The 142,847-nt window shown below is 39.9% G+C and overlaps 11 protein-coding genes across 20 annotated transcripts; 9 read left to right on the plus strand and 2 right to left on the minus strand.

Moving 5' to 3' along the window:
* Positions 1 to 13,913: 13,913 nt before the first annotated feature.
* Positions 13,914 to 48,076, plus strand: LOC115748931. Of its 9 annotated transcripts, XM_030685602.2 has the most exons (16): positions 13,914 to 13,985; positions 42,176 to 42,186; positions 42,938 to 43,305; positions 43,571 to 43,740; positions 43,958 to 44,015; positions 44,621 to 44,736; positions 44,933 to 45,140; positions 45,227 to 45,503; positions 45,589 to 45,655; positions 45,738 to 45,798; positions 45,873 to 45,951; positions 46,066 to 46,156; positions 46,242 to 46,571; positions 46,658 to 46,867; positions 46,951 to 47,406; positions 47,496 to 48,076. In XM_030685602.2, the coding sequence occupies exons 3-15, from the start codon at positions 43,179 to 43,181 to the stop codon at positions 47,398 to 47,400; spliced, it is 2,244 nt and encodes a 747-aa protein (XP_030541462.1). In that variant the 5' UTR covers positions 13,914 to 13,985; positions 42,176 to 42,186; positions 42,938 to 43,178; the 3' UTR covers positions 47,401 to 47,406; positions 47,496 to 48,076. The 9 variants fall into 9 exon arrangements, with proteins under 9 accessions (XP_030541462.1, XP_030541458.1, XP_030541463.1 ...); XM_030685598.2 differs by having other exon boundaries at positions 46,951 to 48,076; XM_030685603.2 differs by having other exon boundaries at positions 45,891 to 45,951; positions 46,951 to 48,076.
* Positions 22,307 to 23,540, plus strand: LOC115748937 (snakin-2-like). The gene is made up of 5 exons (XM_048274390.1): positions 22,307 to 22,418; positions 22,518 to 22,566; positions 22,658 to 23,025; positions 23,432 to 23,434; positions 23,513 to 23,540. Exons 1-3 carry the CDS (start codon positions 22,341 to 22,343, stop codon positions 22,837 to 22,839), a joined length of 309 nt encoding a protein of 102 aa, XP_048130347.1. The 5' UTR covers positions 22,307 to 22,340; the 3' UTR covers positions 22,840 to 23,025; positions 23,432 to 23,434; positions 23,513 to 23,540.
* Positions 34,114 to 34,803, plus strand: LOC115748935 (snakin-2-like). Its single transcript, XM_030685608.2, has 2 exons — positions 34,114 to 34,207; positions 34,427 to 34,803. The coding sequence occupies exons 1-2, from the start codon at positions 34,114 to 34,116 to the stop codon at positions 34,627 to 34,629; spliced, it is 297 nt and encodes a 98-aa protein (XP_030541468.1). The 3' UTR covers positions 34,630 to 34,803.
* Positions 38,360 to 39,038, plus strand: LOC115748934 (gibberellin-regulated protein 11-like). Its single transcript, XM_030685607.2, has 3 exons — positions 38,360 to 38,437; positions 38,581 to 38,632; positions 38,733 to 39,038. The coding sequence occupies exons 1-3, from the start codon at positions 38,360 to 38,362 to the stop codon at positions 38,912 to 38,914; spliced, it is 312 nt and encodes a 103-aa protein (XP_030541467.1). The 3' UTR covers positions 38,915 to 39,038.
* A 758-nt stretch (positions 48,077 to 48,834) lies between the features above and the next one.
* Positions 48,835 to 50,435, plus strand: LOC115748933 (WEB family protein At1g75720). Its single transcript, XM_030685606.2, has 2 exons — positions 48,835 to 49,078; positions 49,736 to 50,435. Exons 1-2 carry the CDS (start codon positions 48,944 to 48,946, stop codon positions 50,243 to 50,245), a joined length of 645 nt encoding a protein of 214 aa, XP_030541466.1. The 5' UTR covers positions 48,835 to 48,943; the 3' UTR covers positions 50,246 to 50,435.
* Positions 50,436 to 52,487: 2,052 nt separating this feature from the next.
* LOC115748966 (putative HVA22-like protein g) lies at positions 52,488 to 55,533 on the minus strand. Its single transcript, XM_030685631.2, has 7 exons — positions 55,266 to 55,533; positions 54,462 to 54,506; positions 54,240 to 54,338; positions 54,095 to 54,151; positions 53,930 to 53,993; positions 53,557 to 53,766; positions 52,488 to 53,072 (listed from the first exon to the last, which is right to left on the minus strand). The coding sequence occupies exons 2-7, from the start codon at positions 54,491 to 54,493 to the stop codon at positions 52,656 to 52,658; spliced, it is 879 nt and encodes a 292-aa protein (XP_030541491.1). The 5' UTR covers positions 54,494 to 54,506; positions 55,266 to 55,533; the 3' UTR covers positions 52,488 to 52,655.
* Positions 55,534 to 61,473: 5,940 nt separating this feature from the next.
* On the plus strand, positions 61,474 to 64,469 carry LOC115748968 (protein disulfide-isomerase LQY1, chloroplastic). 2 transcript variants are annotated; one of them, XM_030685633.2, is made up of 6 exons: positions 61,474 to 61,511; positions 61,619 to 61,803; positions 61,927 to 62,010; positions 62,134 to 62,185; positions 63,077 to 63,233; positions 64,258 to 64,469. In XM_030685633.2, exons 2-6 carry the CDS (start codon positions 61,651 to 61,653, stop codon positions 64,277 to 64,279), a joined length of 468 nt encoding a protein of 155 aa, XP_030541493.1. In that variant the 5' UTR covers positions 61,474 to 61,511; positions 61,619 to 61,650; the 3' UTR covers positions 64,280 to 64,469. The 2 variants fall into 2 exon arrangements, with proteins under 2 accessions (XP_030541493.1, XP_048130341.1); XM_048274384.1 differs by lacking the exon at positions 61,474 to 61,511 and having other exon boundaries at positions 61,578 to 61,803.
* A 2,506-nt stretch (positions 64,470 to 66,975) lies between these two features.
* On the minus strand, positions 66,976 to 69,435 carry LOC115748967 (cytokinin riboside 5'-monophosphate phosphoribohydrolase LOG3-like). Its single transcript, XM_030685632.2, has 7 exons — positions 69,059 to 69,435; positions 68,330 to 68,427; positions 68,210 to 68,240; positions 67,791 to 67,890; positions 67,624 to 67,694; positions 67,291 to 67,434; positions 66,976 to 67,208 (listed from the first exon to the last, which is right to left on the minus strand). The coding sequence occupies exons 1-7, from the start codon at positions 69,179 to 69,181 to the stop codon at positions 67,113 to 67,115; spliced, it is 663 nt and encodes a 220-aa protein (XP_030541492.1). The 5' UTR covers positions 69,182 to 69,435; the 3' UTR covers positions 66,976 to 67,112.
* Positions 69,436 to 86,749: 17,314 nt separating this feature from the next.
* On the plus strand, positions 86,750 to 87,571 carry LOC115749018 (auxin-responsive protein SAUR50-like). Its single transcript, XM_030685707.2, has one exon. The coding sequence runs from the start codon at positions 86,872 to 86,874 to the stop codon at positions 87,220 to 87,222; it is 351 nt and encodes a 116-aa protein (XP_030541567.1). The 5' UTR covers positions 86,750 to 86,871; the 3' UTR covers positions 87,223 to 87,571.
* A 31,179-nt stretch (positions 87,572 to 118,750) lies between these two features.
* Positions 118,751 to 119,725, plus strand: LOC125313913 (receptor-like protein 9DC1). Its single transcript, XM_048275093.1, has one exon. The coding sequence runs from the start codon at positions 118,751 to 118,753 to the stop codon at positions 119,723 to 119,725; it is 975 nt and encodes a 324-aa protein (XP_048131050.1).
* Positions 119,726 to 119,833: 108 nt separating this feature from the next.
* On the plus strand, positions 119,834 to 121,786 carry LOC115733298 (receptor-like protein 9DC3). The gene has a single exon (XM_030663958.2). The coding sequence runs from the start codon at positions 119,834 to 119,836 to the stop codon at positions 121,784 to 121,786; it is 1,953 nt and encodes a 650-aa protein (XP_030519818.2).
* Positions 121,787 to 142,847: the final 21,061 nt, after the last annotated feature.

A 142,847-nucleotide genomic window follows, 5' to 3' on the forward strand; every position in this document is an offset into this window, starting at 1 on the left:
AAAATATATTTCCGTATAACATAGTATATGAGCCAATTGAAAATAATAAGAGGTCTCGAGATACTACATCTAGAAGTGATCCAATGGAGGATGAACCTAGACGTAGTAAAAGGCAAAGGACTTCTACGTCTTTTGGACCCGAGTTTCTGACATATTTGTTAGAGAATGAACCTCGGACATATAAGGAAGCTATGACATCTCCAGAAGCCTCGCTCTGGAAAGAAGCTATCAATAGTGAAGTTGAATCCATCTTGTCAAACCATACTTGGGAACTGGTTAACCTTCCTCCTGGCAATAAGCCATTACAATGTAAGTGGATATTTAAGAGGAAAATGAAAGCATATGGTACTATTGATAAGTATAAGGCTAGGCTTGTCGTAAAAGGTTACGGACAACGTGAAGGTCTGGATTATTTTGACACTTATTCACCTGTCACGAGAATTACATCTATACGGATGTTAATTGCTATAGCAGCCTTATATAGACTTGAAATTCATCAAATGGATGTCAAAACAGCTTTTCTAAATGGGGATCCGGAAGAAGAAATATATTTACAGCAACTTGAAGGGTTCATTGTTCCAGGACAAGAAAATAAAGTATGTCAACTTATCAAGTCACTATATGGCTTGAAACAAGCACCAAAGCAATGGCATGCTAAATTCGACCAAGTTATGTTGTCAAATGATTTCAAAATTAATGAGTGTGATAAATGTGTATACGTTAAGAACACTCATAATAGCTTTGCCATCTTATGTCTATATGTAGACGACCCGCTTATAATAGGCAGTGATAGTGAGATTGTCAAGAAGATCAAATGCTTGCTCGCAAGTAAATTTGATATGAAAGATATGAGGATCGCAGATGTCATTTTAGGAATTAAAATCCGTAAAACATCCGAAGGACTATCTCTATCTCAATCCCATTACATTAAGAAGATTCTTGAAAAAGGCAAGAATCTAGGCATATCACCCGTAAGTACACCGATAGATGTTAATTTACATCTTTCAAAGAATACTGGTGTAAGTAAGGCTCAAAATGAGTATGCTAGTATACTAGGCAGTTTAATGTATGTCATGAATTGCACTAGACCGGATATCGCTTGTGCGGTAAGCAAGCTAAGCCGATTTACAATTAGTCCAAATGAAAATCATTGGAAAGCTATGAAGCGTGTATTGGGCTACTTGAAGCATACTCAAGATTATGCTTTGCATTATACTGAGTATCCAGTGATGCTTGGAGGGATCTTGTGATGCAAATTGGATAACCGGCACTAAAGACACAAAATCGACAAGTGGATATGTATTCACACTTGGTGGGGCAGCGATGTCATGGAAATCATCCAAACAAACTTATATTGCTAGATCCACTATGGAATCAGAATTTATAGCTTTGGATAAAGCCGGTGAAGAAGCAGAGTGGCTTCGAAACTTCTTGGAAGGTATTCCTAAATAGCCTAAACCATTGCCTGCTGTATGCATACATTGTGACAGTCAAGCGGCAATAGGAAGGGCAAAGAATGTCATGTATAACGGTAAGTCTCGACACATACGTCGAAGACATGACACTGTAAGACAACTTCTTTCTAGTGGAATTATCACAATTGATTATGTGAAGTCAAAAGATAATGTTACGGATCCACTAACAAAATGCCTAACTAGAGAGATAGTTGTGAAAACATCGAAAGGAATGGGTTTAAGGCCTATAAATAAGTCATCGTAGCGGATACCCTACCTTGTTGATTGGAGATCCCAAGATCTAGGTTCAAAGGGACAACCAAGTTATGAAGACTGTGTAGAGTAATGTAATTTATTACTCATTCCTAGATGAAAACAATACTAATATGTGAAGGTTAAGCGAAAAGCTTTTAATGATTCTGAATTGAGTATATGATATACTATATGTTCAGAAATCACCTATGTGAGTGTGAAGTGAGGGCCGCTACTGTGAGAATCGAAAAGGCTGAATTCTCTAAAACACTCATGAGACCAGGCGGTGTTCATGGCTAAAACGAACACAACGGTGAGAACTAACTTTGTTCGAGAGAAAGTTATGTGATTTTTATTGTCTAGGCTTACACCAAAGGTCGACGGTTCAAAGACATCAAGTCTACCGATTGACCGAGTAAGCCCGATAGGTTTCACTAGGGAAAGTTCAAAGTTTCGGACTACTTATCCCGATGTAACTATTTCTCAAGGAATAATCGCACATTGCATTTCATGCATATACGAAGAGTCGTGATGTCTGAATATCTCATTCATGTGGGGGATTGTTGGGGATTTATCCCTCTAGAGTGAATGAGAAGGAAATGTAGGAGTCCCACATAGGATGAGAGGTAGATGGGAGATGGGTTTATTAAATGGAACCTCACAAATGGGTTTGGGCTCCAAGGGGCACCCCACTTTTGTGGAGGAGGGAGGACCTACGCAAATGGATTTCGACCCACACGCGCGCGCCGCCGCCGCCGTCCGTCCGGCCGACTCGGTTCGGTTCGGGATCGGGCTTCTTATATTCCATTTTTTATTTTTTGCCCATCAGTCTTTTATTTTTTGCCAAACAGACACATAGCCGAACAGAATTGTCTAGAAATTTCTGGACATTCGTCCGCGAACGAACAGTTGCAATTGTTCGGAAATTTCTGGACATTCGTCCGTGAACGAACAATTGCAATTGTTCGGAGAATAACGAACAAATACAATTGTTCGTAAGGAGTCGGCCGGTTATGAAAAACTACCGCCCAAATTCAAGCTTCGTGACTCTTCGTGGCTTTTCGTCGTTCCAAAATAAATAGTCCTCGAATAGGCCATTTCGGGACATGTTTTTCCTTTTTCCCGAGCATACATTTCGGTTTCCTGAAAAATCTTGCACACCTGTTTTCCCCTCATACATTCTATGCGATAATTCCGCAAAGTTACGTTCGTTGGAGTCCTTTGAAGAAGTACCGCTTCAAAGGAACGCGATCCGTTCTATCCCGGGAGACAATTGTCCAACGTCCTCGGGTACGAAATTTCTCCGAATTGAGGGGACAAATTTGTTTTAAGGAGACAGCGACATTCGTTGGGCTCGGATCAATCTTCTGCATACTCGTTTTTCATTTGGCTAAAGGTTAGTCTTTCAATCTTATTTTCTGTTTATACGAACTTAGACGACAACAGAGATTTGAAGCGGTGTGACACGGCGAGATGAGAGAAGGAATAGGAAAGATGAGAGAAGAAACCACATGAATTTATAGAAAAACCCTAGAAACCGAGAGTGCCCCTCGATTGTCATGCCCAGCACATCTGCGTTGTTCGTTTTCAAACAAGCAAATTTTGGATATGGAGATTTCCAGTTAGATTCTTGAGCAATCACTTGATTTGCGTTCAAAATTTTCGGAAATTGATTTTATGAATATTCCACATATAGTTACCGAATCACCGACCATTTAGGAACTTTACTAGTATCTGCAGATTAATTGTAAGTTAATAAAAAAAAATAGCCAACTCCTTGCCAAATTGATAATCGCCCAAAGGAAGAAACTTACATTTAAAATTTCCAAATCACAAATCAGCATGGGAATTTTTTTTTTTTTGGGTAGGATATATCCCAAATTACTAGAGATGTTCCAAGGCAACTAACTAATTTTGGAGAGATTTTTAAATTCTTTTTAAGTCGTGAAATCACCGAACTATTTAGCAAATATACTTATCTTTTATACGATAAAGCTTACTTTCTTAATCCAGAAAGTTACCAAGAATTGTTGCAAACTTGCCTATTAGTATATACAGAAACTTACTTTTCTATATAGAAAGTTACTATAGGTATATCAGAAAAATTAATTATTTTATGATTGCTTAATCTGGATATTAGAGTTTCGATATTTATTTTAGGGAAGTACAAATTGCTAAATGTTCCCGCCAGGCGAGTTCATAGATTGCCAAGAAACACACGTGATTTCTCTTGCAAGATGACACTTACGCTTGGCTAGGGTTCATCCGAACCCTATCAATATTGACCATTCCCTCAATTAATTATGAAGATAAGTTTTTATTCAGAAGTTCTCACCGGCATATATAATGGGCCGATTCATGGAAAAGCAAAATCCACGAGGTTATTTTATTCGCACAAATCAGAATTTTCAAGTAGGGGCTTGGAAGTAGCAAGTACATATCAATTTTTTGTTCCATGTTTTTTCAAGGCTTTTGTTGTTTTAGTGTAGTAGTGAAGAAGCCGTGAGGTGGTTGGGCTTGTCGTAGCTGATCATTGAAGTTACAATATTTTGAAGCTCCACCATAGTTGGAATTTATGGAATTTTGCCGAAAAATATGTTTAAGGAAATATTGTTCTGCTGTATTTCGCAAAAAAAATTGAAAATGCTCTTCCGATATATGATACTTGTAAATATACATATATATATATATATATATATATATGTCTGTGTGTATATATAGTCTAAAGTACCTTGGGGAAAAAGTTTCGAGTACCTTGGGGCCTGGCTTCGCGGACTAGTATAAAAAAACACACAAAAAAAAATTATATATAGACCCGGCGGTGTTACTTTTTCAAAATTACGCGCCTTAAAGAGCAGAGCAACCTCCGCTTCGGAGAATCGGTTCCGAACGAGCGTGTGAACGCTCGCATTTCTCCTAGTTACCTCGCTCCTCACTCCACCGGTATTCTTTCTCTTTCAGCTTTCTTCATCGCTTTCTTCTCGTTGCTCATGCATGTTTCTTCGTAGTAGTGTCGATCATCCGTGTTGTGTAGTGTTTATTCGCGATGATCGGCAATCGTTCATCTTCGCGTTTGAAGTTTGCTTAGTGTTGATCCTTGATTCACGATGATGGGCATCAACGGGAAGTTTCCGGGGCCAACCATACGGGCCGTGGTCGGCGACACCATCTCCGTCGAGCTCACCAAAAAGCTCAAGACCGAAAGTGTCGTTATCCACCGGCATGAGATCAGACAGGTTGGGTGGTTATGCTTGAAGTTGAAGTTTGAGAAAGAAAGGCTTGAGTTTGATATGATGATTCACTCTTCTATTTTAATTTATGGGTCGGTTTGGGACTCCATGGGCAGATGGTACAGCCTTCATCTCGCAATGCCCCATCAACCCGGGAGAGAATTTCACTTACTGATTCACGGTTGACAAGATGAAACCGTTGATCCTCTGCAGTTGGTTGATTCGCGATTTTTATCTTAGTTGCTTTCTTCGCCGATCCGATTTCCTCTAGCTATTGGTGTTGGCGGTTTGCTTAGTGTTGATCCTTGATTCGCGATCATGAAACCGGTTGATCCTCTAGAGTTGATTCGTGGTTTTTATCTTAGTTGCTTTCTTCGCTAATCTGATTTCTTCTAGCTATTTGCGATGATCGGCAATTTATAGTTCATCACGTTCGCAGTTTACTTAGTGTTGATCCTTGATTCGCGATGATGAAACTGGTTGATCCTCGGGAGTTGATTCAAGGTTTTTATCTTAGTTTCTTTCTTCGCTAATCTGATTTCTTCTAACTTTTCGCCTTGGCAGTTTGCCTAGTGTTGATACTTGATTCCGTTGGGAGAAATCGAGCGTGGGGCACTCAACAAGCACTTACAAAGGAACTTTGTTCACACAAGGAAGATGAGACGAAAGGTGACCTTTCAATATACCGTATTCACAATCGATTCACCCACATCGAAATGGTTACAATACAAGCCTTTATATAGGCATAATACAATGACTTTTCAATTACACGACTAATAAATAAAGAACAACTAAATGCATTAATCAAAATATTGTAACTCTAAAAGACACTTGGAGAGACTACAAAGCATTAAAGGAAATTCTTGATTCATGCACTAGCGCGTACATGCGCCTTGGGAGTCTAATGGACTCATCGAAACCTTGGCAATACTTAATGAATTTGGTTTAATTTCCAACAAAACTCCCCCTTAAACCAAATTCTCTTCCGTCGATCATTCCAAGTAAACTTCTGAATTTCCGAAACACTTCGATCTTGAGAGGTTTCATAAAAATATCTACGACTTGATCATCGATCTTCACATGCACAACTTTGATTTGTTTGTCGCTGACTTGTTCTCGAATAAAATGATATCGAACATCGATATGCTTGCTCCTCTCATGAAAAACTGGATTCTTTGCCAAAGCAATGGCAGAAACATTATCAACAAAAATTTCCGTTGCATCCTTTTGCTCCATATGGATTTCTTTTAGCAACTTTCTCAACCATATCGCATGACACACACGATGATGCAGCAACATACTCCGCTTCACATATCGACGGAGTAACACTGGATTGCTTCTTCGATGACTATGTAAAAGCGGTTTCACCCGGATAAAATACAAAACCCGTAGTGCTCTTTCGGTCATCGACATCTCCCTCATAGTCACTATCCGAATAACCTCCGAGTTGAAATAATTCAGACTGATAATAATACAAGCCAAGAGAGATAGTATCTTCGATGTACCGAAGTATCCTCTTCACTGTTTTATAATGAGATGTCTTCGGATTCTCCATATATCGACTCACAATTCCGATATCGTACATAATATCTGGTCCGGTACAGGTCAAATACCTCAAGCTTCTATAATATGTCGAATCAACATCGACACCTTCATCGAACTTCGACAGTTTTGCACCACAATCCATTGGAGTATTAACCGAAGTGCAAATTTTCATGTTGAATTTCTCAAGGATATTTTCAGCATATCCTTTCTGGGAAATAAAAATCCCATCTGCATTTTGCTTTACTTTGATACCCAGAAAATAATTCATGAGACCATTATCTGTCATCTCAAACTCTTTCACCATCAACGCTTTAAAAGTGTCGATCAATCCGGAATTATTTCCTGTGAAGACAAGATCATCAACGTATAAACATGCCAATAAAACATCACCTTTCTCGTGCTTCAAGTAGAGAGCATGTTCGTACGGACATTGTTTGAAGCCATTCGCCTTGAAATAAGCATCGATTCTGGAGTTCCAGGCTCTTGGAGCTTGCTTAAGCCCATACAAAGCTTTCTTCAATCTCAGCACTTTGTCTTCATGACCTTTCACAACAAACCCAAGTGGTTGTTTGACATAAATTTCTTCTTCAAGAACACCATTTAGGAATGCCGATTTGATATCCATTTGATATATGGGTCACCGATTTTGAGCTGCAATGGAAATCATTGGTCGGATGGTTTCCATTCGGATGACAGGTGCAAATACCTCGTCATAGTCGATCTCAGCTTTTTGCTTGTAGCCCTTTGCGACTAGTCCGGCTTTATAACGAGTGACTTCTCTTTTCTTGTTCTTCTTGGCCTTATACACCCATTTGACATCGATCCCCTTTTTGTCCTTCGGAAGATCTGCGAGTTCCCATGTTTGATTCTTTTCTATGGCTTCTATTTCTTGATCCATGGCTTTTCTCCATTTTTCTTCTTTAGAAGCTTCATCGAAAATAAGTGGTTCACAATCTGCGAGAAGACATACAAGATGGAGTTCTTCGATGGTTTCATAAAGTTCGGATAATCTTCTCGATCCTGGTGCTATCGGTTCATCAACACCATTTGAAGAAGTTGGTGATAATGAACTTGGACTTGAAAATGATATTGGAAAGGAAGATGAAGGATTCGATGAGTTATCTTCTATTTCGACAGAATCACGCCCCATTTCGACGTAATCACTACGAGCGGATTCGACGACTTGTCGATTGTCTTCCTACAAAGCATCTTCATCGAACTTCACATCTTTGCTTACATATACTTTCAAAGTAACAGGATCAAACAATTTGTAAGCTTTCGATGAGGAATCATACCCGATAAAAATAAGCTTCTTGCTCTTGTCTTCTAGCTTCGATCTTTTCTGGTCGGGTATGTAAGAATAAGCAATGCTCTCGAAAATTCTCAAGTGAGAAACCGTAGGTTTTCTCTCGGTCCATGCTTCTTCAGGAGTAACACCATCGAGTCCTTGTGTGGGACATCGATTTTGCAGATAAATTGCACATCCGACAGCTTCGGCCTAAAGCTCCTTTGACAAATTTTTGCTTTTCAACATACTACGAACCATGTCGAGAATGGTTCTGTTCTTTCGCTTAGCTACACCATTTTGTTGTGGGGAGTACGGCGCCGTTAAGAAAAGTCGAATACCATGGTAATCATAGAATTGATTGAATTCTCCAGAAGTAAATTCTCCTCCACGATAAGTTCTTAAAGACTTGATAAAATAACTACTCTCCTTTTCAACCATTTTCTTGAAGTGCTTAAACGTATCAAACACTTCCGATTTTTCTTTCAAGAAAGACACCCGGGTCTTTCGAGTAAAATCATCAATAAACGTAACAAAGTATCGATGATTACCGTATGACCGAGGAGTGATCGGACCACATACATCATAATGAATCAACTCCAGTGGCTTCTTCGCTCGATACGTCGACTCCTTCGGAAAGCTGGTTCTAGAATGCTTGCTAATAACACACCCTTCACATAATTGATCGGGATGATCAATATGCGGTAAGCCATACACCATCTTCTTGCGAGAGAGCATATTGAGTCCGCCGAAATTGAGATGGCCGAACCTCAAGTGCCATAACCACGAAGGGTTGTCTACACATGCTTGAAGGCATGTAGACATTTCATCTTTGATGTTCGGAGTGAACATCCTATTCTTCAACATCTTCACGGATGCAATCAACCTATTATTTTGATCTCTTAGCACAAGGCTAAGATCTTTCATGTGCACAGAATATCCATTCTCCAGAAGCTGTCCCAAACTCAAGATATTGCTCGACATCTTCGGTACATAATACACGTTAGTAATAAACCGACGTGTTCCATTCTTCAGATGAATTAGAATCGTACCTTTCCCTTCGACGAGAATTTTAGAATTATCACCGAACGAGACTTTTCCTTTTCTTGTCTCATCCATTTCGACGAATATCTCCTTTCGACCGCACATGTGGTTACTTGCTCCAGTGTCCAAGTACCACGTATCATTTTTTTCATTAGCATTTTCTTTAAATGCTAGCATAAGAACTTGATCACCATCATTCACCAAGTTCGCCTTTTCATTTGCTACCGCACTTTCTTTCTGCCAACACTCATAAGCATAATGGCCACATTTATTACAACGATAACATCGAACCTTCGATTTATCATACCGTGCATTTGTGTTTCTTCCTCTTCCACGAGCACTTCTTTGATTATGAAAGCACTCATTGCTTCGGGCAAAATTTCCTCCGCTTCGTCCACGGCCTCTTCCTTGGAAACCGCCTCTACCTCGTCCTTGTTCACGATCTTGATTGACCCATCGAGTTTGCACGGGGTCACTTCTTTGTTCTTTGTCATCTCGGATAGTCAATCGAGATTGGAGTACTTCCTCCACTAGCTCGGACTTGTTTCTTTTCGGTCTTTCTTCATGGGCTTGTAACGAACCCATGAGCTCATCGACCGTTATAGAATCGACATCTTTTGATTCCTCGATAGCGACGACGATGTGGTCGAACTTCTTATCTAATGACCGCAGGATTTTTTCAACAACACGAACATCAGGAACATCTTCGCCATTCCTTTTCATCTGATTCACAATAGCTAAAACTCTTGTGAAATAATCAGAAATCGACTCGGATTCTTTCATACGAATTACCTCGAATTCGCCTCTCAAAGTTTGAAGACGAATCTTCTTTACTTTCTCAACACCTTGGTGCATGGTTTGAAGAATCTCCCATGCCTCCTTGGATGTAGTAGCATTCGAGACTTTTTCGAACATGGAATCATCCTAGGCTTGAAAGATGATTGACAACGCAAGTTGAACTTTCGAACGAGTTTTCTCCAACGCATTCCTCCGAGTTTGAGTCAACGCAACATCTTCATCCGGCTCATCATAGCCATTGTTGACGAGATCCCACACACTATGGGCACCGAGTATGGCTTTCATTCCGGAAGCCCACTTACCATAGTTTTCTTTGGTGAGGACTGGATACTGAAAAGGAAGGTTGCTTGTTGATGCCATAATCACGAAACCGTGAAGCTCTGATACCAATTTGTTGGGAGAAATCGATCGTGGGGCACTCAACAAGCACTCACAAAGGAACTTTGTTCACACAAGGAAGAGGAGACGAAAGGTGGCCTTTCAATATACTGTATTCACAATCGATTCACCCACACCGAAATGGTTACAAGACAAGCCTTTATATAGGCATAATATAATGACTCTTCAATTACACGACTCATAAATAAAGAACAACTAAATGCATTAATCAAAACATTGTAACTCTAAAAGACACTTGGAGAGACTACAAAGTGTTAAAGGAAATTCTTGATTCATGCACTAGCGCGTGCATGCGCCTTGGGAGTCTAATGGACTCATCGAAACCTTGGCAATACTTAATGAATTTGGTTTAATTTCCAATAGATTCGCCATGATTAAACCTCTGGAGTTGATTCGCGGTTTTTATCTTAGTTGCTTTCTTCGCTAATCTGATTTCTTCTGGCTATTCACGATGATCAGCGATTTATAGTTCACCACGTTCGTAGTTTACTTAGTGTTGATCCTTGATTCGCGATGATGAAACTGTTGATCCTCCGTAGTTGATTCGCGGTTTTTATCTTAGTTGCTTTCTTCACTAATCTGATTTCTTCTAGCTATTCGTGTTTTGCTTTCTTCGCTAATCTTAGTTTGGTTAGTGTTGATCCTTGTCTTCCAATTTCTTTCTCGTATTGATTATCCTTTGGTTGTTTGAAACGCTAGTCTTGGTTCATTTCGAATCTCGATCCGCTAACCTGCTAACGACTCAACTTAGGAATAGTTTAAACCAGTTTGTTTGTTTGTAGTTTGAGTTTCCATGGAGGACGATCTATGGAGTGAAGGTCGTATTACTAGACGGCGTTGGGACCGCAAGTATTGTCTTGCTAAATACCGTCTTGACGGAACCCGCTTTGACAAAATTAAACTTCGGGGTTTAGGGGGCAATTCATCATCATACCTAGCTAGAGAGTTGGAAAAGAAAAAGGGGAGAGTGTTCCACCGAGTTCCAAGTGTCATGCATTCGAGGTTCCGTGAGCAAACCGATTGACAACATGGCTCGGGTGAACCACAAGACTTGAAATGTCTTGGCTTAGTTTTCTTGAGTCCTCTAGAATATTCTTTTTAGCGGACGATACGGTAAATGTATTATATTATAGAAATCTTGTCTTTAATGTCAGCAATTGTTAATTTGGGATATGCATTCTAGGCCATTCGATCTAGAGTTGACCAAGGTAGTCATTGAGAGGCTTCTTGTATATAAAAGGGAGCTCTCTCCCTCATTTGTATCATTCAACACGTGAGTAATAGAAACTGTTCTCTCACGATTGTCCCTACTCGAGAGTCAAAAGATTTTGGCTAAATCTCTACCGTCCGTTTTTATATCCTTCTTTTCAAAATAGAATTTGCATCTCCAAGACTTTAATCTGAGACATAAAAATGAATAAAAATCAATATTTTACAATAATTTTTATATGTAGTTTTAACAAGAACATACCTCCTCCTCACATGACTTCAACAAAATCGGTGAGCGAGTTGGATGGTTGTGCAAGAGTGAGAGATATTCGGCATTAAGTAATGCTCGCGAATCGGAGAGGAATTATCAATTTCAACATATGCTCTGTTCCTTCTCCCGTTTCTTGATTTTGGGGTTTGAAACCGGATAACTCCCTTTCCTACACACATTCATAACTGATTGGGAGAAGATTCACAGTATGATCGACTAGGACGGGGATTAAGCTGCCTAGGAGGATAGGGGAAGGGTTAGAACTTACTGTTGTTGGGGAAGATGCCGCTGTGGATGCAATGGTAAAACCAGATGTGGCAGATGCAGATGCGATCACAGTTGTATTGCTTGCTATGAAAAATACAACAGATGCAAAGGGCCATCAACAAGGATTGAGGAAGCTGCTACTAGGATGCAATGGCAAAACCAGATGTGGTAGATGTAGTTGCAGCTGTACCGCTTACCATGAAAAATGCAACAGATGCAAAAGGGCCATCAACAAGGATTGGGAAAGTTGCTTTGGCAGAAGGTATCTTTCAAGATATGAAAGAAGTGATTCTCAATATTTTTGTCAACAAATCTGAAGAGATTGCTAATCACCATGAAATATTTCAAGAAGCCGAGAAAATGATTATAGCAGAGTAAGCAAAGCAAGAAGAGTAACATGTTGACACCTAAGTTTTGACTAACATTTTAAGTCATTTTTATCCTAGAAAATTAGAGCTAATCTTTTAGTTCTAACAAAAATAAAATAAAATAATCATTTTTCATTTTTTTAGCATTCATGCATTGTATTAGTATTCAGTTGGAACGGCGGCAACAGAACAAGCTTAAATTGACCCACGATGGACCAATGTTTTTTTTTTTTTTTTTTGGTAAGGTAAGAATGTATTGAACTTTTCAAAAAGGCATGATGGACCAATGTTTATCAATCTACTTCCGGCTAAAGCATGGGAATATGTGCCGAAAAATTCAAGAGGTTCCAGACCTATTTTTGAGCTTAATTCAGACCATTTGATTTTAATTTTTTAGAAAAAGGCTTTAAATAAATGTCAATTATTTGAATAAAGCATAGATTAAGCCCAAAAAATGTGCGGTAAGCCCATAATTGAATGCAAATTTCAGCGAGCTCAATTCATCAAGGAGGCCCGAAAATTTTGATTTTATTAGAGGCTCGAGTTATTGCAATTTAACTCTTCGGGGTTAATTCAAAGAATATCCTTGACCTCGAGCTTATTTTATAGAAATGTTAAATTTGAAGCCCTTAGATTGCAAGTGTTTTGCCTAGAATTTAGAGGGCCAATACATCATCACACCCGGCTAGAGAGTTGAGAAGATCGTGAGAGGGTGTGAGACGAAAAGAAAGGAAAAAGGGGGGAGTGCCCTCCACTTGAGGCTAGGAGCTTCTCTCTAAGCCATGTCCTCCACCCACAGAGAACACTTGAGAGAGAACTAAATAGAAATAAAGATTCAACATAGGTAAGGAATGTGAAGAATTTGGGGATCCGTCTCATTGTCTTCAACAACAAAAAAGGAATACACGGGACGTGGAGAAGGAGGCCACAAAGGATTAAAGCCTTGATTATGCCCAAAAAATATGCAGTAATCCCATAATTGGATGCAAATTTCGACTAACAGCTCACTTCATGATGAAGGCCCGAAAATTTTTATTTTATTGGAGGCTCGAGTTAATGCAATTTAATCTTTCGGAGTTAATTCAATGAACATCCTTAACCTCGAGAATGTTTTGCGGAAATTTTAAATTTGAAGGACTTAGATTGCAAGTGTTTAGCCTATAAATGCTCTATTATAGGTTAGGGTTTAGGGGGCCAAATAATCATCATACCCGACCATATAGTTAGAAAAGAAAAAGGGGGGGGAGTACCCCACACAATTCCAAGTGTCATGCATCCGAGGTTCCGTGAGCAAACCGATCGACAACATGGGTTGGGTGAACCACAAGACTTGAAATGTTTTGGCTTAGTTTTCTTGAGTACTCTAGAATATTCTTTTTAGCGGACGATATGGTAAATGTATTATATTCTAGAATTCTCGTCTTTAATGTCGTCAGTTGTTAATTGGAGAGATGCATTCTAGGCCGTTAGATCTAGAGTTGACCAAGGTGGTCATTGCAAGCTTCTTGTATATATAAGGGAGCTCTCTCCTTCATTTGTATCGTTCAACACCCGAGTAACAGAAACTATTCTCTCACAATTGTCCCTACTTGAGAGTCGAAAGATTTTGGCTAAATATCTACCGTTCGTTTTTATATCATTTTTTTCAAAATAGAATTTGCATTTCTGGCTCTTTAATTGAGACATAAAAATATATTTTTTACAAAAAAATTTATATATAGCTTTAACAAGAACATACCCGCTCCCGACATGACTTCAACAAAATTAATGAGCGAGTTGGGTGGTTGTCCAAGAGCGAGAGATATTTGGGGTTAAGTAATGCTCGCCAATCAGAGAGGAATTATCAATTTCAACTTATGCTTTGTTCCTTCTTCCGTTTCTTGATTTTGGGGTTTGAAACTAGATAACTCGCTCTCTTGCACACATTCATAACCGATTAGGGGAACATCCGCAGTATGGTCGACTAGGACAGTGATTAAGCCGCCGAAGAGGATAGGGGAAGGGTTAGCACCTGGTGTTGTTGGGGAAGGTGCTGCCGCAGATGCAATGGCAAAACCAAATGTCGGAGATGCAGATGCAGATTCTGCTATACTGCTTGCTATGAAAAATACAATAGATATAAAGGACCATCAACAAGGATTGGGGAAGGTGTTGCCAAGGATGCAATGGCAAAGTCGGATGTGGTAGATGTAGTTGCAACTGCATCGCTTGTTACGAAAAATGTAGCAAATGCAGCAAGGCCATCAATGAGGATTGGGAAAGTTGCGTGGCAAAGGATATCTTTCAAGATACGAAAGAAGTGATCCTCAATGTTTTTGTCAACAAATCTGAAGAGATTGCTAATCATCATAAAATATTTCAAGAAGCCGAGAAAATGATTATAGTAGAGTCAACAAAGCAAGAAGAGCAAACAGAGTAACATGTTGATACCTAAGTTTTGACTAACATTTTCAATAATTTTATCGTATAAAATTAGAGCTAATCTTTTAGTTCTAACAAAAATAAAAAAAAATCATTTTTCATTTTTTTTTAGCATTCATGCATTGTATTAGTATTCATTTGGATTGGCAAGAACGGAACAAACTTAAATTGACCCGCGATGGACCAATGTTTATCAATAAACTTTCGGCTAAATCATGGGAATATGTGTCCAAAAATTCAAGAGGTTCCGGAACTATTTTTGAGTTTAATTCAGTCCATTTGAATTTAATTGTTTAGAAAAAGGCTTTAATTAAATGTCAATTATTTGAATAAAGCGTAGATTAAACCCAAAAAATGTGTGATAAGCCCATAATTGGATGCAAATTTCGGCTACCTCAATTCATGAGGGAGGCCCAAAATTTTTGATTTTATTAGAGGCTCGAGTTAGTGCAATTTAACCCTTCGGGGTTAATTCAAAGAATATCCTTAACCTCGAGCTTATTTTGCAGAAATTTTGAAATTTGAATCGTTTAGCTTGTAAGTGTTTTGCCTAGAATTTAGAGGGCCAATTCATCATCATACCCGGCTAGAAAGTTGAGAAGATCGTGAGAGGGTGCGAGAGGAAAAGAAAGGAAAAAGGGGGGGAGTGCTCTCCGCATGACACTAGGAGCTTATCTCTGAGCTATGTCCTCCACTCACGAAGAATCCTTGGGAGAGAATGAAATAGAAATTAAGATTCAGCGTAGGTAAGGAATGTGAAGAATTTGGGGATCCTCTTCATTGTCTTCAACAACAAAAAAGGAATACATAAGATGTGGAGAAGGAGGCCATAAAGGATTAAAGCCTAGATTAAGCCCAAAAAAAGTGTGGTAAGCCCATAACGGGATTCAAATTTCGACTAATAGCTCAATTCATGATGGAACCCCAAAATTTTTATTTTATTGGAGGCTCGAGTTGATGCAATTTAAGACTTCGGGGTTAATTCAATGAATATCCTTAAGCTCGAGAATGTTTTGCAGAAATTTTAAATTTGAAGTACTTATATTGCAAGTGTTTTTCCTATAAATGCTCTATTATAGGCTAGGGTTTAGGGGGGCCAAATCATCATCATACCCGGCCATATAGTTGGAAAAGAAAAAGGGGGGAGTGCCCCACACAGTTCCAAGTGTCATGCATCCGTGGTTCCGTGAGCAAACCGATCGACAACATGGCTCGGGTGAACCACAAGACTTGAAATGTCTTGGCTTAGTTTTCTTGAGTCCTCTAGAATATTCTTTTTAGCGGACGATACGGTAAATGTATTATATTTTAGAATTCTCATTTTAATGTCAGCAGTTGTTAATTGAGGAGATGCATTCTAGGCCATTAGATCTAGAGTTGACGAAGGTAGTCTTTGAGAGGCTTCTTGTATATATAAGGGAGCTCTTTCCATCCTTTGTATCGTTCAATACCCGAGTAATAGAAACCCTTCTCTCACGATTGTTCCTACCGGAGAGTCGAAAGATTTTGGCTAAATCTCTACCGTTCATTTTTATATCATTCTTTTCAAAATAGAATCTGCATCTCCGAGTCTTTAATCCGAGACATAAAAATCAATATTTTACAAAAAAAATTTATATATAGCTTTAACAAGAACATACTTGCTCCCGACATGACTTAAAAAAAAATCGGTGAGCGAGTTGCGTGGTTGTGCAAGAGCGAGAGATGTTTGGGCTTAAATAATGCTCGCCAATCGGAGAGGAATTATCAGTTTCGGCTTATGCTCTCTTCCATCTTCCGTTTCTTGATTTTGGGGTTTGAAACGAGATAACTCTCTCTCTTGCAGACATTCATAATTGACTGGGGAAGATTTGCAGTATGGTCGAGTAGGACATAGATTAGGCCTCCTAAGAGGATAGGGGAAGGGCTAGCACCTGTTGTTGCTGGGGAAGGTGGTGTTGTGGATGCAATGTTAAAACCAGATGTGGCAGATGCGGTTGCAGCTATACTGCTTGCTATGAAAAATGCAACAGATGGAAAGGGCTATCAACAAGGATTGGGGAAGGTGCTGCCGGGGATGCAATGGCAAAACCAGATGTGTCGGATGTAGTTGTAGCTGTACCACTTGCTTTGAAAAATGCAGTAGATGCAACAGGGCCATCAACAAGAATTGGGAAAGTTGCTTTTATCTTTGAAGATACGAAAGAAGTGATTGTCAATGTTTTTATCAACAAATCTAAAGAGATTGCTAATCATCATGAAATATTTCAAGAAGCTGAGAAAATGATTATAGCGGAGTAAGCAAAGCAAGAAGAGCATGCAGAGTAACATGTTGACACCTAAGTTTTGACTAACATTTTCAATCATTTTATCATAGAAAATTAGAGCTAATCTTTTAGTTCCAACAAAAATAAAAATAAAAATCATTTTTCATTTTTTTAGCATTCATGCATTGTATTAGTATTCATTTGGAACGGCGGCAACGGAACGAACTTAAATTGGCCCGCGATAGATCAATGTTTATCAATCAATTTTTGGCTAAAGCATGGGAATATGTGCCAAAAAATTCAAGAGGTTCCAGACCTATTTTTGAGCTTAATTTTGTCCATTTGAATTTAATTGTTTAGAAAAATGCTTCAATTAAATGTCAATCATTTGAATAAAGCGTAGATTAAGCCCAAAAAATGTGCCATAAGCCCATAATTGATGCAAATTTCGGTTAGCTCAATTCATCAGGGAGGCCCAAAAATTTTGATTTCATTGGAGACTCGAGTTAGTGCAATTTAACCCTTTGGGGTTAATTCAAAGAATATCCTTAACCTTGATCTTATTTTGTAGAAATTTTAAATTTGAAGCCATTAGCTTGCAAGTGTTTTGCCTAGGACTTAGAGGGCCAATTCATAGAGTTGAGAAGATTGTGAGAGGGGTGTGAGAGGAAAAGAAAATAAAAAGGGGAGTGCCCTCCGCTTGAGACTAGGAGCTTCTCTCTGAACCATGTTCTCCACCCACGGAGAATCCTTGGAGAGAGCCAAATAAAAACAAAGATTCAGCATAGGAAAGGAATGTAAAGAATTGGGGATCCTCTTCATTGTCTTCAACAACAAAAAAGGAATACACAGAACGTGGAGGAGGAGGCCACAAATGATTAAAGCCTAGATTAAGCCCAAAAAATGTGCGGTAAGCCCATAATTGGATGCAAATTTCGGCTAACAACTCAATTCACGATGGAGGCCCGAAAATTTTTATTTTATTGGAGGCTCGAGTTAATGCAATTTAATCCTTCAAGCTTAATTCAAAGAATATCCTTAACCTCAAGAATGTTTTGCAAAAATTTTAAATTTGAAGGACTTAGATTGCAAGTGTTTTGCTTATAAATGCTCTATTATAGCCTAGGTTTAGGGCTAATTCATCATTATACCCGGTCAGAGAGTTGGAAAAGAAAAAGGGGAGAGTGCCCCCGCTTGAGACTAGGAGCTTCTCCCTCAGCCATATCCTCCACCCAAAATTCTTGGAATGGAAACAAAGGTTCAGCAAAGATGAGGAGCCATATCCTCCATCCACGGAGAATTCTTGGAATAGAAACAGAGGTTCGGCAAAAATAAGGAAGGTGCATAATTTGGGGACTCCCTTCGACAACGAAAAAGGAGTATACAGAACGTGGAGAAGGAGGCCACCGATTTCCTTCTCTCATATTCACGAAGAGGGTCTTTCATTGGAGGCTTTGCACAGGAGATTTTCTTGGAGGTTTTTTTTTTATTTAAAATAAATCGAGTCCCTTCTCATCAGCCTTTCTAGTGTCCAATTCCTCATTGGAGCTTCAAGTAAGCCTCGATAGTCTACAACTATAATCTGAAGAGTCCAGCCGTTGTGCCTAATCTGAGAAAAGCAATGCACCGCTTAAACGGGTGAAGTCAATCGGTTTATTTCTTTTTTTTGGGCTTGGTCAATAGAGCATAATGTTCTGTCGTTCGTTAATCAGTGCCAAGACCAACAGATTCATAGAGTGGATTGCAAAGTCAACTTCGCTAAGCTCCAGAGAGAGAAAACCAATTGCTGAGTTGGAGAACGTTCACCGAGACAACCAATAGCCTTGACTAAGTTCTCCATCCTGAATCATTCGTGCGCCTCACCACTCTAAGTTCAGCCAAGGAGTCTCGCGAGCACCATTAACCCCCACCGATCGGTCCAATCATCCAAGCTTGGTGCGCAAGTTTATGTTCGAGATTCAAACTAGGCAAGTAATCCCGCAAGCCAAGGAAAAACTCTGAATTTCAGTATCAAAATTATCTTGCTCGGATCGTTTGATATTATCTACATGGATTTTTGTTGCTTTGAATGGAACAAATCGAATCGCGAACAAACCTCACGGATATTTATGCCTATCTCTAGAATATTTGGCATTATTTGTTTCTTGATTTGAATATCTTGTAAGATGTCATTCAATATTTTTTGAGTTTAGGTTTATCTTGTGGATTAATTTGAAATTTTATTTTCGAAAAAATATTGAACATATCTTTTTCTAATTGGGATAATTATCTGAAATATTTGAAAATCTCACAAGCTAATTTTCTAATTTTTCAAGACGTGAATCCTAAGTGGATAGGGCGATATTGACTTTATAATTTGGCAATTATCCCTTGTTTGGCCGAAAGTTTCCTTGTTTATATAATATAATCTCATTCAAATAATTTTATAATTTACCTTGAACATAATACATGCTTCCATAATTTACCTTGAGTATAATACATGATCCCATGTGCCTAAATCCCGTGAAAAATATGTGGACAAAGGATGACTATCCGACTTTACCCCCGAACTATGATCTCATCCACACATTGAAATTGTCCGTCACATCCCATACCTTTGGGATCGGACCGATAAATTTCATAAATTGGAGTTCGCTATCCGATCCATAATATTTGGCTATGACATCATTCCAATATTAAAATTCATCATCCGACTCCACTTCAGGTGCATCATGTGAATAAAATTCCCCCTCCGACCCCACACTTTGGGTATGAGGCGAATTTATCCAAAAATTTGGATTATAAAGTATATGATGCTCAAGGTTCATCAGACTTTTATTTAATTTATTTTTCATAAAAAAAATCATGCCTTGGTCTTAAATGGATTTTTTTTTTTCGGAAATTGCACTTCAAGATGACTCTTAATATAAATTGGATTTTGAGGAATCAATTTCTTAACTAATGTTAATTATCGGACCAATTTCCTTTGAACTCATAAAGAAATGGAAAATCCATGAAAAAACAAGTCAATCATGTGCATTTCATATAGTATAGGTATTTGCCATGTTATCATTATGCCATGTCGTTTTATATCTCATTCATACATTTTTTTTTTATGTCAATAGAGTAGGCTCATGAATTTTCACATGTCATTCTGGCCCGTCATTTATGCCACATCATGTTGTTTAATTAAATCATGTTGCATGTCATTTAGGTTAGAATTCATAATTTTTCTTGCACTAAAGTTTGATTTTTCTAAAGTCATCATGCATGGTTATTTCCTTGTCATATAGTTTGATGTTGTAGACGCATTCATACATTGCATGCTAAATCAAGAAAACTAAAAAGCATATTTGCACCTTGATTTCTAAAGTTGAATCAAGTGAATTTGCTAATTCAAGGAAATTTTCATAAGAATGGTACCAAAATTGCATTAATTTAAAAATTAACGTAATTACGCCCTCGAACCTAAATCTCTGATTTGTAGAAAATAAAGTATTCTTCCATACTTTATTTAGGTATATTATCTACCTACCAAAACATTAGAGGTGGCTCCAAAATTAAAAATATTTTGATTAAATCATGTGAGCCTAAGTTGCGAATTGGTAGAGTTTGGGAGAGCTCGGACTAGGTTAGTTAACTCATTTAATTAATCCGGTAATCTATTAACTTAAGAATTCCTAATTTTAGGTCACGAAACAACAAAATCTACAAAATGAGGTGGTTCCTCCAAAGGAGAAAGAAATAATCAATCTTAAGGAAAAGGAAATTGCTGAGGAAAAGTTAAAAGTTAGACAAGTTGCAATAGAAATTAAACGACATGAGAGAGTTTTTCGACAGGCTCGGGAAGAGCAGGAAGAAGCAGTAGCTTAGTATGGAGTTCACTAGATAGTCCATGTAAACGAATTTTTGGATACTTCATTTTCTTCTATCGAAGACCACATAACCCTTTCTCTTGTCTCGAAACTCAAATTTCTGCGCTTGCATGCTTTTCTTCTTCTTGTATGGCTGGAATCATCTGTCTATGGTGGGAATATATTTCTGGTGGTTCTTGGTTCTAATGCACCTACCAGTGGACCGCGACTGATTAGGGAAGGTCCCACGTTCATAACTGTGAACAATTAAGGAATTGATTTGGAAGAGATGGGTGTTTTAGATGGACCCAGCTCTGTACATTCCGGAATTTATGCATGAATCAAGATTACTTGTTCACTAGTATTTTGTGAGCAACCCCTTCTTCTTCTTCTTTTTTGTGTGTTTCTTTCACTTCTTTGGCTTTTTGTGTACGAATGAATGCTTACTGAATGAAACCTTTTAGTCTCTCTCTGATTAATTTGTCGAAGACTCTGATTCTCAGAACACGAGGAGCGAGATGCTCTTCTTTTTGGCCCCATCTTTACCATTTTCCCTCTTTTTAACATCTCTCTCCGGTTAATATGCACTGCTTCTTGCTTCAGTACATCTCCAACGTGCTCTTGCTCTCGCTCTCTGTGCTCAAAGCCAACACTTTTTCCCTGTATTCAAGATTTTTCTTCCTTTTGTGCTTTTCATGTAACTCTTTATAGAAAAACTCCAGTCCTCTGATCCCAAGCGCTCCTGCTTTTCAGAGTCGCATATTCGTGAACAACACGGGGAAGCGAAGCGAAGCGGTAGATCTGGTTCTGGTTCTATACACGAGTATTAATTCAACCATCATGCCTAGTGAACAAAATCAACATTCTATGTTTGAACTGCCCATATGTATTGTGGGTTGCCTCTTATCTACCTGATAAGATTAGTGGAATATTCTACGGGTTTCGTATTTACACACTTAAAAAACACAAATAGATTGCTCGCTTACCCCAAAAAAAAGAACGATTTTCTGGACATATGGGTTATACAAAGTTGTTTTGGTTTGATAAGTCGACCAGGGATGCATGAAGCCAACCTCGTCCCTACGCACCAAATTGCACGACTCGACCTACAAGGTGATGGCCGTGGTCTGGTCTCAAGATTATTTTTGAGTCAAAGTACAAGAAACCTGTCGCATTCACATCAAACATCGGTCCATCCGACCGCTCAGCTCGATCCGATTAGATCCCTGGTGGCTCTCGGGACGGGAGCTTTTCCAGTTTGGCATTTGCTGGAAAACAAACGAGGAACAGCTGTGTGTGCAGAGTTTCGCAGCTGGAAGATGATGATGCCTCTCTCTCTCTCATATTTGGTGTAGGTTCGATCTAAGGCTCCGATCCCCAATGCATTTTTCCTTTGCCCGACACCAATCAAAAGAACAAAACCATGCAACTTTACGTACCAAACCAACCTCCCCTTCGAACACGATGTCGGTCATTTCATCAGTTCATGACTGAAAAACACAGAAAAGAAAGCCAAACAGCCCACGCATGCATGCAGGCCGCAAATAATTCACTCGGCTACTCACTACCAACCCAATGGCCATCTTAATGAGACGTCCACGAGACGAGCCTTGCTTTGTTACGATAAGCCTATAAATACTTGCCACCCTCTACCCTCCCATTTCATCGTATCAAACATCATCCGACCAAAGTCATTAGAACTACAACAAGTCTCGCCCATGGCCGTCCACAAGCTTTTCATTGCTTCCTTCTTAGTCTCTCTTCTTCTTCTTCAACTTGCCGAAGCTGACCAGATGGTACCGACTCGTTCTAGTTTCGATCATTCGTGTATTCTGTATTTGATTTTCTTCTGTCCATTCAAATTAACTAGAACAACCCTTTTGTGTCCTTGACAGACGCTGGTAGTTGGAAATGCAGGAGACAGTTCGAAGCTTCCGAAAATGGGTACAAAAACTGTTCATCTCCCCTTTTCGCTCGTGTAATCTAAAAGGAAATAACCTTCGAATAACGTGAGGTCTTCGTCTTCGATGCGCAGACTGCAGTCGAGCCTGTGCCGCCAGGTGTCAGCTGTCGTCGAGGCCTCGCCTTTGCCAGAGGGCTTGCGGGACGTGCTGCGCCCGCTGCAACTGCGTCCCTCCAGGCACCTCCGGCAACCTCGACGTTTGTCCGTGCTACGCCGACATGACCAACCGTGGCAACCAGCGCAAGTGTCCCTGAGACGCTGGGCTTCCTTTTTCTTTCCGATGGTCGGTCCACCAATCACTCAAGCTTGTAAAGTTGCTGCTAATTATTATGGGGATATTGTTGTCGTACTTTCATGGAAGCTCATTAAGAAGAGGTTTGTAATTGCAAATTCATAATTCCTCAGCAATTTATCTGTAATTTATGAATCCTGAATAAAGTGTTTCCTTTCATTTTCTTTTGACGGCACTTTTTTCTCTTTTGCTCTATGTTGATTGATTGATTGATGAAACATATAATATGTATTGGGATTCGGCACATCACCATAACGAAATTGAGCGTAAAAGCGAAAAAGAGAAATCGAGACACAATGTTTATATTTAAATAATGGCTACATCTAATGGATAATTTCACTATAATTTGCACATCGCAACTCTTTGTTCCATCAGTAAATTACAAACGAAAAATAGTATATATAACGTTAGCTATTCATAGGCTTAAGCTTGAACTGCTAATAAAATATTGTCTCAGACTATAAAAATCCTATGACGGTTCAGGAGCATTGCCCCTGTGAAACCACTTAGGGGCGGGCTCCCGAGACCACACCCGCTTTCCTATTGACATGGAGTATGTATCACACCTCAACAATATTTCCTGAATTGAACCTGGACTGTTTGAATTCGTGGATTCTATATTGGTCCAGTGCGAGTCCCACCTAAGTTGACGGTTCATATTCATTTTAAACACCTACTAGATTAATCGAATAATTTCCTCCCCCGATCTGATGGTGAGGTATAGAGCTCGACCTTTGCAGGTTGCTGAAACGTGAAAGAAGTAGTAAATTTGGGCTTGCACGTTTAGGTTTAGACCATATATGAGATTGGGCTTGGTTCCTCTAATGGCCACGTGATTGTTGGGCTTTTGTACTGGTGAGCCCAAAAGTCCCCATGTTTTATCTAGGTGATTGGGCAAATCTCAACCGTTAAAAAAAATGTCATTTTCGCAAATCAATGATGGAGTGCGACTTTAGAAGAAGCACCTTCCTTAATGAAAGACATGCATCCGTTATCTACGTCATTATATTACATACTATGAGCGTTTTGAATTTCCTTCAAAATGAAACTATTTCGCTTGGGGTGATTAAACTGGACAGGTAAAATCATCTACTGTAAAAAAAAAAAATTCTAAGAAGTAACTTAAGTCTCTGAGCTAATGGCGTTGTTCATGCTCTGTACGACGTTGCTGCTCCTCTCTTCCCTTAATCCGCCAAGCTGAATCTGATTATATGGTAAAACGTACCGTGAGTTTTACTAGAAATGCCAAACACAACACTTTGAGCTTAGTTCTTCTTGTACATCTCCGGATTGCGAAGGAGCTGCCCGGTGTCAACTGCCGTCGCGGCCACGCCTGTGCAAGAGGGCGTGCGGGACTTGCTGCACCCGCTGCGGCTGCGTGCCCCCGGGAACTTCCGGCAACTACGACGCCTGCCCTCGCTGTGCCAAGATGACTACCCATGGAGGCAGGCATAAATGCCCCTAGTAGGTTTCATTTTTAACTTCGGTTCACCTGCCAAGTTTGTGCAGTCTACCCTGATTGATTGCTATGCTTGTATACTAATCACGTGCCCTATATCCAATCATGTGAGCTGTAGAGGTAAAAGTTTACACTTATTTCAATCTATCATTTATAAATCCTAGTAAAATCTTACCATGAAGAGCGTTCTTTACCTATAAGGATTTGCTCCTGGCATCACGGTGCAATTTTCTCCTATGGCAACTCATTATGTTTGCTTTTTCATAACGTAGAAATTGATTAAGGGACGACTGATGTTGTCAACCTTATTCTAGGCATTATCATAAGGTTTTCACATCCACCGAGAAATGTTCGATTTGAGTTATAGCTACTTCATACTACCCGCTAATAAAAGATGTGAAATGGGGGAATCCATGGTCGCTCACTAAGATATTAATAGAAATGATATCTTCTCTAATGAAGTAGGTTGCGGTTAGACAACACGGCGCGAGACATTAAGATAATCACTCACAATAGAAATCAAACTCAGTGGATCTCGTGCTACTATCGATTGATTTATGTCCTCCGCTCCTAAATAATATTTCACGGAATTGGAACCCATACTATTTTGTCCTAACCATGAGAGCAAAACTAGACCCATCGCGAAGCAAAGACAAAAAGGCGGAAACGACAAAACGCAAGGTCCAACGATGTCGTATCTTGAGGACGTTCGTGCGTGTGGGGAGCGAGACTTTTCATCCAGTCCGACGTGACTGACACGTCGGATTTCGTCACGCGTCTCTGAGGCAGAGAAGGACGACCATCAAACAACGGGGGGGAAAGAGAGAGAGAGAGATTTCCGGAGCCTCTGATCTTGCGAAATGCGAATTGAATAAGGTGCAAAATCTAACGAGCAACACATATATAGCACAATAATGGGAAATTATAAATAAAAAAAATCCAAATCTTATTATAATTATGCAAATTTAATCTTAAATTTTTTGCATTTGTGTCAATTCAATTGTTCCGGCCAATTTTAGTTGGGAATTGCTTATGTGGCAAATTTTTTATAACATTTTGATTTTTTTTTTATTTTTTTCCTTTTTATTTTATTTTATTTTTCTTTCTCTCTCTCTCTTTTTCTTTTTCTTCTTCCTCTAATAGACCGCCGAACCCGATAACCGGCCAGAGATGAGCGTAGGCGAAGCTTGATACATAACTCAATGGCAAGGCGCACCACACCACAGTGAGGCCGCTAATGTGAAAACTCACAATACATAAATCAGAAGGCGATTAGAAAATATTAGATGCTATTATATTTGTAATAAAAAAAAAATTACGCCAAGAATCAAATAACTGGGAAGAAAGGGACGGTGGCCCTGGCCGATCCCCTCGATCCAGGGTTTTCTCTTCATGCACGCGCGCGCATATACTGATAAAACAAAACTAATATGTTCGAGCACGGCGGGAAAGGAGATAAACTGCATTACGTGTCTCAAGAGTCTCAATCGAACAAGAGAAATGGAAAAATGGGAATTGGACAAGGCAGTCTCGTTTCCATTAACAACGTCAGAAGCCATATCAATGGGTTATGCCTTTTCATGACAGCAAAACCGCACTGCCTGTTTTTCAAAGTGTCTGTCCTTTCATTCTAAAAAAAAAAGAATAGAAATTAAAAAAAAGAAAAAAAGAAAAAAGAGATATAAATAAAAAATCGAAAAAATATTAAATATTGTTAAGAATTATTCACGCCAGCACTTGTGTCCACGTTAGCAATTTTCGGCTAATGAGACTAAATTGACACAATGTGAAAATATTTAGGACTGAATCGGCAGACTTAAAATATTTAGAAATTGGCAAAAGTGTAAAAGATTTAAATTTTTTCTTTTCATTAGTAATTTTTCCATTTTTGTGGGTGCAAATCAATCTTTGGGTCAAAGTTCCACGAGACCAGATTTGTGCATCGACACCTATGAAACTAACAAGATGCTCTAACAGGTCGTGGACATATAGTCAATACTAGAAATTTATTAATACTTATTTGTGATTCAAGATCAAGAGTATTGATCCTAAAACTTTCCAAACTTTTGTCCATCGTATAACCATATGCATACGTCACGAGCGTAAAAAAATACGATAGTATTGTCCAAAAGGAGGCACATACATTCGATAAGGGTTTCTTGATTCTCTAAGTTACAAACTTTCACGAGCTTGATTTCTTAATGTCATTATTCGATTACGAGTACTTTTTGGCAGACTCAAATCGTTCCATCAGACGACAAGAATTGGCGATCACATCATTTTTGCGAGCCGTTTCATCTCTCTTTAACGTTGTTTAGTGTTACGAAGTCTTGGCAGACTAGCTTTAATGATCTATGTTCCCATTCAATTCAAAGTGCGATTGAATTGATGACGATCATAATCCCATCATTTTGCCCATCTGTCCAGCATTGTTGAACGTTAAGAAGTGTCGGGAGACTTGCTTTAATGATGCATGTCCGTAAACAATTTAAAGCGCATTCAAAGAACTAAACCCCACGCGGTTGTCATCGTTCAAAAAGACGGAAGCTTCCGACCAAAAACAAAAAAATGGAAGCCACGAACCCACGTGGGATGAATTTCACACGTGCAAAGGCGATTGGGGAAAAAAGTAAATCGAATTATCTGTTCGACAAGGACCTAAATTCTTCCCTTAAAATCTCATTTAAAGGACAATTACAAAAAAAATTTAAAAATATTATAATTGTATTAATTCTATTTTAAATTTTTTTTTATCAATTCAGTCATAAATTTTTATTAGCAAAAAATATAAATTTAAAATTGAAAATGGTACAATTGTAATATATTTAGAATTTTATTGATAATTTTTCCCTTAAATGATGAGGGCGGGGCACCTGAGTTCGAACATGAAAAGGAGAAAGTCAAAAACTTCTTGTTTCATTTTTCTATGTTCTTGTCTTTTTTTGTTCTTTGACATATGCGAGTTGATGCCAATTGACTCATTTCCGGTAAATCCTGTTCACATAGTGTTCCACCATTTTCCTTGCTTTACGGAAAGTGCTATTTGTTTAGAACAGATTATAGGGCGTATTGAAATACGCCACAAATCCCACGTTAGATTAAAAAAAAAAAAAGTTTAGCAGGTTCTTAAGCTTCCTTTGCCAGAGTTATATCTCTCTCTATTAGAGACACTCGGGTCGCGCTCCTTGAGTTGTAATCTTCGGTCGTCCAACCGCATTACTCCCATGAATCAAACTTTATCGAATATCCATAACACACACATATATAATTCTTTTTCATTTAGACTTGATCATGAACCTAGCGACTTAGGCTACTCAAGCTCGACTCGAGTCACAAGAGCGAAAGACATCTTTGTGCTGGCCTAGGCAAGTCCCGCTAATTGTAGGGCCCTAGCTAATCCGGCCACTTTATTACACATTTTGCTTCTAGTGGATGTGCCTGGCTATAATATCAACCCGAGGAACCGGTCATTGACTATCAAAGTTTGTAAACCATAATACGATAAAACAAGCCCATATTACTATCGTAGGGTAGAAGAATTGGATAAAACTCATTGATAATTAGTAAAATTGTTGGCACTCAAATTAATCCGTCCATCAAAACACATGTTGTGTATGTGAGAAATCGACACACGTGCAAAACATAGGATAAAACCAGCTCATATTACTATCGTAGGGTAGAAGAATTGGATAAAACTCATTGATAATTAGTAAAATTGTTGGCACTCAAAATAATCCGTCCGTCAAAACACGTGTTGCGTATGTGAGAAATCGACACACGTGCAAAACATGTGGAAAATTGACATACGTGATGAACACGTGAGGGACAGACATTTCAACAGAACATGAAGAAACTATTGTAGTTGGCGAATACTTTGGAAATCCTTGTTTCTCATATTGGGCATGCCCACGTGAGCTTAGGGAAATCAAAGTATGAACCGACGATGTATGACCCCCGCACTCGGAATGTCGGGAGTCCGCTGCCCGGACATTGGACGGAGGTTTCGTTGTCTAGGCAGAGTGAAGAGTGAACCTAAGTAAATTCGTGTGTCATCTATTTTTCTATTTTCTGTGTAATTATTCTGATTCGATTTAGGATATAACCCATCAGAAACCACGTGTAGAGTGCATGAGGTTGACTGTAGGTGTTGATTGATGTGAAACAGCAACTAGGTTATAGACATTATCTAGGAGTAGTCCAAGTAGCAAAGATAATGCCGTGTGTTCAGAGTTGAGAAGTGTATCAAGGATCGATAAAGCAAGCTATCAATAGAGGCGCCAAAGAAAAGTTATCCCGCCAAAGATTCAAGAACCTTTTGAGGAGCACCAAAGAAGTCGAGAAACCCTCTTTGAATTATTTGGCGGGAGAACAATTTTAGACAGATGAAGATGGAATAAGTCCCTAAAAATTAGAAATTTTTGAAGAACTAGTTAACATAATTTTCCCATCTTTTGCTCAACACTCACTCCTCCCCTTTCGCTCGACGCTCGCATCTCACTTTCGTAATGCAGCTTCAGATCGTGTTTGTCAATATGCAGTCTCCAATCGTGTTTTCTCTTGACTCAATCTGTGTTTTGTCCTCACTATATTATGCAAGCCCATTGTTTTGTTCGCTTTAGGATTCAATGAAGTACAAGTGTAATCCTGCTTTGAGCTTGATTCTTTCCAACTCGAGGAGATGATGCTGGAGCATAGTCCTGTTTCGATTTTTTTAAGTATTTTTCTTCCTAATTTAGTCTTTTTTTGTTATTTTAGGATTATAAGTACTCAGGTGATGATTATACGATGGTCACGTTTGTGTTTATTAGGTTAGATAGTTGAGATTGAATGTTGTTAGTTTGGATCCAAATATTACATTTCTATAAGAAACTGGTATCAACGGTCTCACTGGAATCGGATCGGTACCGGACCGGACCGCCGGTCCCGGGTCGGTTCGGTCCCGGTCCCTAGTCCCGAAAATTTAGGGACGAGGACTATTGGTTTGGTCCCCGATTCCATACCGGGACCGAACCTGCCCGGATCATGCACACCCCTAGCTTAAACACACTCATTATTGGCTCATCCCAATAGAAAAGCCCCCTTTTTACTACCTTTTTCTTCTTTTATGTGTAATTTCATTTTCTCATAGCAAAATTTAGTCAATTTTGCCCCCTTCGCCGTTCTAAAAACCTATTACTTTTGTTCGGACCGTTTGGCCTCGTAAGATTACTTCTTGCAGTCAACTGTAGCGGGTCGTTGCAAATTTAGTGTCAGGAAATTTACCAAAAATAAAGAAGAACTCCAAATTACAAGACCATATTGGAAAATATTTCCTTGTACAACACTTCATTGCGGAGACCCTCGACTTATTTGCGATCCATTTTCATACGTACTGCACAAAAGTCTGTTTACGTAAACGAGGACGCACATAACAATGTCTCCAAGCGCCCCAACCCGCCACATTCTTCAACGTATATACAAAGCACAAAACTTTGCATTATATGACACAGTTCCCTAACGGTACAAACCACTACACATATCGCAACACCCAAAGAGGCGAACAGTAGAGATATACTCATAGCGAGAGAGTACGGGGCTAGGGCTTTAGGAAGTCCGGTCTCATGGGCACTTAAGCCGGCCGCCATGCGTGGTCATCGTGGCGTAGCAGGCACAGACATCGCGGTTGCCGGATGTGCCCGGAGGAACGCAGTTGCACCGCGCGCAGCATGTCCCACAAGCCCTGTGGCAGAGCCGCTGCCTCGACGCCAGCTGGCACCGGGCGGTGCAGGCGGCACCGCAGTCTGAAAAAGAGTTCGTACGATGGGCATGAATTAGTAATTCAATCCAACAAACCTGTCCAAACATTTTCACTGTCGTGTTGATCGGATGCATTTGTGAACTCTACTGTGCTCGTAAGCTAAGTTTTCTTTTTTCTTTTTCGGTCGGATGCTCATAAGCTAAGTTACCATGTACATATAACTAGAAATTCCGCACGAAGTGCCTAAAAAAAAAAGAAAAAAAGAGACACACACAGAGACGACTTAATTGTATGCTCACCGATTTTGCCTTAAGTGGAGCTCGGGGCCGCCTTTGTGCTCTCCTGCAACAGTTGGAATACATGCATAGGTATATGGTCGACATCAGAAGGTGTCGAAAACAGAGTGAGAATGGATAGTAGCGTCGAAAAATTGCAAAGTATTTCGACGTACCATCTGATCAGCAGCTTCGTTGAGATTGAGTAGGAGGAGGCAGAGGAGGACAGAGGCAATCAAAAGCTTGGAGGCGGCCATAGCTGACTGAGGATCGAGCTGGAGCTTCTGTCTCTGTGATTAATCTGCAGTTCAAAACAGAGGTACAAAGGTGGGTATTGCAGTGAGCTCGGTTTTGTGAGGAAATGAGAGATAAGGATGGTCATATATATATATATGGCGAGAGCGGAAAAGCTAAGGATGCGTCTGGGGATACGACGTCGAAGTAGGTGTGAGCGAGAGCTAATCTAGAGGCGTTTTGCGAGGGAGGAGGCCAGAACCGGACATTGCCTGCACTGCATCTACCTTGAACCCAAGCCTAGGATGATGACGCGTCAGATGTTTTTGGTGGAGCCAACAAAAAAGCCTTGGAAATCTGGAATCATATGGACTAAGGGTTCATCTTATATAGGTTTTCGCTTCTAATGTGTTGGACGGTTGCTAATCGAGGATGACTTCATCTAGTGTGCTTAATCTGGCACGGATAACTTGATCGCTATGGGTTGCCATGACGACCATAGTTTAGAGCAGTATGATTTTGAAGAATCCCCGTAGACCTATTCAAGTTGAATTGGAGAGGCAAACAAAATGTCTCGAAAAGATTTTGAACGCGGATTCTTGGTATGGAATCGGGCACGAGGTTGAGGTATTAATCTCGAGGACGCGAAGGAGGATTTGAGAGCAAGCCTCCGATGACCTGAGGATGAGACCCAGCTGCTCGTTAGGTGCTCAAGCTAGTAAGCAAACTGTTGTAACAAATACGAAAAGCAAACACAGAACATAAGAATTTACGTGGTTCGATCAAGGTGATCTACATCCACGGACGAGGCAAAACAAGATTCCACTATAATCAAAGAGAGTATAGATTACAGAAGTTGATATTATCGACTGAACAAAAGTACACGGCTCACAAGTCTCTCATGTGAGGAAAATCCTCAATCTAAATGAAAAAATCCTAGCCGCAGTATAAATAGAGCTCAAAAAAAGTTTCTCGGGGACGTTGCCCCCGAACCCCCATAAAGATCTGTTCATACCGCTATAAAGATTTGTTCACTTGCTCCAAGTTGACTATCGGCCCAACTCTCGCATCACAAATTAAATCTCAATTTTTTTCTTCATTTTTGGGCCGCACAGAAAAATATGTTGGATCAAGTGATAAATTGGACCGAGTACATGAAATTCAAGACATATTTTACAAAAAATTTCTCTTGTAGCTAACTAAAAGCATATCTAGTCTCACTCATCGATCATCACCGGCTCTTAAACTCGAGTAGTAATTTCTAGAGTTCTCTGAAACGGTTCGATTCTATGACCGAGGTGCTGTTTTCTTAGCTGTCAAAGTTTGCGTACTGATAAAGATCTTGGCATCTTTATCTTAAACCTCTGAAGTTGTAAACCTCCGTTTGGCGTTTGCTTGACCTCCAGTATAATAACGTGTCCTAGGTTTCGTAGTCGGAACCGGCACGACTAGCAAAGAAGGAGGGTGGTGGTGCTCTTTCGAATGGTGGTGGACCCATCCAGCTTAAGCTCTGGTCAACGATTGATCGAGCAAGATTCAAAGCCCTTGACTTGTGATCAAGGATACTGCTGGTGCTGGGAAAAGAGACCCTAGTTTACTTTAGAGTTGGTGAATCGGATAAGGCGGAGTTGAGTTGGGTTGGATGTTCGTGAGCAACTTGATAGCTTCTCAATAATTTGCATGGTGACTCCCAGCTGTATCTAATAGTATATATTATATCATATGATGTGCCCTCGTGGATTTGATCCGACTCACTTGATGATATGTCCATGACCGTACTTTAATCACACCGACTAATGATAACATGCTATGTGGGAAAGCTAATTAAATTAATACATCACGTTAAGTGGAAAGATTATATTATAATTTTACATAAAGATTTAGGATTACATTAATAAAATTGAAAAGTTTAGAATCAATTGACATCCTTACAACATTTTTAGGATTGATTGGGTAACTACTCTTCATCCTACCCATTTATGTTTAGACTTTTCCTCTGTGATTAATAGGTTATAAGGAAAATGCGAACCATTAAACTTTTATCCCTTCCAAAATTTCAAGCAAAACACTCATCTCCAACTCAAACTAAGAGTTCTAGGTTAACCATTACAGGTCTTTGAGAAGTCCGAGTAAATCCAATTTGTATGTTTGATTCAGCATTTCTAAGAGCCTTTGGAGTTTTAGAGTTCCTTGGACAAATACAAATGGCGTTTTGTTCATTTTTGGAGAAATGCATTTGCATTTCAAAAGAACTCTAAAAGTCTTTAGTACAAGGCAGGTCGAGAGGTTCTTTGGAATGATGCACTTTTGGATGCAAATACAATTTTCTTTTCCTTTCAACTTTGGCCTTGCGTAACTTTCATAATTTCCGAAATGTCCTTGAAAACCCTAACTTTGATGCTGAAGGCCCCCCAAGCGGCCGGCGGCTAGATCGAACCGCCGCCAGCCTTGCTTGAGGTCACGACACCTCATGCAAGGCATGGGTCGCGCGACTCAGATGACGCTACTTGGGGTCTAGTGACTTCAAATGAGGCTGGCTGGCGGTCACTTTGCTTCGTTGGCAGCTTAGTTGGCCGACAAATAGTTTAAGGGTTTTTTTTGTAAATAAAATAAACTAGAAAAACCCATTACAAAGTGTAACAACGCAGTTACTTGAAAGCAAACTTCTTAATGTGCTTTCAAAAAACAGTTTATCAACACTATTTGCATTTCGATTGAACCCAAACACCTTTGCATTTTTCCCAAGACATTCCTCAAAATGAGAACCAAACATACGCAACGTTTTGGTTTGATTAGTGTATCATGGATGGATAATGAAGCCAACCTTGTCCCTACGCCCCAAACATGCGAGTCTCGACTTATAAGTTGATGACCGGGGCCTCAAGATTATTTCGAGTCAAAAGTACAAGAAACCTGTCGCATTCATATTAAACATCGATCCATTCCACCACTCGGCTCGATCCGACTCGATACTTGGTGGCTTTCGGGAGCTTTTCTAGCTTGGCGTTTGCTGGAAAACAAAGGAGGAGCAGCTGTACATGCAGAGTTTCGCAGCTGGCAGGCAGATGATGCCTCTCTCTCTCTCTCTCTCTCTCTCTCTCTCTCTCTCTCTCTCATTTGGTGTAGGTTCGATCTATGGCTCCGATTCCTAGTGCCTTTTCCTTTGCCCAATACGAATTGGAAATACAAAAACCATGCAACTTTACGTACCAAACCAACCTCACCTTTCGAACACAAAGGTCGTCATTTCATCAGCTCAACACTAAAAAACACAGAAAAAGAAGCCAAACAGCCCACGAATGCATGGAGCTGCGACTCATGACCACCCCATACGCTCCCAAAGTCGGCCGCAAATAATTCACTCTCGGCTACTTACTACCAACCCTATGGCCATCTTAATGAGACATCCACGAGACGAACTTCGCTTTGCTATGAAAATCCTATAAATGTAGCCACCCTCTACAACTCCATTTCATTGTGTCAAACATCATCCGACCAGAGTCATTAGAAGAACTACGACAAGTCTCGCCCATGGCCATCCACAAGCTTTTCATTGCTTCCGTCTTAGTCTCTGTTCTTCTTCTTCAAGTTGGCCAAGCCGACCAGATGGTACCGAATCGTTCTGGTTTCGATCATTTGTATATTCTGCTCATTTGATTTTCTTCTGTCCATTCAAAGTAACCAAAGCAACCCTTTTGTGTCCTTGACAGACGCAGGGAATTGGAAATGCAGGAGACAGTTCGAAGCTTCCGAAAATGGGTACAAAAACTATATATGAAGACTAGAGTCATCTCTCCTTTTCGCTCGTGCAATCTAAAATGAAATAACCTCCGAATAAAGTGAGGTCTTCATCTTTGTTGTGCAGACTGCGGTGGAGCCTGTGTCGCCAGGTGTCAGCGGTCGTCGAGGCCTCATCTTTGCCAGAGGGCTTGCAGGACGTGCTGCGCCCGCTGCAACTGCGTCCCTCCGGGCACCTCCGGCAACCTTGACGCCTGTCCATGCTACGCCAACATGACCACCCGCGATGACAAGCGCAAGTGTCCCTGAGACGCTGGACGGGCTTCCTTTTTCTTTCGACACCAAAAACTCAAGCTTGTGCGATTGCTGCTAATTATTATGGGGATGTTGTTGTTGTTGTAGTAGTAATTTCATGGAAGCTCATTAAGAAGTTGATTGCAAATGCAAATTCACCGTATCTCAGCAATTTATCTGTAATATGTCCATCCTGAATAAAGTTCCTCTTTTCATTTTTCTTTTGATTGCACTTATTACTCTTTTGCTCTGTGCTATTGATTGACGATCAATGTATAAGTTGACGGTTCATATTCATATGAACATCTACTACATAAATCGAATCATTTCCTCCCAATCTGATGGTTGGATATAAAGTTTGACCTTTGCTGGTGCCGCAATCGATTGCCGAAACGTGAAAAAAAAAAATAGTGAATTTGGGCTTGCACGTTTAGGTTGCGACCATATATGTGATTGGGCTTGGTTCCTCCAATGGCCGCGTGATTGTTGGGCTTTTGTGCTGGTGAGCCCAAAAGTCCACAGTGAGAGACATAAGCAGCACAAAATTATTGAGTCGGTCTCATGTTTTATCTAGGTGATTGGACAAATCTCAACCCTCAATAAAAATATGATTTTCCAAAGTCAATGATGTAGGTTTATTTGCGGCCTTAGAACAAGCACCTTACCTAATGAAAAGACTTGCATCCCTCATCTATTTCATTATGTCACATATTATGAACGTTTTAATTTTCCTTCAAAGTGGTATCCAACATCTCTTGATAATGTGTCCTGTATGCCCTTAATATATATGTAATCTCCCTCCACTAAATTGAGTTGAATGTCCTAATATTACGGACTTAATTTGTTGCTCTAACCCGTAAGTCATTGGGAAGATTCAATAGCATCCTTTCTTTGCAAGACGGGGCTTAGCTCGGGCACAACTGGATTGAACCGGGCTTTATAACCAAGTGCAATGCCTGGCCTAGGCTTGTCCAAATCGAACCTTTGAGCCCATGACTTGTCTACCCATTATTAGAATTTAGATATGACGTTAGAAATGTCGACGAAACATTGGTATTCCAGAGGGAATCAGCGTATTGGATGAGCACAACTGGGGACACGGCAATAATCATTTCACGAACCCATGTACTCAATGACACAAAAAGGTTCTTGGTCTGTTTAATGGCATTAGTTGGATGATCTTAGAACACCATAGTTAATTTTTGTTTAGGCACGCGTATATGTCAATTACATGTAAGAATCGATACAGTTTACGAGATTTATAAAATGTTTCATAAATCTTGAGATAGTTGGGTCTCCATGCTCGTGCCATTCAAGGGTTCATACCGAATAAGATGAGCTCTTGATTGGCTAAGAAAAAGAGATGGTCATGCGTTAAATTACAATGTATTGTTGTGAAGTTTTTTTCTTTTTTCTTCTTTCCTTTTTCAAACTCTCGTCTTTATTAATAGGAAAAGTCTTACCTGACGGTCACACATCTTGACCGTATTATGCTTGCCATGAATTTTTTTTCACTTTTTTTTTCGTTATTTGTCAGCCACAAACTTGTGGATGGTAAAGTGCCGTCCACAATCAAATGACAGTGGACGATCAGGCTATCATGATCCTTATTTATACACGTAAATTATCCTGTGCGAGTCCATTACATAAGTCTCCGATGGGTTTGGCCATGGAAGTTAATCCGAGTGAGATACTCTGCAACATTCAAAATAGTTGTGATGAGCAGCTTATTGAAAAGAATACTACCCAATGAAATATGTAATAAAGCAATAGTATGGTCAGTGTACCTAGTATCTATTTATTATGTTATAGCTCCTCAATTTTCAAAAGTTGTGGATAAAAAACAAAAAAAAAAGCTACCATAGTAGCTGAACATGTTGACGAAGTGATTAAATGTGTGATACATCCATATCACATTAATTTCGATTTATTCTAATCTTGTAAGAATCGTTTTAGATGACAAATGTACCGAGCATGGTAGCGTTCGCTCGTTAAAAGGCTTAACAAGCGTTTCGGAGCGTTTCATGAATAATAGTTTAACCAATAATTAAACATCGGAAAGACTCATTTCTTGAGAAGGCGCTAGAAGAAGGTAGACCATTTCCGGTCGTTCCTGAGGTTCACGTCTGATGTGGACATGGAAGGACGGAGGGTTTTATGCTCCATTAGTCAAGATCTCCCTTCTTCCTCGAACTGATGCTTCTTCTTCGCGTGCACACTTTCTTTACATGATCCGACTCCGCCATTCGTCCATTAACTAGATCGAAGCTCGAATCTCACATCTCAGACCGTTCCGAAGCATCGGGTGTTCCATTTTGCCGTCTTCCTGTTCTTCTGGCGTTGGTCTTCATTTAAACCGTAATCGGTAGGATTAATGACTCTACGCATTCGCGGTATTGTCAACTGCCGTAGTTTGTTTTGGAATTTCAATTGTTTCCTTTACTTCCTATTATATAAGCAAGGGACAATTGTCAAAAAAGTCATAAACTTATTGCATTTGCGTCAATTCAGTCCTAAACCTTTTGTATTTATGCTAATTCAGTCATAAACATTTTGCTTTTGTGCCAATTGAGTCAATCCGACCAATTTCAACCGAAAATCGCTAACGTGGACGTCGGTTGTCCTACGTAGCACTGCTTGAGCCGACGTGGATATTTTTTAATATCATTTTTTTAAAATGTTTTTTTTTAATTTATTAAGGGTCGCTAGCCCACGTTAAAAAAAAGTGCAAGAAAAGAAAAAGAAGAAAAATAGCAAAAAAAAAATTATTGAAAAATTACAAGAAATATTTATAAAAAAAAAAAAATCGACGTCAGAACAACCGACGTCTATGTTAACGATTTTCAATCAAAATTAGCCGTATTGACTCAATTGGCATAAAAACAAAAGGTTTAGGACTGAATTGGCATCATTGTAATAGGTTTAGAACTTTTGTTAGACTTTTTCTCATGTAAGCGAGACACGACTAAGATTTCAAATAAAAGATTACACAACTAAAAGATTATCAACCCACCAAATAACAGTATTACAAAATTAAGCACTCAAAAGTATAGAGCTGAGCACATTTCATAAGAAGGTCAATTTGGGTAAATATATGGCCAAGAAGGAATAATGATATAAATGGTCTTTGAATAATGGCCCAATATGCATGAGGTCCCTGAATTTTCAATTCGTTAAATGTGGTCTTTGGATTTTTGGAACATATTCAATTTAGTCCCCGAAATATAACAAAATATTCAATGTTGTCTTGGGACCACATTGCACATTGGGCTACAATTCAAGGACTACATCAAACAAATTATAAGTTCATGGACCACATTGTGCATTGAACCAAAGTTGGGAGAAATTTTCTGTTATTTTCCCGGCCAAGAAAGTCCTAAGAAATAAGTTTTCTGTCTCGGACAAGATCGAAGTTGTGCATGATAAGGTCTACGTCCAAATTCCAAAATGCCGAAACACCAGCTCAAGTTTGATACCCACCAGACAAGCTAGACGCACTTGATGGATAGCGACCTTCGCTACAACAGCAACATGATGGATTTCATCGGTCTCTTCGAGTACAAATATGTTTTGTCTTCTGCTTAAATGCTAAGCATAGGGAATCTCCATACGCATCATCCACCTACTCATTACTTTAAAATTTAAGAAGTAACCTAACTCTGTCTCTCCCCCTCTCCTCTGATCGATCTATATAAATAGAGCTCGTTCCTTGAATTCCAACCGCACCGCATGACGCTCGAAGCTAATGGCGTTGCTGAGGCTTTGCACGACGTTGCTGCTCTTCTCTCTTTTTTTCATCCACCAAGCTGAATCTGATAATTTGGTAAAACGTACAGTAAATTTTCTTCTTCTTTCTTTTTGCTTTATATGCTGCTTTTAAAACCATCTTTGAAGATCTGTTCTCGTCGAATGTTTTTATATCGAGCTTCTGCTAATGCTCTAATGATCAAATTCTCCTTTCGTTAGGTGATTCTGTTGAACGCAGCTGATGCACCAGCTCCGCCTCCGCCACATCTCGGTATGGACACACCATCCCATTTTAAATAGACCCTCAAAACTAGAACTCCCGAAATAGCTGTTCATTTTGAGCTTGGTTCTTCTTCCCTGTACATTTCAAGATTGCGACGGGGCCTGCGCCGTTCGGTGCCAACTGTCGTCGCGGCCACGCATCTGCAAGAGGGCGTGCGGGACTTGCTGCGCCAGATGCGACTGCGTGCCGCCGGGGACTTCAGGCAACTACGACGCCTGCCCTTGTTATGCCAACATGACCACCCACGGAGGCAGGCATAAATGCCCCTAGAGGGGTTTCGTGTCCTCAACTTTGCTTCCCCTGAGAAGAACGTGTCTGTTTTGTTGATGTATTGCTCAGTCTGAACTTTTGCCTCAGGTATCTCAGTATTAAAAGACTTTCTGTCAGTTCCAATCCGCAAATCAACCGTGTTTCCATACGCGATGCCAATTAGAGTGTGCAAGTTCAAATGTATCGTTTGATATATACATACATATACGAATTACTGACATGCAACATCTAATTTTCACTTTAGAAAGAAGAAAAGAAGAAAAGAAGTCGTCCCTCGGATAGAGTACCTGCATTTCATTATGAGTGTATTCAGTCCGTTAAAAAAAAAAAAAAATTCCTATAGATCTGTCATGACTCTAGCCGTTCACGATTTACTTGGATTGATCAAATATATCAGCGATCATGTGAGATCTCGTGGAACTAGCGCCAATTATGGGATTTAAGATCCGTTTGTTTTACAAAAAATGAACGATTTGGTAAATATTTTCTTCAAAATGATCTCTCATATTGCTCGAAATAATTTGCCAGTAAAAATAATAAATTTCTAAATATTTGCAAAATTCATTAATGGCCAGAAATTGCTAACATGTATGTCAACCGTCTTACGTGGCATGATCGGCGCTAACGTGGACGATTTTTCTAAATATTTTTATTTTATTTTATTTTTCCTTCATTTTTTTTATATTTTTTTATTTCCCATTGTGATCGGCGAGCTATAGCTTGCTAGAGTACCCGTAGCTCGCTTTGGCCTCATGGGTGGCAGACAAAGGCAGTCTTGCCCGCGACTGGTGAGGTCATGGCCGCCTTCATCTAAGGCTAGCAAGGCTGATCTCGCCCATAGCTGCACCTCGCTAGGCAAGCCCACGGGGATGGCGGCCATAGCCTTGCCAACTGCAGGCGAAGGCTGTCGGCCCTTCCTAGTGGCTAGCGAGCTCTAACGACCCTCGCTGGGCATAGTGGGTAACAAAAACAATAATGAAAGCAAGGAAAAGAAAAATAATAATTCGCAAAATATTAAAATGCTATGAAAAATTGTACACATCAGTGCCATCCAAGCCACGTAGGATGGACGGTGTTCGTGTCGATGACTTTCGATCGAAATTGGCTGGATGAACTAAATTGACACGAGTGTATTTAGGACTCAATCGATAAAAAAAAATGATTTAAGATTGAATTGACACAATTGCAATATGTTTACAACTTTTTTTGATAATTTTTTCTTTTCATTTTTTGATAAACAAATGGAGCCTTAGTGTTAAGGGGTATGGAACACTAAGGACCTCCTATACCGATACCATATAAGATTTCGCGCAAAATTAATATTAAACTATTCTAAAAGTTTGAACTATTAGAACGAATGAGTGATTTAGCATTTAAATATTTTAATCGATGGAGCTAAACTCGGGGTTCCCTTCAATCCACGTTCTATATGGATGGATCATGGTACTTGCCTCGTAAGAAGAGAGCAAAATAGACTGCTTCTAAAACCCTAGTCTTGCACCTACTCATGGGGGTCACGCATGAAACGTGAGACTGCCCCCGCCGAGTTTGCATGTGGAATTATTTCCCTGTCCATACAATGATCGCCCCCATCGCCATTGGCCGTCCACAATTTTTTTTGTACCATACTACGTTTGTAGAGCCACCACAATCTCTCTCTCTCTCTCTCTCTCTCTCTCGTAGAAACTTTACTTATGTGCTAAAATGGATGGATTTGGGTTAAGCTATTTCTTTTCATAAACCCAGCGCATTTCGAGCTCATCCGACCCCATCGACTCCCTTCGGGAAAAAGATTTATCAACTTCTTAAGAACAACATATATAACACATGTTGGTCCTAACTCCGCTTGACGCGAGCATTGAAATGTAAAATGCCCACTTGAAACCTTGACTATTGGCTTTGGACTTTGCTAATGTAACTGTCTTCTAGTTACTAATTAATTTTTTTTGTGGCTCAAAATATATTGTTAATCTCATATTAAATTAAAGACAGTCACATAATCATTTCTTATTATCTTTGGAAATATCTCAATCCCAAACATCCTTTTTTATGCAAAGTACTTAGTTCACGAGTCTACCACTTAGAAAATTAGTAAAGCACCTTCCTCCGTAAGGACTAGAGTACCATATGCTCGGTGGCTTTACTTTCCTTCTTTATATCCTATACACTTATGGAGTAGGTTGGCCTAGGGTATGTGCTCTAAGGTTCGCATCCAATTATCAAGTTCAGCCCTGAAAATTATGTTTACTTGAGTCGTTATCATCTAAGCTCCTTATACTACATTAATTTTTATCGCGTTTTTAAGAAAATTGCTCCAGCATTGCCGACGTCATTTTCTCGTATAACGATTGATTACGTCCCCCTTTTTTTTTTGTATAGTAGGATGACAAGGAGGATTAACCAGAGTTAGCGATGTTTTTCCGAGCTTTTATCATGGGATTTTCACATCCGCTGCTGAATGTTCAGTTTTAGAGATCAATTACTCCATATTATTCATGGAAAAATAAAATTGAAATCGGGGAGCCCGCTAATGTCGCGAATTAAACTTGTGATCCCCGTGAAAGTTAATTATGTCGGATGCTCCATAATAGTATGTCTAGGCAGTCTAGCCCGTATTTTCTCCTACCAACTCCATCAGAGAGCAAAGCGAAACGTTAAGACCTCTCGAGCACGATCCACGTGGCACGCATATAGGTATTAGTCAACCGACACCATCCGATCTGGCAACCGAAATTCCAGATGACCGTCCGTCAAGCTAAGCATGCCCGCACCTGATCCGGACCTCCCAAATCCCCAGTGTAGTGTGGTGTGACCCTGCATGGACCGCGAACTAGACACGTTAGTAAGCGAAGAAAAAGGTGGAGGCCCCCGAAAAAGGCGAAGGCGCGCAACGGCGGCGTTTCTCGAGGATGCTCGGGGCGCGTGGGGGCCAGGGAAGCTTCCCCATCCGTCCGACGTGGCCGACACGTCGGAATTCTCGACGCTTCTTCTCCGAGGCGGCGAGCGAGGCGAGGGGAAGGACAGAGAGAGACCTGCGGAGCCGTCGATCTTGCGGAATGACGCGAAATGAAGATGGGTTGTTGCATATGTAAATGCGAGTGCGATTTATCGCAGGAGACCGTTCTTGGTGGTAAATGCATTGAATTGAAGCGAGATTTTTGTAGAGCGAGCGAGTCAGGGTGGGTGTGCAAGAGAGAGATATTTGGGATCAAGTTAGTGCTCGGGAATCAAAGCGGAATTATCAGTTATCAGTTTCTTGAGGGAAAGAGGAGGTTGTTCCCGTTTCTTCTCCATCTCGCATCCACACTCTTTGCTCTGTTCCTTCTTTCGTTTTTTTGAATTTGGGGGGGTTTGAAACCAGATAGCTCTTTTTCTCTTCGTGTCAAAGCTCAGATTTTTGCGCTTGCGTGTACTTCTTCTTCTAGTATGGCTGGAATCTTTGTATGCTGGGAATAAATTTTTGGTGGTTCTCGGGTCTGATGCGCCTACCTGTGGACTGCGACTGATTGGGGAAGATCCCACATTCATAACTGCGAACAATTAAGGGATTGATTTGGATTGATTTGGAAGAGATGGGTGTTTTAGACGGACCCATCTCTGTACATTCCGGAATTTATGCATGAATCAAGATTTACTTCTTTCACGAGTGTCTTGAGAGCAACCCCTTCATCTTTTTGTTTTGTTTTTTGTTTCTTTTGCACTTGTACGAATGCTTGCTGAATGAACCCTTTTAGTCTCTCTCTCTCTCTCTCTCTGATTAATTTGTCGACGAATCAGATTCTCAGAACACGAGGAGCGAGTTGCTCTTCTTTTTGGTCCCATCTTTACCATCTTCCCTCTTTCTAACATCTCTCTCCAGTTAATATGCACTGCTGCTTGCTTCGGTACATCTCCATCTCGCTCTCTGTGCCAAAGCCAACACTTTTGCCCTGTATTCAACATTTTTCTTCCCTTTTGTGCTTTTCATGTAACTCTTTATGGAAAAACTCCAGTCCTCTGATCTCAAGCGCTCCTGCTTTTCAGAGTCGCATATTCGTGCACAACACGGAGAAGAGAAGAGAAGAGAAGAGAAGCGAAGCGGTAGATCTGGTTCCGGGTCGTTCGGCTTCTGGAGGCGTTTCTCAGACGCGGCAACTTCTTGTGAGCCAACGAAGCCGCTTTCACTAAAAATCAGGGGGAAAGTCGTGGGGGAGAAACAAGTTTGCAGAAAGAAAAATTTAAATGAGAGCTCTGTCGTTATTGTCTTACTCGCGTCGACTCAGTAATGGACAAGACTCGCGACGTGATGCGTAAGGCCAGTCGGTCCTCGCCTGCAAAGCGACACTTCGATGATCAACTTCCCCGAACTCACCATAGCGCCAACACCAACGACAACGATAACATCTTCTCTGGTAAATTCCAACCCCACTTCCAATTGATAATAACGAAAATTGAAAATTGGCGTGTTGTTTTATTTTTTGAACTGCCAGATTTCTGGTCCAAGCAATTTACATGTCCTTTTCTCGCGTCGAAACAGAACTGCCATTTGTGGCGTTTTTGTCGTTTCAGTTCTGTGTGGACTCGTGTCCGGTCCGGCGATAAGAGGTTTTTGCTAAGATAATGCTCTTGTTTTTCTCATCTGGTGGTGGTGGCGGGGTGCTTTTCTTTTTCTCGTAGCTTTGGAGAGGTTGAAGAGAGAGAAGAAGCTCAAGAAACTGAGCTCTGTTTGCGAAAAGAGTAGGAGCTTCGTGGGCGGTGAGATGAAGAAGGGCTCTGATGTGTCCCCCAGAGAAGAAGATGGGGTCGAATTTGTTGGTGCTGCGAAGAAATTGAAGCTTCCCAGGAAGGTGTTTCTCCATCTTGAAGCTGCTGTTAAAGTTCTTGTTCCCTCTTCACCATCTTCTCCTCTTTTCATTTTTCTTGCCTCTGCTTGAGAATTTTGTGATATAATGCATGCGAAAGTGAAATGGGCCGTCGACTTGTTTTCGATTCTTGAATTCGGACTATAAATTCATGTCGAATCGTGTGGCAATTGACGTCTTTAACATGTGGTCGGTTGTACAGCTGCTGGGCGACTGCAATGCCGTCGACAAAGCCTCTGTTCCACGGAAGCTCCGGTCAGGTGTGCTTATTTTCCTTCCCTCCTTTGCTTGCGAGCCATAAAAGCGTTTGTCTTTGCATCTTCTGCGTTGGAGTTTCCCATATTCTCTATTGCCCCTATCTTTTTGCTTGTATTAATTGATTGGTTGTGCCATTATGCTTCACATTAACTGCTTGGAGACCCCACTTGGTGTTTAAATTCAGCTGCTTTAGGTGGGTCTTGTGAGAAGTTTCTCACTTTTGTTTGTGCGCTCAAGTTTGATGGATTGGAACTGAAGCAAAATTGAAAGCTTCATTCTTTATTTTCCTTTTTTGCCTTTCCCACTTTTGCCCTTTTTTGTTTCTTTTAATGGACGCAAGATTCTTGCGTGCTTTCTCTAGTCACGCAGTAATTTACTGTTTCCTTTGCTGCGACTTTTCAAGTGCATCGATGCTCTTAAAAATGATGGTGTAACGTTTGAGATTTGTCCTCTTTTCTCTATCTGAACTTTACTTTTTCCCTGGAGATGACCTTTTCTTTTCCATGGGACGCAAAAGTTTGAGATGAATAGGAAAGTGAAGGAAAGACGTCACTTGATTGATATCTGAGGCATCTGCTATGTGGATAACTTTGCTTTGCATTCACAGCCATGAAGAAACGCAACCGTGAATCTCTCTCTAAAACTTTGCCTGATTCGAAGAAGATGAGTCATTCAGTACGTGGAGGCGAATCGCACAAAAAGAATGGTGTAAAGAAGTTCAAAGTGAGCTGTAAATTTAGTATATTTCCTTTTCTTTTCTTTTTTCATGTTCTTTGTTGAGAACTGAAGACTGGATAGAACAATCACTTTTCATTAACACTTGAAGTTGGTTCTATAGATTCTGTTGCATACATTTGCTCTATTTGCGACCATAGATTCTTGGGACCAATTACATGTCTAACGGATACTACTTTCGCAGAAGGAAAGAAATTCAGGCTGGTCCCTGAGAGCCGCTGTTTCTGGGTCCATGACAAAAGATGAGGAGGAAGTGGCCGAGGCCTTGTATGCATTGGCTGGTATATCTCCCAACAATGCCACTAATGATAACGCATCTGGCGGCGATTCTTTGAAAGATGATCGTTCAGGAGCTGTGCCTGAAGTTACAGAAGGTTCAACACTCTCAAAAGGTTTGCCATAATAATCTTGTCCTGCGTCTTTAGATTATTTTATCTTTTAATGCATTTACTGATGTGCCATTTACCAAATTCCGCAGTTGCACAAGGAGATTTGAACTCCGATCTCCTGGCTACTGGAGATAATGACAAGAAACCATCTAAAGAAACCACAGAAACCATTTCTTTGAGTGAACCTAATTTGAACGAACGGCATGTATTGCTAGGCAGCACGGACCACCTTAATGGTTCTAATATTATTACTGAAGCTAAACTGCAACAAACACCTCTGTGGTCTAATAAGAGTGAACAAAGCTATGAGAAATTGCACAGTGCTTGCGATTTGGGCTTCACAACCAAGTTTGGCCTTGCCTATCGGTAAGATGTATTCCAGCAAACTATAACTCTCTCTCTCTCTCTCTCTCTCTCCACCGTCTATCCTGAAATTCTTTGTTGTACTCAGGATTAAGCAGCCTGATGAGATGTCTTGCTCACTCTCTCCGGGAAAGCAGGAAAATAATTACCCCCTGGTGAGCATGATGATCTCATTTGATCTTTCCATAGTGAGTAACTTTTGATGAAAATGGAGTGACGAAAAAATTACATTTTCAGACATCGATTACTGGAAACCAATTGGAGCACCAGGACATGGTCAAGGACTCCGAGAATGATTGTATGTAGGACTGCCAATGTCTCGCTATCTTGTTTTGTTGTTTTAACTGAGCTTTTCTAAATGGGAATTAGTAGTTGGTTCTGTGATTAAAGGTACCGCCTGGTCGCTGTGCGCGTCATCTACAACGTTGAGTGAGGCCAACATTCTCTTGCAGTGAGTTCTTTTACCTTTTCTATTTTGGCCCTTCCCAATCCGTACCTTTCCTTCAGTTTCTCTTCCATTCTAGACTATTACTCTTCCATCCTCATTCTCTCTGTCACCACACAGGTCTCGTCCGGTCAAGATGCCTCCCTGGTTGGACGCTGCTGTCTGTTCTATGAAGCCAGGCTCAGTGGATACATGCTTGTCAACCCAAAAGGTGAAAAAGGACATGTCATCTACATTGATCCCATTTGCTTCCGAGTTGTAATTGGCTAGTTAACCGAAAGATGCTTGTTTCACAGGTTTTCCAGACATCGGTTGATAAAAGGCCTTGGAAGAGGTGTGCAGCTCATGTGCAGATATGTCATCTCATTCGGCTATTACAAGTGGAAGAGAGTAAAGACAGCCTGCTAAAGCCTAAGCAAATAAAACAAGACGAAGTCAGGAAGCCGGAACAATTTGCCCTAACCAGCCTCAATGGGTTTCACGATGTCTTTTCTGGTACCGGCATAGAGTCGGACACTAAAAGGAGACTTGATGAGGTTAGAAGTGTTACTCTTCTGCCAAAGAACCACATTCGAGATAGGCAGGTCGCATGTCCACCTTCAATAGTCCCCAAATCAGAGAAGCAGGTCGGCTCATCATGTCTTCCTTCATTCACCTTCACTATTTTTTTCCCTTCTTTCCCTTCGTTCTTATTCCTGATCAGTCTCTGCAGGCTTTCGATTTCCTGTCTCTGTCTGCTGGTGGTGGTGGGGTCAATTCCAGGAATACTATTGGAGGTGCTGGACGAGTAGACAATTCAGAAGCTCGGACCCAACTCAGTTTTCCTTACATAGATTCTCTTACTCAACGACATGTCTCCATGGGTCAAAATCGTTATTTGTCTGCTTACTGCGACCAGCTCTCGGCAGTAGCATTGCAGCAGGTTTGCTTCTTGCTAGGAACCTTCATCCATTGTCTATAATCGAATCATGATATGTCAACAATCAGCTTGCCATTTTGTTCTAGGGCCAGATGCAGCTACCTGGCTTCCTCGGCAGTTCGGGATATCCATCTGCGCTTAGCAGGCCAATGTTTTCGGCAAAGGAACAGCAACATCAACAGCTGCTTTGGGCAGCTCAATTCTCAGCTCAGTGCAAGGCTGTGGCTGTGGCTAATTCCAAGACCATGGCTCAGTATCCTAGTTGGCAAGGTGAAATACAAGGGAGTCCTACCCTGATCCCACGTGCTCAAGCAGTCCTTCCTCCTCCACCTTCTGCACTCGAAATACTCGGCCCTAAATACACTCCCATGCCGAATCATCTTCATCACCAGCTTCCTTCCCTTAATTCGTCAATGCCTCATCACGACATGAAAAGGCAAGACCGCCATCCCCATTCTGTTTACCAAGAAACCACGGCCCGGTTCTACACTGGTGGCTCATTGCCATTGCAGCTACTGTGCAACGAGCGCCTTTGAAATGAGGTACAGGGCTTTGAACTGAGCCGCTGGATGGCTCTTCAACTTCGAGATGAGCAAATAGAAGTTGAGCTCCCGTGGACAAATGTGTGTAGGAATCTGGTCAGTGGCCATTATCGACCAGTTGAAGTAGCAGTGAAGAATGAGGATGCACTTGTCTGCAAGTGGGCATAATGAATGCCGCCATTACATAACTCGACCCTTATAGATGCGCGGAAGTGAGATTGATTGGAGGAAACTCGAGGCTTCGGCGGCCACATTAACAGAATTTCTACGCATAAGAGGTGGCTGGACCTTTGAAAAGATCCATTTCTTGGTGCTGGAGTCGTATCTCGTTGGGCTGACAGAGAAGCTACAGTTTCTCTCTTTATTTTGACAGCTTCTGCGAAGTTGAGTCAATCTCATCTACATATAGAGCCAATTTGTCTCCCCGTTCTTCCACATATGATGTACGGGTCAGGCACTCTGGCTCAGGTTAATACTTTTGTTAGAGGCACTAAAGCTGAAGGAAAGACTCGGGAGGAAGAGGAACTATTCTTCAAATGCTTTTAAATATGCTTGTATGGAGTCTAAGTAGAGAGCTTGAAGTTTCGAAAGTTAAAACGGTAGGACATTTCTTTTTGCGAACCTTAGATATATTTCACATGTATATATTTCGATGCCGATCGATTTTCATATACTTCACGCGTGCATGTTTTGATGATGATCATCGTGTCGGCGGCAGGGAGGATTCGAAGTCAGCTCTCAATTAGGGGCTTAAAAAATCTATGTTCCTCACATTGGTAATGAACTGTGATGAGAAGAGATGGCCATCTAGTAGGTCTTAAACAGTTACATGAAGTGATATGGTAGTGGATACTCCTGAGGGAGGTCGGGTTCGGGTCTCGACTTTTATCGACTTGAGCACATTTTCCAGACCAACTTTTCACGGATACCTCGGGCGTACCTTGAAGGATAGGGCTAGAGGATCGTCCTTCCCCCTTCTTCGACAATCGTTTGTTCAAAATCGTGTCATATATGATAGGACTCCTTTGTGATGATGCACGAGGTCCCTGCAATCAATGATGGGATGTCTAGGTATGTCCTTTTATTACTCTTGAACTAGCAGAAGCTAACTTAAGGAAAGCCGAAGGCAAGAGAGGTTTGGGTTCGGGTTCGTGTGCCCCTCATTCGAAAACCTACGCTTCTAGAGCCCTTTTCACGGAGTTTAGGTCTGGAAGCGGCTGTAATAGTTCAAATACGACATTACATATAGCTGATGAAGAGCCACCAGAGATCCATAAGATGAAGAAGACACTTGACCCACCAGCTCTGTTCACCTTGGAAATCTTTTAACAGAATTCCAGTGAAGTGGAAGCCAAGAAAAGGAGCCTCTCTTCCCCATATTCTTGTTGCTCCCTCTCCTACCCTTGACCAAATCTCTCTCCCACAACCTGCAGCCACCCTCCTCTGCTTTTCTCCTCCCATCTCTCTCTCTCTCTCTCTCTTAAAACCTTAATAAAAAGCTCATCCTTGTGGCCACCTTTCACCATCTCTCTCTCTCATGGACTCTGGAGGAGAAAATGAGAGGGCGGAGATCGACACGAGACCGCCTTTCCGGTCAGTGAGAGAGGCGGTCTCGCTGTTCGGTGAGCAGGTTCTAGCAGGGGAGGTCTATGCCGGTAACAAAACCAAAGAAGTAAGTTCAAAGCTGCTGTTAAACATGTCGCGAATCTCTTTCAGTGATTTGCTCACAAGCTAGTGTCACTTTCTGCCTGGTTTCCATGTCTACTTAATTACCACACATCATTAGCGCTTCTTCTACTTTAAGCTGGCTCTCATGTCGGGTCATAGAAGTCATGACATCTGGTCACTGATTGCCGTTTCGATTCGATGGTGACATGTTTCGGTGCGTTGAATTCTTTTGAAAGGGATTAAACAACAGGCAATGACAATGACCATTATCTATGTTTTTTCAATAATTGTTCAAGGTGCGCAATTTATTAACCAAGTTTTCATAGCGTACTCGCTTCCAATTAATACTAAACTGGAACTTTATTAGGGGATCAATAAACGCTTTGGCTTTCAGTTTAACAGGATTCCTGTTAACTAGAAGTAAATGCAATTAAAAGCAAGCATCCGAATTGTACCTTACAAAGAATTGGTTCCAAGTGGATTGCTAATCAGATTAACTTTCATTGCTACTCTTTTGCGACCAAGTCGGGTCCACTAGATAAATGCTATGCAATGGCTGGATTGTGTGATAGTCCCACTGACACTTTAGGGTCATTCGGCTGGTCGGATAAGTGGTTGAGCAGATTGAATTGTAATCCGAAATTATTTGTTACGCCTCTAGGTCGGAGGAGCCTCCAGGATTGGGAGAATCACAGCAGAATTGGAAGAAGCCAAACAAAGGCTCGAGGAGGCGAGAGAAGATGGCGTGCGAATGGCCAACCACCTCTCCTCTCTGGAACAAGAACTCGAGCGCACGAAGCAAGAGCTGGCGCTGCTCAAGAAGCAGCAACCCGACAAGCACCTCATCAACATGATGGCTGAATCGGAAGGAGAAGAAGAAATGAAAGACGTCAAGTCCGTCGAAGCTCCGTCCGAGTCCGAGCTCGCGGAAGCGCTGTGGTTCGACGAGGAGAAGACGGGTTTTCACGAGAAAAGGTACGTGACGTTCGCCGACCGAGTGCTGACTCCACAGAGCGACGACGAGGCGTGGCAGGGACATGCTTCAATAGGGAACAACAAGATGAAGAAGAAGAAGAATAAGCCGTTGATTCCGCTACTCGGAGAGATCTTGTCCAAGAGAAAAGGACGTTCTCATCAACAAGAAGTGGCATCGGTCCGAGGCTGGAAGTAAATTATTTTCCCGTCTTTTTGACGCCCTCTTAATGTGTTTGGCAAGCTTTGGTAGAGAAGGACGTGGCGATTTAAGAGCTGTTAATTTGCTGGCCGGATTGATGTGTGGAATTCGAGCCGTATTCCAATGATCATGTATTCTCTGGTGTATTTGAGCAAAAAAAAAATAAATGTTATATTCTACAACTAAACGTGCTCTCGGATTTCACTTATCATTATGACTTAATTGACCAAAAAAAATATATATTTAAGACCGAACTGGCACAATTGCAATATGTTTATATTTTTTTATATATAGTTCTTTCTATTGTCAAGTGTCAAGTCTTGAGGATCGATCCGTGCTCTACCAAATGTAGATTCTCGTCCAAGTTGCCTTTAAAATCAATAACACAAGCCCGTAATAGTCTCCAATGTTTGTATAATTCTTTCCGACTTTCCGTTTTGTTTGCGGGTGAAAAGCAGTATTATATTAGAGTTTAGTCCCTAAGGCAGATCGAAAACTCTTCTAGAAGTTCGCCATAAACCTTGAATCTCGATCCGACGGTATCGTTACCGGCAAAGGAAGAAGAGGCCGAAAGAAGCAGCAGCTTAGGGCGCGCATGGTAACACTTCTACTTCTGGATTTCTCTGCCGTAAGTCAATCCGGCAGGGAAATCCGTTTGGTAAAAACCTTGCCGAAGTAGAAATCCGTTTGGTAAAAAAATTGACTTCTGGTAGGATTTTCAACTTCTGGTAGAATTTTGAACTTCCGGCAAGATTTTTTGCCAACTTTGAGAAGTAATTTTTTTTTACTTCTCTACCTTAGAATCACTTCTTCGATCACATTGACCTCCACCGACCTCCCATTGCCGGCCGCCGCCCACCGGGTCGCCCACCGCCGGTCGCCCGCCGCCCGCCGCGGTCGCCCACCGCCCTCCGCCGCGGCCGGTCGCCCGCCGGCGAAGATTTTGTTAATAATGTTCTAGAAGTAGAAATTTTCAACCATAATCAAACGAATTTTTCTGATCGGAAGTTAATCTGAAGTAAAAGTAGAAAAATCAGCTTCGACTTTGAATGAGAAGTTGAGAAATCAACTTCTGGTGCGAAGTTGAGAAGTTGATCAGAAGTGTTACCATGCGCACCCTTAGTATCTCTGAGTTCTTGCGCTAGAATTGTGATAGTCCAATTTCACATGTAAATAAACACACACCATTTTGGTGCTCTTCGGACCTACGGACCTAGTTTGCTTTCGGACTAAGTAAAGTTTTCATATGTTTGGTGTTTGACACCTAATTTACTTTCGGACTTAGTGATATTTTTAGTTCGAAAGGGCTTTCGTTCACTCTCCGTAAAAGCTCGTTTATCCCGATTGCAGAATTTAGAGAAGCTTTGGAAGAAGAATGCGAAAAAGCTCTAGAAAGAAGCTCCGAGACAAAAATGATTTGTATTTGTCGTTGGATGATAAAAAATGAAGGGAGAACACCTTCTTATAGAAGGCCTCTCGCTACTACCGATCATATCTCGATCCAAATATTAAAATCACTTCTTCCCGTCTACTCAACTACCGACATTAAGTAAGATAGTTCTAACGCACGGGACAATTGCTGTATCGTCCGCCCTTGAAAATATTTTAGAGAACCCCTAAAAAAGTCTAGGAAACTTTGCGCCACGAAAATCTCAGTCCGTGACACTATAGTAGCACATGAAATTTCGGTTGAAATTAATTTTTTGTCACTGCCTCCCCATTAACCTGAGATTTCGGGAAGATGCCCGGTAAACGTGAGACCGCTAACATCATCTACGATTGATCTTCCCTTTTTATTGGTGAAAGTTACATGATCCCATCGAGGGACTACTCGCTGAAAGAGCTAGGAAAATGGAGATATGGAAGACTACGTAAGCGCTCGATGACGACCGGAATCGAGGATAAAAAAATAAAATTTTTCTGACCAAATGTGAGAATAGTGAGAATTATCAGTAAATGATTCGGATGAAAACGTGGACTCTTGATACCATTTCAAGGTCAGAATGCGACTAGTGCAAGTCAACAACCACTATAAAGCCATCCTGCCTGATTAAGTCAACAACCACTATAAAGCCATCCTGCCTGATTAAGTTATTCTCAAAGAGAATTTCGTTTCCCCATTTCGACCCCACACGTGTTCAAACGCTCTCTCGGTATGAAGTACCACCATAACTAGGTTCACAGCAAAGAGCGATAAACCTCGTACCTACAATGTCACGAGATGCAACCGCCTAACTGCCGAACAGGCCCTTTTACTTTTATCAGTGAGGGATGTCCAAAAACAAAGGCAATGTAAAGAATGAGAGCCACAGGACAACAAATTTACATCAACATCATCATTATCATTGGTTCCAAAACCAGTTCTGGTCCACCAACCAACTAAATTCTACCTTCGCAAGCCCAACCATCAAGAAGTCTCCGAATCCGTTTCCTTTCTGCCTGGAGCAGAACGGGTTTTCCTCAGTCTGGTACCTGTTCGGCGGAGCGTCTCTTCCATCACCGTTTCTTTCGGGGGAGGATTGCCGTTTTCAGTCGAGGTGGATGGCTGGGCTTCAATCTGTTTAGCTGCAGCTTCACCAGTTGCTGGTTGGGTGGCATCTTCCGAAACACTGGCTGTCTTAGGAGCTGGTGGAGCCGACGGCGAAGGAGCTGCTTTGGGCACATTCAAAGGACCTGCCACTTCTGCCACATCCTTTTGCTCCTGCATCGATGATGTACTTGAAGTAGGAGATGGCGGCTCCTCGTTCTCAACCTGAACTTTGGGAGTGGGTTTGCAATTTGCAGCAGAACGCGCTGGGCGACCTCTATTGCCTTGCTGTGGTGGCTGTAACTTACGATGTCAGATAGTTATTGCTTAAAACAAAAGCATTTTGTGTAGTTTGATATGATTCCTGATATGATAAGAACATCACAACTCATGGATCAGCGACCTGATCGTGATTCAGATACAAAAGAAAAGACTCTTGTGTTCTTCTAGGAAAGAAAAGAAACTCATCCAATTAAAGCGCTGACTGGAAGATCAAAGCACCTACTTAATCTCATGTAGTTAGCCAAAGCAAGTCAAATTTTTTCTTACATCAAATTGAGTATCACGTATTGCTAAAAGCTTTGGGAACTCTCACATCAGGGTTTCCCCATATAAACATAGGAAGATCCTGGCATCTTTTCTCACACTTGAGAGTGTGACATCAAGTCCTAGTTATCACCAACTAGGACATGAGGTCCGAATTCCTAAGAAACAGTCGAGTCCATAATTTCACAGCACACAGAACTTGTTTGATTAAGAGTAGGACATTTACGTATGATACCTGGGCAGGGCGTGGCACTGGCGTTGACTGGGAAGCTATATACTGCAAAATATCAAAAACTCTCGTCTGACCATAGCTCGCAGCTCTTTGCCAGTACATAACTGCAAAGTCTCCAGCTCGAGTCCTCAGTTCTAACAAGTTGCGATCAATGTCATTCTCATGCTTTGCAACATAAGGTCTGAAGAATGAATCATAGACATAGGTCGTTCCCTGTTTGAAATCACACATGAAGGATAAGAACATATGGTTTTACCGAGTTTGACTCTGAGTGATCAAAGACAGACTCAGTCATTGAAAAAGGAGAAAGAAATTAAAAGCAAGAATTTACATATTAACGAGCCAATAGGCCATCAATGTCAAGAAAGTTACATACCATCGTTTTAGGATACCAGAGATATATAAAGAACGCCAGCTTGGCTTCACTGTACATAGGAACCCTTCAATAGGAAACAAAGAAAAGAGAGAGACCAGTATAAGAACCCAGTGGCAGCAGTCAAAGAATAAAAATGCATTCAGAATGCTGATTTTAATTCCATACCATGAGACAAAAGTATCCCCGATTCTCTCGCAAACTGTCAAAACAGCTACTAAAATCCTGCAGCTCGTAAGCAAGAAAAATTACAATGAGAGATATTGCCCATAACATTAAGGACACAAACAGCAATTTCAGTAAGGCCAGGTACCAGTATTGGCACCAAAAGCGAAGTTGCTCGATCTCAGGCCTATTCTTTTCAACAGTCTTGTAGCACTCATACGCTGGATAGGCATAGCCAAAGACCAATCTGACAGCGAGTGAGAGCTAAAAGTTAATATTTACCATCAAACCAACAAGTTCCTTCACAAATTTTCAGAAAAAAAGGAAGAAAGAAAGAAAGAAAGAAAGGAGGATTATCTGAAATACATACACCAGTCCTCTGGTAAGAAAGGATCCAATCATGTTGTAGACCTACCTACATGAGGAGAAACTAAAAATAGCTCAGTTCCAATCACACTAAACATAGTCTAGCTGAGATAAAGTTTGCAGGAATCTATACACATATTAATCATGATGAATATCAATTTCTGAACCAGTAAGGTGCTAACTATGCTGTGAAGAACCCGATGTTCTAAGCTAAACTACACATTTATGCCTCTTAAAATTCACTTATTTCGAGGGAATTCGCTCTCTGCAACTAAATAGAGCCGGAACAGAGAAATTCTCTCCACAGTGTGCCTACGGGTTTAATTAAGCTGAATCCAAATCTAACAGGCGAAAAAACGAGACAGCTGCAAAGACATTGCTCTCTCAGTTTCCTTCATTTCCTCAGCATCCGAATAGATTAAGCCACAGAAAATCGGAAAACGCGAGATTTGAGAAAGGAAACAAACAAACACTGTCAAATAGACACCAAATAGACACAGAAAACAAAAGAAAATTAGGGCAAGAAATTGGCCGGAATATCTCAAAAACATACAGAAGGCCATTACGCAACAAAAGTTGCTCCACTCGAGAACATGACTTAAGAATAAAATCCTAAACGCATCGATCCAGATCGACTCATCGGAATCCGGGAGCCCGAGGCAACGGTGAAAGTTTAGCACGGAATAGCCATTGCAGCAGAAACAAAGACTACTACGACAAATCTCGTGAAATCTACTCAGCAAGTTATCCTAACAGTGCTCCGAACTACCACACGAAAAATGAACTCCGGCCGGGAATCAGTTCGCACCTCCGATTACAGTTTCGAGAGAACGCAACGGAGCGAACCAGAGCAACGAGAAACCGAAAGTCAAAACGAGCGCGAGAGCTCGGGAGTTCCACGACGAAGCAAGCAGAGATCAAATTGCCAATGAGAGCGAGAGGGCTCGCAGGAGCGGGGTCCGAATCGGCGCCGTGGAGACGCTCCGGCGAACCGTTGCGATGTCGGCGGCGAGAAAGGAACGCCCACGCAGGGAGAGGGAGAGAGAGAGACTAAGCACCGGTCCTGAGGAGTTTTTGAAAATGGTCTCGGGTATAACTCCAACTTCATTCTTAGTCTCTCTTTTTTTTCTTTTTCTTTTTCTTTTTTTTTTGCGGGTTGTGGATTATGTTTGGTGGGCCCGAAGAGCTCTTCAAAATGCAGAGGTGCGTATGATCAAAAGCGATCATGATGGTGGAGTGGATTTGACGGCTCGATCGCCGCTCCCCACTCACAACGGACGGTTGGCGTGTGGAGGCCGATGACGAGTCCGCACGGAGTTGTAACTAGACCGCGCTCGCACCCAATTGCTGCTCTCTCACGTAATTAAAGCCCCCTCTGTTCCTAACACATGCCATTAGGTATCTACGCCGATAAATTTAGCATAAAGACGATCTTACGTGTATTCTGCTTTTCTTTTCTGTTCGATTGGAGTAACGCAACAATTTTTGTGAGATTTAAGTGATAAATTATCATATCCTCATAGTCAAAATAGAATTTTTGATCAGATGCATTCAATTTTTACGTTTTCTTTGCATTAAATGCATTTTGATTTGGACATTCTGACTTTTCGAACCAGCGAAACATCGACATGGCGGACGTGCTCCGTCGGGAAATTTTGATTGGATTCCAACCCGAAGCGCATTTGTCGAAAAAAAAAATATAGGAGCATCTCAATGCACTCGAGTGATTCAAATCAAAGTTGATTGACTCGATGGCGAAATTGATTAAACTCCAATGGCCGCAAATGCAATAATTTACTTAAATGCGTACATCAAGACTTGTACGGGCGAGAAAAGGAATCATCCGAATCGTATGGAGCTTTAGATGATTGTCGATTGAAGGTTACTAGTGAGAGAGAGATGATAACGGAAGCAAGCAAAGTATATAAAAAACAAAAAATGTGACAAGTTTCATTGGGCCATCGGGAATCGAACTAGATCGATTCTAAAAATTAGTAACCGATCTTTCTAGCGTGGTTTCCAGTTCTTGGGTGAGAATCGGACCACCCGAAAATGAATCACCCTTAAAGACTTGATTTTGTTCAATTGGGACGACAAATTACGAAGTTAGTGAACAAGGCGGGGCCCATTCGGGGGGCAAAAGCATGTAATCGTTAGGGGCAGAACTAACGACTAGATTTGTACAGGTGGATAAAATAAAACACGCGTAAATTGCCCCTTTGTCGTAATTTCAATTCGTACCCCCCCCCCCTTTCTTCACTTTCTCCTAGCGTCCCGGCTTCGAGCTAGGGGACCTTCCCTTTGCTTTCCCGTCGCTCTCAAGGGTCTCAATCTCTTTACCCAAAGAAGATGAAGATGAAGATGTAACAAGGTCGCATAAAATTGGATTTTCCCAAAACAAGGCGGAACAAAGCCAAATCCGGATCCTCGCATGATGAAACACGCGCACGTGCAGGATGAAGAAAGTTTGTATTGGCGAAATCCCCTCATCCGGCTGGATCGGACCCGAAATACCTAAATTTTTCGTTAATCTAATTTTTTCCATTGAAATTCGCCAGAGATACTGAATACGGCGAAGGAGAGAGGGACATAATCACGGTAAATTGAATTGCTCTCGGCTTTCTCTCCGTAACGATTCAGAACTACCATTGGCGTCGTCCCCACCAAAAGAAGGGTATAAATTGCAGCCAATCGGCGGACCTGTTGGGGGCACAACATCCACTTTTCAATGCACGAAAGGTCAGTTCGGTTGAACTGCTCTAGTAAAAAATGTGACCTGAGTTCACGAGGCATCATTATTATTTATTTCCTAAGCTATACGACGTACCAGATATTATATAATATGATATAGCTTAGGTACACATTGGTGCATCGATCTCTATATTCTATGCGAGCTGAAAAGCGAGTGCGTCAGGACAAAATGGGTGCTTCCCCACCATGAGTCCAAAGTGTTAGGTCGATTACATAATTAATTGCAACTTTCATGTTATTGATTCTCTAACTTACCAACAAGTCTAATGACCATCCAAGTGCTTTTTTGAAGATTTAAGGTGACAACAATTGGCAAGGGAATCGTGCTTTAAACAATTGTAATTCACTCTGCCCATGACTTTGGATAAAGGTCTTTATTCCCTACGGACATGGATTTAGTCTTTTTTGTGTCTTTATCACCTGTGCAAGAAAACTACCCGACGACTAAAGAGAGAACAAAACCATTGGGAGATCGCTATTCACTGCCAAATGTAGCCTTATCGCGGTTAGCGTTCCTGTGAGATTGTTCTAAAAGCTTAAGCAGACGTCTTTTTCACCCATCATCACGAAAGGAGATTGTATATTTGTCCTGCTATAGGTTATGACACCGGCTTGAGAGATACATTCAGGGTAGGTCAAGAAAGCCTTCTGTTTATGGGAACCATCACGCCATTCAAACCCTAGTTGGAGATAGTCCAAGCTAGGCTGTGTGCAGCAGCTACTGAGACCAACACACAGACCCTAAGCCATGTATCGTCTGATCAGATTCAATCCTCTTGGGCTGGATCGAGCGAGACATGTGGTGGATCCTCCAAGAAGAAAGCACCTTTCGCTGAACAAACTGTTTCGTGGGGACGAGCGCACGACGCCGATGATCCCCAGTTCACCAGCAGGGGTAATTCCTGCATGTGCTCCTAATCATATCCGGTCGTTGGCATGTCGCTTTCGTCTCTCCTTTTCCCTCCCATTTTAACAGTCTCCCCTCAACCCCAGAAAGAAAGAAGTAGAGAGAAAGCCTGTGTCTGCTGTCTACCTTCTCTCTTCCAAAGGTTGCAGCAAGAATAACAGAAGTACGATGAAGGTGCCAAGCGAAATTTCTTGATTTGTGCAATGAGGTGCTTGTTATGATGACCTTTCTGAATGAATTTCCATTGGATATTAACGACAAATTAATGGATTAATACCCATCGTTTTGAAAAATTATCCAAAAAGCCCTCAACCTACTGTACGGTGCCCAATTTAGTCCCATACTTTTGGATGGGTTGCCAATTTAATCATAAACCTTTTAATTGTGCTAATTTAATTTTAAATCTTTTGACGATTTGCTAATTTAATCCTAAACCTTTTGACAATTTATCAACATAGTCCTTTCGACTTATTATCCAAATAATATGTTTATGACTAAATTGGTAAAACTTCAAAAGGTTTAAGATTAAATTAGTACAATCGAAAGGTTTAAGACTAAATCGACAAATCGCCAAAAGGTTTGGAACTAAATTGATCCAATTGAAAAATTTATGATTAAATTGATAAATCATCAAAAGTTTTATAACTTTTTAAATAATTATCTCCTCGGAGACCCCAGAAATCATGTGCCCTAATTGATACTTCTAATCATGCTCTACAAGAAATGGACCTCCTGCATGGGGGCTGTAAAAAAATATTTTCTGGACCACATTACTGATTGCTGATTGGCGTCCCACTTTGCTTTGCCGCTCTTCGTGCCTAGGATCCCGTTCATTTCGGCTTGCCTCGCCGAATGAGAGCGTCGATTACGAAGCTTCCTGCAAAGTTTTTGGACCAGTGAGTGAGTACACTTTGATCGTCCCAAGCCCAAAGAAGATGGTCCATCTCCATGGCAATGTCAAGCTCAATAGATTAGATTGAGCACCGAAAATTCATTATTTTTCTGCACGCATCGACGTAAAGAAGCGGCGAATCTCGACCTCTCATCGGATGATCCGCTCCTCGACGCGTTGGAATTTTTCTCAAACTTTGCAAAATAAAGAATAAGTGGTTGTTTAGAGGTACTTTCTATTTGTAGGAGTATGAGCACTCGTGAATTTTGCGGTTGCAGTTCGGAAAGAGAATACAAAACGAAGGAAAATGAGAGATTTCAATATATTTGGTTGGGCCTTTAGATTACTTGGGCTCGACCCAGATACTGATTATGACAGGCGTGGTCGTAATGATGGGCTAAGCCCACTACTCAAAACCATAACAATGGTATGGTTGCCGCTTGTAATGCTCTCGTCCGATGCATATAAGTCGAACTTTCTAAACAGAGACCATGTTTTTGCCCAGTCATGTCATGTAAGAAGTAGGGTATTCTAAGTTCCCCAACTTCAAGTATTGATGTACTTGTTATTGTGGGCTTATTTCTATAGAGTATGTGATTGGATTCATTCCAATAACCTCTACTAATATGAAAGCTCGTTAAGAGCCGCATCTTATTCAAGTGCTCTCATGCGAACGAATGACGACCGCTCCACGTTTCTACTGGATGAGCCGGTCCGTGCTAATGCTACGTATCCGTATGGGACAATGCGACTCATTCATTTAACGTGAGGTGGTTTGCCCTTTTCCTCATTTCCCATGAGGTTAAGTGTTGATAATCTTTCTCAAATTTAAATATATTTTCTAATTTAAGTAGGTTTCCTAAAAGGGGCTTCCTATTTTGGATATAAGTATGCACATATAAACTTAAAAAGTTATAATATAATATCACGTGTAACTGAGCAAATGAGAGGAGCATTATTAGATTTCTCTTTGTGAGTTTTCCAAATGGGTTTTTTTTAAAGATATTGTGAGATAATATTTATGGGTTTGCTTTTGGTATAATTTAGGTCCGGAAAACACTTGAGCGATTGTAAATTCTATATTCCTTAGATTTATAGCGGATTTATTGTGCCTAACTCTTCCCATGGAGCAGGCATTTATTCTCGGACCAAAGCATGTAATTTTTTTTTATGTTCTTTACTGTTCTTTATTGATTTCTCTATCAATTTTCTGTTTTCGGTGTTAAGCATATATTGCAATAATCCGTCGGTTTTCACGTTATTTGCGCGACACCAGGTGTTGGCAATATTAAAAACAACCATTTTATATGATATGAAACGAACCTAGTACGAGGTAAAAAGGAATTACGAAGAGAAAACTTCAATACCATACAACATCAAAGATTAATTTTTATATCCCTATGAATGGGCACTTTCCTCATAATACCGCAAGAAGCTAGTTTACAGACTTAGAACGTGGTTTACGAGAGAGTTCCCAACGCAAGCAATTATCAATGCCTAATTCTCTGAAAAAAAACTCAATTTTAGGTCCATCCTCAAATTTATCACAAACTTTTGTTTGTCTTAACAAAAAAAAAATCCTCAACTTTAGGTATGGTTCCAACTATGCCCTTAACTTTTTTTTTGTCTAAAAAAAATTCTAAATTTTAGTTCCAGTTTCAAATCTGTTCCGAATTTTATTTTGACTAAGAAAATTATAAACTTTCAATCTATTCTCAAATCTACCACCTGGTTTAGTCCCAACTTAAAGTGACATTTTCACGTTGATAAAAAAATCAACATGAGCAAAGTAATGGGGCTCTAGGTATAGTCTGATGTGGCATTTTCACATGAATAACAAATCCACTTTAAAAAACGGTATGACGTGGCATTTCCACATGGCTAACAAATCCACTTGAAAAAATTGTTGAAATTCTCGAAAATGAAATAATTCTCTAGGATATGGAAATTAGGGGAAACTAATGGCGATTTTTGAAAAGAGAGCTGATGGGGCCAGATTTGATATTAGAGTAAAATTTATAATTTTTCTCTTGGACAAAAAAAAATTCGAGGGATATTCGGGATTGGACCTAAAATTTGAGGTTTTTTTTCGGTTAAAAAAATTCAAAGTAGATTTATAATTAAATCTAAAGTTTGAGTTTTTTTTTTTTTTTGCGATAAAAAAATTATAAATTTAAGATTGAACTAAATTTGGGAGTTTTTAAAAGTAGATTAGTCCCAATTATCAGCATGACTAGGATGCTCTAAGTGCTACAGGGGGGAAGGGGAGTTTCTTCTGTGGACCCGAGCCTACCGGATCTGGTTGGATCTTTAACGTTGATCTTATGAGATGATACGCGAGTGCCACAAAATCAACGGCCTCCATTGACCGAGTTCCGCTGGAGCCGGTTTGAGGCAAGGATTGTCCATTCCTGGGTGTGGGGCGCAGTGGCCACGTGGACTTCCTCGGAATTGTGATAGGCAGCGAATCCGAGACATATCCAAATTCCGAACTCGTGGCATCGGTGAGCTTTGCTCTGCTTAGGCTCCTCGGAACGGCGAGATGTTGCTCCTCTGTGTGTTTGAGAATTGAGCAAGCAAAAAAAAAAAAAAAATTGAACTTTCGAAGCAGATTTTTGCGCAAAGGAGGGACCTTGGGAGAAAATGTCGCTCGCGCCTTCGCTTCCTCGTCTCCGGACTCCATTCCTCCATTCACCGCTCAAGCACTCTGCCTCTCTGTACGCCAAGCCCGCCAGAGCCCAGCGCTCTCCCCTTTCTTATCCGCGCATCAGAGCTGTCGATCTCGACCAGAACACGGTTCGTGTTTCGTTACCACTGATTTCCCACTAGAGAAATGGTGTTCTTTCTTTTCTGGGTCGTGTAAACTATGTCGCATAGGCGTTCGACTGTGAAAAAAAAAAAAGGTGATTTGTTGTCCAGGTTGTGGCCATATCAGTGGGGCTTGTGAGCGTGGCGCTCGGTATTGGCATTCCAGTGTTCTACGAGTCGCAAATCGATAGTGCTGTGAGTGTTCTCCCATTTGCGCTCTCCGGATGCATCTATATTTGCTGTAACTGAACAAATTATGGAGTCCTTCGAGCTGTTTGATGGTATGCTCATGCGGAGGTTGAAAATTGTCTTTCTCAGGCCAAAAGAGAGAACACGCAGCCGTGCTTTCCTTGCGATGGATCCGGTGCTCGTAAGCTATCTCAGACACCCCTTTTGACATAGTGTTGATTCTCAAGTAGTAGAGTCATGATGCTAAAGGTTACTATATAACATGTTTGAAATGATGAAGAGGCTCGGGTCGTTCTATACTCGTTGAATTGCATTCCTTTATGGAATTACATAGTATAATCTTGAATTCCTCAAACGATCAGAATCAATTGATCCAGAAGCAGGTCAGTGCTGAAGCATTTGTCCGTCTAAGTAGTAGGAAGTAGTTTGCACCAGCTTGATCATGAGCGAGTTGTTAAAGTGATGGTCCTTTCTATTTGGCGAGGATGTTACTTTCTTGTCGATTACCTTAAAATGGAACCCATTGAGCAATATCTGAATGCATGCCTGTACGGCATGATCAGCGCTGCTGGATAATCTCCTTGCTTCTGAGGCGGTGGGGCTTAAGTCATCTTCAGTAAAAGATGCTTTGATGAACTCTCAGAAATTTGAAGTTGGAACTCCATGCTAACTGCTTAAATACGTCTCTTGCTTCACTTGAGCTAGAACCCCAGCGAACTCCAAAGTGGTCTCTTATGTTTGGCTTCATAGGACCAGCTGAGCACTTTAATGATCGTATGTATATATATATTTTTTTTTGGTAAGGTAAGAATGATTGTATGTATATTTGTTAACTGTGAAAAATAAAAAAAGATTCTCATTGCGAATATGACAGTGAAAATTGAACTCTATGAAGGTGTCCAAATTTAAGTTTTAGCAACGCTATCGGTGTGTGGATTTGCTTGTCATCTATTCCAACTGATGCAGAAGCAACTCACCGTTAAAGTTTATAGTTAATGTCCAAATTCGACGCAATTAATTTACATATTTTCTTTCCTTTCATATTCTAAGAAAGTAGTGTTGCCATCTCCAGAAAGGTGCAGATTATGCATGGGCACTGGCACTGTGACTGTGGAACTTGGAGCGGATGAGAAGGAAGTGTCACGCTGCATCAATTGTGACGGTGCTGGCTCTTTGACTTGCACCACATGTCAAGGATCTGGGATTCAACCCAGATACCTCGATCGCAGGTAAGCTCCTCTTGGCTGGATTTCTGTTTATTCTCTCATAGAGTAAAACTCTTGGATATTGATTTTAGATCAAAGCTTAAGCTATAGTTATCCACGTAAGTTACTTGAAATGTGCAACGAAATTGTCAGGCCTTATCATGACCGAAATTCAGACAATAATAGAAGGGATATACTGCACTGTCGTACCCCTTGTGAACCTCATATTGGGTGCACTGATTCACTCTTTATATCATGACACATTGACATCATCTCGTACTAATGCAATCTGAAGATATCAACACAAGCCTTAAGGTGCTAGCTTGTTTCAGAAGAAATGACATACATTCTTTATCCTACAAACGGATTATTCAATTAATTGATTCAGTTAATCATTGCCGATGTTGCACTCGGCTCTAATGAAAAAACAAAACCTATTTTGAAAAAGGATATTGTTTCCCCCAGGCACTCTTTAATCATACTAAACAAAGAAACATTTTCATTTCCAATGAACAGATTGAACATAATACGAGAAAGACAGTGCATCGGAAATGACAATTATTCTTTATTTGGGTGTTGGGGCACTTGTTAACAAAATCCTTCAAACAATTGTCATCTTTTGCTAAGTGACTTCCATGCACAAGAGAGAGAATAATTGTTGTCCCGTGAAAAATACTGAATGATAGAAAAGGAATGCTTTTTAAGCACACCGCAATGCAAACGAGCTGACTGAGCCTACAGCATACTTACCACTTTCTGGATAGCGGCGCACCTCAGTTTCACTGCCCTGCCACTAGTAGCAGCGTACTATGGTCTAGGTGACCATGAACATCTGTCTGTATACAAGTCAATAAGCAGTTGAATCTTGTGTGGAAGGAGATGGACATAATATTCGTCCATCCTCCGTAGCGGAGGAGTTTTGTTGTAGGATATGCGGTTCTTTTGGCCATGAATGTTAGCAGAACCATAATGTGCATTTTCATTAGTATCAGGACTGAATGTTAACGGAAGAGTTTTGTTGTCATTTCTATATTTTTTGGGTGGACAGAGAGTTCAAAGACGACGATTGAAGTCCTTGCACTGGCAGCAGCAGGACCTCTGGATGCGGCTCGAAGAAGTTACGGACAGTTATTTGGGAAAAAGCATAGACAGAGCATCACGTTTTTGGAGACTGATTGCATCATTGTTTGATTGTGTTCGTTATCTCCGGTTAATGTTGTCAACACAATTCGCCATTCGCGAAGTTAGTCGGCTTTCTCGTCTCTTCTCATCTACATCCCTCTTCCGCCAGCCAATTTTTCCCTTTTAAGGGAGTAGGGGAATAGTTACTTGCCAATTAAATTCACTGTAGAGCGTGTAATGTAGTGTAGTGAGTCGCGCCCATGCAACATTTAACATATCAGTGAAACCGGGCTAGTAATGGCAACGATTCTGATCCGGAAAAGTAATTATGATTGGAATTGATTTTTTCTGATTATGTTTCCTAGATGAGTTTTAGAGAATTAGAAGGCGTTCGGCAACTGTACAAAATTTCTATTTTAGGTCGAGGGAAGTGATGAGAGAACTAAAAGAGAAAAATGAGAGATGCGAGACTTCATACCGTTTTGTGTTTTTGAAAAGTGACTCTTTTCTTTTTGTCAGAATTAAATTATCTTTTATTTTCGTTCTTTCTTCTAAAACTGTTTCCGAGAACAGAATCAGAATCATTTACATTAACAAATATGTTTCTCATCTTCTTTGTTTCGGGAGGACAGAATTAGATAATCAGAATTGTTGTCATCTTGGCCCTATGAGTCTTGGAGAGCAACTCTTCTTGAGAAATCACTGGTTCATACTTCTACATTCTATGATCTGGTAATGTTTATCCGCGAATGGAATGACAGCGGCGTGAGCAAAGAAAGTTGATAATGAGCACCTTTTATAACTGTTTTAACATCAATCGTCTATATCAGCCAGAACAAAAGGTCAAACGACAAGATTTAGTAAGAACCAAGAACCCTCTCAGTGGCCAGCTCGATCGTACACGAGCCAATCCACTAAATATGAGTTAGAAAGCGAGGCTTCTCTCAGACCAAGCCACCCCAGATTGTTAAATCCTAGGTTAGAATTTCAGGCCCAAGATTGAATCCGCCTGCTCACCGATCAATTCTAGAGAGCCATATATCACGGCCCGGCAAAATCCTCGAATGAGGATGGGCCATGGTACGACCGACTGGCTATGCCGTGATGCATGCCGCGAATCAATCAATGGCCGAGCATTAACCAAGACGGCTGTGCAGTGCATGATCCAGTAAACAAATTGGTGCACGACTCAGAGCACGACCCACATGATTCAACACACGGTGCAGCGTTTAGCCAGCATGATGTCACGCACGATGCGGTGCATCATGCAGCGAATGACCCGGCACATGTCTAGCATGGCCGGGCGAGCGACCGGGTAAACAAACAGCCGTGATCCATGGACGAGCCGGACAGACCAAGAGTCATCCTAGGGCGTTGTCCACACAATGATTCAGCCATGGGGGAGATCAAGAGTCCCACAGCCACATAACATGAACCATGAGAAACCCAAACAGTGCAAGACAAATGAATAAGACGAACAGAACAATACAAACCAGTGGAGCTCAAGAGCCACACGAAATTCTGCCCATTGTATTAGAGATAGGGACTTTCCTCGTCATTGTAAATCACCTTTGTGCACACAACATCAAGCAATAGACTCTCACGTCTCTCCCGCGACTCACTCTCTCTCTCTCGGTTCCCTCTCTTCCTCTCTACGTGCGAGTGTGTGAACGAGTAAACAATTCTTAGGCCAAGGCTTGATTCGGGCAAAACACCCATCCGCATAGCTCGAGTAGCCACGTGGTCGGGGTTCGAATGCCACCCCGTGGCACATACATGCCGGAAGTATACACAATAATATCTCTGAACTGATGACCACTCTGGGACCAACCGGTACCACCGCATCATGTGGTTGCACACACACGTCTGGAAAACCCTACTTTTGCTCGATTCACTTGGGGCCTACTCGGTCCAAGATCTGGCAAGGAAAGCAGGGAGATAACTTTTCTCCTTTTTCGACCACGATAATGCCATCATCGGCGACACGTTGAAGCGTGTAATGTTTATCCATAAGTAGGAACGACCCTGCCCCTAAAAAGAGGCTAAGAAACATGTGAAGAGCCTCTGAGATCTCGACGGCAAGTCCCTCTCTTTTTTCCCCTTTCTTTCGACGATTGACAGCTACCGAACGAAAACGCCAAAAAAAAGAAGAAGAAGAAGAGAGCCAGACACAACCAATCCCCTCCCCCCACCATTTGCTTTCACCGATCTCTTTCTTTTTATGTACGCGGGACACACGTCGACGGGCTTTGCTGTGCGTTCCAGGACAGGTGTGCTCACGAGAGGCGCTTCGTCCATGATGAACTTAAGGGTCCGGAAATTCTCCAAAACGACGGTAAATTTGCAATGTCTCTCTCTCTCTCTCTCTCTTCAACTTTTGAAGGAAGCTTTGACGATCAACAACAATCAGAATATACAAATTACATGAGGCTAAGCCAGCGATCCAGTCCTTGCCACCAAGATCAGACTCTTAACCAAGAGAGAAATCGTTGACCCAAGAATCAACAATTTGAACAGTTTCAGAATGATGACATCGGCAGCCTATGAAACAGAAGACTGTGGTGGGAGTGGAGGGACTTGCACCACCTTCCTTTGCCTCTTTACTTTTTGCGCAGTTCCCCCCTCTCTCTTTTTTGTGGGGGTGGGGGGGAGCCCAGATCATCTACAGCGTCGTGTCTAAGTTTTGTGGAGAGAATCCCCAAAATCGAACGGCGGTCAATCCTCCATCAAAAGGGTAGTGTTCGTCTGTGTGTGTGTGAGTACTTAGTGTTGAGCGGGGGGTCAACGGGCAATGTCTGACTTGGTGCAGTATCCAAGCTGCTGCTCCATCTCCCAGGTCAGCTTGGAGGCCACCCCGCTGTGCTTCGGCTCGTACTCCTGCGCACCCAGGGAGTCAGCCGAACCCAGGGCTCGTGATCGAATGAGACGACGAGAGGGAGGTGAATCCAGAATTCGGTACCTCGAGCTCGGCGAGGAGCTCGTGCGCGGTCGGGGCGGAGACGATGATGTGGCGGGCGGAGGGAGTGATGAAGCCCTCGTCCACGGCCTTGTCTATGAACGACAGGAGCGAGTTGTAGTACCCGTCCACGTTCAGCAACCCCACCTGCAGGTGCACCAAACCAGGTGGACATCATCATGTGAAAGCGAAAAAAATTGAACATGAACAAACCCATCATTTTCTATCCAAGTACACTAGGTATTTGCTAAGTGATAACATGGAATTTAGACGACGAGCATTGTGCCTGCCTTTTCGAATTGTTTGAAGTTACAGAGATGGAGTTCGCGGGATTACCGGCTTATCGTGGATTCCGAGCTGAGCCCATGTGATCACCTCCAAGAGCTCCTCCAAGGTCCCATAACCACCTACACAAGAAACCATCAATTCGGCGATACAATCGTGTCAATCTCATGCATCGACATGTGAAAAACTTAGTCCACGTCGAACAAAAGAGAATGTACCGGGCAAGGCGATGAACGCATCTGCTTGACGAGCCATCTCGGCCTTCCTCTGGTGCATGCCCGACACTGCTCTCACTTCTCCGATTGTCTCTCCCGTGATCTGAACCACATAGCACGATGCGATTCTTATCAGATCATTCCTCATTAGCTCCGAGATTACCAGGTCCCCAATTTGACCGTGTTTGGTGGCCATGTCGGCGCAAAATTTATCTCGTTTTACTGGTGCCTCGATAACAGACTCAATTACAGACATGTTCAAGCATAGATTCTAGAGCAAATCTCGATTCGCGAGGACAGGAAACTAAGGCATGATTGACCATGTGTGGGTGGGAAGTGCGACACCTATTCCATCATTGAAGTGCAAGAGATAGCGCAACAACGTGGCAACTTGTTCGATCGCATAGAAACTGGACAATTACCTCTCTCGGCATCAGCGTCTTGGGAATCACTCTGCAACCAAAGAAGACAAAGAATACAGGCAAGAGCTTCAGACTCAGACTCAGAGGTCAGAGAGAGAGAGAGAGAGAGAGATGGTTTACCCCAACACGTGGCGGCCCCCATCGTAAACAACTTGAGAAACTAGACCCATCAAACCAATGCTTCCTCCACCATACACCAAGTCAATGTCCCTTTCGACCTGCAAAAAGTTTTATAAAATTGTTGAAGTGACGTGTTCGATTCAAACACAACTCTCCTGCAAAAGCTCTCTGCCATTCGATCGAATCAGAGCACTACTCGAACAATTACTTCAATTATCACCACCCTCCTCCTCACGCACTCCTCTTATTTTAGTCCCGCTCATCTCGTCCTTGGTTAGATTTTTATCCCCACTTGATTCCATCCTTCAGGCTACACAAGATATAGAAAGGCTCCCACAGACAGGAGTTCCTAAAAGACACAGTCGAGTCCCCTGTTTCTATGTTTTGCACACACCCCTCCTGATTAATACTCACTCTTCATAAATCACGCGATACAGATAAGTAATGACTGCACAGCTTCTCAGTTTGACGAAAAGGGTATTAGAGCATGCTTAAATTTTTGGGCTTAATATAATCAAACAGCTCAATAAAACCCATTCAGCTATGAAATAGAACAGGGGCGTGTGTGCGTGGAAACTTCTATCTCTGCATAGCCCCCAATAGATATACAGCCCAAACTTCTATCTATGCATGTTTCGCCCAAAACAGTACATATCTTCCCATTTTCATGCATGCAAACAATTCTCTCTCTCTCTCTCTCTCTCTCTAGTAAGAAACTTGGAGCAGTACCAGTTGCTTTCCGAGTTGAATGGCAGCGAGTTGATAGGAGGGGTTCTTGCCGGGGCTGCTTCCACAGAAGACGCAGACGCGTCTGAATCTTGACTTCAGGGTGCTCTGGCGTTGGTTCTCCATAAGTGGAAGAAGCTCGAGCTCGGGCGCAATCTCTTCAAATTGCAGGACTCAGGTTCTTCTCCTCGTTGGTCACGTTATGTTTTGGATATAATACTAGAGCAAAGCCAAATCAGATTGGAGATATGGATGGATGGATGGATGGATGGTGAACGAAAACAGGGACCTGCGAGCAAGAATGCGTTTGTTGTGTTCACCAGTCAGCAATCAATCGCCCGGATCACCGGAGCACGAAAGGGACGAAAAAGGCTGAGGCCAAGAAGTTGGAGAGGAGGGGGGAATGGAGAACTGTGCCCTCGGTCCCCTTTTTATATCTACATCCACTGTCAAATTATCAATCAGCCCCAACCGACACGTCACATCTTCCCGCAATTTCTCGTCTCGTGAGGTGATCTGTAGAATTTTTGCAAAAGGAAAATCCCCTAAATCCACATCTTTTAAGTCCCCCATTGTAATTAATCTAGTCATTGGTTTGGCCATAGGGCATAAGAAAAAAAAATTAACAAAATAACATGTCACGTTGATTTCCGATTACATAAGTGCAATTTATCCTTTCAACAGTTTAAAGTATACCTGGGGAGTATTGGCACTTGGGACTATGATCCCATGATCGGGAGTTCCATATGGATCAATAAGCGACACGTTCGTTCTTTGTTTTGACTACAAGGCATCGGCAGCTGAACAGATTGAAATCGGGTGATCCGTAGAATTTGCGTAAGGAAAATCCCCGTTAACCTAAATCTTTTAAGTCCCTATTATAATGAATCCAGTCAATTGGTTTGCTCATAGGGCCTAAGAAAAAAAATTAACGAAATAACGGGGTAGCGTTGATTTCCGATACATAGGAGTAATTTAATCCTTTCAACTGTTCAGCACAACCAGAGAATACCGGCACTTGAGCCTATGCTGTTACGATAGCAAGTTTCGTATGGGTTAATGAGTGATCCGTTCGTTCGTTTTCTATTTCGGTTACCGAGCATCGACATATGAGCGGATTGAAATCCGATAGTGCTGTTTTGTGATCTCGCGAGACTAATCTGCCACCGCCGATAGCCCGGATCATAAGTCGTGTATGACTGGAGACGTGATTGATTCCCCAACACACATTGGATAAAAAAGGCACACAGCGAGGCACGAGCTAGGTAGCGTTTGAATGGGCTGGTGGTAAATATTGTGAATTAGTGCACACATATTATTTCGGTTATTTGCAAATTTAGTCTTACTTTATTTTACAACGAGGAACACGATGGATTTAACTAAATGAGACGGAATATTCAACGAGGCTCCTCAAGTTTAAAAATTCATAATACGGAGTCCATACCGCCGCTCGTGATGTCCATGACGGATCTCGTGTCATGCACGTGAAGCTATTATTTGACATCTTCCACGTTCCGAAAGGAAGGCATCCCACCTTATTGGGGTTGGTCTGGATTGTAGAATCCGAAGGTTGATGCAGAGGCGGTCCATCTGAACTGTGAGATGGAATTACAGCTGTTTAGTGTTGTTCTTTGTTGTGTGTACTGTGCATGGGGATGATATATGTTAGGGTTTGGTAACCACCTCGGGCCACGCTATGGATCCGATATCGTTTTCCAAGGTTCTTAGAATAAATGATCATTGTCAATAAGCATGCGGCCCTGTTGGTAAAGGGAATGGAGGGGTGGGGACGCTAGTATACGGGGTTCGATTATCCCGCTTTGCAAAGAGGTAGAGTAAAAGTCACATATAGGAAAGTTAGAGATATGATAGACAATATATATATATAATAACCGATCACTGAAATGAGGAATTCGGATATTGAATCTATAAAAATATTTAATTAAACCATTTTACGATAAAAAAAAAATGTCGACTAGCCCAATAAAGGAAGCAACTTATTTCAATCCAAGCATTTGCATTTCCAGATGGCGCGGGCCTTACGTAATTATTGGCATTTTTGCATTTTGTTTCTTTTCCTTTCAAGTGGATCTCTTGTTCATAAGTATGTTCACAAAATTTTTTTTTCAGATTTTTCGGCATTTTATTGGCGTAAAATAAGCTAATCAAGGAAAACATTTTCCACCCATGAATAAAAAATCTCCTTCAAAAGTGGGGAAAGTGTTTTCCACTTTCCGAGAAGAAGAAAACATTTTTCCTCATCTTTACTCTCTCAACTCCTTCACATTCATTTTCTTTTTTTATCAATTCCAATAGCAATTTAGGATTTTTTAATTTTTTTAAAAAATTATTTTTTAAAGTTTTAATTTATTTTTTTCCCTATTTTTTAGCCGCTTGCACAACCAGCGTCAAGTGAGCTCGCCGACCTCGCCGGATTCGGCGAGAGTTGAGCTCAGCCTCGCTGGATCAACCGAGGTGGAACGTTGAGTGAACATCAGAGAAAGAAGAAAAATGTAATTTTTTAGTCAAGAAATAAAAAAATAATTGAAAATTCAATTTTTGTTTTTGTAATTTTCCTAGGAAAACCAATTCCTTGCCAAACACCGAAAAAATATTATCGTTTTCCTAAAAAAAAAATAGCTTTCCGGAAAATATTTCATGAAAATATCATATTTTTCTCGAGATAAACGGAACCGTGATGTCATCGGTAACAATTACATCATACGTCACATTACCGGATTCTTGGGTTGTTAACTCCATTTCGGATATCAAAAGTCAGGTGATTATAAGAGAAACTACCTTGACGCCCTAAGTTTCCACTCGATAGTTTCCTCCATTCTATCATGGGGCCGGGGAATTTCTTTGGACGATGTCTTTAATTGGTGGATTGCAAGTTAGGGACATCAATCAGATGCAAATCTCAACTAAATATAAGTAACCTGTGACGTCCAAGTTTGTCACTTACCAATCAAATGCTTGCTTCACGGAAAAGATTATACCTCATTTATTTTCTGCTGAAATAGGAAAACAATCCAGCCTTATAATATGTTTTCAAGCTTTTTTTGTTTTCTCGTTATTCATATTGATTTTCTCTTGGGTCAATATCCTATGGGAAGATTATAAAAAAAAATTCGTAAATCTATTGCATTTTGTGGCAATTCAATATTGAACCTTCTAACTATTTGCCAATGTAGTCCATCGGACCAATTTTGGCTAGAATAGCCGACGTGGACGCCCGCCGTTCTTTGTAGCAAGGTTGATTTTAAAGTGGATAAATCTTTTCAAGTTTTTTTTACTTTTGAATGCATCTTTTATTTCCTTTTTCCTTTTCTTATCTTCTCCTTCTTTTTTTTTTTCTTTTAATGTAGCTGGCAAGGGCCATCCTCATCCAAATTTGGATGAGGTTGCCTTGCCCATATATGGATGAGACTAGCCTCACCATGGCCTGGCCGACCGTGGGTGAAAGAGTTCTTGTCCATAGCTAGCGAGGCCTCGTCAAGACCATCTCGGCCGTGGACGAAACCATCTTGCCTAGATTTGGGCGAGGCCAGCTTAGGCCTGCCTTGCTTGCGGCCACAACCCCTGTTCGGTGGCGGGCGAGCCTCAGTGGAGTTTGCCGGCCATAGTGAAGAAGGAAAAGAGAACAAAAGGAAAAATAAACAGTAAACTCAATAAAATTGAAAAAAAAATCAGATGAGTGTCGATCGTGCCACGTAAGATTGTTGGCGTCTATATCATCGATTTTCGATCAAAATTATGCGATGAAACGAGAAATATCATATATGGATATTCGTCTTGGCTGTTTTTTTTTTCCCCAAAAATTTAAAGACCTTAGGAAAATTTCCGACTATATCAGTATACAAGATGTGGACATAACCACATCAAAGGACCACTAGAAAAAAAAAATGCAGAGTAACTACAGTATTGGACAAAACGTATATAAGAGAAATTGTCGAGAAAAGTCATGATCTGTGATATGTCATCATGTTAGAAAAATGCTTTCCCTCCCCACAAAAACATGTACTATTATTAAACGGACGGCCATTACACAGCGTATTTCTTAATAACTCGAGAGGAAGTTGCATAATTTACGGTGTAAACTCTATATACAGATACATAAGATCAAATCTATTTTCTTAAGTGGGCTTTCATTTCATCCTGCATCAACAATTGACTATTGTTAAGGGCTCGCATGACAACACTTATGGAGTAGAATTTTTACTATAGAAATGCTTCCGGAGCAGAAATCCGTTTGGTAACGCAACTTCTGGAGCAGAAATCCGTTCAATTACGCAACTTCATTTTTTCTACTTGTGGAGCATTTTTTTGCTCCGTAAGTAGTTTTGAAGTGAAAAAAATTACTTCTCTTTAGAAGTTGATTTTTAAAGCAAAAGTGCTGCCATGCGGGCCCTAAACTCCGGTCGAAGTCGTTTCTAAACAGCCTATAAACAGAGAAATTTCACAACATATCCCAAATAATAGTGTCAGCAAATATTATTACTATAGTAAGAATATATAAGCAGAGAAATTCAACTCTGTGTGTGTATATATATATTTATATATTGCTTTTGTTAGCAACTTGGAATTGCTTAGACGGCGGTCAACTGCATGAAAACGATGAGGGAGATGAAAGAACCGACCGTTCACCCAACTCTCTTTGCCTTTTTCTGTCAAATTTCAAAACCTACCGCACAAGGTGAAGGGAAGGGAATCAGGCTGTGCTCTTCATGCACCCGCTCGGGTCTATTTCGGACATCGTGGGCGTCGAACTCAATACGATGATTCGAAACTCCGATATAATCGGGTGACGGATTCATCAACCACTCTCCATATGATTATGCATGAATCGCTCAACACCTTGTTTCGACCAGCTTTATGTCAGAAGATCCTCGTCTTCGATCATGCAGTTCGCTTTCAAGGATCCAAAAATGACAGACTGCTATCTCTCCAAGAAGTCTGTCTTATAATGCCGGCTAAGTTTGCTGAAATTAGTAATCAGTTCAAATAAACGAGTCTTAATTAGCGCTTTATGACTATCTGTCGCATGCAAATCAATTTTCGAAAAATATCCAAATAAGCATCCGACCCGTCTAGTTATTGCAGATATTGTTTCTTTTTAATTGGCATTTCGCAAAAAAATCATCCAATGAGGGAATACAAAAAAGAAAAAATTACCGCAATCCAGAATGGAATTTCATTGAAGAAGGTCCGTGTCGTAGCTTCTTAGCCTTTATTTTACGGGTAAGTCAAATTAAATGGACCCCTGCAGAGAATAATATAAGACTAATCTATTCAACTTTCTTCTGCTCTTCTTCGACCAAAAAGAAGAGAAAACATCCTCTTTTCTTTGTTCGAATTTTCTAGCGACTTAAACATATGATGTTTGACCTAGACTGTTTGCTTCATCGAATTGCCTAATGCGGCTCCTCTTTCAGCGGATTAATTTGGACATATTTTCTAGTTGCAATGTAATAATGTTAATGTCCATCTTTAAGAATGCCATGAACACAGTCCCGTAAAGGCTCGAGCCCGACTTCGATCATCTAGATGATAAAAGGGTGAGTTTTCAAGAATCCCGTCTGAAGATGAGAAGGTTGCAACTTCGACTCCCAGGTCCTAAATATATACGAGGCAATACGTACTTTGAGACCTCGTGATGGAACGGGAGATGAAACAAATTTATGTATTCATAATACAACCGATCGTATTGCTACGCACATACGATCGCACATCTCAATGTTTTTGATAACTCAAATGCACGAACATATAGATTCGGCTATTGGAGACATATCGAAACCTCGAAATATTATGTGCGGACTTCCCGAGATTCTCATGCGCCCCCATGATTTTGGGGACCGATAAGGATGTGAATTCCACCAAATATGAACTCATACTACTCCTTTCCTTTCCTTTCCTTTCTTTTCCTTTTCTTTTCTTTTCTCAATAATTAATGAATCAATGAATAAACCATCGTAATCTTCAAAGACCCCCGCGGTTCTTATCCAATCAAAAGAAAATCTCCCCCGCACACTTAATCTCGTCAGAGGGTGGTGTTGGCCGTCGCTCCGTGTTTCGCTGCAGGATCCCCAGGAGAATATTCTGTTAAATAAAAGAGAACGGGTCAGTGCAAAAAGATCTGTCTTGTGTCACCCATCTCCATATGAACGCTATATATTATCATTCCCACCATTACTTTACTTGGCCTATCCGACTTGCCTTCCGGTGGCTCAAAGGTCATGCAAGCACCAAGAACATCACCATCTACCTGTCTGCAAAACACACCCTTTCTCTCCCAATTTCTTTCTTGTCTAATTCGATCCCCCCCAACTTTATTAATTCATTGAATGTGGAAAAAGAGGGGCTTTGAGTCTTTTGACCAACTTTTAATTATGTCTTAGCTAGATTACAAAATTAAAGTGATTAAGTATGGCAATGTGGCTATGGAATGTTACACATTTCCAAAGGGGGTTGCATCCTTTGCAAGGTAGGAGAAGGAATTACCTACTACTAGTCCTAAATTAAGAACAAAAATGGGGGTTGCATCCTTTGCAAGGTAGGAGAAGGAATTACCTACTACTAGTCCTAAATTAAGAACAAAAATTGGGGGGGGGGGTCTGTATGTCCATTTGGGTTGGATTGGTACAAAAGAGAGTGTCTTGTGTGGATGGTAGGAGCGATTCAGGAGGCAATGACATAGGTGTTTTTGGGAATTTGTATGACCTTTTTGAGGTCTTTTGGATCTTTTGATTTAATGGCTTGCTTTATTTCAGTCGGCAGGCGAGTCAGCTCTCTCTCCCTAAAGGTAGCCGAGATTTATGACCACGGAAAAAGGTTGCATTAGGGCACGGGCATTTGTAATCAACCTCTCACACTTCATTTTTTTTTTTTAATCAGCAAAAAGATGAGGAGAGCGATCAATACTAATGACCCTCTTAAGTTTTACCATAAGTGTGTTACACGTGCTATGAAATGTTCGGTCTGAATCATGATTACTCTGCACTAACCGTGGCTCAAAGGTCTAAGCTTGACAAGCCTGTCGCTGTAACTCCACCGAGATGCTAGAGGTCGGGAAGTCTCTCTCTATATGAATTATGCCGTAGTTAAGTGACACAACACGGGCCTTTTATAGATTTTTCAATGACGCGAATCGAATTCGTGATCTCATAAATGACATGTGACCCCTTTTGCTATCGGATTGTGATAATCTCTCGTAGTTTGGATGTGAGAAGTTGCAACTTTTGGGTTATAGCTAAAACGACACCCTGGTGCGATATTTAAAATTTCACAAAATCGACCCCAAGTCAAATTCATCTAAATCCATCACTGCAATTTGGGAATTTCTGCAGGTAATGCATTGATTGTAACATAATTACTAAATCACCAAAAAAGTATTCAAAACACGATGGCCGACAGAGTTTTAAGAGACACATGTGAACTCCGAACGACACCAGATCCCTACAGCATTTTATATGCATTTCCTAATGACGTGGAGCATTCACAAAAAAGAAAAGGCAATCAGAAGAAAAGATTGTCAATGCATGACGCAAATCAAAGCAGATTTCAACATCTTTATATCAATTTTTTGGCCCTTTGGTCCCGCCAATTTTGTTAAGCTAGTTTCTAGGAGTAATCTTTAACAACACTAGGAAATCATACATATACATCTAATCACTTTGCTGATGATCCAACTTCCTGATTATCCATCCCTAGCTAGCTAATGGGAACAATAGAACCCAACCCGTAATCATTGTCGTGCTCTCCGTACGGCACTCAGGCTTGAAACGACTTGCATCTCAGGCGTCGTTTGTTTCTCGAAAGATGAATGATTTGAAAAATATTTTTCTAAAAATACTTATTTTGCTCTAGTTAAGCTAATCATTTTACATCATGATGACATGCGCCTCGTGGAGATACTCTCTTTGTTCTATGGCCCTATGTTCCTTCTCCTCACCCTAATTGGAACACTTGTTTCTAAAAAACGACGGGAGGGAAATTCAAGCGAAGAATTGACCGTGTCCAGAAAGGAGCTAATTAGAATAATATGGGGAAAAAAGAAGCTGCAGAACTATTACTGACGCTAATAGCCCGTCCCCATGACCCCCTCGAACGTTTTTTAATTAGTAGCAGTTAATCACCTAGCTAATCTTCTTAGCTAGGGTGATAATTTAACATCATTCTTATTAGAAATAATTGGGGCCAACCACATTGGATCGACACGGGTCGCATTCCCTTTTGAGATCTCCCAATTCTTTTTTCGGTATTCAATCTCGATTAGCTAAACAAAGGGCAATGAAAGATGCTTATAAATTCCAGAAAAAAAAAATTGGTGCAGAGGAGTCGGACATGTCCTATACTTGCCGTGCGTCATGGATGGCGTCATCAGCCATGAACAGTCGCATCGCACCAGATCTGCATCATTAAGATAATCTCAGTTCCTCAATAATACTGCTACTTAACTCGCAGCCCTCTGGGTTATATCAAAGGTGTCCGGACTTTGGGCACAGAAAGCCTGTGATTTTATACATGTGCGAACCATACATAGATTAATATGAAGATAATGCTGGTCTGTTTACGTTGCATTGATTATACCCATGACCGAAAAGGATAAAAGAACCTTTTAAGTAAGTATGTACGTTAAGATACGTTGTAATAACGCATTTAAGTATCGCGGGATTATATTTCACGCTCTCCGCTACGTGTAAGCCTGCTCCTTATAGTCACATGTGAAATGGACACGGCTCACATTTTTGTGTGAATCAGTTTTGGGAAAACCCACCGCGAGCGAGTAATGAATTTGAAAGAGAAGTGCCAGGATGTGAAATTTTGGACGGGTACTTTGATGTCGTATTGGAATATCCAATTTCAATTGTTAGGATGCACGTGTGAGTTGTGTTTTAAAAATCTTATATCGGATAATTGGTGTGGGGTCGAGCAGTTAAATTATCTTAGTTGACTCATAACCCATTGGCTTATTTTGTTAGGAGTGCGCAACAAAAATCTAATCCCTATGTCCGGGGAGATTGTCAAGAGGGAGCCCAAATCCGAACCTATCAACATATTGGATCCATTTTTCTTCATGATTTTGACCTTTGCCTGGGTAGATTGTCAAGAGAGAACCCAAGTCTGAGTCCATCAACGTATCCGATCGGACCCATTTTTCTTCATGATATTGACCTTCACCTGGATAGATTGCCAAAAGAGAACCCATATCCGAGCCCATCAACATATCCAGTTAAGACCCATTTTCATTCAAAGGTTTAAGCTTGAACTCTCTAGGCGAAAGGTATCGGGTTTTTGCTACGTGCTCCAACACCTATGTGGTTACAGTAATAGTCGTCAATCTCGAGTCTAGTATGGTTTGAGGAACTGTATGGTTAGATGAGCAAAAATACCAAAGATAGAAGTTTATGAGGAGGACTATAAAGTTTCGCAGTTGCGAAGGTTTTTTCAACGAGATTTGGCTGGTCTTCGGTTCGACCCTAGCCTAGTAGAAAATTGGACGGCCCTGAAACATGTGCTTCTGTAAATAAAAAGTTTCAGAAACAAAAGAATATGTAAGGCAGCGTCATAGATAGGAGTTTTTATATTTCCAAGGCACGACCTCGTCCTCTAGTTGTTTTTCTTTTCCTATGTACACAACCCACAATTCACATGAAAGTGCCCCGCTTGACATAACCCCAAATGACTTCAATATGGTGCGCCAATCTTCTATTCGAGAAGATGAGCTTTGAAAATTTAATTTCACACATAAATAGTGCATATCCTCGATTAATTATATTTGATATTATGTTTATCTTATTATCTGAGAGAGATGTAGAATCATGTAAATATCCTAACATGATATCTAAGATATCTTTTATACTCATCGTGAAATGGATTCGTATAAAATTAATAAGTACCAAAATTGTATCAGTAGGAGTTTCTACAATTTTTTTTTTGGGGGGGTCGGGAGCAGGAATACCACCGCACGAGACAATCATCGCTCTTCAATGACCACCACGACTGTGGTAACGAGTCGGGTAAAATAGTAGGAAATAGCAACTGTTTGAGTGACTGCCGCGAGGCAATGACAGCTCCTTATAAAGCCACCACGCAATAGTGGTAGCTCCTCCTGTCTTACTTACAAGGCGTCTCTAGGGTTCTTGCCTCCATTTTAAAGATGAGCTAAACTTGTTAGGATAACAGCCATTCTTTACCAAACAGACGGCATCGATCTCATCATTATGAATGCAAGGAACTTCTAATGGACAGAAACAAGGAGGTTTCACTTAAGAGAAAAGATCCATACATGATCAATAACTCGTTGATTAAGAGATAAATGTAATCCCATAACGCGATTCGAGAATACTCCTCCACGTGAATAATCTGTTTTAACGTGCAAAGACCTTGTTTTGAAGGTATGATCTCTCTCTCTCCCTCTCTCTCTGTGCATCAATGGTTAGGTCACGCAGAATTCAATTTCTTCTTTTCCGACCGATCTCCGTGTTACATGAACTCGCAACGAAAGTCCCACTTGATCACTCACGTGTGCATGCGCTTTTTGTTGACAAGCACACTTCCAAGGATGCCTGAGCCAAAAAAAAAAAAAAAGATAATTAATGGAACGAATGTTCCCAGAAGCATTATTATTGCACGCATGGATTTCAAGAGGGCGGCTGACTATTTTATCGATTTAATTGAATAATTAACGTTGTTGAAATGGGAGAAGAACATTGGAAAGGGGTAAAGAGATAAGGCAAGGCCCAAAAGACGGGGACAGTTTCGTGGTGCATGGCACTTTGTCAAAAAAGCCGAAACCCTAATGGGTCCATAGAATTTCCCACCACCCGACCATTTGGAGCTGGGAATGAGCTTGCACACGTGTGGCTGATTGACGTTTCGGTATTGACCTCGCGCCGTGCCAAAGCGCCATTCTGCTCCCAACCCCACCACACGTGCGTTCTCACACTCTCGGGGATGTGTGAACGCCAAAGTCAAACCCAATGTATAGCAGATGTATACGATTATCATCATACCATCCAAGTCCTGGCGATGGTGCAGAGAAAGATCGATTGAGGAAAACATCTTTAGCCCGTGGAATTGACCGGTCGGTGATGACGGGATCGTCGTTGCTGAAGATTCGCGCGCGACTGTTTTGATTGTTCAATCCACAATATCTACCGAAGAGAGGGAAGGCATGAAGTTAATTAATGATAACTAAAGTGGGGGAAATCTCATGAGACAATTAAGGGGTCGCTAATCCAGGAGTAAAGACAATTCAGGTCAGCTTATTGGGACAACAGAAAGTGACCCAACAGGCTTAATTTTTGGGAGAGTCACGGAGAATTGAATGAAGCCTCGTGTGCGGGTCGGGGACTGAATCACTTGACCTACATAGAGTTGGGCTAAGCTTATGTACTACAACTTTCATTTAAGCCCATTTATCTTATGTCTCAATTCAAATGTACTTTTTTTCCTTTTTCTGTTTCATCTCTGTCTCTCAGCTTGGGCCTTCTTCTGTTCGAAATGTGCACCTCAACCTATTTCACGCGTACCCATCCTAGAGCACGGAACTGTTGGATCACGTGAGTCTCACGTGGATCCTAGTTGGTTCGCGAGTCAGTGCACTCTAAGGACACTTAAACCGGGTATGATGGGATCGATGTGCTAACCAAAACGGCATACGTCCCTATGCGCGCATACGGGCCTGTGCATTTTTATTTTCCTATGCTTGGCATCGAAAATCAGAGTCACCTCCTCCTTCTCCGTCTTCTTCTAGGTCTAGCAATATCGTTTTTTTTTCCATCTTTGAATTTCTTTTTCAGTCGAAGGTGACATACTCACGTACACGTTCAAACCATGATGTTGTCGTTCCTTCCGAAAGAGAGTCTCTAGAGCCACATGTGGCAACTCATTTGCTTCCACGAGATGTGCATTCGCGGCATTAATTTCCTTCTATTCACGAATTAGTAGCTCCTAGCCTAGCAAAGTTAGTAAAAGATCCATTTAAGGCGCATTCGGCCATTTCACGCGCTTGAAAATCGATGTGAAGGAAACAATGACGAACGCGAGCATGTTGTTTTCCACGAAAAACAGTGGAGAATTCGGAGAAAGTTCCTCTCTCAAATCACTTTCCGAAACGAAATGCCAAAAGAGCTATGTAGCCATTGCTAGCTCATCTTGAACATAACAAACGAATCTCTCTGAAATACTAGGAACGTTGCAATATTCCACGTGAAATAGTTGTACTGAAGATATCTTCGCTAAATCTGGCAATGTCGTTGCATAACTTTCAGGACATTAAGGCCTAAGTCTACTTCACGGACCAAGGGCATGAGTCTATTATGAAAAAACCCCCCTATTTTCTTCATAAATCTCCAGTTGTTGTCTAGAGGGCTAACTAATGATCTAATACGAGGCATCAAAATTTGCGTTTTGTCAATGTTTAGAGGTTAATGTAATTAATGCGCGCGGTCATGCTATGTTCTTGGTACATCCGTATGTACCCTTTGGACCATCATGCATTTAATTATTTGTCTTGGAGGCCTTTGCGAAGATATAGATTACTGAATTTTTGGTCTCTCTCTCTGTCTCTCCCTCTGTGGATTAACGGGTCAGGAAATGCCGTGTATCGATGCCCTATGAGCACACAAAATTAGGGCAGCTAAGGGCCAGACGAAACCCTAACCAATTTGCTTTCCCTTTTGTTGACATTTACGTGCTTTACGAAGTTTCTTGAATCTTGTTAGTCTGCTTTGGAGGAGGCCAAGAAAAACCTTCTAGAAGGATCGTTATCCGAGGTTATGAGCTAACGAGTTGCGCCAAACGCCAACAATAGTTCTTCGGGAAGTTCAATTCGTTCCTTTTAATTTTATTTGTTTTAAGTTCAAGATCTTTTTATGCAATTATCAATTACTTAAGCCAAAAGTATTACGGAAAAAACTTTAAAAAAAAGCCCAAACTATATTTATTGTAACACATTTACTTTGAACTTTTTTTTTTAATATCTAAAACTCTAAACTATACTCACTGTGCTAAGCTTTTTATGGTGACATAAAAAATCCCAAACTTGTATTTATGTAACACATTTATCCCATGTCAAGATTTCGTTAGATGATTGTTCAGACAAAATAACGTCCTTTTTATTTCATTTAAGCCCAGATGTGGACGCCATGTCAACACCATTTGCTTTTCGACGTCCATGTAAGCAGATTTTTAACAGTCCTCATTAACGGAACTTTGATAGAGGGTAAATGTGTCACACAAGTATAAATTTGTGATTTTTAGTATCACAGGAAAAAAATTACGGTAAATATATGATAATGGGCTTTTTTTTTTTTTTTTTGGTTGGGGTGGGGGGAGGGTTTGGGTGAATTCCCAAAGTATTATGAAAGAATGATGGGGGCACATGGCTTAAAATACTTGCCTTATCAACCAAGTAAACCTTACCGAGATTGGCCTTACAGCGAGTTAGCCAATCCCTTTCGGTGGGAAGGGTGTGCCACTTGATTCGTGTAACTTAGGGTTCGGTCTGGGTTCATCAAGCCAAATCTCATTCACAGAACATGGGGATTACTTCTCCAGAAAGACGTACAACCTACAAAGTCATGGTCCATCTCCCATGTCCACCCGCAAGCACACAGAAAGCCACCATCTCTGCTCACGTCGAGACTTCACGTGCATCGTCGTCGTCGACCGGTTCGGTTTGTACGCATTTGCTTCACTCTCTTGTCTTGAACGGTTCGTGGAACAAATATAGCACGAAGTACATTACAACTTCGAACGAAAAACAAACAAAAAGTACATTACAACGTGGATGCTTCTTAGTTTTCGTATGTGGGATCACCTGTACGAGTCCGTAGTAGAGTCAATGTGCCCTTCCAATACTGGTCATTGATGTTAGGGATGAGCAAGACGGATCGATCGAATTGGGAACCGCCTCGAACCGGCTGGAGAAAGAAGGGAGGGAAGGAAATAAAAAGAGAGTAAAGAATAAAAAAAAGGGAAAAGGAAAATAAAAAAAAAGACATAAAAAGTCGACAAAAAAATAAAATATTATTAAAATTATCTACGTCAGCTCCAGCCGCGCCATGTTAGCGATTTCCGGTCAAAATTGGTTGGATGGACTGAATTGACACAAATGCAAAAGGTTTAGGATTCAATTGGCAAAAAATGGAGGATTTAAGATTAGATTGACACAATTGCATCATGTTCATGATTTTTTCGGTAATTTTTCCCAAGCTAGTCATACAAAAATTTTATGAGATCCGCATCGGCTCCTGCTAAAAATACAACTTCTCATGTAATCCCTATATTATGTTTGACTTTCCCCACCATATGTATACACATAGATGAAGGGCCAGCCTAGTGAGTCACATTTCAGTTCTCCGCTAAAAAAATAACCAATGTATTAATCTGTAAGAAAAAAAAAATGATGACAAAAGGATGGTCTCAATTGAAATGTTACATGATTTTTTTTTAACATTAGGGTTAAAAACTAAACTTGAAACTGTAGGGGTAGATTAGAATGCGGACAAAGTATTGAATGGAGGATACGAACGGTGTCCTCTTCCGCGATCCTTGTACTAACGACATTGTTTGGACCACATCCCATTCCCACCTATCCTCCTCCGTCTTTTGATTCATGCGAGCCCCTTTCTAATGAAAACCCGATTTTTTGTTTTTCGTAGCCTGACACATAGAAAACGAGTGTTTTTATCATCAACCAATGGTGCCGACCGATGCCTACCATCAGTTCACGGCAATGCCGTCGCAATCGGTTTGCAACGCAATTGTGATGGTAACGAAAAGAGAGGAGAAAGTATAAAAAAAAGGTGCTAAACCTCCTGCATTGGTGTTGATTCAATCATAAACCTTTCGGATGGACCAATTCTGTCCTAAATCTTTTTACAAATCCGTCCAGCCAATTTTGGTAGAAAATCGCTAACGTGGATCTCGGTCATCTTACGTGGTATGGTAGACGATGATGTGGATATTTTTAATAATATTTTATTTTTTAGGTTGTTTCTTTTATTTTTTATTGTCATTATCGTTCTTTTTTCTTTCTTCTTTTTTCTCTTCATTATGGCTGGCGAGGATCGCTGACGATTTGGCAAGGGCTAGCAAAGTCCCCGCAGGCGGCTGGTAAGGACCTTTACGACCTCACCGGTTGCCGGCCAAAATGAAAGGAAAAAGGAAGAATAAACGAATTTCATATAATTGAAGATTCATTTCTTTACAAATGATGTAACAATCATCCATGTCAATGCCGGCCGTGTAACATAGAATGGCCTTCGCTCATTTAGCGATTTCCAGGCCAAAAATTAGCCGATAGACTCAATCGACAAAATGTAAAACGATTTATGACTAAATTGTTCCAGTTAAAAGGTTTAGGATTGAATTAGTATCAATGCAATATATTTAAAAAGAGCTTTCTTCTTGTGCAATGGGAGACAATTTTGTTATTTAGACGAAAATTAAACATATGGGAACCCAAATGCGTTACTACTTGCTAATAGGGCAAGAAACTTATTCAACGGAAAAAAAAGGTGTGGCGACAATTGTGTGCATATCGGGACACTCGAATTGAATATAGCCCGCCTTGATGCTCCTTGCCCACAAGCAATCAAGATGGCCTAATAATATCGACACTCAATCTACATCCGCCGATGTTGGTATAGGCTTCATAGGAGATTTTTTTGACTATTGCCGCCTACATTCTACTATTGTCATCAAGGGAAATCCACATGTATGGAAAATATCATCTAAATTCATCCTAAAACTTCAACAAAAAAAAAAGAAAAAGAAAAGAAAAGAAAGAGAGGCAAGGGGCTCTCGTGGGGTTCTATTTAAAAGGATATGGTGATCCTATTAGGGTCTTAAATCTCAATCACGTTTTAACCAATTGATGCATGTAAATAAAGTAAGCATCAATAATTAAGAATCCCATATTGGCAAGCCAATGCGCTGGACGATTAACCTCTCCATGGACATGAATAGTTTATTTTTTTTTATTGTGACGTCCTCACCGGCGACTAGTGAGGGCGACCCTTGCTCGTGGCCGATCGCCGGCCGGGGTTTGAGACCCGCCACCAGCGAAAAGGGAAAGAAAATAAAATAGGAAAGGACAAAAAAGAAAAAAAGTTTAGACATTTTAAAAAAGGGTTAATTTCACGAAAAATGCCAAACTAGTACATCTATTCCGTTAAATTTTCTTGTCAAATTACCAAGTCAAATGACACGCTGCAGTTTACGGGTGTACTAATTTTGAGTTTTTATCCTCCATTTATTACAAATGTACTGGTTTGAGATTTTTCATGGTATCAACTCAATTTAACGAAAACTAATGAATGGTAAATTTGTCACATGCGTATCGGTTTAGGATTTTTGATGGTCAAAAAATTGGTTTGGAGGTCTTTTGTGGTCAAACAACTAGTTTGGGATAAATTTTTCATATGTGTACCAGTTTGGGATTTTTCATAATATTAATTCTACGCATGCGAAAGAAGAAAGCTCATGGTAAGAAGTTGACCAACGTATATGTATAGAAACAAAAAATAAAATAAAGGATCCTTTTCAGTTTTCTAGATGAATATCAATCATGAGAAGGTATGTAACAAATAACAATTCGTCCGGAAGCAAGTTACAAAAAGTTGAAACTTAAAATAAAAAAAAATATTTAAACATAAATTAAATTTAATTCCTTCAAAAAAAAAATCAAAAACTTTCTGGCATAGCATACATAAGTGAAATACTTTATTTGCTTATATGAATAACTACCTCCTAAGATAATTACCACATTACAGATTACCCTCGAGGTACTTCAAATGCATTCACCGATAAATTTTCTCGTCAATAACCGCCGGAAATCCTGACGAGATGTTTATCAGATACAAATAAACTCTTGACCTTTTCTTTTATACCCTCCAACAAACCATTTGAGCTGGCCGGTTCGGATTTATTAAAAAAAAAAAAAGCCCATCTTCTTTTGGGAAAACCTTCTATTTAATTCGAAGCATTCTGTTTTAGGACACTGCCCAAACCTGAGACCACATAGTATTTGGCCAAGAAATATTAAAAACTTGAGACCGTAATAGGGACAAAAGGAAGCTTGACTTGAAACCGAGTACACATGAGAAGGACCATGTTGTCCTTTGGAAGGGCAACAGGTGGATCCAAACCCGACGGGCCTACCCGGAAAAACTGCCCCCTGGTCGCTTCTTCACCTTCTAAACGGAAAATCTTTTTTCTCTCTCTTCATTGCAAAATCCGCGGTGTTTGAACATGATTTGGCATAAACAACCAGAATCAATCGCTAACACGAGATCACCGGCAAGTTATATATTGTTTGCGAGAGGAATTAAAAGATTCCCCATTATTCACCGACCATAATTACTTTGATCCATGTATAAGCACTGTATTTATGAGAGATATCACGCGTTATCAGCAAACGCCTTTTCAACTAGCAATATATCTAGTTAAGCCGATCGATCATCTATTCAAGTCGAAATAAGAATCTGCTTTCGGACACGATGTTACAAAAGGGATTCTTGAATTGTGTCAAGTAGATTAAATTAAGAAAAAAAAAAGCCTAAATAGAGTAGGAGTTTGAGATTTATCTTTCCCTTAAAAAAAAAAAGGTTATAATCCAACTTAATTTTTTGGGTAGACTCCTAATGGATCTTCTCTCTTGTCCCACCATTTATACCCCCGCAAAGCCACTCTCTAATTCATACGCCTTCCAATCTTTTCTTTCCCACGCTCTCCTACCAAAACTTCCCAAAACAGGGCAAAAACAACAGAGAAGAACAGAGGAGAGGAAAAAAAAAAAAAAGAGAATGGCTCTCGGGAAATCCAGCAAGCTTTCTCAAGCGGCGGTGGTCAAGAAGATCGTGAGGAGGTGTTCCAGCTTCGGCAGGAGCAAGCACGCCTGCGATCAAGAGGGCCTTCCTCTGGACGTGCCCAAAGGCCACTTCGTCGTGTACGTCGGGGAGCGCAGGAGCCGGCACGTCGTCCCCATCGATTTCTTGACCAGGCCAGACTTCCAGAGCCTGCTCCAGCAAGCCGAGGAGCAGTTCGGGTTCCACCACGAGACGGGCTTGACGATACCGTGTGGTGAGGAGGAATTCGTGTCTCTCTGCTTCGGTCACAGAGAAGAGTTCCGGTCTCCGAAACAGAGTCTCAGATAGGGAAAAAAAAGGTGGGCATTGGGTTTGGCCTTCTGGGTTTAGTTCCTTTTTCAAATTTTTTTAGGGGTTGGGCTGATATGCGAATCTACTCTCTGTTTTTAAGAGTTTCCTCGTGTTGGTGTGGAGTGGAAGGTGCGCCATTGTTGCCTTACCTACCCTGCGAGAGAACTCAAATTTTACTGATCTTGGGGACGACTCTGTTTTCCCTGAGTTTTAGTGTTTCCATACTCGCCCTATATCTTTATGAATCGATCTTTTCTGTGCAGATTCTGTAATCTTCGTGTTGCTGATACATGTAGATTGTTACTGGCAACAAGTAAACCATCGATGTCATTCGCAGAATTTGATTACAAAGCTTTGTTTATCCACGCTTTATTAGGGCTTCACGTTAGGTTTCGAAAGAAGAAGATGGACTCTTGGATAATTTACTGCACGAGAGCATCGTTTACAGATCGTGTTTCTTGATACGCGATTGTAGAACTTCATCTGTTAATCCATCGGATCCAAACCAAGTCAGTCATCCAACCATATCATCCACGCAAGTGAAAAAATCACAAGAACCCTCGCTATTTCAAAGCTCGGAACCTATCATCGTTTTTCCAAAGAAAAAAAAAAAAAAGTGGAGAAGACCTTCTTTTTCATTAATCTTTTTTCAGTCAATTTTTTCCTTTTTCTTTTAATAAAGAAAGAACCTTCAGAATCTGGGCCCAATTAATTTGTCTAGAATCACAGACGGACAGGTGGAGGGAATTATCTACGACGACTGGGATGAACGGGTGGTTCCAGTTGAGTTCTTCCCTCGTACGCAAACTCATCGTACTGGGCAACTCTCGTTCATAATCTTCCACAGGTGGAGCCGTTGGTTGTCTCTGCAAAGAAAATTTCTCACTGCTTAGTTGAAGTTCTCATGCAGACAAGCCATCTGAGTGCATCGCTCTCTAAGTTCCAGGCCGGCCAATTTATATGTCCATGGAAGTATAAGATCACGATTCAGCCCCGGTCAGATATGATTTTGGGCTGGAGAATCACCTAAATGAGAGTGAATAGATGATTTTAACTAATCTTGATAAGATAATACGGAAATAAATTAAAAAAAACTATATGATGAGTATTATCAAAGCATGTAAGAACAGAGTCCGAACAAAATCAATGATATGAAAATATTCACAAGTGTGCAATATTCTATCAATGATAACAGTGAATTTTTTTTCGGTCGAATAATAGCGAGAGTTTAAGCAAAAGAGAAATTTGCACGCAAGAACTATAGTGGCAAAGCGTAGTTCAAGCCTACGTCCACTCTCCCACCCACGTTAGCAGTCTACTGACTGAATTCCACTAAATAGACGAGTCACAATTCTCATGTGTCTACTGACTCTTTCACAGTAATAGTCTATTGACCGGATTCTGCTAAATAGATGAGTGACAATACTCATGTGTCTACTGGCTAAATTCCATTGTGTGACAATACTCATTTTTTTTTATAGGACTCTCTATCTCACAAGGGCACTTTATCACTATTTCTCAACGATTACAATATGTGTGATTGAAGCTCTATCTGAAATTTGGAATATTTGCTCCTTGATCTCTACCTCTTCAGCACCTTAGTCTCATGCCCCACTTCCAAACAAACTGTTGGACAACCTTTTGTAAGATTGCTTTCCAGTCAACCCGTTAGACAAGTTTACTCAAGAAAGATTCAATAGCAGTTGATGAATAAGTTCAGCATCTCTGTCGATTTAATTGTCCATACAATATAAATCTTGGTTTCTATAAGTAGAGTTTTTTGTAAGGAATTATATTTTGTCTCAAAAGAGATTGTCAATCAACTCGAGATGTCTTGCCGTGATAATCCTGTTTGCAAAGCAATCTCCAAGATTCATGATCAATCAATATCTTCCATCTGAGAAATCCGAGCCAGCTCGTTTAGCCGTTACAACCTAAGCAATGGAGTACGCACCTGAATATACTTATAACTTATGAGTAAGAATTAGCATGTTACTTAATCTTAATCACTCTAAAAACTAATAATCTGAAAACCTTTTTATTGCCTAAAAATTCTCTAATATACATCCTTATTATAATTACTTAAATATATTTAATAGATAACTGAGACTTGAGGATGCAATGTTTGATTACATAAGTTATATAGTTCTCGAGATAAGGTTTGACCAAGCAAGCCGGATTATGGCTTGACAATTTGAACTTGCTGCGACTTACTGAATTCAGCCAGAATAGAGAGCAAAATATCTTAAGAAATGACACATGTTAAACATTCAGCCAGAATTTCCTCACATAAGACTACTGTACTAATTATTCACATGGTATGGGGAGCTGGACTCAGTCCAATTTAAAATGTCAAGAACTTAGAGGGATAACATAATTCAATTGTTTTTGTTCAAAGAAGGCAGTCTCAAGCAACATTAGATCGGCCTAGGGAATCTGCGATCTAGTCTAGTTTTGTGAGGCATTGCGCTAACAATCCTTGACCTTTTCTATCACATTTTGTGCGTGCAAAATTATCAATGAGTTGTTGGCTTATTATTTAGGGCATGCTCGGTAACGTTTCTAATTCTCTATTTTGCTGTTCTTATTCCTAAAACAGAAAAAGAACATAAATCCGTTTGTGCATGTCAGTTGATTTTTTTGTTTTCGAAAACAGATTAGTGATCGGGGAATAGATTTGGAACAGAAACGAGAAGTGAAAAAAAGTAGCTTCTTTGTTTCCAAAAAAAAAAAAAAAAAAAGAGAAACCATGTCATTTTAGAAAAACAAGCTTAGTGTAACTTAATGATCGTCTTTAAAATCATAAGTCCATTGTCGATCGCCGGTCGCCATTGGTTGCCGGTCCCCCCTCGTCGATCGCCACCGCCCGATCACCACTGTCGGCATATTTTTTTTAAGCCAAACGCATTTCTATTTTTTTTTCTATTTCAAAAATAGAAATTATGTATAGTTACCAAGAACGTTCTTCTGCTCAGAAAATCATTTAGGGAATAGAAATAGAAAAAAACTAATTCTTAAAAGAAATTGTTCCCGAAAGCAGAAATGTTACCATGCTTACCCTTACTGTCCAGGGCCAGAACCTTTCAAGCAATAATTGAGAACGTGGGTAATTCCATTTTTTAATCAGGACTAGCTCTAGCTTAGTCTATGTTATAATCCTCTGGATCTATCGAATTTCTGATTCAAAATGACCAAGTCGCGAGCTTCTAGTCATAGTTAGTCTATGTTATAATCCTCCAGAAAATTTACTGTTTTTCTCGGTATTTGGTAATCCATGTTGAATCGGACATCCAAAATTACTTCTCATCTGTTCTATGTAGCAGAATGTGAAATTCAAAATTTACAGCTTGTGTTTCTTTCATCGTCGTGACCATCTATTGCCGGTCATCAATCTGGTGGACAAAGAGTCAAAGACCAATTCATAGAAAAAATCAGAGGACCTGAAATTGAATCATCTAGACAAGACTAACTATGAGGAATAAATGGGAGAATTTTCTAGAAAGTCGTCAACTGTAACACGATTAATTTAGTTATAAATCTTTCAATTGTGTCATTTTAGTCCTAAACCTTTTGAAGATTTGTTAATGTAGTTCTTTTGAAAAATTTTGACCGGAAACTGCTGACATAGATGTCGGTTGGTTAACATGGCACAGCATGTGTTGATGGATGATTTTTGCAATTTTTTTCCTTGCTTCTTTTATTCTTTTTCTTTTTTCCTATTTCCCCCTACTAGCCATAGTCGAGGTCCACCAGATCCAGTGAGGGCCGTGACCTTCGCCCGCCGCCGGCGAGGGCTTGCTAGCCCTCGCCTAGTGGTTAGCAAGGGTCACTTTCAATGTCCATCAAATTTCGTGGACTGTGAGGATTTGGAGAAGCTGTTTCCTAAACAGCGTGCAATATAGATCAAGGGCAAAGATGTTCCCAGCTTGAAATGTCAGGACTAGAATTCATTTGTGAAGGCTTGCTTGTGATGTATTTTCTTCTTATCTGTTATATTTGAAGTGAAAGAAAATGCTTCGCACAATCTGCTGTTCTGAGATTCTGGAAGAGTACCATTCTTGTAAGAGACTGCTTGATGACAAGTCATTGTCCCGTGTGCCGTCGGCAGCAGAGTACACAACCAAGTCAAATTATACTCGCACTAATGAACTAGAATGTGGTATGAGTGCATTGAGGATATTTCTCTTGACCACGAAGAAAATTGACTGGCCTTTGTCATATGAGATGGTCGTGTTGTTCCGAGCAAGTTATTTAGCCAAGTCATGCTTGTTGAGCTGCTGTAGCTGCATGAAGCTGCAATGAGCGAACATACGTAGAAGTGGAGCCTAACGGATGTTTAAATAAATTGCTGAATAATGTCCTTATAATCATTACTAGTTTGTTTTGGTGCATCACTCGATCTAGTTGTATGCGGCTGTGGAAGCAATTGCTTTGGAATAGAAAGCATGACAAGTAAAATCAGACTCTCCGGAAGTTGTTCTTTCTTTGTGTTGGATCACCAGATCATAATAGTAATCAAGAGACCAGCCCTTGATGAGGGAAGATAGTGTTTTGAACGGCATGGATAGGAAGATTTCTTTGTTGTACTGATGAAAGATTGTGCAGGTTCTTTTTCAAATTCATTCAGGTCTTTCTTTAGTATCATCTCTTTAGCAGATCTGAATTTCTAGACTTTATGGCAGGAGAAAAGAAAGCACCTGAAAAAATCATGTGATGATGACATCATAAGTTCCATTAAGAGCAGCAAGTTTAATTAAACTCATTGCCCAAACAACACAACGATTTTAATTAAACCTGTTAGTTAATGATATGTCTATTTGGTCTGTTGATGATTCTAAGGGTGACAGTACATATGCCTGAAGGAAGCTACTTTGATGATTCTAAGGGTGACAGTACATATGCCTGGAGGAAGCTGCCTAAGACAAGATCTGTTCTTAAGCTATAAGTTCGATATGTCATTGTCATGGGCAGGACACCTTTCTTTGGGAATGATCATGGCATCCTCGTGGTGTCCTGGTAGATGTTTATCCTCCAAGAGTCATGTACAATGCAGCTTTGGGACCAAATTCTTCGGTTGCCCTCCGTTATTAATGGAGATGATTGGTTATGGCCTCCTGCAAGGTCTGTTTTGTTAGTCCTGATTCGTGCAGCCATTGTGGGGCACTCTTGTCGCGACCTTCTAAAAATAAACGAGTTAATTTTCGGGCTAATGGATTATCAGGTTAATTAATTAACTAACCTAACTCGGACTCTCCCAAGTCCATACCAAATCACAACTTAAGATTCAAATAATTAACATGCAACGTGTTTTGAATTTGGAGTCGCCACTAATCATTTTCGGTAGGTTGATTAGAAACCTAAATAAAATAGCGGGAGAAAACTATCTTATTTCCGCGAATCAGAGATTTTGAATTCGGGGATTTGGTTACGTCAGATTTCTCTAACGCCCTTTCGGTACCATTTTCATGAAAAATATTTGATTTGGCAATTTTGATGGATTTTACTTGAAATTCAAAGATGCAATTTTTTTGGTTTTTTCTTCTTTTTTATGGGGATGTAAAACATTGAACTTTGTACGATATACACCATGGGTGATTTAGAAAGAAAGAAAACGCAGCCGATCACGAGTATTTATAAAAATAAATTAACATGTAATAATGCTAAAATTTGGAACACGTGGCATGTCTAAAATAAACAAACAAATGTTCAAACCAAACGATTACATTTTTGTAGATCGAGATGGAAAGGATTACCTTCTATTACACAAAATCTTACTCACATACACGTTATAGTTCCCTTCAAGATCTCGGAGCTGGAAGAACGCGGCTGTCGTCAAAAATGGCAAGCAATGGCGTTGTTGGGTGGCGAGGGGCGAAATATGTGTCGGGACTTGTCGAAGATGATGCTCGACTAAAACTCTTTTCTTCACTCTCGAATTTTCTCTTCTGATTTTTCTCAAGAACTCTCTTTTTCCTCTCAAAAATTCCTCTCAAAAACTCTCTCAAAACTCTCTCAATTCTCTTCCACTCCCCCCCCTAAAACTCTCTCAATTCTCCTCCTCTTTTATAGGCAAAGTTCTCCATCCTTCATTCTTCATCTTCACTTCTTCACCTTCCATTTTCATCTTCTCTTCTTCATCTTCATTTCTTCACCTTCCATTTTCACATTCCCTTCTTCATATTCATCTTCTCTTCTTCATCTTCCCTTCACCATCTTCCTTTCATTATCTTCTCTTCTTCATCTTCATTTCTTCACCTTCCATTTTCACCTTCCCTTCTTCATATTCATCTTCTCTTCTTCATCTTCCCTTCACCATCTTCCTTTCATTATCTTCCTTTCATTATCTTCACTTCTTTATCTTCTCTTCACCATCTTCCTTTCTCCATCTTCTTTTGGTATTTGCAATGCAGTCCCTGAAGTTTCAAGTATTTGCAATCTGATCCCCGAAGTTTTAAGTATTTGCAATACAGTCCCTGAAGTTTCAAATATTCTCGGTGTATTTTTCCATCCCGTGCCTAGTCTAGACGCATGCTAAATTAAGTGTTCTGCTTGCCCAATTATATGCCAATGCAATGTACGCTAAAAATAAATATGTGAGATGATTTTTTATAATTTTTATGCAAAAAATAGATTAGTCAAAATTTAGGTGTCAACAACTCTCTTCTTGCAGTTCTTCCGAGGATAGAGCTGCTTTCGCTAGAAATTCTTCTGATGAGTTTACTCAGCTGATGCTTGGGATGGTGAATTGGTACGAGAAAAGACTCGAAAGATGGTTTCTCATAGGATTATCTGGTTTGGTCCAAACCTGCCCACATTTGATATCATTGTGTGGGTGGTTATATTGACCGGGCTACAAACATTTAATAGCGGTGTTAATGACTGAATTGACACAAATACAATAGATTTAAGAGTTTTTCGACACTTTTCCCCATTTTAACACGATTTTGGATACAACGCTAAAAGAGGAGAGTGAATTTGGATAAGTTGCATTTGGTTTGAGATTTTTGGTGAGATGAAAATTTGTTTTCAAAAAATGTGTCATGAGGTACTAGTTTGATGTTGTTAATGATAATAATCCAAATTTTTAATTTTTGAATAGTTGAATGTTCGTAAGCATTTCATTGTCATGGAAATTAACCTACCCAATTCATTGCATTTCTCACATGAGGTGACCTCTCGAGGACAAATCAAAGATGACGAGTTATCTCCAATTGATTACCAGACCTCTCTCTCGTGGTGCTGCACCGTGTTGGCCTCGTCAATGGGAATCTGTCAGAGGAAGTGAAGTTGAAAATTCAAAACTTGTATTAGACGGCGAGGAATTTTGTTGTTGTTGAAGTTTTAGGAATCTTCTCTCCAAATTTTGCAAGTTTAGTTATTTTAACTTCTTCTGAATTAGCTCCGTCGCTGTCCACAATCCCACCCCAGAGTCAAGTCTATCGAGGACATCGAACGAAAGATCGTGCATGACTCGTCATCATGCCTTGGAGCTAAAGTCTCCCTCCAAGTCTTTCTCCGTCCCTACCCACCATCGGCTGTTGCAAAGACTCAGGACAAGCATTGCATCCACTTATTCGTCTACCAGAAGCACGAGTTGTCATGCCATTTCTGCAAGGTGTTTTTCACCGTGTCACCGATAGACTAAGTCAATGTCGAAGTCGTAGGACTTTTATGGCTCTCGAGACTTAGACTTGGAGCAAGGAAAACCTATGTCGGTTCGCGGGTGAGGTCCGTCATGACTAGTCGAACAGATTTCATTCGTATAAGAAATTATCGACATGTAGAGACATAGTTCGAGTTACTTTAGCTTATGTGAAAATTGCTAATCAATCGATAAATACGACCAGTCGGATGGATAAGCTATTAGCCATATGAAATACGCTACTGTTCTATGTCAAAAGTTACCAACTGATGAGAAGAAGTTACAAGTCATTTAAACGGTCAAACTTTACTTGTTCATATGGGACAACTGCACAAAAAGTCCTAGAGCTTGTGCTGAAAATGCGATTGAGTTTTAAATATTTCAAAAAGTACAATCAAATTTTAAAACTTGTTAAATAGGTGCAATAGATAAACTATCATGAACATATGATTAACCTAACTCTGTGTGTGTGTAGAGAGAGATTTTCATTTAAAAAACAAAAACCCTCTGAAAGAAAGCATGAAGATGGAGTCGACAAAAAATTCAGTTTGAAGAGAATTAATAGAGATTTGAGGTTTTCAAAAGAAAAGACGACTAGCTGTGTTTTTTTTTTTTTTAACGGACGAATCGACGTTAGTACCACGCTAAGTCCCTCTCCTGGGCAAATGAAATTTAACTTGCAAAATGAAGCTCTCATCAGGTAATAACACGCGTACTGATGAGACTTTGACACCGCGTGAAATTGAGCAAAAAGCTGCCAAATTGTCGTATTTCTTGCGCGTACTGGTTGGAGTATTTTGATATGAACTTGAACCGAAGAAGAAATTCCGGTAGTGGAAAAATTCAAGAATTCTCTTTCTTTCTCCAGCATAGCGTAGCTTAATAAAGCTTTTTCAGAACGTTCAATCGAGCCAAAGTAGACATATATGGAACATCTATAAAAATCGGAATTTTTTTTGTTCGCATAAAAAATAATTTATGCGTATGGAAATCACTCAACTCAATTCAGTAAAAAACAAGTAAAAATAGCAAAACGAAATAAAATAATAAATTCATCTCGTACATCAAAACATTTCGAAATAAATGATACCTCTTTTTATTTTCAATATGAATTAACAGGTCGGATACGACTAGATCATTTCCTGTAAATTCTCTCTCCTTTAGGTCGTTAAGGTGTATTCTCAAAATACCTATATCTACAGCTGTGGCAATAGGTGTGTGATTTGGTAATATGGCAATTTATCCAGTATTAGTAGATAAAATGGTTTCTTTCACTTATGAATCCAAAACAATTTTATCGGGGGTTAATACACAAAGATTTAGAGCTTTTGCGCATTTTCGTTAATCCATGAACGATCCTCCAATACCATTATGATTCTCCTGAATCGCCAAGATTCCCCCCTGTTTCGGTCATGGAACAGATGAAATAAATCAAAAAAATGTATTTTTGTTTGAGAATGAAATCTTATGGAAACTATTAATATTCAGTTCATCCTTTGAAACCATCACATCGCTTCCTCTCTCTCCACAAGGAAGAGTCGTTTGTTTATTGAATGTCAAGACGAATCGACAAGCGTACTCTTTTTGTAGCTTATTCACAATTACCAACAAAAATATGCAATTAAAATATCTAGGAAAGTTCAAAAGGATGTTGCTAATAGAAATTCTACATTTGTTTTGTTTAGTAATAAAGATGTTTAACTTTGTCCAAAAAGTACTAAACCTATTGCACTTTTATCAATTATGTCCTAAACTTTTTAATTTTGCCAATTGAGTCCTAAACATTTTCACATGTTGACAATTGAGACCATCCAATCAATTTTGGCTGAAAATCGCTGCTATAGACTTCGGTCGTCCTAAGTGGCATAATCAACATTGACGTGAATAATATATAATAATATCTTAACATTTTTTGAATTTTTTTATTTAATTTTTCTATTTTTCTATTTTCTTCTTTTTTTTTCTTTTTTTTCCTCCCTCGGGTCTCGTCGACGGCCGACGGAGATCACCGGCCATCGATAAGGCTCGACAGTGGCTGAAGGGCGAAAAAACAAAAGGAAAAAAAATGAAAAAGTAAAGACGGAATCGATTCTTGTTCAAACCGGTCCGAGAGCCGGTTCCAATTTTTGGGAATCGATTGAAACCAGTCCGGTTTTCGGTTCCGGGTGAAGACCCACCCGGACCAATTTTAGAACTGGTTTGTAACTTCTGTTTTGAAAAAAAAAAGTCATATTTCGCTTGCTAACCTTACCTCACTTCTTGTCATGTTTCCCAAGGCCATCTCATTGATCTCTCTCTCTCTCTCTCTCTCTCTCTCTCTCTCTCGTTGTCGCCACAATCGGATCATTTCATCGATACTCATATTATTTCAATGGAAAAAATGAAATAAAATAAAAAGAAACAAAAGGAAAACAGGTTTTCGGGTAGACCTTGGAACCGGACCGAAAAATAAAGTCGGTTCCAAAACAGGTTCCAGGACAAACAAGGTAAGTTCTCGGTTCCAAAAATTGGAAACCGGTTATAACATGGTCGGTTTCAGAGTCTAGGTTTGGACCCTATCCATCCGGCCCATGCTCACCCCTACCGGCCACGCCACGTAAAGTAGTAAGCGCCACAATAGCGATTTCCAGCCAAAATTATCTAGAGGGACTCAATTGACAAAACTTGAAAATGTTTACAATTGAATTCGCATTAGATTTAGGCTTTTTGAATAATTTCCCAAACTATCGTGGAGTGGAGGCAGCACCAATACCATTTACTCTCATTTAAAGGAGACACAGTGCTGTGATCCTCTCATCTTCCAAAGCCAAGTTCGTCAATTGTCAAGTAGACTTGTTAGGGCCGCGAGATGGGGTGTTGTGCACGCAAAAGCGCGTTTGAAGAACACATTTCCGTGGAAATTATATGGCACTAAACATGTTCCACACCCAATTAACCCCACAACCACTTCAAGAAGACTTTGACTTTGACCTTGACCTTCTAGAGAAGACTTTTGTGCGGATGACTTCACCGTTGCGAAGGGCCAAAAGAACACCTAGTGTCAATATTTATATACGGCACTCACTTTAATATCAATAATTTTTTTTAAATCACTCAAGTGCCAAATCGGAGCAAAAACAATTACTTAAATGCCAATTTCAACAAAAAATGATCACTTAAATGCCAGTTCCAGAAAAACAGTACATGTGGCATTTTTTTAAATTAATTTCTTAATATTAGGTGGAATGTTTTTCAAAAAAGTCCGTCCACATGGCTTCCACGTGGTAATTTTTCTTTTAAAATTCAGTCCACGTGGATTTTTAAACTAAAAATTAAAAGTACACAGAAAAATACCCTAAAAAGTAAATATAAAAAAAAAACTTGGAAAAGTAAAAATAAGCTAAAAAAAAAGCAATTGCAGCGGTGAGGGCTCAATTGCTATTTTTTCAACTTTTTTTAGTATTATGTGGAAATTTTTTATTTTAAATTTTTTTTGCTGACTAGGATGCTCTGGCGAGCCACGTTAGATTTTCGATGAAACTCACCCGAGTTAGCATTGAAATAACCGTTTTTCAAAAAAATTGGCACTTAAGTGATAAAAAAAAAATATTGACACTAAAATAAACAGCGTACATAAATATTGACACTCTTAGTGTCCTTTTGCCGTTGCGAAGGGCTTATATAAGTTGGAGCACCTCTCCACCACCAAATAAAGAAAAACTCACCCGCACCCTAAAACTGCAAAATGGGGTGGCATCATCTCCTCGGCCTCCTCTGTTTCCTCTTCTTCTTCTTAAGTACCTCCTTACCATTTGCCTTGCCCCTTTACCCCCTTGGCCAGCGTGATGCCTTGCTCCGATTCAAGGATTCCTTCGTACTTGATTGCGGTGTGTCGCACTATTGCCTCAGGTCCTATCTCGGGACTTATCCAAACGCGACGTCGTGGGACAAGAGCGTGAACTGCTGCTCGTGGGACGGCGTCAGCTGTGACTATGTCACCGGCGACGTCATCCGTCTCGATCTTACTTGCAATTGCCTCCGTGACGCTATCTACCCCAATAGCTCCCTCCTTCTCCCGAAGCTTGAAATGTTGACGTTGCCTTTTTGCAACTTGACCAAGTTCCCTTATTTCTTGAATTCCTTGAAAAGATTACGACTCTTGGACCTCTCTTCCAATAAGATCAGTGGAGTGATCCCGAAGTGGTTTTGGGGAATAAGCCTTGATACGTTGGAATACTTAGATCTGTCTGAAAACCTTTTGGAGGGAGGCATACCACAATTGCACTGGAAACGATTGTACTTCCTTGGCCTTCAGAACAACTCGTTCCAAGGACCACTCCCGATCCCTCCCCCTTCGACTACTCACTTTGATGCCTCGAGCAATGGTTTTTCGGGTGAGATCCCCTCTTCGATTTGCCAGTTGAGTTCACTCACTTCTTTAGATTTGTCTAACAATACTCTCTCTGGGACTTTGCCACTATGTTTTGGTAATATAACCAATCTTGTAGATCTAGACTTGAGCAGCAATAAATTACAAGGGCCCTTACCACGCTCCCTGGTCAAATGCGTGAACTTATCAACATTAGTTCTCGGTCATAATGAGTTCAATGATGTCTTCCCACATTGGTTGAAAGCACCGCAACTGAAGACTCTAGCTTTGCAATCCAACAAATTTCATGGTAGGATCAACCTCACTACCTTTGGACTCTCCTCGGGTTATCTTTCATCATTATTAATTTCCAACAACAATTTTACTGGGTGGTGGCCCACGGAGGTCTTCTCAAACACATCATTGTATATAATAGATTTGTCCAACAACAAGTTTGGAGGGCCAATTCCACTTCCATCTCCCGTCACACATTATTATTTCATTGCAAATAATAAGATAACAGGAAAGATCCCTTCTTTGATATGCAATGCCACCATGCTCGAGTTCATCGACTTGTCCAACAATAGCTTAACAGGTAGTTTGCCTCGGTGCTTAACCAATTTTAGCACCATGCTGTCAATTTTGAACTTGCGAGTGAATAACCTAGAGGGCATAATTCCTCAATCATTTTCTTCGGAAAATAGGTTGACGACTCTCGACTTCAGTCGAAATCGGTTTGAAGGCAGGTTGCCGCAGGCCCTTGCGGAATGTAAATCCCTTGAAGTTTTGGATCTCAGTAGCAATCAGATAGATGACACATTTCCGAGATGGTTGGGAAGACTCCCAAAGCTAAAAGTTCTCATTTTGAGGTCCAACAAGTTTAAGGGTCCTTTGAATATTTCGAAGGGAGATCAGCTCTTTCTCAAGTTACACATTTTAGATCTCTCCAACAACAACTTTAGCGGCCCTTTGCCAGCCAACTTGATAATGAACCTTAAAGGCATGATGAATAGTGAAGATGGGCATGAAGAATCTCTGTATATGACACAGTATTTCATACAAGAACCATATGAAACTTCTTTCGCACGAGTATCATATGAAAATTCTGTGACCGTGACCATCAAAGGGCTACAGATTCAGCTAGTGAAGATCTTGACCATCTTCACAACCATAGACTTCTCGCAGAACTCTTTCCAAGGGGATATCCCCGGAGTTATTGGACATCTTTACTCTCTCATAGGGCTCAACTTTTCTCATAACCAGCTTACAGGTAACATCCCTTTGACTCTGGGGAACTTAACTGGTCTTGAATGGCTTGATCTTTCTTCGAACAAACTCAGTGGAGTAATTCCCAGAAAATTGGGAGATTTGGCATACCTCGGGTACTTAAACCTCTCAAAAAACCAACTCACTGGTCGCATTCCTCAAGACAAGCACTTGAGCACATTTTCAAGCGAGTCATTTCGTGGGAATCCAGAGTTATGTGGAACTCCATTGCCAAAAGCATGCCCCGGCGACATTAAACCTCCTCTACCGTCATCTTCACCAACTTCTAACCGCAAAGGGCATGAGAGTTTTTTCAAACAGAAAACTGTGTGGATAGGTTATGCATCTGGAATTGTAATTGGCATTTCCATAGCGTACATTGCATTTGAAACTGGAAGGCCTAAATGGCTAGCACAAGGTGTGAGAATGTTAGAGAGAAGAGCACTCAAGTGGGTGGAGCCACCAGAACGGAAGGCCATCAAATTTCATGGACAATGAAATTTGTTTTAGGAGTTGTCTCTTTAAACTGTGCAATGTAGTTTGGTGAATAAAGATGTCAGGAGACCAGCTTGACATGTTATTTTCTTCATGACGGCTCGTCGCTACTGTCTTCTCTTCTTCTTATTTCTTGGTGCAATTCTATGTCGGTTATATTGGGATCATCCCTAACGAGATATGTCAAGCAAACAGCTTTAAGAGGAAAAAAAGAACCAAAAATAGAAAAATGAAGGAAGTGCCAATAACTCTGCAGACATCTTTTCCATCTACCCATTTGCGTACCTTTTCTTTTTGTCCATGAAGAATTAGAATATGAAGACCGACCTTAACCCATTCAGCCAAAGTGGTAGATAAATTATCTGACGTGGAAATATGTTCTTGTTGAAACTTAAATTTTCGCCTTCAGATCACCATCGCATTTTTCAACAAATTAAGAATTAAGGTTCCATTTTATTTCATGGAAAACAATTTCTAGGAAAAAAATTTCTTGATTTTTTGGCATTTGGTTTGCAAAAGATAAGCTGGTTTAGGAAAATATTTTCCTCCTGTGGAAAAACTCCCTTAAAAGTGGGAAAAATGGTTTCCTCTTTTTAAGAAGAGGAAAACAATTTTCTCATCTCTTTCACACTTCCTTTCTTTATATTTATTTTTTAATTTCCTCTTTTTCTTTTCTTTTTTTTTTAAAAAAAAATTTAAAATTTTCTCTTTCTCTTTTCTACTTCTTCCTCCTTCCTCCGCTAACTGCTGACCTCGGTGACGGCCGGCCGGCTGGAGATCGGCCGTAAAGCATGTTGATGAGCTCCAGCATCGCCACCGGGACCAGATCCAGCGTCACCATCGAGCTCACCGGATCCAGGCCAACAAACCCCGAGCTTCAAGCTCGACGAAGCTGGAGCTCGAGCTCGAGCTTGCCGGGACCGGCCGAGCCTCGAGCTCGAGTGTGACCCATTGCTATGACCTGCAAATAGTCAAAATCAGAAGGAAAAAAATAAAATGGGAAAAAAATGAAATACCATTATGATTTTCGTGAATCGCCAAGAATCCCTCCTGTTTCGATCATGGAACAGATGAAATAAATCAAATAATGTATTTTTGTTTAAGAATAAAATCTTATGGGAACTATCCACATTCAATTCATCCTCCATATCACATCGCTTCCTCTCTCTCCACAAGGAAGAGTCATTTGTTTATTGAATGTGAAGACGCATCCACAAGCGAACTCTTTTTGGAGCTTATTCTCAATCAACAACAAAAATATGCAATTAAAATATCTTGGAAAGTTCAAAAGGATGTTGCTAATAGAAATCCTACATTTGTTTTGTTTAGTAACAAAGATGTTTAACTTTGTCCAAAAATACTAAACCTATTACATTTTTATCAATTATGTCCTAAACATTTTAATTTTGCCAATTGAGTTCTAAACATTTTTACATTTTGACAATTGAGACCATCCAGCTAATTTTGATTGAAAATCACTGCTGTAGAAGTCGGTCGTCCTACGTAGCATAATCAGCGTTGACGCGGATAATTTATAATAATATCTTAATAGTTTTTGAATTATTCATTTATTTTTTCTATTTTTTTTTTGTTTTCCTTCTTCTTTTTATCAATTTTTTCCTCCCCCGGGTCTTGTCGACGGTTGGCGGAGGTCACCGACCATCGACAAGGCTCGGTAGTGTTTGAAGGGGGGAAAAAAACAAAAGGAGAAAACGAAAAAGTAAAGACGGAAAAAATAAAAACTAAAAAAATATTTCCAAAAATATTAAAAATACTATAAAAGATTTTCTACATCTACCTCAACGCCGGTCGTTAGGGGTGTCCAGCCGGACCGGGTTTACCCGATACCCGGATCAGCCCACCCAAAAAATAGGGTCGGGAATTGGTTCCTGTTCAAACAGGTTTGAGAACCAGTTCGAATTTTTGAGAACCGGTTGAAATCGGTCCGGTTTTCGGTTCTGGGTGAAAACCCACTCGGACCGATTTTAGCTAGAGGGATCAATTGACAAAAAGTGAAAATGTTTATGACTGAATTCGTCAAATTTAAATATTTAAGACTGAATTGACAAAAGTGCATTAGATTTAGGCTTTTTGATTAATTTCCCAAAATATCAAGGAAAGATAAAAAGGATGTCGCTAATAGAAAACCTACATTTGTTTTCTATAGCTAGAATGATGTTTAAACTGTTCTTTCTACATCGAATGTAAAGACATTTTAAAAAAAAATTTCTATTTCGTTATTTTTATTTTGAAATTAAAGGGTGAAACCTATCGTGGAGTGGAGGCAGCACCAATACCATTTACTCTCATTTAAAGGAGACACAGTGCTGTGATCCTCTCATCTTCCAAAGCCAAGTTCGTCAATTGTCAAGTAGACTTGTTAGGGCCGCGAGATGGGGTGTTGTGCACGCAAAAGCGCGTTTGAAGAACACATTTCCGTGGAAATTATATGGCACTAAACATGTTCCACACCCAATTAACCCCACAACCACTTCAAGAAGACTTTGACTTTGACCTTGACCTTGACCTCGACCTTCTAGATAAGACTTTTGTGTGGATAACTTCACCATTGCAAAGGGACAAAAGGACACCTGAAGTGTTAATATTTGTGTACAACACTCACTTTAGTTTCAATATTTTTTTTGGATCACTTAAGTGTCAAATCGGAGCACAAACTATCATTTAAGTACCAATTTCGACAAAAAATGATCACTTAAGTGCCAATTCTTGCGAAATAGTATGCGTGGCATTTTTTTTAATTAATTTCTTAATATTAGGTGGAATGTTTTTAAAAAAAAGTCCATCCACATGGCGTCCACTGTCGCGACCCTCTCGGAATACGCTCTTGAGGGTTAATGGATCGTCATCGTCCAACAGCCTATGGATTTCGGACATAGGCCCCTCCCCGTGCCTATTATCCAAATTGCAACGGAAAATAACGTAGTGGACCTTCAATGCAATCTAGCGACATGCGCTATGTGTGCATGCCAAGGAGTCGCCACCAATCATTTCTTGGAAGGTATGATTGGAAAACCTTATCGAGTAGTTGGGAGTTTCTATTCGATTCTGTTAGAACCAAAGAAATGGGATTGGGGACTTAGTTATGCCAACTATCAGAGTTGACGCCCTTTCGGTACCTAAGTTGACTGAATTTTCTAACCTTGAAATTTCATGCAAATGAATGGGGTACGAATCCTAAATCTAGGAGTTCATGCAGATGTGAATAACTACCCTAGCAGACATAATCAATAAAGAAAGTACGCAAATCAAGGAATCGGATCATGCAGATAAATCGCATCAAATCAGCATGGCATTCCTAGTAGAGCCCTATTGGCTTAGAGGACATTCAATCACGGTTCGGAGAGTAAACATGAGTGCTTTGGACATGATTTACCCATGATGAACAAATCGTAATTTTAAAAAAATTTGGGGACAATTGGCCAAAAAGGGCAAAATTGTCATTTCGAACGAGATCCGGAGTGAAAAGGGTCGAAAATAGGATTGGTCATCTAAACCGACTCATTTCCTTATTTCCGACATTTTTTAGAATTTTCTGGTATTTTTTGGGGACAATTTACTCTTGAAGGGTAAAATCGTCATTTCAAGAAAAGATGAGACTCGAAAATCCAAATGGAAGGATTAGTCACCTAACCTGACCCAAACCCTAATTTTGGTATTTTCACAAATCTCGAAAATTTTGGGAACGATTTACTCCTAAAGGGTATAATTGTCATTTCGAGAATACCGAAAGAAGAAATCTCAAAAATATGATTGGCCAGTTGACTATGGTTGTTCCTCAACTTTTGAGAATTTCGATAATTCTCTAGGAATTTTCTGCAATCTTTCCTAATTTTTTTTAAAAGAAAGGTTTAAAACAACTCTTGCTGATGTGGCCGCCACGTGGCCGGCTTGTCAGTGCCACGTTGACATTGACTTGGTCAATGTGGGCTGACTGGTCAACGCATCACTAGGGAAGATGATCGGCGCCTTGTCGGAACTTCATTTCCGACGTCAATGAGGGACAAGATCAACTCCGATCGGGTCGATCTTGGTACCTACGGAATCCTCTCAGAAAAAGCTACGACATATCCGAAAATCAGCCCGATCCAACGGTAGGAACTACCCCAAACAGGTCCATCCAACAAGCAGTTTTCCAGATTCCGTCGAGCAATTTTCCTTAGCTTTCAACCGCTCGTTTTGCACTTTCTAATCACAGTGAGTACATAGATGGTTCAAAGGACTTGCCTGAATGCCTTAAGCTACCAATCAACGTCCGTCAACGATCGCCGAACGTGGTGCCGTCAAGATCCCAGCCAAAGTTCGATTCATGCGTTTTTTGCCGTTTAAATGCACAAACAAGGGAAGATCAAAGCGGAAGAACCCTGGTACAAAGTCGCCACAAAAACTCTTTGATGGTCCTGGAGACGCTCCCCTTCCATTCTTTTTTTTTTTTTTCCTTCTGCCATTTTTTTTTTTTAGTATTGTGTGGCCGTGTGTTTTTTTTTTTAATCCCATCGGTCTCCGAACTTCTGCCGTATATTCTAATGAAAATTGGCCTCCACCACTTAGTGCTCTCTCTGTGCTTTGGGCATCATCTTTTTTTTTGTGCGCTCTTGCTGTGCATCGCATTGGGATTAAGATAAGAGTTGGTGTCTTTCCCATGTGTTTCTTTTGATGTTCCAGCCCACCATCCCACCAATCCAGCACCAACATTATCTCGCATAAAAGCTGCATCACGATAACGTTCCTCATTTATGGCACTTTTCAGGTAAGACATCGCTCTACCTACAGTGTAACAAGTGGACGCTGCTGCACAGCATTGCTTAATTGCGCCTTCAATATCGAAAGCAGACGCTCTTGCCCCGTCGATTTCCTCAAAGTGCTGCTTCCACCGATTGACTCTTGGACACGGCCTCGGCGATCAACCTCCCATCGTGAAAATTGCCCATCTCTTCCGCCCTTGAGGCTCGTGTTGGACGTTCAAAGGAACAACAATGGCTGCGAGGGAGTTGCACCAGTGCGGAAAAAACTTCGGATGAAAGAAGCCGTCTCTCAAAGTTTCTGCCGCTTGTCAAATTAAACTCAATTCCATTGCCGATCCAGATGAATGTTAATGCAATGTATGAATAAATATGAAAATTTTGATTTGATTTTTTTTTTGTAGGAACTAAAATTAATTCCTGATTTTTATGAAAAAATTAAATGACTAAAAAAAGTAATCAAATTTAGGTGTCAACATCCACGTGGCAATTTTTCTTTTAAAATTCAGTCCATGTGGACTTTTAAACTAAAAATTAATTTAATTTTTTCAAAAAAATTGAAAGTAAACAGAAAAATAACTTAAAAAGTAAATATAAAAAAAACTTGCAAAAGTAAAAATAAGCTTAAAAAAAATGCAATTGCAGAGGCGAGGGCTCAACTATAGTTTTTTTTTTAACTTTTTAATATTATGTGGAAATTTTTTATTTTTGATATATTTTGCTGGCTAGGATGCTCTGGCGAGCCACGTGGAGACCACATCAGATTTTCGGCGAAACTCACCAGAGTAGACACTGAAATAACTGTTTTTCAAAAAAATTGACACTCAAGTGATCTAAAAAAAAAAATATTAACACTAAAGTGAGCGCCATACACAAATATTGACACTCGTAAGGTCCTTTTGCGGTTGCGAAAGGCTTATATGAGTTGGAGCACCTCTCCACCACCAAATAAAGAAAAACTCACCCGCACCCTAAAACTGCAAAATGGGGTGGCATCATCTCCTCGGCCTCCTCTGTTTCCTCCTCTCTTCTTACGTTCCTCCTTACCATTTGCCTTGCCCCTTTGCCCCCTTGGCCAGCGTGATGCCTTGCTCAGATTCGAGGATTCCTTCGTACTTGATTGCAGTGCGTCGCACTATTGCCACGGGTACTCCCGTCTCGGGACTTATCCAAACACGACGTCGTGGAACAAGAGCATGAACTGCTGCTCGTGGGATGGCGTCAGCTGTGACTATGTCACCGGCGACGTTGTCGGTCTCGATCTTACTTGCAATTGCCTCCGTGGCGCTGTCTACTCCAATAGCTCCCTCCTTCTCCCGAAGCTTGAAAGTTCGGCGTTGCCTTTTTGCAACTTGACCAAGTTCCCTTATTTCTTGAATTCCTTGAAAAGATTACGACACTTGGACCTCTCTTCCAATAAGATCAGTGGAGTGATCCTGAAGTGGTTTTGGGGAATAAGCCTTGATACGTTGGAATTCTTATATCTGTCTCAAAATCTTTTGGAGGGAGGCATACCACAATTGCACTGGAAACGATTGTCCTTCGTTGGCCTTGAGAACAACCCGTTCCAAGGACCACTCCCGATCCCTCCACCTTCGACTACTTACTTTGATGCCTCGAGCAATGATTTTTCCGGTGAGATCCCATCTTCGATTTGCCAGTTGAGTTCACTCACTTCTTTAGATTTGTCTAACCATACTCTCTCTGGGACTTTGCCACTATGTTTTGGTAATATCACCAATCTTCTCGATCTAGACTTGAGCAGCAATAAATTACAAGGGCTGTTTACCACACTCCCTGGTCAAATGCGTGAACTTATCAACATTAGTTCTCAGTCATAATGAGTTCAATGACGTCTTCCCACATTGGTTGAAAGCACCGCATCTGGAGGCTCTAGCTTTGCAATCCAACAAATTTCATGGTAGGATCAACCTCACTACCTTTGGACTCTCCTCCGGTTATCTTTTATCATTATTAATTTCCAACAACAATTTTACTAGGTGGTGGCCCGCGGAGGTCTTCTCAAACACATCATTGTATACAATAGATTTGTCCAACAACAAGTTTGGAGGGCCAATTCCATTTCCATCTCCCATCACACAATATTATTCCATCGCAAATAATAAGATAACAGGAAAGATCCCTTCTTTGATATGCAATGCCACCATGCTCGAGTTCTTCAACTTGTCCAACAATAGTTTAACAGGTAGTTTGCCTCGGTGCTTAACCAATTTTAGCACCATGCTGTCAATTTTGAACTTGCAAGTGAATAACCTAGAGGGCATAATTCCTCAATCATTTTCTTCGGAAAATAGCTTGACGACTCTCAACTTTAGTCGAAGTCGGTTTGAAGGCAGGTTGCCGCAGGCCCTTGCGGAATTTAAATCCCTTGAAGTTCTGGATCTCAGTAGCAATTAGATAGATGACACATTTCCGAGATGGTTGGGAACACTCCTAGAGCTAAATTCTCGTTTTGAGGTCCAACAAGTTTAAGGGTCCTTTGAATATTTCGAACGGAGATCAGTTCTTTCTCAAGTTACACATTTTGGACCTCTCCAACAACAACTTTAGCGGCCCTTTGCCAGCCAACTTGATAATGAACCTTAAAGGCATGATGAATACTGAAGATGGGCATGAAGAATCTCTGTATATGACACGGTCTTTCGTGCAAGCATCATATGAAAATTCTGTGACCGTGACCATCAAAGGGCTACAGATTTAGCTAGTGAAGATCTTGATCATCTTCACAACCATAGACTTCTCGCAGAACTCTTTCCAAGGGGATATCCCGGGAGTTATTGGACATCTTTACTCTCTCATAGGGCTCAACTTTTCTCATAACCAACTTACAGGTACCATCCCTTTGACTCTGGGGAACTAAACTGGTCTTGAATGGCTTGATCTTTCTTCGAACAAACTCAGTGGGGTAATTCCCAGAAAATTGGGAGATTTGGCATCCCTTGGGTACTTAAACCTCTCAAAAAACCAACTCACTGGTCACATTCCTCAAGGCAAGCACTTCAATACATTTTCAAGCGAGTCGTTTCGTGGGAATACAGAGTTATGTGGAACTCCATTGCCAAAAGCATGCCCCAGCGACATTAAACCTCCTCTACCGTCATCTTCACCAACTTCTGACCGCAAAGGGCATGAGAGTTTTTTCAAACAGAAAACTGTGTGGATAGGTTATGCATCTGGAATTGCAATTGGCATTTCCATAGCGTACATTGCATTTGAAACTGGAAGGCCTAAATGGCTAGCACAAGGTGTGAGAATATTAGAGAGAAGAGCACTCAAGTGGGTGGAGACACTGGAACGGAAGGCCATCAAATTTCATGGACAATGAAATGTTTTAGGAGTTCTCTTTAAACTGTGTAATGTAACTTGGTGAATAAAGATGTCAGTGGACCGGCTTGACATGTTATTTTCTTCATGAAGGCTTGTCTCTAATGTCTTCTCTTCTTCTTATTTCTTGGTGCAATTCTATGCCACTCATATTGGGATCATCAATAACGAGATATGCCAAGCAAACACCTTTAATAGCGAAAAAAAAAAAGAAGACCCAAAAATAGAAAAATGAAGGAAGTGCCAATAACTCTGCAGATATATTTTCCATCTTCCCATCTTTCTAGCTTTTCTTTTTGTCCATGAAGAATTAGAATATGAAGACCGACCTTAACCCATTCAGTCAAAGTGGTAGATAAATTATCTGACGTGGAAATATGTTCTTGTTGAAACTTAAATTTTCGTCTTCAGGTCACCATCGCATTTTTCAACAAATGAAGAATTAAGGTTCCATTTTATTTCATAGAAAACAATTTCTAGGAAAAAATTTTCCTGATTTTTTGGCGTTTGGTTCGCGAAAGATAAGCTGGTTTAGGAAAATATTTTCCTCCCGCGGAAAAAGAAACCCCTTAAAAATGGGGGAAATGTTTTCCTCTTTTTAAGAAGAGGAAAACAATTTTCTCATCTCTTTCACACTTCCTTTCTTTATATTTATTTTTTTATTTTTTTATTTTTTAATTTCCTCTTTTTCTTTTCTTTTTTAATTTTTAATTTTCTCTTTCTCTTTCTCTTTCTCTGTTTTCTTTTCTACTTCTTCCTCCTTCCTCTGCCAACTGCGGATCTCGGTGATGGCCGGCCGGCTAGAGATCGGCCATAAAGCATGTTGATGAGCTCCGGTGTCGCCACCGAGACCGGATCCGGCGTCACCATCGAGCTCACCAAATCCAGGCCAACAAGCCCTAAGCTTCAAGCTCTACGAAGGCCGAGCTCGAGCTTGCCGGGACCGGCCGAGCCTTGAGCTCAAGTGTGACCCATCGCTATGGCCTACAAATAGTCGAAATCAGAAGGAAAAAAATAAAAAGAAAAAAAGAAAATGAAAAAAAAGATAAATAACTAAAAAAATTGAATTTAAAAAAAAATAAAAAGCTAAAACAAAAAATTATTAAAAGGAGTTCATGGAGAAAAATCAAATTCGATTTTTTACACCAACCAACGGAAAATATTTTTCATAGTTTAGTCAAAGACCGGAGAATATTATCATTTTCTCCGAAAATAACTTTACAAAACCTCGCATTTTCATGGAGCCTAAGTTCGCTAGTAGCGGCAAACTTTGACCCTAAAATAGAAACTACTAATCTGACACGATTTTGCAATCATTCCGTCCGCATTCGCGATTAGAGGCGTGTTGATTTCCACACCTTGGGCCCGACATGAAAACGAATTTTGGACCGACGGGGACGATGGCACTTTCGAGTTGTACGAAGAAACATTCAACGCCATTCAACTTTTCCCAATTGATTCGTTCCTTTTAAGTTGACCCATTTTCATGTGTGTACTCAGCTGGTCGCATTGTGATGCTCGTAATGTAATCAGATTGGCTTTTAATCTCCTTCCACATGCCTTGACTAACCTTGCAGATTCAATTCGGTGACCTAGCGAGCAGCTAAATCTCAGTTAAAGTTTCTGTGGAAATCATATTGACTGCACTCTATTACGAACAACTGAAATTCTGCTCCTGTTGTCAGCATCACGGTGGCATGTAAATGGAGAAAGCTACCGTGTGTAGAACAACTTTGCCGTGAAAATGCTTTTGAAAAGGCGAACTATAGACAGGCAAAATCTATGAAGGGGGCAGTATAATTTCCTCAGCTTCACGGTAGGTTTATACACGCTATAATTTGTCATCAAGGAGCTTTATGATTGATGTCTTCTTTGCATGTCAAAATACTTTTCTCAAAACATTTGCAGGGCGATTGGTTCTGTTATTACTTTACATTAGGAATCTTACATTGTACCCTCCTCATGTTATGCTGGGATGGCTGAAACAGATCGATAGTGACTCAGGAAGATGTGGTTGAGGACTGTGTTGCGGTTGTATTGTTGAAGTTGCGGTTGTAGACACTTCTCTAGCCTTTAAGTCGCGGTTATATTGTTGAAGTAGTTATCCCACATCGCTTGACAACGGGTTCTATATGCTCTTTACATTCATTTGGTTTCCCTCCACCTATCAGCTTAAACTTTTGAGTTGACACACTCTCTCTCTCTCTCTCTCTCTCTCTCTCTCTTAGGAGTCTCAAACTTTGAGTATGTGTTTCCTTATGGCCAAGGCAAGTTCGCTTTCTAGGATAGAACTCAATTTCTGCCCTTCTATTATCAACAAAGACAATGAATAAGAAGCCGGTAGAGTATGAGATTTGAACTCAACATTGTAACTTTTATGGGCCAGTAAATATTACACGATACTCAAACATTCCTTCGTATACAGCAGTGAATTTGCTATTTTACAGGATTTTATTCCCAATGATACCTTGGGTGTCTCAGGAGGAAATTGAGAATTTTATTCCCAATGATACCTTGGGTGTCTCAGGAGGAAATTGAGAAGAAAACAAGCTAGTAACGATGTGATCAGAGAGAACACTTGATGTTGATGCCTTGCATTATTAGGCCTACTGCAAAAAAAAAAAAAAAAACTTCAACTTTAGCATTTGTGATAATTATATTCAAATTTTTTTTGTCTCATAAAAAATCCCAAACTTTTACTTTTGTCCCGATTTTACTGATCTAATACCTAAAAAAATCCTCAACTTTAGCATATGTCCCAATTATATCTTAAACTTTTTTTTGTCTCATAAAAAACCCTTAACTTTAACTTTTATTTCAATTCTACCACGGTCAATCTTCCGTCTATAATTACCGTTAGTTAATCCTACGTGGCTCGAGTTTTCTCGCCGAACTTATCAACGAATTTTCGAGATTTAGAAATAGTAGGTTTCAGGGAAGACAAGGTTTTAGGTCATTAGTCCAAATATTTCCATGTTTAGCCATTTTTTGGGCTACTGAGTACTCAAGACAATACGAAACATGCCATCTTGAGTGACTCTATATTTCTCGGCAATAAATAGGGGAAGCAAATTATAGAAGAGAAGTTCATGAATTTTTTCAGGTCAACTTTACTGGGGTGTAATTCATTAACAACGTGAAAATGCCACATAGGATTAACTAATAATGATTATGGACGGAAGGCTAACGATGGTAGAATTGTGACAAAAGTAACAATTGGAGATTTTTTATGAGAATTTTGGATATAATTGGGACTTATGCTAAAGTTGAGGATTTTTTTTTTTTTATACTAGGTTGATAGAATTGAGATAAAAGCAAAAGTTTGGAGTAGAATTGAGACAATGCAAAAGTTGGAGGTTTTTTATGAGATAAAAAAAATTGGGTAGAATCATCACAAATGCTAAAGTTGGAGGTTTTTTGGGTATTGGGCTTACATTATTATGTTGTTCCTCAAATTGCTCAAGATGTGTAGCATGAAAGGATTTCGGTTTTGACTGATGCAAATAAAGCTTTGTGTTCCAGATGGGCCATTGAGCTGTAGTGGATATGAGCAAGTTTGATTTTGGGCTTTGTAGATTGAAAACCTACTGGATAAAATGTTTGACACATAGTCATGTGCCGCGGACACATACGCATCTTAACACAATATTGGATGAAATGCTAATGGAAGAGAGTAAATTCGTATCAGTAGTACCAATTTGAGATTTTTTGCAAGAAGAAAATTTATCCGAAGTAAATAATGTGTCATTACGTACTAGTTTGAGGTTTTTAATGGTAGTAATCCAAAATTTAAGAATGTCCATAAGCAATTTAGTAACCTATCCAATCTTATTCATTGAATCTCTCCAATGAGGTGACCTCTGAAGGTTATTGTTGGGACTTTGGTTTCAAAGTCCCATAAGAAGTTAAATGAGAAATTAGACAAGGAGAGTCCCATATTGGCAAAAGGGTAGATGGGAGATGGATTTAAATATTAGAACCTCACAAATGGGTTTGGGACTCCCAAGGGGCACCCCACTTTTTTGGAAGGGAGAGGACTTACGCAAAGCTAGGTCGGCCCACACGCCCACGCCGCCGCCCACCGGCTCAGCTAGGTTCGTGAATTCGCTCAACTCGGTTTGTGAATTCGTTGGACTTGGATCATTCTTGTCTACATTCATATTACTCATTTGCGATTGGAATCAGGCTTGTTGATCAACTTTAGTTTACATATACGAAAATTTAGGCTACTACAGTTATATCAAAGACAATAATTAATCTCCAATTAAGTACCAGACCCCCCTCTCTCTCGTGGTCCTGCACTTTGTTGGCCTCGTCAAAGGGAATCTCTCATAGGAAGCAAAGTTGAAAATTCAAAACTTGTATTAGACGGGAAGGAAGAAAATTTGAAGTTTTAGTAAATTTCTCTCCAAGTTCTCCAATTTTAGTGATTTTCTTCTTCTGAATTGACTCCTTCACTCCGCAAAAGATCATGCATGACTCGTCATCATGCTTTTTGGAGCTATAATCTCCCTCCAAGTCGTTCTCCGTCATTACCCACCATCGACTTTTGCGAAGACTTAGAACAAGCGTTGCCTAGACTTTCTAAGAGGTTTCGTTCACCATATCACTGATAGACTTAATCAAAAAAACCCAAAAAGCCACAAGTACTAAATACTCATTATGTCCTTGGAAGGAATTATTAATTTGTTGTCGTGCGTTACTCGATCCCGCAGCATGTGAATGAGAACATCGATTGTGGAGGTCAGTTTCAAATTCATTCAGGTCTTTCTTAATATTATCTTTTACCAGACTTGACCACATCAAAGTAAAGCAAGATTAGACTTTATAAAAGGTGAAAAGAAAGCACCCGAAAAAAAACAAACGATAGGTCTTTCTTTTGCATTATCATTATCTCAAGTCGTGATTCATGCAGCCTTTGTGGGCCAATCTCTTCTGCAGTTCTTCTGAGGATAGGGCAGTTTTCACAAGAAATTCTTCTGGTCAGTTTACTCAGCTGATACTTGGGTACGAGAAAAAAAAAAGCAAACGATGGTTTGCATGGGATTATTAAATGGTAGCCCACTTACTCATTTCTTTATTTTGAAAAATTATAGTAGCTTTGTAACTAATAAAGTAATTTAAACTCTTCCTTTCATCCTATGTGGGATTGGAAAATGGGCACTTTTGTTTGTTTTACAAACAAACTTCAACGTTATTAACGGGGCAACAAAGATTATTTTGAATAGTTACTTTTCACTCTAAGGACTTTATGCAGGCCTCCAATTCGAAACATTTTGATTTTGCTCAAATTTGAAGCTAAACTAGAATATGTGGTGGAAGGAAAAAGAATGCATCGTTCATCTGCCAAATGCTAGTGGATGCATAGTAGGATTTGACTTGACATATAGAGACTAGTAACTTAGACTTGGCTCGTTTCGCGGAAAATAGCCTCCACGAAAATATTTTTCGGATTATCAATGTTCAATTCACGAAGAATTAATGAGTTAGGGAAAACATTTTCCTCAATGGAAAAAACACTTTCAAAAGTGGGGATCCATAGCTTTCCTCCGTGCACATCTTCACATTTCTTTTTTTAATTATTTTTTCTCTTTCTTTTGTTTTCTTCTTTTATCTTTCTTTCTTTTTCCTTAATCTTTCCTCCTCCACCAGTCGCTAGGCTGCCTAGCTTGCCCGTGGCCTGCGAGCTCGAGGTTCACCAGATCCAGGCGAGCTTGGCTCGGCTGAGGTCAACGAGATCAAGCTTGCCGGATCTAGCAAGATGGACCTCGGCTGAGGATGGTTTAGCTTGGCTCGCTGGAATTTGGCGAACTTGAGCTTGCCTACGGCTGATGACCAATCTAAGAAAAAGGGAATTTTTTTAAAAAAAAAGCAATAAAAAAGAAGAGTTAGTCGTAAAATATTCGAAAAACACTTCATTGAAGTTAAAGATAGTAGAGAAATATGGTATTTTTAAACTCAAAGTTATCTTACCAGAAGAAATTCATAAATGATTCCCTTCTTCATAATGAATTAAATTTCGTTGTGTGGCTTGTCATAGTGAGCAGGCTGCAAACATTGGTAGAATGATTTAGTGGACTTCAATTCATGATAAGTTTGTCTTGTGTTCCTGCTTTCCTGAATCTGGGAACCATCTTCTGGAGCAATGGGGATGTGCTGCAAACATTTGATAAGTTAATGTGCTTTGTCTAAGGGTTTTTGTACTGTGGGGACATCTTCTGGATCTTTTTAGGATTTCACAGGAGTGTTGGTGCATGGGATTTTGAGTTTGAATGCATACTTCGAACTGCTGAGGGAAAACCTCTGCTTAAAACTGTGCTATAGCTTGCTTGAAATGGGGGCTATCTCCATATTTGGAGGGAGAGAAAGGATCTCTTGCATGATCCTGTTGTTCCTCAGATTGGGTGGTTTTCCTCTATCAGGGTTCAAATTCAAGCCCTAGCAATGCACTCACTGTGGTATGCAATTCTTGTCCTCAACTTGGCAGCCCTTGCCCAGGGGCTAGCACCACAGTTAGCACGTTATAGAGATTTAGAACTAAATTGGCACAATTGAAATATTTAAAACTGAATTGATCGTTGTACAATAGGTTTAAGACCTTTTGAACAATTTTCCCAACAAATTTTCATTAAAAAAAAGCCTTAAATCCCTATTATTTAATGGATAATTCAAAACATGTTGTCCAAATCACTACAAGTGAACAAAATGAAGCGCTTACTCGCATAAACATAAACGCAATACAACCCAAGACTATATAAGAATTTCCAAAGTAACCTTGCCAAACAATTTGGTGTGTGAAAGTTTTGCTATTTTGGTATGTTTATGGTCCTGATTTGAAAGGATTAATCTTTGGTTACAGTGTGCTGGATGACCTGCATATATAGGAACAAATTTTGAATATTCTTTCCGATGCAATTGATGGTTCTTCTTTCGAAGGACTCGTGATTGTAAAATTCCATTTTGCAAGTTGATATCGCCTTATGATGCCTGCAGTGTAATCAGAATGTCTTCAGTGTAATCAGAATGTCTTCTCGTTTGAGTTTAATGACTTGACTAACCTCGCAGATTCAATTCAGTAACCAAACAAGCGGCTAGATTTTAGGTTAATCGAGTGTGCTAAAAATTCATGTCAGCTCAAAAATCGATGGAAGAAAAGGCAACACTAAAGTTCATCGAATGACAAATTTATCCTAAATTAATTTTTAGGTCACAAAAAACCCCAAATTGGTACGCATATGACAAGTTTATTCGAAAGTGATATGGATTTCTACATGAAATTGCCGTGTCAATTGACTTATTGCTATATGCCATCCAATTCAATAATTTCGTGACGTAAGTTAATTGAGGATAATTATGTCACCCAATTTTGGTTTTTTGTGATCGAAAAATTAGTTTGAGATAAAAAAAATTTTACAGGTGTACCAGTTTGAGATTTAAGGGGACCCAAAATTTAATTTGAGGTAAATTTATCGTAGGTATATTAATTTAATATTTGTAATGGTATTAACCCAACAAATAGTAATGTTTCTCTGCTGATGGCCATGGAACTTTGACAATGTACAGCGTATGCATGGGCTTACAGAAGTCAGAGGAGACTTGACTTGGAATATGATGATGATCTGATTCTTGTTTTTCACATTCTAATTAGTCACGGCCCGATTGAGTTCCCATGACAATTATTGGATAGTAAGAATTAGAATGCAAATTCATTTGCCAAAGAAATCAAATATTCTCTTGAAATCAATATGCAAATAATCCAAACCTTGCAGAATCTCCGTTAATTACACCAGTACAAAGGTGCGAAAGCATGCAAAAAAACTCCCTATTTCTTCTCCCAACATCCATATCAGAGTGTTGATGAAGTGTAAAGACGATCGCTTGTACCGCTTATAAGAATGAATGAATAATTTTTTTTATCATCAATAAAAATGTTTGGACATAAGATATTGTCGATAATAATAAAGTTTTCAGAAAAACTAAATATTTCAAGCGATATATGTGAATATTTTTAATAATATATTTTTCAAATCATTCATTTCTTGCGAAGTAAATGGAGCCTTAATCTAGGGCAAAACAAGCTGCTCCCTTTGCAAGTATGCTTGTTTTTGGGAGTAAAAATACATCGATAATATGTCTTTAAACTTAACCAGATTATTTAAGTTGGGTCATTGTTATGAGGATGGGAAAGCAATTAAAATTCATTGCATGTAGGAACATCCGAACAGGATGAGACGACCATCCCGCTTAATGAAATTACAATTAATGGAGTGTTCAAAGAGTTCGGGAGTCCAATTATCTCAAGAAGGAAAAATAAATAAATAAACAACAAGATATTTTGGTTCTAAATAATGGAGGAGAGAGACTTGAATTTCTTTTTCCCTTGATTAGGTTGTCGGACGATTGATTGACTTTGTTGGACAATACTTTTTGACATGCAAGACAACAAACTTTCTGACTTGGAATAATTGGGAGCGTACGTCACGATGATCACGATGATGATGATGATGATGATATGATGATGATTTGATTCTTGCATTTTTACATCCTAAATTGCAATTTGTTTATCTGGAAATACATATATTTTAAAGTTACGACTTCTTAAATTTGTGCTAGACAATTTTCTAAAAGTTATTGTAACCTTTATATTGCGGCCCTAAAATGTTGGACGTGCACTTTATCAATTTTAATGATATTAAAGATTCAAAGAATCTTCAAATTCAAAATTATTTTTTACAGGAAAAAATATACATATTCTTAATGATTGCCCTCTTTATATTGTTTGGATCATGTCTAAATATGAAGGTGTCTGAATAAAGTGTCAAATAACTTTTCTAACCTGTTATTTGCTCTTATATTTGATGGTAATTACCTAAGGCTTTCGCATTGTTATGGTTTATGGTTAATATCTATTTCCTTTCATGACTAATTATATATTTTTCTCATCAATAATACAGGCCAATTGATGCCGTCTCAGTTTTTCTAAAGCCACTTTATCAATCCCATTATCGGATTGTCGAACAACAAGATAAAGTGCGTTGAACAATACCATTATCAGTTTTCACATTGGGAATGTGAATCTGATTCTTGCTTTTCACATTTCAATAAGTCACTACCGGATTGAGTTACCACGAAATGTCACTTCATTTGCCAAAGAAATCAGATATTCTTGCTTGCAATCAATATGCAGATAATCCAAACCTTATAGAATCTCTTTTAATTTCACCAGTGCAAAGGAGCAAAAGTGTGCAAAAACCTCCCCGCTTCTCTCCCAACTTCCATTGACAAACACTTAGTGGAAACTTAAAGATATTTTATCATTTCATCTTTAACTCTTGAGAAAATAAATCTCAAGTAATTTTGTATTATACATCTTTAGACATGATCCAAATAATATGTATATAGATTCAAATAACTTCTCTAGGCTTTTATTCGCTCTTATATTTGACGAAATTACCAGAGGCTTTGACATTGTTATGGCGAGTTAATTAGGCGGCCTTTGTTCATAAGTAGAAGTACTCAGTTTAAATTCTATTTCCTTTTGTGGCTAATAAAGGTCTGTGAGGTTAGCGTCATTGAACAAAACATACTGATCTTGCATATTAAACGTTGATCTCAAATTACATGAAATTACTCCTACTCCGACCAACACATGCGAGAAGACTCGTGTCGATGACTTCATTCACACTTGAGAAGAGCTTATATAAGTTGAAGCTCTCTCCAGTCTCCACCATCACTCAACTCACTCGCAGTGCTAAATTTGCAAAAATGGGGTGTCATCCTATCCTTCTCTGCCTCCTCTGTTTCCTCTTTTTCTTACATTCCTCCCTTCACCTTGCTTCGCCCCTTTGCCCTTCCGACCAACGGGATGCCTTGCTCCGTTTTAAGAATTCCTTCGTGGTCGACCACATGGCGTCGTACTCTTGTGATAGGTTCAGCCCTGCCGTGTCCTATCCAAAGACGAACTCGTGGAATAAGGGCAAGGACTGCTGCTCATGGGATGGCGTCACTTGTGACGGCGTCACCGGCAACGTCGTTGGTCTAGACCTTGCTTGCTGTTGGCTTCGTGGTGCTCTCCATTCCAATAGCTCCCTCTTTCTCCTTCGCCATCTTATGAATCTCAACCTTTGCGGTAATAACTTTTCTGGCTCACACATTTCGCCTAATCTGAGCGCATTTGCGAAAATGACTCATATGAATCTCTCTCGCTCACAATTTTCGGGTACCGTTCCAAGTGAAATCTCTCATCTCTCTAAGTTGGTGTCACTTGATCTCTCTTCCCCTGATTATGAGGATTCAAACTTGCGCTCTTCTCTTAAGTTGGAAAATCCGATCTTCACAATGCTTGCTCAAAACCTAACAGTATTGAGAAAGCTTGTTCTTGATAAAATAAACATGTCCATGGTTTCACCAAAGTCCTTTGTGAATTTGTCTTCTTCTTTGACACATTTAAGCGTTTCTAGTTGTTCCTTAAGGGGGATATTCCCGGTTAGTTTTTTTCAATTCCCAAACCTTACTACTCTCGTTATCAGTTACAATGAAGACATGTCCGGGATTCTTCCCAAATCGAATTGGACTGGTCCTCTTGCCTACTTGTCTCTCACGGGTAAGAGCTTTTTAGACGAAATACCCGATTTAATTTGGTAACGTGAAGAGTTTAACATTTTTTTTTTTTATCTTGCAGGGTGCAAATTCACCGGACCCATCCCCTCAGCATTGAGAAATCTCAAACAACTCCAAGCTCTATTTCTTGACATGAATAACTTTAGCGGGGTGGTAGAGTTTGAAATCTTTACGAAGCTTCAAAATCTACAGAGGCTTAGTGTTTCTCAGGAACTAAATCTAACCTACAATAGACTGAGCCACGCATTCCCGAAGCTTGAATGGTTACGGATGCGATCTTGCAACTTGGCCAAGTTTCCTTTTTTCCTGAATTCGTTAGAAAGATTAAAACTCTTAGACCTCTCTTCCAATGGCATTAGTGGGGAGATCCCGAGGTGGTTCTGGGGAATAAGCCATGATACGTTAGAATCCTTAGATCTTTCTCATAACCTTCTGGAGGGAGCTATACCACAATTGTACTGGAAGAGATTGTCCGTTATGGAACTTCAGAACAATTCATTCCAAGGACCACTCCCTATCCCTCCACCTTCTACTTTGTACTTTGATGCCTCTCGCAATGGTTTCACTGGTGAGATCCCCTCTTCGATTTGTCAGTTGAGCTCACTCAATCATTTGAATTTGTCTAACAATAATCTCTCCGGGAACATGCCACAATGTTTTGGAAATATGATCAGTCTTGCGTCTCTAGACTTGAGCAGCAATAGGTTCCAAGGGCCATTACCGCACTCCCAAGTGTCATTATTTCTCGGTCACCAAGAATTCAATGATATCTTCTCAAACACCTCATTACGCGTAATAAATCTGTCCAACAACAAGTTTGGAGGGCCAATTCCACTTCCATCTCCCATGACATCTTATTATTCCATTGCAAGTAATATGATAATAGGAAAAATCCCTTCTTTGTTATGCAATGCTACCGAGCTCCAGCTTATCGACTTGTCGAACAACAACTTAACAGGTAGCTTGCCTTGGTGCTTAGTAAACTTTAGCACCAGCCTGTCAATTTTGAACTTGCGAATGAATCGCCTTGAGGGCACAATTCCTCAATCATTTTCTCCGAGAAATAGCTTGATGACTCTTGACTTTAGTCAAAATCGGTTTGAAGGCATGTTACCGCAGTCCCTTGCCAAATGTAAATATCTGGAAGTATTGGATATCAGTAGCAATCAGATAGAGGATACATTCCCGAGGTGGTTGGGCAAACTTCCGGAGTTACAAGTTCTCATTTTGAGGTCCAACAATTTTAAAGGTCTTTTGGATATTCCGAAGGGGGCTAACCTTTTTTCCAAGTTACGCATTTTGGATCTCTCCAGAAACAATTTCGGCGGTCCTTTGCCCCCCAACTTGATAACCAACCTTAGAGGCATGATGAATGGCAGAAAGGAGCAAGAAAAGTCATTATATATGACACGGTCTTTTCAACTGGCATCATATGAAAATTCCGTGACTGTGATGATGAAAGGAGTGGAGACTAAGCTAGTGAAGATCTTGTACATCTGCACAACCCTCGACTTGTCGCACAATTTTTTCCAAGGAGACATACCAGGAGTCTTTGGATATCTCCATTCTCTCAAAGGGCTCAACTTGTCACACAACCACCTCACAGGTTCCATCCCTGCAACTCTAGGGAGCTTGACTAATCTTGAAGCGCTTGATCTCTCTTCGAACAAGCTTAATGGGGAAGTTCCTAGAGTATTGGGAGATTTGGCATCCCTTGGGTACCTAAACCTCTCGAAGAACCAACTCACGGGTCGAATTCCTCAAGACAAGCAATTGAGCACATTTTCAAGCAACTCGTTTAGTGGGAATCCAGGCTTATGTGGAACTCCATTGCCAAAAGCATGCCCTAGGGATGCTCCACCACCGTCCTCGTCAACTTTTGACCGCGATGGGCATGAGAGTTGGTTCAAACAGAAAGCAATGTGGATAGGATATGCATCCGGAATCATAATTGGTATTTCCATAGCATACATTGCATTCGAAACGGGAAGGCCCAGATGGCTAGTGCGAGGTGTGAGAATGCTGGAGATAAGAACAGCTGAGTGGATGAAGAAGGCAAATGGGAAGGCCATCAAATTTCATTGACAATGAAATTGTTTGAGGAGTTTTCTCTTTAAACTATGCAACGTAGATTCAAGATAATTTGTCTACCACATGGCGGCTCCATGACCATGCATGTCTTTACTAAGGAAACACAGCCAGTGCAGTTGCGGTTGATGCCAGCTCAAACCTTGGGGATTTCAACAGTGGTGGTGGATGACTCATCAATGTTCTAGGTACTTAAACCTCTTGTCCTGGTTAACTATCAATTAATTTGTTCTGGCAGTGGTATATTCCAGCTAGTACCTCTTCTCCTGGATGAGTATCACCTAGTTGTTCTCACGGATTGCCAGAATATGATAGTTGCATATGCTCTTGATCTGCTGTACTGTTTTCAAGAGGTTCCCTTCGTCCCTTTGAGAGATGACTTCCTTTGTTTGTACTCAGATGATGTTCTCCTGAAAAGTGTTGTTCTTCTTTTTGTGGCATTAGAACGACGATTATTCAGGTTCCGCTTTCATATTTTAAAATTGCAATTTCTCTGAGGGACGCAGCATTTTCCCACCTTTTCTGTGAAAGTTGAATTCTCGATACATTGACCCTCCGATTCTTAAACAGTTCACCTTTTCTTCCTTTTCATTTATAAATGCATGAGGCTTTGCTACCTTGGTTTTGACAAATTAATGTTCGGTTGCACCGTTTGTGCTGGATTGACGTGACTGTGGAAAAATTTTGGTATTCTTTATGATGCAGTTTATCGCTCTTCTGTCAAGTGAAGTGCGATGGTAAAATGTTACTTGCAAAATATATCACCGAGTTGTCAAAATGCTTTCCTGAAAATTCTACAGTGTGATGTTTCTGCGATGACATTGCATTAGGATTCTGTACATTACCCATGTTATGTTGGGATGGCTAATTCAGCCATCAATCAGCCCTCGCGAGAGCCAAATATATCACCGAGTTAGTCCTAAGATTTGCACTTGAGATTTTTCATTGCCTATCTTATATCAGCCTCCTGAGCTTTGGTTTCCTTTTCCGCTTATCTCTAATTGGAGTAAAACTATCTTTATCGACACTGCATGGGATATAGAATTTGAATGGATACTTCGAACTGCTAAGGGGAAATCTCTGCTTAAAACTGTGCTAAAGCTTGCTTGGAATGGGGCTATCCATATTATATCTTGCACGATCATGTTGTTCCTCGGATTGCTCGAGTTATTTAGTCGGTTGTTTTCTCTGTCAGGGTTTCAATTCAAGCCATGTTGCAGGCAAAGAATTCGCTTTTTTTAGTGATGCAGATAAAGCTTTGTGTTCGAGATGGGGCATTGAGCTCTCTAGTTACTATGAGCAATTTTGATTTTGAGCTTTGGAGACATTATGTGATTTCGTGTTAAACCTGTGAATTTTGGTTTGTGGGATGTTGTGGATTGACTTGTAATGTTTGTGAGGACTTGGTAGCATTGTTGTGATATTGGGCTTGTATTTAGATTTACTTCCCCCGAGTGGGATGAAAGGACTCCTGTGCCTAAATGCGAATTACAATTGCGGCCATATAAATGAAGAAAATACAAGATCATGTGATTAAATCAATGCGAAATCACTAGAGAAATTTAAAAAAAAAAACAAAAAACAAAAAAGCAACATGAATGAACAAGCACAAATGTCTATTACACCGTCTGGACCGGCTTGGGTGGCTGTCTAGTGGCTTAAATTCTTGAGGACTGAGTGCTTGATCCGCATGTGGGGATATCGATATAGTCTTAGCAAGCTTAACCCCTCTCTCTACTGCCTTTTACACCAAATGAATGACAAAGATAAAACGGAAAAGCTTGGTTTGATGGACTTCTCACTATCGAACTTCAATTTTTCTTAAGCATCTCCAGCGGGGACTGCCGTGCGAATGGAAATGATACATTAAAGAAGTTGTTTACCTTTCAACCCAAAAGCCAAAAAATCATTACAGAACTTGTTTTCGAAGTACAAGAGTATCCCCGTCCAAAAAAAAAAAGTACAAGAGTATTCGACCAAAAAAAAAAAAAAAGTATAAGAGTATTGGGCCTGTGGGCGGTTAGTCCCGCAATCATTCCAAGTTGGCCCATAACTGGCTGATAAGGTCCACATGTACCACGATGTAACACCGGTCCCAACTAGTGACTGGAATTATAGCATCAAAGCAGATTTATTTCCCACATGTTTTTATATACGTGTAGTCTTCCTCTATCTTTTAGCTTAAATTCTTAATTGAACTTTCTAACATGGTTCTAATATGGTATCATAGCCAAGTTCTGCCTGTCTCTTTCGTGTGCGTGTCCATCCATGTTAGTCAAATTTCACATGCCCACTCCTAATCCGGTTTGTGCATGAGTTTTTCTCTACCTCCTAAAGACGGCAATGATTCAGGCGATAACAGGCGAAAAACTAGTAGACTTAATCAAAAACACAAAAAGCCACAAGTACTAAATACTCATAATGTCCGCCGAAGGAATTACTAATTTGTTTTCGTGCATTGCTCGATCTCATTGTATGAGAATGTGACCATCGATTGTCTCGGAATAGAAAGCAATGCAGTCTTTTAATATGCTTTCTGGAAGCATCGCAAACAAAATCAGCCTCTCTGGAAGTTTTCCTCTGTTTATATTGGAGCCCTTCATAGATCAAACGCTCCCTCAGTATCAGAAAATCTTCTTGGACCATCAGACCGTAATAGTAATCAGGGTACCAGCCGTTGATGGGGGAAGAGAGTGTTTTGAACGGCACGAAGGGAAGATTCCTTTGTTGTAATCTTAAAAGGATTATGCAGGTCAGACTCAAATTCATTCAGGTCTTTCGTTAGAATATTATCTCTTTACCAGACTTGACCATCTTGAAGTAAAGCAAGATTAGACTTTATCAAAAGGAGAAAAGAAAGCAATAGATGGGTCTTTCTTTAGCATTATCTCAAGTCGTGATTCATGCAGCCTTTGTGGGACAGCCTCATCTGCAGTTCTTCTGAGGACAGAGTTGTTTTCACGAGAAAAGCTTCTGGTGAGTTTACTCAGCTGATACTTGGGTACGAGAAACGAAGCAAAAGATGGTTTGGCATTGGATTATCCGATTTAATCCAAACCTGCCGAAATTTGATTTTATGGTGTGGCTTGTTAGATAGAAGAGGCTTCGAGTTCTTGAAAATTTGTGTGTTATATGCCATTTTTACTGCGACTCATGAGTCTCCACTTCGCCTGTTTAGTTTGTATTCAGTTATAATCTTTTCACTTGTACTTGATTGTTATTAGCTAACTCGATTTTCTGATGAACCCAACAATCAATAAGGACAGTAATCGCCTTAAGATTGTTGCAATACATATCACAATACTGTTTTCTGTAACTAGCAAATGTACTAGTCAACAATAATAACTGTGAGAAAGCGCTAACAAATTAACTCCTATAAACGCAGCCACTAGACGGAGTGAATGGGTTAATGCCTAACTTTGTGCTGGGCATCGACTTAGGAGAGTCCCCGGGCCATCTTCTTGAAGAGATGCAGTCTCGGAAATGAGGAAATGCTTTGAGCTCGAGAGTTCCTCCACCCGATGCGATGAGGCAGAGGCCTGTGCCGAGCCTCCATAGACTCTCGCCAGAAGCTGCATTGGCTGGCCGCCACGACTTTGTCTTGCATTTTGTGGGAAAAACCAAATGGATTGTAACAAATTAAATATGATGTGAGGTACGAATTACCGAATCTTTTTAAGGCAATTAGTTCATACCAACAGTGCTATGCAGACTCAAGAAATGTGTCTCCCAAGATACAACACCTCGAATCCATGACTCAGTCAAACCCTTCTCGAAACCGGCACACCTCGAGAACGACTACTGAAGAACTAAAGAGACACGTCTTCTTAAAGACAATGAACTTTGTTCCCGTGAAAGAAGAGACAACTATTAAAACTGCTGTACATGAACGAAGAGATGTCTATTAAATCTTGCGCACGTGAATTGAAGAGACATGTCTCGGCGATTGTTGAGCCATTAATGACGTAAGCAGAAAAATTTATCTTGTTTTCCATTGGTCAATTAACCCATAATTAAAACACCGCGAAGAACAATGTATGCCTGGAGGCTTTGCCGCGATAATTGGCTTATAAAAAAATGGAGGGGACTTGACTTGCACTTGGATGGATAAAACGAAAAGCAGAACTAAGACCACCTGAGTGCCTACAATAATGCCCTCTTCACTTTTACAAAAGCCGCTTTCTTTTCCACTTGATTAGGTTGTCGCACGATTGATTAAAGTGTGTTGGACAATACTTTTGCCATGTAAAAACATACTTTCTGACTTGGAGTATAGGAGCGTGGGTCATCAAGAGTCGGTTCATGTTGGGAATGTGATGATGATGTATTTCACATTCCGCGAGATCTGGGCAAGGGTCGGGCTCGCCAGCACTCGTCCTCGCTCAGTGCCGGCCATCGACATAGGCCATGGTAGAGAAAAAAAGAAAGACAGAAAAAATACCGTAAAAAATTATATAAAGAAAATATCCTCTTCAGCGTTAGCAATGCCACGTTGGACAACCGGCATCTACGTCAGTGATTTCTAATCAAAATTGCCAGGATGAACTCAATTGGTACAAATACAAAAAGGTTTAAGACTAAATTGATCTAATTAAAAAGTTTAGGATTGAGTTGGTACTGATGTAATAGGTAAAGAACTTTTTTTAGTACACCAACAGACCCCCTAAAGAAGACTTTGTGTCGATGAATTCACACATTGAGAAGGGGCTACATAAATAAGTTGAAGCACTCTCCACCACCAACAAAACTCACTCGCACGCTAAAATACCAAAATGGGGTGGCATCAAAACCTCGGCCTCCTCTGTTTCCTCATGTTCTTACGTTCCCTCCCTTCCTTCGCCTCGCCCCTTCGCCCTCCTGACCAGCGAGACGCCTTGCTCCATTTCAGGAATTCCTTCGGGCTTGATGGCACAGCGTCCAACTATACTTGCGCGAGTATTCTGGGCACGACCCTTGTCCGAAACCAAGCTCATGGAACACGGGTGCGAACTGCTGCTCCTCTGACAGTGTCACTTACAACGATGTCACCGGTAATGTCATCGGCCTCGACCTTACTTGCAGTTGGTTTCGTGACACTCTCTATTCCAACGGCTACCTCCTCCTTCGAGAGCTTGAAAATTTGGAGTTGCCTTTTTGCAACTTGACCAAGTTCCCCTATTTCTTGAACTCATTAAATAGATTAACATTCTTATACCTCTCTTCAAATAGGATTAGTGGGGAGATCCCGACGTGATTTTGGGAATAAGCCACGATACATTGAAAATATTAGATCTTTCTTAGAACCTTCTGGAGGGAGGTACACCACAATTGCACTAGAAGCGATTGTCGGTTCTTTACCTTCAAAACAACTCGTTCAAAGGACCACTCCCGATCCTTCCACCTTCTATTTTACAGTTTCCTGCCGCCTACAATGGTTTCACGGGTGAGTTCCCCTCTTCAATTTGCCAGTTGAGTTCACTGTGGGCATCAGATTTGTCTAACAACAATCTCTCTAGGAATACGCCACCATGTTTTGGTAATTTAACCTATCTCCAGATTCTACACTTGAGCACAAATAAGTTCCAAGGGCCACTCCCGACCCCTCCACCTCTTGCTATGGAATTTAATGCCTCCGAAAATGATTTCACCAGCGAGATCCCCTATTCGATTTGCCAGCTGAGTAGACTCACGTATTTAGATTTGTTTAACAATAATCTTTATGGGAATTTGCCACCATGTTTTGGTAATATGACCAGTCTCTTCTATCTGGCATTGAGCAGCAATAAACTTCAAGGGTCATTGTCGTGCGCCCTAGTCAAATGTACGAAGTTGTCAATGCTGGTTCTCAATCACAACGAGTTCAGTGATATCTTCCCACATTGGCTGGAACTACCTTATCTGATGAACATTCATTTGAAATCCAACAAATTTCATGACAGGATCAACCTCACTCCATTTGAACTCTCCTTCCCTGATCTTCATTCTTTGTCTGTTACCAATAACCATTTTACCGGACGGTGGCCCGAAAAGGTTTTCTCAAACAAATCATTGCTTCTAATAGATTTGTCCAACAACAAGTTTGGAGGGCCGATTCCACTTCCATCTTCCAACACATATTATTATTCCATTGCAAGTAATCATTTTACAGGAAAAATCCCTTCCTTGATATGCAATGCCACCAGCCTCGAGACCATTGACCTGTCCAACAATGACTTAATAGGTAGCTGGCCTCCGTGCTTAACAAATTTAAGCACTAGCTAGTCAATTCTTAGGTTGTGAATGAATCACCTTGAGGGCACAATTCCTCAATCATTTTCTTCGAGAAGCAACTTGACGACTCTTGAATTGAGTCGAAATCGGTTTGAAGGTATATTGCGATGGTCCCTTGTCAAATGCAATATCTGGAAGTTCTAGATCTCAGTTATAATCAGATAGAAGATAATTTTCCAAGTTGGTTGGGAGCACTCCCAAAACTAAAAGTTCTCATTTTGAGGTCCAATAATTTTAAGGATCTTTTGAATATTTCCAAGGGAGCTCACCTCTTTCTCAAGTTGCGCATCTTGGACCTATCCAACAACAACTTTGGCAGTCTTTTGCCAGACAACTTGATAATGAACTTTCAAGCCATGACGAATACCGAAAATGGGCAAGATGAATCATTGTATATGACATGGTATCGGGAAGTGTATATCCTATCGACGTCATATGAAAATTCTGTGACCGTGACCATGAAAGGGCAAGAGATTGAGTCGGCAAAGATCTTGACCTTGCTCACAATTATCGACCTGTCAGACAACTCTTACCAAGGGAATATTCCGGGAGTTGTTGGACATCTTCACTCTCTCATAGGGCTCAACCTTTCTCATAACCATTTCACAAGTTCCATCCCTCCATCTCTAGGGAATCTGACTAATCTTGGATGGTTGGATCTCTCTTCAAACAAGCTTGGTGGGGTAATTCATAGAAAATTGGGAGATTTGGCATCCCTTGGGTTCTTAAACCTCTCGAACAACCAACTCATCGGTCGCATTCCTCAAGACAAGCAATTGAGCACGTTTTCAAGTGAGTCGTTTATTGGGAATCCGAACTTATGTGGAACTCCATTGCCCAAAGCATGTATAGGCGATGTTCAACCTCCTCCACCACTGTCTTCATCGACTTTCAACTATGAAGGGCATGAGAGTTGGTTCAAACAGAAAGCAATCTGGATAGGTAATGTTTCTAGACTTGTAATTGGGATTTCCATAGCATACATTGCATTTGAAATGGAAAGGCCCAAATGGCTCACACGAGGTGTGAGAATGCTAGAGATAAGTGCAGCTGTGTGGATGGAGAAGCCAAAATGGAAGGTCATCAAATTTCATGGACAATGAAATTGTTTGAGAAGTTGTCTCTTTAGGCTATGCTATGTAGATTCATTAAATGAAGATGTCATCAGACCATATTGGAGTGTCATTTCCCTTACGAAGGTTAGTTGCAGACTAATAGTAGATTATCGACTAGAAGCTGTTCCACGGTTGTCTTTGATAAAGAATATAGGTCAAAGTAGAACGGATAAATGTTGAGTGCAATATTCAAAGTTTTCTCAAATATAAATTAATTCTACTAAGAAATAATTTAAGAGAGTGCCCTCCCCATGAGTGAAACGTTCAAAGTATCTTAAAAGTTGTCCACCATACGGTCCTGGACCTCCTAGTCAAGGATGCCAATTAAGGGGTTTGGGTAGATTTCAACCCGGATACTTTGTAAAATTTTCACTTGCAACTATTCTAACTATTAAATGAAAACATGGTATAATGTTTGAATATTCCAATAAGGCGAGAAGAACAAATCTACTTCCGGAATGATTTTTCGACCGTCTTATGATTAGCTCATCAGTATGCTTTATGTTATCTAAATTGTCCCAATGGTCCAAACACTTGTATCTTTAAGAGATATCAATTGCATGCAGTTGAGTGCCGTCGTTTCATGTAGTAAGTCCAACCGTCGGGGAAAAGTTCTCAAATTTGTGAATTTTGAGGTTTTCACCGTTTGTGAGCATCCTTGGCAATGGACCTAGTTGATTGGTTATATAGCTCAAGTCGACCATCTTTAGTGCCCGCGTTCTTTCCATTTTGACTTGGGAGCTCTCCCGCGAAACCGGTCGCCCCATAGTGCATGGCTTCAAGAGTATTAATTCTTGAGTTGCTCAAACATTGAGGAATCCAATCACTTAAATCCTTGATTTGAACGGATATGGTGTTGCAAGTTGAGATAACATCTTGATATCGGAGGAGTTATCACCAACGTAGCTTGAGATATCTCGGGGTGGTGTTGACACTAAAAAAATAGTTTGCCCGTTGATACACATGCTTGAGGCACAAGGGGAAGAGTTAAAGAAGGATATCGGGACATGAGAGAGTCACGTGCATGGCGCATGGGGATTGTCATGGTTATCGACTTGCCATAAAGTGTTAAAGTTCTTATTGGCAATGATATAAGTTACCACCAAAAGTCAAGTTAGCGAGATACAATGATGGAATTGAAATAGTTGTGGATTTTGGTGCCAGCAATAGGAGATGCCACCAAAATTTGAAACATCTTTCTAAAAACACGCCAGAAGTGTTTATTCGAACATTCAACGAAAGAATAGCCATCGATAGTTACCCAAGCCCCTGCACAACCGCCTAAAGACTCGATCATGAGATTCATTATGAATAAAGAGCATGAGCATAATTAATAGAAGCCAGAAAGAGAAGATTCAAGCTCTCGCAAGCCATTGAAGGACCATCAACAGTTACATGATTTGCTGTATATGCTAGAAATAACCTCCCGAAGACGTAGTCAAGCGGTTCATAAAGAACAGTGAACGTGGATGCAATCGATGAAGATCCTCTGAAAGTTGCAACCATCAACAAGCAATTGTCCATTCAAGCTCTATTAAAATACCATCAAGCGTCAAACAGGAAATCCTCGAACAAATAAAATAAAATTATCTTAATCTTTATTTTCTGCACTGCACTTTAAATTCATTAACTATAGCTTTCGTAATTCACGTTGTCAAGTCAAACTTCGGAGTTTATCTTTGCCCCAGATAGTTTTCCATCGAGTCAAACTCTAGTATAGTGTTAAAGTGTGTTCAAGCTTTGTCGTCGGGTTGAACTCCGGAAAGTTTGTATGCGTTGGTTCGTTTGTAAGAATTGTACTCCCTAAACCTTTCCATCGAGTCAAACTCTGATTTGGTTTACATTTATATAATTTTGTCACTGAGTTAAACCGGACTGATGTAAAACATACATAACAAGAATGGACATACAAAATGCCCATTTCGTTCCATTTTTAATCTATCTAGTCCAAGTTCATGTGTCAAACTTAGACATGGCCACAGGCCGCTTTGGGCCCGGAACCGGCCTGAAACTGGCCGGTGGAATAACCAGAACCGGCTCAAAAAAAAAAAAAAAGGCCGCCGGCCCAATACGGCTGTTTCCCCGCACCCGGACCCACCACCCCCCTCTCTCTTCTTATGGCCGTTGCATCCCCCCAAATTTTTTTATTTTTTTTATTTTGTAAATTCCCTATAAATATCATACCCTCCCCTTTCATTTTTCTCTCAAATTTTCTCAATTCTCTCAAATTCTCTCAATCCGCTCAATCCCGGTTCAATTGTGTTAATTTTCTAAATCGACTTTCCACTCAATTTTTTGAAAAAAAATGGCAAGTGGAAACGGAGCTTGTGATAAGGAAAAGAGCCCGATGCCGATGGGGATGGGGGAATCCAATTATCCTCAACATCATAATTCTCGTGAGTTCACATGTTGGGTAAACGATGATGATAATATCAAATATGTTCCCATTGTCGAGCACGTCCCAACGCAAGAAAGTTTTCATCCTCTTACCGGCTTCGAAGAAACGTCGACAACAAAGGAACCGGAACGGCAAGCCCGTAAGAGTACATCTAACTTATGGTAACACTTCGACAAGGAGACAAATACAAAATAAATTGTAAATATTGTACGAAATCATACAATTTTAATAAAGGAGATGGATGTAGAACATCCCGTCAGCATCTGACGCAAAAACATACAACACAAGTGAGAATCAACACCGGGCAACAACAAATTTCTGGGTATGCCAATCCTAATACTTCTCCTTTATTTCGTTATAGTAATGAAATTTATAAAGAAACATTAGCTCAATATATTTCCATTGAACATTTACCTTTTACTACTGGTGAAAATTTTAGTTTGAATTTTTTTATCAATAATGCATGTACTCTACAAGCAAAACTTGTTCCGAGAACTACTCTTAAACGCAAACTTTTAGGGTGTATAATAAACAAAAAAAAGCTTTGCAAAAAAAATTTTGTGGATTTCAATGGACGTGTGCATATAGGTAGCGATTTTTGGAATGATCCTTGGCAAATTCATTCTTATATGAGTATCACATGTCATTGGATAGGTGACGATTGGAACATTCAAAAAAGAGTACTTGCATTTCGAGTGTTTGATGAAAGGCATACCGCCAATAATATTTATAGAATAATTAGACAAGTTTTAGAAGAATATAATTTGATTAATAAAGTTTTTTCAATTGGTTTTGATAATACTGCGTCAAATACCGCTTCCATTCCCGATTTAGAAAATATTTGTTAACCCTCTTTTGGTGAACAATTTTTTCACATTAGATGTGCTTGCTATATTTTAAATTTTTATATACAAGATGGTTTACGAGCTCTTAAGACTTTTCTCAGCCCAATAAAAAGAGTAATTAAATTTTTATGGAGTCGTCCCCAAGTTATGAAAGAATGGGGCAGGTTTTGTAAATCACATGGACAAAAATCAAAAAGATTTCCAAAAGGTGTTTCGACTCTTTGGAATTCTACTTACGAGTTGCTTCATCAATCTTTTGTTTATAAAGATTTATTATGTATATTTATTTCAAATAATATTTCTGAAATTACTTTACTCTTTCAAGATTGGGTTGTTTGCAAAAAAAAATTTAGATTGTTTGAAAATTTTTAATGATGCAACTTATACTTTATCTGGTGTTTATTATCCTACACGCATTTATTTTTAATGGAGTGTTTTCACATTGCTGTTTTTTTTTTTTTTTGTGAATATGAGCAAGATTTTCAATTAGCTCCGACTATTATAGGAATAAAAGCAAAATGGATACATTATTATGCATGTATTCCTCTTATTTATTTGGTTGCTATTGTTTTCGATCCACGTACTAAATTAGATGGTTTGTATGATTATATGAATGATTATTACTACGATTGTTTACATTTGAATGAAACAGTAGATATTAAAACTATATAAATAGAGGTTAAAAACGTTATAGTAGCATTATATAATGAATTTTGTAGTAGATATAGTTTAGGTAATAGTGGATCTTCTCAATCTAGTGTCTCACAAAGGAAGGAGAGTGGTAGACTTAGTAAAGGGTACAATCTGCTAATTAATAAACAAAAAAGGCAAAAGGGAGCAACAGGTAATATTTCCGAATTAGAAAATTATTTAACCATTGCTTTTGAGTTCCGTGATTCCGAACACAGCACAAATTTAAAAATTCTGAAGTGGTGGAAGACTCATTCAACCCAATTCCCAGTCCTCGCTCTCATTCCAAGACAAATGTTACCAATCCTTTTTTCAACGGTTGTAGTTGAACAAGCATTTAGCGTTTGAGGATTAATTTTGGACGACCGCAATTCAAGATTAAATTCGGATACTGTAGAGGCTCAAGCTTGTGTCCGTGATTGAACAAAGGCTAAATTTCGACAACAAGAGCTGGATCGAAACGACGAATTCTTCAATGATAATAGTGGAGATACCACCGCCACGAGTACCGCCACGGGTAACGACGATTAACGATGAGGTAAGTTGGGATTATCAAAGGTAAAAGAACTATATGGGCTTTGATTCTTCTACCCCCAAGAAGATATGTAGGCGCTTAATGATAATTCATTAAATTCAAGCTCATTCCCTCTCCTTTTTTGTCCCCAAATTTGATTACAATATACAATTTGACTATAATTTATAACTGATAATTTATTAATTTTTCATTTCATAATTTATTATTTTAAATTAAATTTTAAATTCGGAACCGGAACCGGGCCTTGAACCGGCCCGGAACCGGCGATTCCATCATGACCACAAATCGGAACCGCCGGTTCACCGCCCGTGACCACGTCTAGTTAGACCGCGCTCTTTTCAAGCTAGTTTAGCCATGAATTTACAAGTAGTCAATGGCATACAGATCATACCATCATCCTTTGGGTTGCTAACATACTGATGTTGTTTACAATATCTTTGCAAGAAGGGCGTGAAAATTTGACATGCAAAGCACACGAAATAATAACTACATGATAAAATCTAGCTTAGAAATTTCCATCCCTTTCAAGTCTCTTTTGTTGGAAAATTCAATTCAAAAACTTAAGTTTTTAGATGAGGCGTGATTTATTAATTTCATTGGAGAGGCAAATAGAAGACTGGAAATGCTTGAATTCAAGACCTCTAGCTTGGATACTAGTGCTGGGTGGTCTTGTGTGTCTCTCACTCCAAAAGTTAGCTCAAATAATAAGACTTTCTCTCATACTTATAAATCGACCAGCCTCTTCCACAATAGATATGGGATAACCTTAACAATCTCATCCTCATACATCGGGTCTTGGGTCGGAACCGTAACAACTCGTATTTCTTTCGTATAACTATTGGGTCCAGACTTGTTAGTTAATTTACCAAAGATGGAAATGATTTATTTGATATTATGGATGACTGGTTGGGCAAAGACAGTTTCATTTTCGTAACTTGGTCCGGTCTATTTTGTGTAGATGGAGGAAGCTACAGTGGGTAAATGAAGGAAGCTAGTGTGTATAGAAGAACTTTAATGTGAAAAGACATTGCAAAAGGAAAAGGAATAAAATTAGGCAATTGCTTGCTAAATCAAGGTTAGGTCTAATCTAGATAAGATTAGAAGCACATACATGACAGAGGGTTGGAGACACTTCTCTAGCCTTTAAGTCGTTCTATTGTTGAAGTAATTATCCCACATCACTTGACAACGGGTTCTATATGCTCTTTACAATCATTTGGTCTCCCTCTACATATCGCCTTAAACTTTTGAGTTGACTCTCTCTCTCTCTCTCTCTCTCTCTCTCTCTCTCTCTCGCCCCTCCTTGGGTCGAAACCGCAACAACTCGTATTTCTTTCATATAACTATTGGGTCCAGACTTGTTAGTTAATTTACCAAAGATGGAAATGATTTATTTGATATTATGGATGACTGGTTGGGTAAAGACAGTTTCATTTTCGTAAGTTGTTATGGTCTATTTTGTGTAGATGGAGGGAGCTAAAGTGGGTAACTGAAAGAAGCTAGTGTGTATAGAAGAACTTTGATGTGAAAAGACATTGCAAAAGAAAAAGGAATAAAGTTAGGCAATTGCTTGCTAAATCAAGGTTAGGTCTAATCTAGATAAGATTAGAAGCACATACATGACAGAAGGTTAGAGACACTTCTCTAGCCTTTAAGTCGTTCTATTGTTGAAGTAATTATCCCACATCACTTGACAACGGGTTCTATATGCTCTTTACAATCATTTGGTTTCCCTCTACATATCAGCTTAAACTTTTGAGTTGACTCTCTCTCTCTCTCTCTCTCTCTCTCTCTCTCTCTCTCTCTCTCTCTCTCTCTCGCCCCCCTTGAGTCGGAACCGCAACAACTCGTATTTATTTCGTATAACTATTGGGTCCAGACTTGTTAGTTAATTTACCAAAGATGGAAATGATTTATTTGATATTATGGATGACTGGTTGGGCAAAGACAGTTTCATTTTCGTAAGTTGGTATGGTCTATTTTGTGTAGATGGAGGAAGCTACGGTGGGTAAATGAAGGAAGCTAGTTTGTATAGAAGAACTTTGATGTGAAAAGACATTGCAAAAGGAAAAGGAATAAAGTTAGGCAATTGCTTGCTAAATCAAGGTTAGGTCTAATCTAGATAAGATTAGAAGCACATACATGACGGAGGGTTGGAGACACTTCTCTAGCCTTTAAGTTGTTCTATTGTTGAAGTAGTTATCCCACATCATTTGACAACGCGTTCTATATGCTCTTTACAATCATTTGGTCTCCCTCTACATATCAGCTTAAACTTTTGAGTTGACTCTCTCTCTCTCTCTCGCCCCCCCTTGGGTCGAAACCGCAACAACTCGTATTTCTTTCCTATAACTATTGGGTCCAGACTTATTAGTTAATTTACCAAAGATGGAAATGATTTATTTGATATTATGGATGACTGGTTGGGCAAAGACAGTTTCATTTTCGTAAGTTGGTATGGTCTATTTTGTGTAGATGGAGGAAGCTACGGTGGGTAAATGAAGGAAGCTAGTGTGTATAGAAGAACTTTGATGTGAAAAGACATTGCAAAAGGAAAAGGAATAAAGCTAGGCAATTGCTTGCTAAATCAAGGTTAGGTCTAATCTAGATAAGATTAGAAGAACATACATGACGGAGGGTTGGAGACACTTTTCTAGCCTTTAAGTCGTTCTATTGTTGAAGTAGTTATCCCACATCATTTGACAACGGGTTCTATATGCTCTTTACAATCATTTGGTCTTCCTCTACCTATCGCCTTAAACTTTTGAGTTGACTCTCTCTCTCTCTCTCTCTCTCTCTCGCCCCCTTTGGGTCGGAACCGCAACAATTCGTATTTCTTTCGTATAACTATTGGGTCCAGACTTGTTAGTTAATTTACCAAAGATGGAAATGATTTATTTGATATTATGGATGACTGGTTGGGCAAAAACAGTTTCATTTTCGTAAGTTGGTCCGGTCTATTTTGTGTAGATGGAGGAAGCTACAGTGGGTAAATGAAGGAAGCTAGTGTGTATAGAAAAATTTTGATGTGAAAAGACATTGCAAAAGGAAAAGGAATAAAGCTAGGCAATTGCTTGCTAAATCAAGGTTAGGTCTAATCTAGATAAGATTAGAAGCACATACATGACGGAGGGTTGAAGACACTTCTCTAGCCTTTAAGTTGTTCTATTGTTGAAGTAGTTATCCCACATCACTTGACAACGGGTTCTATATGTTCTTTACAATCATTTGGTCTCCCTCTACCTATCAGCTTAAACTTTTGAGTTGACTCTCTCTCTCTCTCTCTCTCTCTCTCTCTCTCTCTCTCTCTCGCTCGCCCCCCCTTGGGTCGGAACCGCAACAACTCGTATTTCTTTCCTATAACTATTGGGTCCAGACTTGTTAGTTAATTTACCAAAGATGGAAATGATTTATTTGATATTATGGATGACTGGTTGGGCAAAGACAGTTTCATTTTCGTAAGTTGGTCTAGTCTATTTTGTGTAGATGGAGGAAGCTACAGTGGGTAAATGAAGGAAGCTAGTGTGTATAGAAGAAATTTGATGTGAAAAGACATTGCAAAAGGAAAAGAAATAACGCTAGGCAATTGCTTGCTAAATCAAGGTTATGTCTAATCTAGATAAGATTAGAAGCACATACATGACGGAGGGTTGGAGACACTTCTCTAGCATTTAAGTCGTTGTTCTATTGTTGAAGTAGTTATCCCACATCACTTGACAAAGGGTTCTATATGCTCTTTACAATCATTTGGTCTTCCTCTACCTATCAGCTTAAACTCTCTCTCTCTCTCACCCTCCCCCCCGTGTATTAGGAGTCCTCAAACTTTGAGTATGTGTTTCACAAGCACATATAAGAAAAGGTGGCTTCATGGGGGACAAAATTAAAAAGAACCTCATGGCCAAGGGAAGTTCGAAGTATGATCCTAAATAACATTTAGCCGCACTTTTAGCTTCGCTTTGTAGAATAGAACTCAATTTCTTCCCTTCTATTCTCAACAAAGACAATGAATAAGAAGCTGGTCGAGTATGAGATTTGAACTCAACATTGTAATTTTTATGGGCCAGTAAATATTACACGATACTCAAACATTCCTTCGTATATAGCATTGAATTTGCTATTCTACAGGATTTTATTCCCAGTGATACCTTGGGTGTCTCGGGAGGAAATTGAGAAGAAAACAGGCTAGTAACGATGTGATCGGAGAGAATACTTGATGTTGTGCCTTGCATTATTAGGCCTAGTGCCAAAAAAAAACTTCGACTTTAGCATTTGTGATAATTATGTTCAAATTTTTTTTTCTCATAAAAAACCCCAAAATTTTACTTTTATCCCAATTTTACTGATCTAATACCTAAAAAAGCCCTCAATTTTAGCATATGTCCTAATTATATCCAAAACTTTTTTTGTCTCATAAAAAATCCTCAACTTTGACTTTTATCCTAATTGTTCCACCGTCAATCTTCCGTCCATAATTACCATTAGTTAATCCTATGTGGCTCGAGTTTTATCGCCGAACTTATCAATGAATCTTCAAAATTTAGAAACAGTAGATTTCAAGGAGGACGAGGTTTTAGATCATTAGTCCAAATATCTCCATATTTAGCTAGTTTTTGGGGTGCTGAGTACCGAAGACAATACGAAACATGCCGTCTTGAGTGACTCTATATCTCTCTGCCATATATAGGGGAAGCAAATTATAGAAGAGAAGTTCATGAATTTTTTTCATATCAGCTTTACTGAGGTATAATTCATTAACAACATGAAAATACCACATAAGATTAACTAATGGTGATTATGGACGGAAAGCTAACAATGGTAGAATTGTGACAAAAGTAACAATTGGAGATTTTTTATGAGACAAAAAAAGAATTTTGGATATAATTGTGACTTATGCTAAAGTTGAGGATTTTTTTTTATACTAAGTCAGTAGAATTGTGACAAAAGAAAAAGTTTGGGGTAGAATTGGGACAATGCAAAAGTTGGAGGTTTTTTATGAGATAAAAAAAATTGGGTAGAATCGTCACAAATGCTAAAGTTGGAGGTTTTTTTTATATTGGGCTTGCATTATTATGTTGTTCCTCAAATTGCTCAAGCTGTGTTGCATGAAAGGATTTTGCTTTTGACTGATGTAGATAAAGCTTTGTGTTCCAAATGGGCCATTGAGCTGTAGCGGATATGAGCAAGTTTGATTTTGGACTTTGTAGATTGAAAACCTACTGGATAAATGTTTGACACATATTCATGTGCCGTGGATACATACGCATCTTAACACAATATTGGATGAAATGCTAATGGAAGAGAGTAAATTCAAATCAGCAGTACTAGTTTGAGATTTTTTGCGAGATGAAAATTTATTCGGAGTAAATGTGTCGTCATGTACCAGTTTGAGGTTTTTAATGGTAGTAATCCAAATTTTAAGAATGTCCATAAGCAATTTAGTAACCTATCCAATCTTATTCATTGAATCTCTCCAATGAGGTGACCTTTGAAGGTTATTGTTGGGACTTTGGTTTCAAAATCTCATAAGAAGTTGAATGAGAAATGAGGGAAGGAGAGTCCCACATTGGCAAAAGAGTAGATAGGAGATGGGTTTAAATATTGGAACCTCACAAATGGATTTGGGCCCCCAAAGGGGCATCCCACTTTTGTGGAAGGGAGAGGACCTATGCAAAGCTAGGTCGACCCACACACGCGTATCGTCGCTTGCCATTTCAGCTCGATTTGGGCTTGGGCCCAAGCCCGCGTGTTCCTATTTTTTTTTTATATATCAGTTTTATTTTATTCTACTCTTTTTAAACCGAACGGATACAATTCGAACAGACATCTTTGGGAAGAACATATGTGTTTGTTCGAAAAAATTTTCTTTGAATGAATATGTTTGTTCGAAAAAGAGCTGTTCGGTTAGTGCTCCTTCATTAAGGTTCATAATCCTTCATCAACGAAACCATACGGATTCGTGACTCTTCGTCGACGTTCATTTTTTATACTGACATAAATAGTCTTCAAAGGGATTGGTCTGGAGACACTCAAAAAATTCTCTCTCATTTCTTTCTGAACTTGCATTCCTATTTCATCATTTTCATTTGTGGAATTAATCTACGAAGTTGCGTTCGAAGATTTCTTTTGGAGAAGTACCGCTTCATAGGAAAAACGATCCGTTCTATCTTGGAAGGTAATTGTCCAAGAATCTTGGGTACCGATTGAGGGAACAAATTTGTTTTGAGGACACAACATGAATTCATTGGGCTCGGATCATTCTCATCTACATTCAAATTACTCATTTGCTATTGGATTTAGGTTTGTCGATCAACTTTATTTTACGTATACGAAAATTTAGGCGACTACAGTTATATCAAAGACGATAATTAATCTCCAATTAAGTACCAGACGCCCACCCCCCCCCTCTACGGTTATATCAAAGACGATAATTAATCTCCATAGGAAAAACGATCCGTTCTATCTTGGAAGGCAATTGTCCAAGAATCTTGGGTACCGATTGAGGGAACAAATTTGTTTTAAGGACACAACGTGAATTCATTGGGCTCGAATCATTCTCATCTACATTCAAATTACTCATTTGCATCAAAGGGAATCTCTCAGAGGAAGCAAAGTTGAAAATTCAAAACTTGTATTAGACGGGAAGGAAGAAAATTTGAAGTTTTAGTAAATTTCTCTCCAAGTTCTCCAATTTTAGTGATTTTCTTCTTCTGAGTTAACTCCTTCACTCCGCAAAAGATCATGCACGACTCGTCATCATGCTTTTTGGAGCTATAATCTCCCTCCAAGTCGTTCTCCGTCATTACCCACCATCGACTTTTGCGAAGACTTAGAACAAGCGTTGCCTAGACTTTCTAAGAGGTTTCATTCACCATATCACTGATAGACTTAATCAAAAAACCCAAAAACCCACAAGTACTAAATACTCATTATGTCCTTGGAGGGAATTATTAATTTGTTGTGGGGCGTTACTCGATCCCGCTGCATGTGAATGTGAACATCGATTGTGCAGGTCAGTTTCAAATTCATTCAGGTCTTTCTTTAATATTATCTTTTACCAGACTTGACCACCTCAAAGTAAAATAAGATTAAACTTTATCAAAGGTGAAAAGAAAGCACCCGAAAAAAAACAAACGATAGGTCTTTCTTTTGCATTATCATTATCTCAAGTCGTGATTCATGCAGCCTTTGTGGGATAATCTCTTCTGCAGTTCTTCTGAGGATAGAGCTGTTTTCACAAGAAATTCTTCTGGTCAGTTTACTCAGCTGATACTTGGATACGAGAAAAAAAGCAAAAGATGGTTTGGCATTGGATTATTAAATGGTAGCCCACTTACTCATTTTTTTATTTTGAAAACTTATTATAGCCTTCTAACTAATAAAGTAATTTAAACTCTTCCTTACATCCTACGTGGGATTGGAAAATGGGCACTTTTATTTGTTTTACAAACAAATTTCAACATTATTAACGGGCGACAAAGATTATTCTGAATAGTTACTTTCTCACTCTAAGGACTTTATGCAGGCTTCCAATTCGAAACCTTTTGATTTGCTTAAATTTGAAGCTAAACTAGAATGTGTGGTGGAAGGAAAAAGAATGCATCGTTCATCTGCCAAATGCTAGTGGATGCATAGTAGGATTTGACTTGACATATAGAGACTAGTAACTTAGACTTGGCTTGTTTCGCGGAAAATAACCTCCACGAAAATATTTTTCGGAATTTTCGATGTTCAGTTCACGAAGAATTAATGAGTCACGGAAACATTTTTCCTCAATGGAAAAAACACTTTCAAAAGTGGGGATTCATAACTTTCCTCCGTGTACACCTTCACATTTCTTTTTTTAATTATTTTTCTCTTTCTTTTGTTTTCTTCTTTTCTCTTTCTTTCTTTTTCCTTAATCTTTGCTCCTCCGCTAGTCGCTAGGCTGCCTAGCTTGCCCGTGGCCTGCGAGTTCGAGGCTCACCAGCTCCAAGCAAGCTTGGCTCGGTCGAGGTCGACGAGATCAAGCTCACCGGATCTAGCAAGGTGGACCTCGGTTGAGGATGGTTTAACTCGGCTCGTTGGAATTTGGCGAGCTTGAGCTTGCCTACGGCCGATGACTCGATCTAAGAAAAAGGGAAAAGTTAAATTAAAAAAAAATAAGAGAGAGAGAAAAAATAAGAATAATTAAAATTAAAAAAATTTGATTTCTTTGGCTCGGTCGAGGTTGACGAGATCAAGCACGCCAGATCTAGCGCGGTGGACCTCGGCCGAGGATGGTTTACGTCGGCTCGCTGGAATTTGGCGAGCTTGAGCTTGCCTACGGCCAATGACCGATCTAAGAAAAAGGGAAAAAATTAAATAAAAAAAAAGAGAGAAAAAATAAGAATAATTAACCTTACCAAAAAAAAAATAAGAATAATTAAAATTAAAAAAATTCGATTTCTTTGTAATTCAAATAAAAAATTATTAAATGAAGTGTACGAAGGAAAATTAAATCCAATTTTCCATACCAAACGACGGAAAATATTTTCCTAATTTTTTTTTCATATTTTAGCTGAACACAAGAAAATATCGTCATTTTCCTAAATGACTTCCTGGAATACATTTTCCATATACGTCACATTCTATGCGAAATGAACAGAACCTTAGTATTCGAGTGAATTTACATTGTATAGTAAGCAGTACGCTTGGATCACTTTAATTTTGAATTGAACTAATTAAACATGAAATATGTTTGGTATAATTGTAGTTGTGATGCATTGTGACTATCGTAGAAAGTATTGCAATCAGTGTATTTGATGATCCAGACTTTAAAGTTACAAAATTAGAAAGTAGTTTGAGGCAGTTTTGTAAAAGTTGTTGTATGCTATTTTAGTCGTAAAATATTCGAAAAACACTTTATTGAAGTTAAAGATAGTAGAGAAATAAAGCATTTGCAAACTCAAAGTTATCTTACCAGAAGAAATTCATAAATGATTCCCTTCGTCATAATGAATTAAATTTCGTTGTGTGGCTTGTCATAGTGAGCAGGCTGCAAACATTGGTAGAATGAGTTAGTGGACTTCAATTCATGATAAGTTTGTCTTGTGTTCCTCCTTTCCCGAATCTGGGAACCATCTTCTGGAGCAATGGGGATGTGCTGCAAACATTTGATAAGTTAATGGCCTGTGTGTATATATATATATTCTTCGAATGTGCTTTGTCTAAGGCTTTTTGTACTGCGGGGTCATCTTCTGGATCTTTT

The sequence above is a fragment of the Rhodamnia argentea genome, chromosome 2 (assembly GCF_020921035.1).
Source record: "Rhodamnia argentea isolate NSW1041297 chromosome 2, ASM2092103v1, whole genome shotgun sequence".
Classification (NCBI taxonomy): Eukaryota; Viridiplantae; Streptophyta; class Magnoliopsida; order Myrtales; family Myrtaceae; genus Rhodamnia; species Rhodamnia argentea.

Bases quoted from the DNA above. Each gene is read 5' to 3' on its own strand.
- LOC115733298 (XM_030663958.2), top strand. From the start codon at position 119,834: ATGAATAACTTTAGCGGGGTGGTAGAGTTTGAAATCTTTACGAAGCTT.
- LOC115749018 (XM_030685707.2), top strand. From the start codon at position 86,872: ATGGCTCTCGGGAAATCCAGCAAGCTTTCTCAAGCGGCGGTGGTCAAG.
- LOC115748933 (XM_030685606.2), top strand. From the start codon at position 48,944: ATGGACTCTGGAGGAGAAAATGAGAGGGCGGAGATCGACACGAGACCG. The intron at 49,079-49,735 runs GTAAGTTCAAAG...TTACGCCTCTAG, and splicing joins CCGGTAACAAAACCAAAGAA to GTCGGAGGAGCCTCCAGGAT.
- LOC125313913 (XM_048275093.1), top strand. From the start codon at position 118,751: ATGACTTCATTCACACTTGAGAAGAGCTTATATAAGTTGAAGCTCTCT.
- LOC115748934 (XM_030685607.2), top strand. From the start codon at position 38,360: ATGGCGTTGCTGAGGCTTTGCACGACGTTGCTGCTCTTCTCTCTTTTT. The intron at 38,438-38,580 runs GTAAAACGTACA...TCCTTTCGTTAG, and splicing joins AAGCTGAATCTGATAATTTG to GTGATTCTGTTGAACGCAGC. The intron at 38,633-38,732 runs GTATGGACACAC...GTACATTTCAAG, and splicing joins TCCGCCTCCGCCACATCTCG to ATTGCGACGGGGCCTGCGCC.
- LOC115748966 (XM_030685631.2), bottom strand. From the start codon at position 54,493: ATGATTGGATCCTTTCTTACCAGAGGACTGGT. The intron at 53,994-54,094 runs GTATGGAATTAA...TTCCTATTGAAG, and splicing joins GGGGATACTTTTGTCTCATG to GGTTCCTATGTACAGTGAAG. The intron at 53,767-53,929 runs GTATGTAACTTT...GATTTCAAACAG, and splicing joins TCTGGTATCCTAAAACGATG to GGAACGACCTATGTCTATGA.
- LOC115748968 (XM_030685633.2), top strand. From the start codon at position 61,651: ATGTCGCTCGCGCCTTCGCTTCCTCGTCTCCGGACTCCATTCCTCCAT. The intron at 61,804-61,926 runs GTTCGTGTTTCG...TTTGTTGTCCAG, and splicing joins TCGATCTCGACCAGAACACG to GTTGTGGCCATATCAGTGGG. The intron at 62,186-63,076 runs GTAAGCTATCTC...TGCCATCTCCAG, and splicing joins TTGCGATGGATCCGGTGCTC to AAAGGTGCAGATTATGCATG.
- LOC115748935 (XM_030685608.2), top strand. From the start codon at position 34,114: ATGGCCATCCACAAGCTTTTCATTGCTTCCGTCTTAGTCTCTGTTCTT. The intron at 34,208-34,426 runs GTTTCGATCATT...GAATAAAGTGAG, and splicing joins GATGGTACCGAATCGTTCTG to GTCTTCATCTTTGTTGTGCA.
- LOC115748931 (XM_030685598.2), top strand. From the start codon at position 43,179: ATGGACAAGACTCGCGACGTGATGCGTAAGGCCAGTCGGTCCTCGCCT. The intron at 45,952-46,065 runs GTGAGTTCTTTT...GTCACCACACAG, and splicing joins GAGGCCAACATTCTCTTGCA to GTCTCGTCCGGTCAAGATGC. The intron at 46,157-46,241 runs GTGAAAAAGGAC...CTTGTTTCACAG, and splicing joins CATGCTTGTCAACCCAAAAG to GTTTTCCAGACATCGGTTGA.
- LOC115748967 (XM_030685632.2), bottom strand. From the start codon at position 69,181: ATGGAGAACCAACGCCAGAGCACCCTGAAGTCAAGATTCAGACGCGTC. The intron at 68,428-69,058 runs GTACTGCTCCAA...AACTTTTTGCAG, and splicing joins TTCAACTCGGAAAGCAACTG to GTCGAAAGGGACATTGACTT. The intron at 67,435-67,623 runs GTAATCCCGCGA...GTGCACCTGCAG, and splicing joins TCGGAATCCACGATAAGCCG to GTGGGGTTGCTGAACGTGGA.
- LOC115748937 (XM_048274390.1), top strand. From the start codon at position 22,341: ATGGCCGTCCACAAGCTTTTCATTGCTTCCTTCTTAGTCTCTCTTCTT. The intron at 22,419-22,517 runs GTACCGACTCGT...TGTCCTTGACAG, and splicing joins TTGCCGAAGCTGACCAGATG to ACGCTGGTAGTTGGAAATGC. The intron at 22,567-22,657 runs GTACAAAAACTG...TTCGATGCGCAG, and splicing joins TTCGAAGCTTCCGAAAATGG to ACTGCAGTCGAGCCTGTGCC.